The sequence below is a fragment of the Ornithodoros turicata genome, unplaced genomic scaffold, assembly GCF_037126465.1.
Source record: "Ornithodoros turicata isolate Travis unplaced genomic scaffold, ASM3712646v1 ctg00000858.1, whole genome shotgun sequence".
In the NCBI taxonomy this organism is placed as follows: Eukaryota; Metazoa; Arthropoda; class Arachnida; order Ixodida; family Argasidae; genus Ornithodoros; species Ornithodoros turicata.
The window spans coordinates 878,735-998,131 of record NW_026999407.1 but is presented as its reverse complement, the minus strand read 5'-3'; the positions used below and the strand labels follow the sequence as shown (position 1 = coordinate 998,131).

Genomic DNA, 119,397 nt, shown 5'->3' with positions numbered 1-119,397 from the left:
ACGACTTCCTGCCCTGCATTGCGATCAACATAGGGTGACGTTTTTGTCATTTGTTCTGCCTTAAAATGGAGTTGCCAAACCTATGTAGAAATGTTGAATTTTCACAATGAGTGTCTTCTATGTAGTGATGTACTTCCTGTACTAAATACGTATTGACATATGTGAGGATCTTCTGCTCCTTCAATGGGTCGTGTGATAGTTGAACAACAAAGAAAGCCTTATGGACACAGTTGACACCTTTTGCGATTACTTTTGTCTTTAAGGATTGGAATTGATCCCTGTTGGACTCGTGTCACAATTGGCTCGTCGGCCAAACATGCTATATTGCTAAGAAGCTCATTCACCACAACAGCGGTGTTGAAAGTAGCGTTATGTCTGTTTTTAGTCAATGGAAGCTCATTCAGTCGTAAAATAATCACGCACGCAGTGGGCACCTAGCAAATCAGCAAACGAAGCAGTCGAACGGAATTGCGTGACGTCACGGCACGAGAAGCATGGAAGGGCCTTGTATGCCTAGGTGGTGTTGACTGGGATCGACGGCCTTGAGTAGTCGTCCAGTTCCACGCCAAGTTCTCTGCGAAGGTTGACTATGCCACGCAATGCAATGCAAAACAGACGACAGAGTGTCGACGAGTAACGTAATATCTTTCCCAGCGGCTTGTACCGTAGTGCAAATGGCGTTTCTCCTGGATAGCTGTAACTGCATACGCTGATAAACAACAATCAACTCAGAGCAAGACACCCATTTCCGCAATCAAATAATTATTGCATAATGCAACACACACAACTGCATTATCCCTGCGTAAAGAAAGCACAGAACAAGGGTACAGGAATTCTCCCAAGCGAGCAGGGAAAATCACACGGACAGCATAACACGATAAAGTCCGAAATTTCACGAAGAAAAGTAAGCTTGAAAACCGCTACGAGAGTGACAGACACATACTAACAAATACTCACTTCTACTTGTACAATATTGGAGCGTGAGCCACTCGACAGGAACAAAGCACGAGGAAAGCATATCAAATGCGTCGAGAGCTCATAAAATAGACTGCCCAAAACAAGGAGCATTCCATTAAAAACGCTCGTCCCATCCTATAGATCGCAATGCAAACACGATAACCCACCTACGTTCCCACAACCCGTCCGCGCGAAGGCAATCAAACAATATAGGTTTATTTTACCTCCTCCCAGTAATCTAGACAGAAACGCGTCCTTCAGGAGCGTTGCGAGTACGCCATTCTTGTACTGCCCTCTGCTGGAGGGAAGTGGATGCGGTGCCACAGTTGCTAAACAAATATTTCACGCGATAGCACATAAATTTATCACTCGTGTCGCGCGGCAAACACGAACTTACTTCTCAAGTGGGGTTCCAGCTTCACAAACGCATTGCTCACTGGCATTTTTCGCGTGCGTACACAACTAGCGAAAACCTAAAAATATCATCACGGCTACAGAAATCTATATTATTTCAATAATTGTCCGCCCCATGTGAAAACGACTTGAAAAGTCCCAACACCTTGCCGTGGGGTGATGTTGTGCCCCCAGGCTGATAGTCAGTAGCGCTACTCCATCCACAGTCACTATACCTTCGGATGGGCAACCCGTTTCATGTACATGGATTCTTACGTAATCGAGTTCAAGTCACAGACCACCCAGGTCGACGCTGCTGAGTTGTAGAAGGCATCGTTTTGTCTTCTGTCCCGAGCACGCTTAAAAGGGCATAAAATGCACAACAACTTGCTCTCAAATTAAAGTAAGTGATTCATTTAGTATAACACGAGCAAAATTAGAGAGTTTTAGCAAACCACGTACGTTCTCCCGCACGGTGTGTTGCCGTCGCCGCAACTGCGCATGCTCAGAAGACGCCGACCGCACGGTAACTCTCCGGAGCTACGTTCGCTAGCCGCCATTACGGGACACACTTAGGCTTGAAAAGTCCCATAATGAGTGCGTGGTGTGCTAGTATGACACCAGGAGAAAGCGTTCTACGATCATCGGTTACCTTTATTTTCTCCGTGAGGAGCTCAGAGAGAACACCTAGACTCTCCGGCGCATTTGACATACATTGCGGCAGCAGTAAGCAGTGTTTGAAGCGTGCAAGAACGAAAGAGCGACTTAGCCGCCAGCTGTCTTTTTTCTCGGTAGACAAATTTCCAAGAATATACTGTAGGTCATAACATTTGCGAACGTTCACGGTCAGGAAAAAAGTATATCACTTTTTTTGAAAATCCTTTCAATCGTGAAAATGTGGAAAGCACTAGAACTATCAACTTCCTCTTCTGAATGCTTCTTCGCCTAAAAAGCAACGAGCGCGTCTCCGGTTTGCTAAAAGTGTCCATGCTGGGGTTCTCTCCGGACAGGATCGATTTCACGATCGGGAGCTGCCGGATCAGGTCTGCTAACACCCCGTTCACGCAGCGCTACCGTTTAGAGTAAAACCGCAGTGTAGCAGAGTCATCCAATGAGAGAGCAGGAGAAACGTATCGTGGGATTCATTTGGTCCGTTCGTACTGTTGCGTACATTCGTGGCATGCTTCATTTTTCAATACCGACTCACTGAATTGTAGCCTACAACATTTCTCACAAATGACAACATTTATTTTCACGTCCTCCGGACAGCGAGGCCAGTCGGGTTCGCAACGCGCACTATGTTTTTCGCCGGGACTACTCCACGGCGTGGCACGCGCAGCCTGGACAAAAAACGCCGATGCATGAGCTAAAATCAAGTTCTCATGTGGAAGCAAGAAAGTGTCCCCTATATATAGTTTTGATTGTAGCTTCGTACCGGAATCAAAGCTTCGAATTACGATAACAAGTGCGAAATTAACGTAGCGTGGAACTTGATTTCAAGTCAACATGCTTTTGCATTTTAGTGCCCCTTTAAATGCACATGACACACGGAATAACATTTCAGGAGCATATGATGGGAATTGATGTTCGGGAACGCATACAAAGCATTCTTAGGCAATTCAGGACTTATTTGTCCTTTCTGTGTGCCAATTCCCATCATGTTCAACGGATGGGTAGTGTGAATGTGTAAGAAAATATGTAAGTGTCTGGCCTTTTTCGAGTACCTGTGCAGCCACGTCTGACAAGGTGGTACGCGATCGAGTTGCCGATCAGCCCTGCACCACATATGACCACACGACAAACTTTGGGAAGAATCACTTCTTGCATTTGGAAAACTCTGTGGGCACACACTGTAGTCCTTAGCAATTGTTTCGCTGTAGTTGCGTTTGCTTGTGCATGTTGAGTAGAAGTTGCATTGTTGTTACGGTCAGCACAAGACCATACTAGGCTCCGTCCATTTGTTTTCCATTCCGAACTAAACAGCTTTCCAGCCAACTACATTTGACCTATTTGGATTGGATTTTGATGGCTAGTAGAAAAATAGTAGAAATATGGGGATCACGCGGCAGAGAGCACAGATTTAGCGGTTCTTCGGCCGGATCGATAGAGGTGTGCACAGGTGATGTTTTTGTCGGCGACGATGATCACTACTGCCGCGCTTTTCGAAAATTCCGTTTGCTGTGAAATAGCAGAAATATCGGTGGGTGTCATAACAGAATCCGTTTCAGTTTCTTTTCTGTGTAGGTACCAAAGTACTTACAAGTGATAGAGTGCTTAGAAAGCACCGATTGGAATATCATACATCCACAAAGAAAAATCCGAGTCTGGCAGCGAGAAAGCACCAGCAACGAGACATCTTTTTTGTCCTTCTTATGTACAAGCTATCTCACGATGGGGGGCACGTGACTTGAACCGTCGACACTGAACCTCAGGTTCGAAAAATCCCGGCTTTGCTATGCAAGCACGACAGTTGGCTGCAGCTAATTAATATTTCGCAACAAGGGGGTAGTATAAAAGCTAATTTAGAGAATGTCTTAGCAATAATGTCAAAAGTAGAGGGGACGCTGGGGAAAATATGCAGGCAAAAATATTCATCTGAGAACTTTGGAGATACAGAGTTGGCTTTATGGATTTTAACCAATTTATTCAATGGCGTCAGCGAAACCTCCAAGTCTGTAAAGTGGATGTAACTAGAGATGAGTGCAGGAATGAAAATTTGTACCCCTCACCCGCACCCGCAGCACTGTCATCATTTGGCTCAACCCGCACATCCGCATCCCGTCGATATACCCGCTGCCCAAAGCGTTTCAGTTATGCCACATGATCGTGACAGCACGAAATGATTTAGTAACGCACTTTTCCAACGCGTACTCTGGACGGATGGATGAATGGTTGGTTGGGCATTCGAGCTTTCCATAATAACTGCATCCATATTTACGAGGCACAGCTGTACCACGATATAGTATAGTATACGGAAATGTAATTTCTTTATTACAGGACCTCAATAGAAAAGTTTCTAGCAGCACCTTATGTGTCCAAGAACTATCCCTGATGTGCCATCAGCTGTGTCATTGCAGATCTATCTGGGTCTATCTATCTATTGCATCTACTGGGTTTTCAACATCGGATATGCGACGCCATTGCAGCAAACATTTGCTTAGCTTGAACACCCTTTCACTGAAAGCTGTCTTGTCTGCATCATAAATGCGTGTACAAAATGATTTGTGTCTCAAGTCTACCGGCCGTATGCTTCTTTAGTTCCTCATTTGATGATGTACATGATATAATGTGCGACGAAGACAGTGGTAGAGAGCATTCTTTCACTCTCAATGCACAATGTACACCGCAACGCACGCACACCGTTAGGAGTGAGGATGTCTCTTCCAAGGGCATAGCCTTTCTTGAGGGGGGATCCGTAAGAGTTGTACTGCCCCTCAAAAAGGTGAAAGAACACACCCTTTTTTCTTATAGTGTAGTTGCAGTGCCTCCTTATCTGCCATTATGCGATCGACTGCTACCGGCGTGACGGAGATACCAGATGTGACGTCACAAGTTTCACTTGACGTGGGCAGACCACGCTTGTACGTCAAACAGCAGCTTGCTACATTTTTGCGCGTCAACTGCGAGGTATGCAACGTGACACAAATCGCGTTCACATGAGTTCTTCACCGAGAACTCAAAATTTCCGGGAGTGTTTTTATTGTCCTATAAAAAAGTGTCACGAGGGAAGGTAAACGTGCGAGCAAACCTTCTGTTTCTTTTTGTGTTATCTGCACTTTCCACGAAACGGCCGCCGAAACACAGAATGCCGGTAGATGGTCTTCCGTGAAATGAACGTCGACTAAAGCACAGTTTCTCCCTCAGCAGAAAGTATACAAACAGCTCCATAGACTTGCCACGCGGTCCCGTTTTAAGACCTGTAACGGTAGACAGTGTTGAGAATAAAAATATCTCTCTCATTACCCACCCGTAGTGATGTAGCGAGGCTGGGCCTATCACAGGACGTTATTTAGCCGACTAATGAAGATAAGTCTGCCACGATCAGACAAGATGTGCATGACAGGATGCAAAAGAAAGCAACATTTGAAAAGCGAGAGAACAGGGTTTTCTTCTACTTTTGTTTCCGTGGTAAGTGTTCTAAAGTAAAGTTAAACAAGAGTCACGAGAGTTTAATACCATCGGTATCATTAACACTTTTATTCAGACATCGTACAAACTACTAAGGAGGGGCTTCGGTTATAACTGAAGGAGCAAATTTTGCTCAAAACGTGATCACAATTCACGACGTAAGCGAGTGTTTCAAAGTGCTCCGACTATTGAATCATGCGTGCATACAGCCTCAATAGCAGCGCGAATGGAGGCCGGTGTATGGCCGAGGGCACAAAGATTGCTCAGGAGTCCAAGCTTGGCCAAAGCGTAAGGGTTGTCGGAGAGATCGAAGCAATGTTCCTCGAAGTGACGCACGGACGCCTTGTAACACAGGTGGTCGGCGTCACTGCGTAGCGGAAAACGGCTCTTGAGCACATGGCGCAGCCTGATGTTTTCCCCGAAGGTTGCTTCCTTCGCAAGCTCTTCTACCGTCATATCGACAAATGATCTCTTAGACAGGATGTCTTCAATCTGCTTCGCGATACTTTCTCGCTCTTCCGGGGCTGCAGCTGCGAGCTTCTTTCTCAACGTGACCAGGGCAACTTCTCGACTGTCAACTTCATCGAATGGAAATTTCGGGGCAACAATAGGTTCAGCCGATTTCTCTCCCTGAAATTCGCTCACTTTCGACTTGGCCAACTGCAAATCTCCGTATTCGCACACGTGACTCTTTTTGGTTTCATTTTTCACGATACGAAACTGCTTCTCCAGGGTCTCTTTGTGCAGGTCTTCCTTGTCCGAATCCTCCATCCAGTTGATACTGTAGCAATCACCCAGGAAGGCCCATAGGGCCTCGTCCCAGTAGCAGGCGTAGGCTGACTCATGATTATTTGCTGCAGTTGTTGCATACACGTTGATATCAGGCGAAAGGATGCCTTCAAACATAGACCCAGCGTCGCAAGCTTCTACGTACAGGACTAACTTGGAGTACCTCTTCTGGCGATGAAGATCAAAAATGGTGTCATTCAGGTCCTTCGCGTACAACATGTCGTTTGGGAATCCAACGAGGCCATGACCCCCGTGGTCGGCGAAATAAACGAAGATATTGTCGTCGGGGCCGCTGTTGATCACTTTGTGACTTCCCTTGGTGTGCTTGACGAGATCGGCCCTTCCCTGTAGGACGTGTAAGAAATTCTGCGGCGTGACGTCGTCTCCTGTGTAGTCTTTGGGAACCTTAAGGTAGACGTTCGGTCCGTTGGGGGCATTGATGATGATACCAGGATAATTATTGTTCTCATTGTAGGCGATGTCGTCGTACATCATGACAACAATTTGCTCGTCAGGGATGCCATGGTTGTGGAGAACATGGTACGCGTGGCAGATGTCCGCTTGATGCCTATAATTGAGCCAGCCCTTAGAGCCAGCTACGAGAAGCGCCCATATCTTGCCTTTCTGTGATCCAGCATCTCGGAGAGATCCTTCTAGAGTAGCCTTACCACAGGCTACGGCAATCACGGCCATGAAGGCCAACGTCAGCAGTGCAACTCTGGTCATTGTGGGTATTGACTGGCGTCGGCTCGGGCTACAAACCGACACGACGTGAACTGGTGAGTGCCAGGCACGCTCGCGTTTTATAGAACGGGAGAATGGAAGATAAGATTGTTAGGAGTGTCGGGGGAGGGAACGACTGTTTCTCGCTACCGGTAGGCAGATTAAATGCGTCAGAGACGTCAGGTGTTGGCACTCTACCTTTGACATAGAGATAGCTTTCACGCTCTTATCTTTGGATCACAGCTGTCGTTGCTTCTATGGGAAACAGATGAGTCGTATTACTGGAAGCTGGAGATTACTATAGGGAGTTGGCGATGGTTCATATCGCAACACTGCAGCATTCGCATAAGGTTTTACATCAACTTGACCAGCTCACTTGCTTCTTTTCTGAATGCTATATGTGCATCCACTTAGGAGTAGTTTTTCAACTAAGAAGGTGCTCCTGATCGTTAAACGAAACTGAAGCTTCCCTCTACAGAGTCTGTTTCTGAAGCTTGAATTTGTAACGAGGCATACGAGAACTCATCGTCCTTACCACCAATCGTAACGAGGGTTAGGAATTAGGAAGTAGTTTTTGCGGGGATTTGTGAATTTGTAAATGTCATTTCTGGGATCACGGAAAGGGAATTTTCGCAATTGTCCTCACGATGTCGTAGGACACTGTATCCACATGCGTATCCATGTTATCATCAGTTCTCTCATGTTCAACAATACAGTGCTCGCTTCCTACCTAATTCGCGTATTACACAAGGACATGTGCAGGGAATATTCTAGTCGAAGAACACGAAAAAAAAAAGAAACGAAACAAAACAAAAAATGCTGTTCACGGGGAAAAAGTCGCGTCGCGTATTGCTTGGAGCAATCAACCCGTGCCGGCGTCTTTTGCGTCTCTTCCTGTCGTAATCAAGTGTCGTCCTGTTATCATACAGTCTGGATACCATAGGAGCTGAGCCCTTATTCTGACTGTGCTGCAGGATATTCCTCGCAGTTAGCGGCGCATGAAAAAAAACAACCTCGACGTTTGTCTTACGCGAGAGCAGAAGGCAACGATGTTTTTTTCGCATCTTCGGCTGGGGCACTTTAGGAACCGTGGCTTGCGGTGGTTTTGATCTTCTTTCTCGTATTTTTTCCTGCAATATTTGGTGTAGTCTCACGGATCGATACATTTCGTGTACGTTCTCATCTTTTTAATTTATTTGTGATATCGTACTTTAATTTGTTATCCTGGTTGTTTGGGGAGATGAAAACATGTCGGGATTCCAATCCTAGCCGAGCGTTGCTATAGGGGAGGGGGGAGAAGTACTGAAAAGAACGCTGCCTGTAGAGTCATCCACGTTTAATTATACTTTGACATATTCAACCTGAACGTTGAATGCACATCGTTCCTGAAATGTCTTTAAAAGAACCCAGAGATGACCCATTTTTCTTTCGCTCTGGCGTGTTCCACCAAAGAATAGGATGAAAAAGAACGACGAGTGCAGGTGACCCCGCGCACCCTTTAAATAATAATTATTTTTGTTCAGGTGCCCCCAAACAACCACTAGGGTCTTCTTATTGGTGCACCACAAAGGTTAAAAAACCCTCCACTCGTGAAAATTGCGTATAGAAGAGAGAGGGAACGTCGTGACGTTGCGTGGTCCCCAGGCATGTGACTCTTGACATTTGGCGACACAGCCCATGCAGATATAAGCGGCGCGTGAGGTAACGAGAAAAAAAAAAAAAAAACGTAATTCGCGCGAGGATCGTCTCGGCGTCTGCTAAAAAAAATATGCTTGGGCTGCTCCTATCACTCCGTGAGAGTCTCCACACTGTCATCCCAGGGATATCCTAAGAACATTATGCATGGACGGGGATGGCATCCTCAGGAGGGTGAAATTTTGGTCCGTTTGCATAAAGCTCTTCGAGATCGGTTCAAGTCAACTTGGAGCTCAATCGTCCGAGCAGAAAGCAAATTTGAGATAGCGCCTGAACGCGTTGTTGTGTAGCGATCTCAGATTTTGAGACTGGTAACTACCATGCTCAAATGCCTATTCAACTTGAGAATGGTTGCTCTGCTTGAATACACAAGGTATAAGTTCTTGATCTGCCACTCACATGTAACCAGTTGCTTTGTAATGGACACATTTCTTGTCAGATTGGAAATATTTGACCATTCATTTTTCATCTTCATGTGCCAGTTTTAGTCTTCCTTCTCTCTAATTTGTGTTCCGTTTCACTGCCGTTCATCCGCATGGAGACAGCCACGAGATGCAGATTGCTGTCTCCATCATGCAAAATAACAAAGCACACGAAGCTTGGCGTCCATTTTATCGAACAAAAGTACTTTACAATCCGGTGAAGTTACTAAAATATCTGTGTGCGAGTGTTCATGTTGTTGTAGCAACTTACGTGGACGACAGAATCCGTCGCCATTTTGAAAAGCGGGGCTGGATATATGCCTTCCGTAGACCAAATTGTGAGTATATTGCACTGTAGAGTTTCACGATACAGTAATTGTAAAATTTAGCCCTAGCTCCCGTGGTTTGACGCGAGTGACAAGAGGCAAAAGAAGACTACTGCGAGAAACAGACAATCTCTGAATGTCGTACAAGCCTCTGACATCGCTCTGTCCTTCGTGGCATTGGCCGGTTGAGCGCAAGACGTAATTTCCGCTCGCCAGTTGCCCATCCCAGGTTATTCCTTACACAGGGCCGGCGGGGAGGGGCAAACGCCCCATGAGCCTGCCTGAAGGGGCGCAAAAAAAGAGACCTTACGGGAAGTAAGAATACGAGGAAGGTGGGTGCAGATTTCCCATTTCTCTCCCGGGAGGCGAAAAATGGACGCGAGTGCTGGTGAGTATGAGGCGAGAATTGTCTCAAAATGTTTTACGCAATCGTCTTTGCCTCACGTCTGAGACTTTACTGATTTCATTACGAACTCAGCGTGGGATCGTTCTCATCACCGTTTTATTCTACGTGCAAACGGCCCTCATCCTCAACCTGTCAATGTGGAACTATACAGGGTGTCTCTTCTGAGCTGCATCGAACTTTCCTAAAACGGGAGGTTGCATTAAGGAGCTTTTACTTTTATCATTGGAGTACTCAACGGGGCTGCTACTAGGAAACCGCTCTCTTCTCAATTAGGGGATTCATTAAGAGACATATTTTTTAAAAAACTTTTCAATTATTGATTGCAGGGAGCACATTGCAATTGCGATACCAAAGCCTGATATTCACATGTCCCGCTCGAACCACTGATATATCGCCCTGTTATCGCCACCTGGCTGGATTTAAAGAAGCGTGATTTTCAGCGACGTGACTTTTTATGAATGATAATGTATCTCCAAGAATATGACGTGTTTCGACAGCGTAGTAGAAGAAGGACCGAAAGTAGTATGACAGGACAAATCTGCAATTTCAACTGAGCAAATGTATCGAATAAGGGGCGTTCAAATAGATTTCAATAAATCTTTCCATCGTGGCACACGTGCAACCAACAAAACCACAACTGCAACACGTGACAATCTCACTCCCAACATAAACGAAGTATGATTCATTATCTCCAAGAAGCCATCTCGTGATATTTTTGCAGCACAATGGGATGCTTCATCGTCACGAACACATGGCTTCGGTAGTGAAGGGTCAACATGATAACTGTTTGTTCGCAGAAAGCTTTGAAATGGGGATCCGTTCTTGGGCGTCACTGAAGATAGCGTCACTGGAGCGCAGTATGTCTTCCCTTACTATAAACAGAATTTTATGAAACACGTAACTGTCTTTAGAAAAAGAATGTGGGTACATTCGTGGATGTTTCGCCTAAAGTGATAAAAAATTCTAACCGGCGACGTACTCGTCGGAGGATTGTGGGATTTTCGGCAAACACCTTACGGATGACTTTTGCCACCATTGAGGAAGGCAATTTTTAATTGTGAGTAATTTATTTTCTCATTTGAAATTAGAAAATTGGCCGGCGAGCCTTACATTCCTTTAAAATATGATGTCCGCATACCCAACAAAAACTATGCACAGTATCGCAACGGATACAAATTACGCTTTCGCCCTGCTGGCTTCATTTTCGCAAGGAAGCGAAATGCGTGTTTAAAGGAGGAAGATGTGTTCACTCGTTTTGCCTTCTCTGACGGTTGTTGCGTTTTCATTGTGACAAAACAGATGGGGCCACCAGCATCAAGGTCAAAGCGGATGACAGAAAGCTAAAACGAGAGGCGGGCACATTTCCTGCACTCATGTCCACTTACCTCCCGTGCGTTCTCCTTTGCGACAATCAAGCAGGCGGGGCTAAGGCGGAATTTTTACTAATTGTTTTAGACTATTTTTGTTGCGGTACTGTGCATAGTTTTGTTGGAGCTGCGATCATTCATGGAGAACTTAATATTTATGTGAAAAAAGAGTGAGGTTCGCTTTGCAATTTTCAAAGTTCAATTGACAAAAATAAATTTCCCACAATTAAATGTTGTCCAAAGCCTTCCTAAATGCCGGAAAAAGTTTACAGAAGGTAATTGCCGAAAGTCGCACAGTCCTTCGGCAAGTTAGTCGCCAGATAGAATTTTTTTATCACGTGAGGTGAAATACCTTGTATAAATGGGCCACCTCATGACCGCACCAGCAACCTCTCAGGGTTAATTGTTTCTAGATAGCGTTTTCAATCTGATACATAGAAGTTCAGCCAGACAAGAACATCATACGTTCAGGAAATGTTAAATACGTGACTTCAGATATATAAAAATTCAAAGTGAACGTTTCGGCGGCGCCTTCCACAGGGTTAATGAGTCACTACTCACCTTAGGATCCGTGCTGATGAAGTCATGGTCGGGTTTCCATGAGCCATTTGGTGATTGTTATGCTGTCAAGATCTGAAACACACTGGATATGTATCATTCAGGCGTTGTTACAGTCCTTGGAATTGTCTGGGTCGGGTCAAGGCGTCTTTCACGGTTGGAAGATTGAAACTAGAAGAGGGATTGAAGAGTCTAAATTCCACACCGCAGTCTTCCTGTATCACACAGTAGAGTTAAATGATAATATGATAAAATAGGATTCTCACCGTACCCGCTTAGGAGTTTCGGAGCACCTCTGAGAAAAAAAAAAGAAGAAAAGAATAGCAACTTTGGGGAAATATAATTGGGCTGTGCAGAGCGTCGGCCTCTCACTCAACCAACAGGAGAGCCTCGGGGACGTCCTCTCATACTCTGACGATCAGATTTTGACATACCAAGGATGTCATCTGTCCCCATCTGACGACCTTAGGATAGCCATGGGACGACAGTGTGTTCTTTCCAACATGATCATTCAGATGTGTATAACTACAGCCCTGCTCCGCTTCTTAAAAGACTCGGGCCTTGCGTCTGCCCTCTGACTGGACATTGTTGAACTTTCTTTCGTGCCTGTACTGCACTGCACTGCGTGACTGTTTTGCTTTCATTTTTTTCATTTCCGTTATGTGCTTTGTTTGTATTTGCTTTGGTTTGTATTGGCTTTGTTTGTATTTGCTTTGGAATAAGAGACGACGGAAACGAGTTTTCACGTTTTACAATGACACATACGTTGTGAATCTTTGAACAGACAAAAAGCACAACAGCTTATTAAGATTTCACCAAATGACCTCATACTGATTGATAAAGGGCTTTTTGGAAGGTCGTAGTGAGAACAAAGATCCAATTCTGCTGATGCCTCGAATGTCGCGTCTAATGCGCAGTTTTGAGAGTAGCAGATACAAGATAATGACTACATTGCTCAGGTTCGCGACCATGTCCAACTTGCGATTCAGTGTGTAAACGTTTACATTTTCCTGAACGAAAAAAAAAAACATCTGTAACTTTAATCTCACGCGTGAAGAGGACACATAATTGCTCTCGTATTCTAGTTAACTTACGTTTCACATCATCAAACAAATGTGTGTTGACTAACATACGATTTATTTTGCGCAGTACTGCACATCAGTAAAAATGGCAGAAAGGTTCTAAACGGAGAAATGACATCAGGCCAGCATGACCGACCGCCGGAGAACTAGGAAGTTATTCGTGTCTGGGCGGCCGTGACCCATGTGTCGGGAAATGGCAGCGCCGCCTGGAACGATATGTGTCTTATCAATTCAATTCAATTCAGTTTATTGATTTACCACATTGCATGGTGGGACAGCAAAGCTAAAAGTTACCGGAAGTAACTTGACAAGGCTCTTCTGCCCAATGTTCTTTCCATTCACGAATGTGTTCAAGGCCTTCCACCTACCCGTCCACCCAAATTACACTCAACTTACAGCACATTGTGCTGCCTGGGTACAGACTCGTCAACAATATCCTTAATCTAGGCCAGCGTGTGGTACAAGATAAGCTTATCTATGTATTCACTCCAAGCACTCCTAGTGAAGGAGATGAGCTGTTCTCTAGATTCTAAAGTGTAGTAGTTGTGCCACATTTACACGTTGAGGACGAGGGCCGTTTGCATATAGAACAAACCGGTGATGACAACGAGCCCACGCTGAGTTCGTAATGAAATGAGTAAAGTCTCAGACGATTGCGTAAAAAATTTCGAGAAAATCCTCGCCTCATACTCACCATAGGTTCTCTAGCTTCTCAAGTGTAGTAGTTGTGCCTTCTTTATCAGTGCATAGATGGTAAACATGAAACGTTTGAGAGATGAGGCAAATTGAGGCTTTGTATGTATTTGTCTCTTCTATGTTGTTCCAGCCTCAGAACATCAGTTCTGTCATGAAATGTTTGCTATGTTGATTGATAACTGCCAGGTGGGCATGACGGCACATGCTTTGTAAGGCTTGAGGGGCGGATCAAATAAAGTCTTCTTGTCTGGTACTTCCATGAAGTGCGTCGTACATCCTTCTCTTCTAAACTGTAACATCAGGAAAGATAGAAAAATCAATTTATATCATGTGCCATCATAAGCTTTCAAAAGTCCCTCCCGCAGAACTTGAATTTTCTTGCGGGCTACAGTATATCATTTTGGTCTCATAATCGATTAGTACAAAGATATCGCGAGCCTGTTGGTTGACATGGACTGACACAATAAATAGAATATGCCCGCTCCGATGGTTGTGCTCCGGCACACAGGAATACACAGAGTGAGAGGCCAACCCCCTGCACAGCCGAATTATATTTCCCGAAAGTTTGCTATTTTTTTTTTCAGAGATGCTCCGCAACTTCTAAACGGGTACGGTGCGAATCCTATTTTATCATACTTTTACTATACTTTGATCATATTATCATTTAACTCTACTGTGTGATACAGGAAGACGGCGGTGTGGAATTTAAACTCTTCAATCTATTTTGTATTTTCCATCCGTGAAGGACTCCTTGACCCCACCCTGATTATTCCAAGGACTGTGAAAACACCTGAATGATACATATCCGGGATCATTCAGAACATGACAGCATAACGATCACCAAACGACTCATGGAAACCCGACCATGACGTCACCAGCACGGATTCTAAGGTCAGTGAAATGTCAAAAAGGTGTAAGGAAAAAACAATATTCTATCTGGCGACTTACTTGCCGAAGGATTGTGGGACTTTCCCCAATTACCTTCTGGAAACTTTTGCCGCCATTTAGGAAGGCTTCGGAAAACATTTAATTCGGGGAAATTTATCGTGTCATGATAGTCAGATGAGGGAAAGTCATCCACGAATGACCGCAGCTCCAACAAAAACTATGCGCAGTGACGCAGCAAAAATAGTCTGAAACAATTAGTAAAAATTCCGCTCGATTGTCGCAAAGGAGAACGCATTGAAGGTAAGTGGAGATGAGTGCAGGAAATGTTCCCGCCTCTCGTTTTAGCTTTCTGTCATCCGCTTTGACCTTGATGCTGGTGGCCCCCAACTGTTTTGTCACAACGAAAACGCAACAACCGTCAGAGAAGGCAAAACGAGTGAACACATCTTCCTCCTTTAAACACACATTTCGCTTCCTTGCGAAAATGAAGCCAGTAGGGCGAAAACGTAATTTGTATCCGTTGCGATACTGTGCATAGTTTTTGTTGGGTATGCGGTTATTCGTGGAGGACATCATATTTTAAAGGAATGTAAGGCTCGCCGGCCAATTTTCTAATTTCAAATGAGAAAATAAATTACTCACAACTAAAAATTGCCTTCCTCAATGGTGGCAAAAGTTTCCGTAAGGTGTTTGCCGAAAACCCCACAATCCTCCGACGAGTACGTCGCCGGTTAGAATTTTTTATCACTTTAGGCGAAACATGCACGAATGTACCCACATTATTTTTCTAAAGACAGTTACGTGTTTCATAAAATTCTGTTTATAGTAAGGGAAGACATGCTGCGCTCTAGTGATGCCACCTTCAGTGACGCCCAAGAACGGATCCCCATTTCAAAGCTTTCTCTGCCAACAAACAGTTATCATGTTGACCCTTCACTACCGAAGCCATGTGTTCGTGACGATGAAGCATCCCATTGTGCTGCAAAAATATCACGAGATGGCTTCTTGGAGATAATGAATCATACTCCGTTGATGTTGGGAGTGAGATTGGGAAATTTATCATGTCATGATAGTCAGATGAGAGAAAGTCATCTACGAATGACCGCAGCTCCAACAAAAACTATGCGCAGTGACGCAACAAAAATAGTCTGAAACAATTAGTAAAAATTCCGCTCGATTGTCGCAAAGGAGAACGCACGGAAGGTAAGTGGAGATGAGTGCAGGAGATGTTCCCGCCTCTCGTTTTAGCTTTCTGTCATCCGCTTTGACCTTGATGCCGGTGGCAACCGTGTTGTCACAACGAAAACGCAACAACCTTCAGAGAAGGCAAAACGAGTGAACACCTCCTCCTTTTGGCACATTTTTCGCTTCCTTGCGAAAATGAAGCAAGCGGGACTAAAGCGTAATTTGTATCCGTTGCGATACTGTGCATAGTTTTTGTTGGGTATGCGGTTATTCGTGGAGGACAACATACTTTTAAAAAAATGCAAGGTTCGCCGGGCACTTTTCAAATTCCAATTGAGAAAAATAAATTACTAACTATTAAAAATTGCCTTCCTCAATGATGGCAAACGTTTCCGTAAGGTAATTGCCGAAAATTCCGTAATCCTCCGACGAGTACGTCGCTAGTTAGAATTTTTTAACACTTTAGGTGAAACATCCACAAATGTACCCCATTTATTTATTTATTCAGAGAGCTCTGCAGCGCCGTGAGGCATTACAGCAGAGGAGTGAGGAAGTAGAATGGTGATGCTACTTGCATCACTCTCAGGAAAAACACACCAATATTGTACACTGACTACACACAGTATTACATGGTAGAAACGAAAAAAAAAAAAAGAAGAGTAACAACAAAAACAAAGAATCAGTGCATAAGACACCTAATCTTAGCCATAAATAATGTATTATTGGCAGCATTAACGGCTTCTTGGGGCAGAGAATTCCACTCTGGGATGGTGGAACAAAAGAAAGATTGCTTTAAAACACTCGTTGAAAAACGCAATGGTTCAATTTTTTTAGAGTGATCCATCCTGGACGATAATTTATCACATTTTTTTTTTCTAAAGACAGTTACGTGTTTCATATAATTCTGTTCATAGTAAGGGAAGACATACTGCGCTCTAGTGATGCCATCTTCAGTGACGCCCAATAACGGATCCCCATTTCAAAGCTTTCTGCGAACAAACAGTCATCATGTTGACCCTTCACTACCGAAGCCATGTGTTCGTGACGATGAAGCATCCCATTGTGCTGCAAAAATATCACGAGATGGCTTCTTGGAGATAATGAATCATACTTCGTTTATGTTGGGAGTGAGATTGTCACGTGTTGCTGTTGTGGTCGGGTTGGTTGCACGTGTGCCGGCATGGAAAGATTTATTTCAGTCTACTTGAACGCCCCTTATTCGATACATTTGCTCAGTTGAAATTACAGCCTTGTCCTGTCATACTCTTTTCGGTCCTTCTTCTACTACGCTGCCGAAACACGTCATATTCTTGGAGATACATTAGCATTCATATAAAGTCACGTCACTGAAAATCACGCTTCTTAAAGCCAGCCAGGTGGCGATAACAGGGCGATATATCAGTGGGACATGTGAAGATCAGGCTTTGGTATCGCAATTGCAATGTGCTCCCTGCATACAATAATTGAAAAGTTTTTAAAAATATGCCCGTTAATGAATCCCCTAATTGAGAAGACAGCGGTTTCCTAGTAGCAGCCCCGTTGAGTACTCCAATGATAAAAGAAAAAGCTCCTTAATGCAACTCCCCGTTTTAGGAAAATTTGTTGCAGCTCAAATGAGACACCCTGTATAGTTCCACATTGACAGGTTGAGGATGAGGGCCGTTTGCACATAGAATAAAACGGTGATGAGAACGATCCTGAAAAGTTCAGATTTCAGATTTTATTTCTGCGTACAGCCCTCAAATTGGTGGAAAGAGAGAAACCTCCCTGTTAACTGGATGTTCCACTCGTCCGAAAACAGCATTGGTTACACATTTGGAAAGATCCCATCTTGTCGTCAGCGGCATCATGGGAACGCAAATTACATCTTTCACAATTTGTTTCTTCAGCTTCGTAAAAATTATCAAGTGGAAAGACTTGTTTTTTAGTGCGCACCATACTAAAGTTTTTATTCTCTCTCTTGCAGGCTGACGAGGGGAAAGAAAAGGTTCTTGCAATAAAGCTCAAAATGACTTGAGAATTCCTCGACTTGAAATTCCGCAACTTAGTAACACACTGTGGCGACTCAAGTGTCAGCACAGTCCAAAGTAGTTTGAATGTGGACGCATGCGTTTACTAAGCTATTCATGCTCGGAATACGGGTGAAGAAATCTAGGTTGCAAGGCCGAAAGTTTACGGATTGCAAAATGTATTGTTATTTAACTCAGGAACGTTGGCCTGATTCATCAAAGTTTTCCTGTTTTCTAAGGCAGGAAGATGTATCGTATATGATGTAGGAAGGGAATTGCCTCAGGACCTGAAACGGCGATATTTCGAACAGACTCTTCTTCTGGGCACCGTGCTCATGATTGACATGGTATTTAAGGGTGGCGTTAAAGGTTCATGCGAATTGTGGGTCAACAGCCCCGGGGGAAGGAAGGCGTTTACGGCCGAAGTGAATGGCCGCTTTGTAAGAGTGTGGAGGGGATTATGTGAACCCTGGCTCCAGGCCGGTTACAGAAATGCCAAGTCAACGAACAACGGAGGAGGAGGAGGAGGAGTGTCGTTGGGAGGAACCCGAAAGGTCTGCCTGTTTCTCGGGAAGGGAAAGGTGGTGGAGAGGAGGAGAGGAAAGGGTGAGCTGCGTCCATGGGCCGACTTCAGGGGAACTGTGCTATTACACATCTGAGGGAAACCCAGGAAAAACCCCAGACGGCACAGCCGGCCCGCGGATTCGAACCGCAGACCTCCCAGTCTCCAAGCGCACGCGTTACCGCTGCGCCACCGGAGCTGGTAACGGGACAACAGGCAGGAATGGGCGACCATTCCGAAAGATAAGGAGGTTAGTGGTTACGTGGTATAGGTGGGAGTAACGCGTTACAAAGTAGTGCGTTACCAGTAACGCGTTACATTCGAGTAGTGGAATATGGTAACGCATTACATTTGGGAGCAAAGTGAGGAGTAACGTAACGTCATTACATTTTTAATAACGAACGCGTTATGCGTTACTTTGTGTTCAAGAACATTGATTCGTCGTCTAAACTTGAAAGCTTTACCAAGAAGGTCACATCTATCTATTCATCTTCAACAATGACAAGAAGGTAACATCGACATCCACGAAGAACGCGGAAGAAGGGTAATTGGCCTACCCTGGTTGAGATGTCACCTTTGTGTACCGCCTCTGTTTTTTACTCCCTCGTACGAATGGGGCAAAAGCGGCAGAAAAATAGCCTCTACCGTCTGAACAAGTGACAAGGTACCAAGGGATTGGCTGTTTGGATTTGTACTGTGTGAGATAAAAGGTCACCGTCTCTACCAACCTTGCCAAGGAGCATTAGGCGTCCTCTCAACCCAACGTGCGAAGCTCACAGATGAAAATTTTGAACATCAACTACTTCTGCGTTGCAATTAATCGTACATGTAAGTTGTGTTTATGCGTGACCCTTGTTTGTCCCCAACATTGTTTGTATTGACTTGCGGAATGCACTTATGTGACTCAACCACAAATGGTACATACTATGTGGACAACTGGTGAAGTAATGCAAAAGTAACTGCATTACTTATCAGAAGTAACGGCGATAGTAGCGCGTTACCTACTACCACAACAGCAACCAATAACGTAACGCGTTACTTTTTGTTAAAGTAGTGAGTAACGGTAGTGCACTAGAAAATAAAAGTAACTTCCCCACTTATGTTACGTGGGGAAATTCTCAGAGCGAGCCAACTTTTTTTTTTGTGTGACATATATATTTGTAATACACAGTTGTGGCATGCAATGGAGTAGTGGCAGGAGTGTTGAAGTGTTCAGCGACTGCTTTGAGGAGTTTGTTTCAGGTGTCGGTTCTGTGTCCGGTGAGGCGGTTGTTCATTTGTTGGCCCGTTTCACCAACGTATTACATAGAGCAGTCGCCGCATTCAATGCAGTATATGACATTAGAGCTTGTGCATGTGAATGCGTCGTTAACAGAGTGGGTGTAATTGCTCGCAGTGCTTTTGATGGAGTTAGCGTGTTGAACGTCCATGCATGTGTTGCAGAGGCGTGTTCCATTGTACTGGGTGTTCGTTTTTTTTTTTTTTTCTTGCGTTGGCCAAGGAGTTTGCTAGGGTTTTCGGGCGTCGGTACGTTAGCTGTATTGATTGGGTGAACATACTCCTGAGTCCGTCATTGCTTTAGAGGAGGGGCTCATGTTTCCTAGAATGGCCTTGTTGTTTGGAAGTGCGTTGGAATATCTTGCGATGAAGCTTCTTTGGCTCGTGTCAGAATGTTTTCGGTGTTCCAGAACATCGTTTCGATCCAGTGTGAGTGCCTTGCGATGGAATTCGGTTGGAAGGGAGTCTGGGTAGTCTCTTTGGGCAAGTGTGCTACAGAGTTGGTCGAGCTTCTCGGTATAATCTGTGTCGTTTGAACAAACCCTGCGCAGTCTGACACTGTGCCCATTAGGAATGCCAACCTTACAGTGGCGCGGGCGTGGTGACTGTTCAAGTGACGGTATCGTTGTTTGTCACTTGGAATCGAACCCACATCTTCTGGATTACCGGTCCAGGGCTCTACCAATTGAGCTAAGCTAACACTTTTTTTCTTTTCCACCTTTTATTAACAAAAAAAAACACAGAAGTACACACAAGTACAGCTAAGCTAACACGCCTCTCCAGCGACTTTCGGGGTGCGTCATCTGAAGGGACGACAAACCCTCACTCACCCTCCTTTCACTCTTACATTTTTTGCTCACTCATACACACATTCATACGACGGAGATCGACGCAAGCGGCACCTGTTGAACAAGAGAGAAACTGATGTTCTGAGGCTGGAACAACATAGAAGGGACAGATACAAACAAAGCCTCAAATTGCCTAAGAAATCAACGATGAAAGATGAAGGTAACTGAAATGGTTAGCCAGCTGTAGGGATCGAACCCACATCTTCTGGATTACCGGGCTAGGGCTGTACCAATTGAGCTAAGCTAACACGCCTCTCCAGCGACTTTCGGGGTGCGTAATCTGAAGGGACGACAAACCAGCCACTCACTCTCACTCCTTTCACTCTTACATTTTTTGCTCACTCATACACACATTCATACGACGGAAATCGACGCAAGCGGCACCTGTTGAACAAGAGAGAAACTGATGTTCTGAGGCTGGAACAACATAGAAGGAACAGATATAAACAACGCCTCAAATTGCCTAAGAAATCAACGATGAAAGATGAAAGTCACCGAAAAGGTTAACCAGCTGTAGGGATCGAACCCACATCTTCTGGATTACCGGACCAGGGCTCTACCAATTGAGCTACGCTAACTTTTTTTTTCTTTTCCACCTTTTATTAACAAAACACACAGGTACACACAACTACAGGTACGTCACACGGTTGCAACGCCGTGGGCCATTACAAAACGTCTAAAGAGAAAACTGAAGACCTTTTGAATTTGTACATACGATTTTACAAGTACGTAAGGGCATCAGACAATGGTTTGAGCTACGCTAACGCGCCTCTCCAGCGACTTTCGGGGTGCGTCATCTGAAGGGACGACAAACCAGCCACTCACTCTCACTCACCCTCCTTTCACTCTTACATTTTTTGCTCACTCATACACACATTCATACGACGGAAATCGATGCAAGCGGCACCTGGTGAACAAGTCGTCTCTTCAGATGACGCACACCGAAAGTCGCTGGAGAGGCGTGTTAGCTTAGCTCAATTGGTAGAGCCCTGAACCAGTAATCCAGAAGATGTGGGTTCGATCCCTACAGCTGGCTAACCTTTTCAGTGACTTTCATCTTTCATCGTTGATTTCTTAGGCAATTTGAGGCTTTGTTTGTATCTGTCCCTTCTATGTTGTTCCAGCCTCAGAACATCAGTTTCTCTCTTGTTCAACAGGTGCCGCTTGCGTCGATTTCCGTCGTATGAATGTGTGTATGAGTGAGCAAAAAATGTAAGAGTGAAAGGAGTGAGAGTGAGTGGCTGGTTTGTCGTCCCTTCAGATGACGCACCCTGTTTGTCACTTGGCTTTTTGCACAGGATTGTGGTGAGGTTGCCTTTGCCTAGCTATATTGTGGTGCCGAGAAAGTTGATTGAGTGTTGGTGATGTGGACCTTATAATGCTGTGCGCGGTGTTTAGTAGATCTGCGAACTTTTGAATTTCGTGTTCCCCGTGTTCCCATATTATACATATATCAGCGATGTATCGATGTATCAGTCGGCTTGACCGATTGGCATTGGCATCGCGAAACAAGATGGCGGTTACTTCCAGAACTGTCGAGTGAACGTTACCATGGAATGGCTACGTATGTTGACTGTTCCAAACAATGTGTATCGTCTGCGGGCAGTTGTTGGATGTAATGCATTTCACACGCTTCAACGTCCAATCTTGTCGTGCTGTTTGGGCATTTGTGTAACACGGGTACGTACCATTTTCTGTATTTTCAGTCAATACGGGGTGTACACGGGCAATATGGGGCCCATATTCCCAGGATTTTCCCAATATTGGCTCAAACTTGGCAATACGGGGACCTTATTGCCAGGGTTTTCCCCATATTGGCAAAACGGGCCCCATATTGGACCCGTATAGCCAATGACAAGCCAACATGGGCCCAATATTGTGTGCTGCATAGGACATCTTTCTTAACTCCTTTCACTCTGGCGATCTGTTTGTGGGTCCGGCTAAAAGAATGCTGTACGTTTTGGATCGGATGGTTACGACTTCTTGAATAACACCACCTCCCGTCTCGTCTTTGAAATACCCTATGAGGTTCGCGTGCACGTCTTTGAAAAGCGGGTGGTCCGGTGGATAGGAGTACATATCTAACTCATCCTCAATTTTCATCAGCTGCTCTTCGAGGCTTCACACTGTGCGTATCACCATAGACCAACTGCACTGGACATGTCAAGCGAGAAAAGAGCAACTCGTAAATGAAGCTGTACATTCGGACTGGGGATATCTCTAAAATATCAAAACACACATAAAGGGGGTGCGTGCATTTGATGCGACGCTGTTTCGTCTTGTACAAGATGCAACTGTCACTACGAAAATGACGAAAACGAAAAACGATACACGTTCAGAGTGCAGGGCGATGATCGTGGTGTAGGTGTCACTGATGACTGCTGCAGAGTAAGAGGCCAGCGCCTCCAGAACCACTTTACTGTCGGTGAGGATCGACCAGGCTCTGGGCGCACACGAGGAGACATGTCTCATAGCGGCCAGTAGTGCGAATGCCTCGGCCTCAGCAGATGACATAACAGGGAGCTTGAAGCCGTGCTCAGCTCCATCCTTTGGGATGCAGAAGGCAGCAGACGACCCAACTAGAGAAACTGAAGCATCGGTGTATATTTGGGTTCGATGCCGGTGGTGACTGTAGATGTGGAACAAGGTCAGTAGGCAGGCCACAACTGTTGGCACAACCTTCTTTTTCCTAAGGCCCGGAATTGACGTTTGTACAGTGGGGTAGTGAAGTGTCCGCATGGGTGGCGCAAAGAAGGTACGGGTGGAGGTTGAGGGGATGTTGCTTCGTAAACGGCAAATAGCTTGACCGAATGCAGATGCGGGATAACGTTACGCAATGTCACAGAGGTAATGGGCGCGTCATTCATAACGTGTCGTTTCTCTGCACGAATGTTTGGAAAAAATTGTCTTGGCAGATTGAAAGGATGCTGTGAACACGTTTTGTTTTCATACCCACCCAAGCATTACACAATACTGAGCCCATATTGGCTGATCATTGGAGATAGAGGTCCAATATTGGACCTGTTTTGCCATATTGCACGTGTACTCCCCATATTGACTTGAAGATGCAGAAAATTGTACGTACCTGTGTTGCATAAATGCCTAAGTGGCATTGGACGTTGAAGCGTGTAAAATGCTCAATTCAATACGTCATTACATCCAACAACTTCCCGCAGATCATACATATTGTTCGAAATAGTCAACATATGTGGCAATCCCATTATAATGTTCACTAGAACTGAACAACTCAACCTTCCACTTGTTGGAAGCAGCCGCCATCTTGCTGCTTTGTGGGAAAGGCATTCAGCGTCAACTCGTGTTTCAGGTGTCTCTGCTAGTGGAGAGTCCGTTCTCGTCCATGAAACAGTGTCCGTAAAGCTGAACTGTGTGAAAATTGTTTACACTATTATGATTGCCATCTGGAACCGAACCCTAAAAGCTGAACGTGAACCGAACCATTAAATATAGATTTGACTCTCTGTGCAGTGCTTACAAACTGTGCAGTGCTTACAAACTGTACAGCGTTGAGGTGGTTTGTGAAAAGGTATAATGAAGCATGGGCTCTCATGCAAAAGGCCCATGCAAATCCAGCAAGGAGGAAAAGGCCTGGAACTCTGTCTGTATATTTTTCACACATACTTTTACAACTGCAGCATACTTGAGCTGTTTGTGTACCAACTGTATGTAGCACTGGATGTAAGTTTCAGCAGAACAGTTTGGCAATTTGATGAAGCTGTCTTGTGTAAAGCTTGTCAGAGTGACAGGCTAGGGCAGTTTGCAAAGAATGTGTGCTGTAGGTAGGAAACCAACCTCCCTGATTTCCAGTCAGCCTGTGTTACTACCTCGACATCAGTGTGCTGCATACATACCAAGTGCCTTGATCTGGCACGAGCAATGCTTTGTATACGCTGTCGGACATCTCGACTTGTTTAGCAGTGCCTTTCTTGTTGCAATTTTTACTGCCGCTAGTATTTTGTTGCCTTTTCTGTCTTCCATGCAAACGGCCATGAAGACGTTGGCGCCACCTAGTGTGACGCCTTGCAACTAGGTAGTCACCTGTCGTCGATCTCTGCTACCAGCCATTGTCTCCTGCGAGCAAGATGGCTGCCTCTTGTCAGTGGCCATTCCAGAACGATTTCTCCTATATGGCATCGTTGATTTTCAAATAAGTTGTTCCTCTCCACTCTATTTCTATTTCTTAATTTTTTATGAGTGAGACTAGATGCCAACATGCAGAGTGGTTTGGACACTTGTCTGATGCTCCCCAATTAGTGAAATGACTCACTGGATGATCATAATTGCCATGGGGCTCCTACCTGTTTGAATTGCTAATTAATGACGTCCCCGAGTAGTCTGCGTATTGCCCGCTGATTGTAGTCGTTCCCTACTACAACGCCCTCACGTTCTGTCATTGTACTAGCTCCATGATATACCGTGTGCAATGATACCGGGGTTGTGAAAGAAGGCGTTCAGAATGATCCTTCAGTTCTGGCATGTGTATCGTACCTTCACTGTGAACGGTTTTCGAATGAAACAAGTGCTTAAGTACAAGGACCCTACTTCATAGAATCTGTGACAAAACTCACTCATATTCTGTCACAGTACTAGCTTCTTCATCTACAGCGGCAGAAATATCGCTCAGTAAGCACATACCGGGAGTGCGAAGAAAGGCCTTCCCCCCCCCCCCCCCCCAGAATGAGGCTTCAGTTTCAATTTTCATTTATTTTCTTCGTCTGTGGGAGGAAGAGCAAAAAGCCATTCTGGCATGTCTATCGTATCCGTCCTTCAAGATGAAGTGGTGCGAATGACAAGAGGATTACGTAGCTCGAATTCTCATCTATAAAGCAGCAGGGTCTTGTCAGGGAGAAAGACACGGACCTTGTGAACGTCATCGCTCTGACAAAATACAAGGTGCACCGTGCACGGATGACAAAAATCGTCGAAAAAAACTTGATATTCAAATCAGCGTGATTGAAAATCGCAATTGTTGCCTTGCTTCGCAACCCACACGCTGAATCAGAATGGAACAGTCTCTGTCTCTAGAATAGCCCATAAAACAGCTATTTACTTTACATTGATCATAATTATTTGTTGTTTAAGGTGTTTATGGAAGTGTTCAGAGCATTCAAATACTGTACTTATATTTTATATATAAATATTCCTCTTGCAAAGTACTTATGCTAAGTATTTAAACGCAATTTACGGCAAAGTATTTTGCGTTTATTTTTAAATTCATCTAACGTATTTTTGCCCGCATTACGAGCAACTACATACACAGCAATTGGGTAGTGACAACCACGTGATTTATTAATGAAACACAGAAAGAACAATTAATATACTACAGGTGTCGAAAGCACGTGCGCTTCCATGTCTTGTGGCTAGTGGTCGCCCCAATAGATTCCTGTTGCAGTAGAGATAAAACACAAACTTTTATACATAACACAATGGAGACAAACAAGCTATGGATATCGTATTTGCAGATGAATTGTACGTCTGGCCGTCCTTTCGAAAAGAGTATGCAATCAGTAGGTGACGAATTAGAAAAAAAATTCATTCTTTAATTAGGTAGTTTACTATGCAGGAAAAAACTGGAATCTGGAATACTCTTCCATGAGAAATACGTAAAATTACAACCTTGTTCGTTTTCAAAAGTGAGATTTCTCAAATGTTATGGGCGGATTGTTAGTTCACTAGTTAGTTTTCTTTTTCCTTTGTGTGTGTGTATATGTGTTGGATTTTATGTTCTGGTTCCCCAGCTAAATATGGCTTTTCATTGTTTGTCAGTGTGTAGTTTTGTACACGTATCAGCTTGCAGACTGGAAGGGACCGCGTCACAGGTGCGCCTTGCGATCCCGTTGAAAAACTGTATATTTCTTTGACCAATAAATAAAATGCCTACCTACCTACCCACCCACCTATGAAACTGCGATGACGCCTTTACCTGTAGCCGCGTGACATCTAGCTCCAGTACAAAGTCAAAAAGTGCATTTCACGGGAGCCTTCGCACTGTGTCTCGGTATATTTCCTCATGGACAAATTTAGTAACACTGTCTATTGGGAAAGGTGTTCAGGAGGATCTACAAGAGAGCCTGATCAGTGTGCAGCGTATCAACCGACTGATCCCAAGGTTGCGTGTTCGAACCCCCCCTCCAGCAACTAGGTGGCAGAGTACAAGTAGCTAGGGCATGCTGTCCCTTACCAGTGACGTCAGATTCAAGACACCGTGGGACAATCTCACTGGAATCCACAGATGATATTTTACGCATTCAGGTGTACCAATGCGAGTGATCTTTCGTAGCCCTTACGTGAACAGACAAATTTCATTGTGTTCTTGTCGTTTGTCCAGTTACGCACGAAAAAATGATACCCATTTTCGTTATTGTGTCGCGGGGAGTCACGGTTTGCGAAATATAAATGCCTCAGTACTCGCTTGCACAAAAAAGCCGGAAAACGTGCATGACGTCATCGAGGGTTCTCTTCACTCCCCCCCCACATTCGAGGTCTGCCTGCAGATGAACGAAATGGACCTTCAAAGAGCAATGTTGCCAGACGCTTTGGTACATTGGTCCATTATATGTCGTCATACTCCTCAGATCTAGAAGTTACATTCGCATCACAGGGAGAAAAAATTTTTTAGGATAAGCGTTGAAATGCGGGGTAGTTGGTAACAGTACATAATGATAGACGGAACGCAGCCAGGAACGCAGCCAGGGACACAGACAAGGAAGCGCACAAACGAACTGCTGGAGTTCGTTTCCTCGTCCGTGTCCCTGGCTGCGTTCCGTCTATCATTATGGTTTAGGATCGTCATACGAGACACGCGGATTCCAATGGCATAATTTCGATACGATCCCCAAGAAAAGATATTTTGACCGCGCTTTGACCCCTCCCCCCCCCCCCCCTTGACGATTATGCTGCACTGGGTGAAATGACTGGTTGTAAAAGCAATCTAAATCCGCATTCGTGATCTCTTCTGACAGGAGTCAACTTTAATATTCATTGTTCTGTTGTGTGGTCTCCTGATGACGACGACTTGAGGAACTCAGGGTACCGTGTATCGAGCTTTCGTGAAATACGCTAAATTTAATTTACGGATAGAAAGATCATGATGAAAGAAATGACGGAGAAACTAGCTCAAAAGTCGACATATATACAAGAACATCGTTGTAAGCCATTAAGATATCTGGTGTCCGAAAAATTGATGCAATGTCACAAAAGGTTTGATGAAGACAAATACGTATAAAACTCAATGAAGTAATGCTGTCGATGACGATGGTAACTTACGGCTGTCAGGGACAGGGTCTATGATAGGGCTCCTGTGTTGGCTCTCGTGCTGTCCAGATGTATCTGCGGGAGTCAGAACAATTAATCTCTGTAGGATAGTCAGATTAGGTAAAGTAAAATACGTCACTTGCTCGACATCTGATCGTTTTCTGAGAGGTGAAAGCACGACATCGTTGTTTGTCTCGTGTAAATATTAGAGGAATTAGATGATTCCATGTGCGGCGCGGACATTGAACACAAGTCTTCGTTCATATATGAGCGTCATTTGTTAGATCGAACCGCAAATGGGGAGAAGTTTTGACATCTGCGCGCCCTTACGTAGTCCCAAGGGCATCCGTATGCAAACGGTAAAAGTTTAAGCAAACTATTCATAACTACGTAAACAATGACATTTGGCCGAGGCAGACCACAATTAGGGACGACATAAACAAGTAAGCCTCAAACGCCCAGAAATCAACGAATGCAACAACTCAGGGAAAATATTCCTGACGTCAGCACCTCTTTTCCCTGAGTTGTTGCATTCGTTTATTCATAACTAGCTTGCCTCGAACCGGAGCCAATCAGTGAATAACATTCTGTGTCACACACGATTGCGATTGGTTCCGATAGGCACAAAAGACTTACCAAAGTTTTGCTAAAACGTGCTATTGCAATGGCCGTCCTCGGGATGTTGTACGAGTAAGGAAATGATCTCGAACTGTGACCGTTGTATTTTTTCCTTCCTTCCTAATCAAGCACCAGTTAGTATGCGCTCCTTCCTTACTACAGTCATGTCTCGCTTATCCGGAGCTGAGATATCCGGACTACATTACTGGGAACGAACCTGCTACCATTGAATTTTGTCTCTGTTATCCGGAGTTCGTTATCCGTATCCGGACAGCAAGTACAGGGAACAATCTTCCAGGACATTCTGATTGGCTTATCCGGAAAAGAGCCAATGTCCTCTGTCCCTGGCAGGGCCCCCAAACTCACCTCGGAAAAGCGTGCAACGAAGAAGGCCGCCACTAGATACCCCACTGTTGCCGTTCCGGATCACTTCAGCGCGCTAAGTTTAGCGGCAAAATGTTTTTGTTGTTTCTGCGAATGAATCTAGTCTTTATATGTCCAAATAAAACGCGTATAACAACTTTCTGTGTCGTGTTTCACGTTTTGGTCCCGTTTTTAAACGTGTTGAGCGATCGGAAGGATCTAGTGCACGGCTGCGTGCATCACATGGCGTACCTGTCGTACCAAGCGCCGCCACTGGGCGCCGCAGGCGCAGTCGTCCATTTCTCCTTCGGTGACTTGGCCTGGCTTAGATTGTGCTTCAACTGGATCTTTAGCGCGCTACAATCAAACGCAAGCCAACGTCTGGTAACAATGGGGTATCTAAGGGCGGCCTCCGGCATTGCACGCATCGGGATAGGAAGAAATACATGGGAAAATGGCGACCTTGGGGGACCTGGTCCCTGGTGTGTTCGCATTGTTCCGGAAAAGAGTCACATCTTACGGGGCCTTCTGTACTGTGTGACTCCCCACCGGGCGCAAGAAATCCACGTGCGAACGTCAATGTCGTCCGAAAGCATCGCCCGTCTTTCGGCCTATGCGGAAGGCATTTGCAAAAACACGTGCACGGGACCAACTTTCTGAGACCCTTCTTAAAACAGCAGGGTGACGCAGCGGGTGCCGTGGTTGTCACCAAAATTCCGTCACACGCGTGCTGCAGCTTCAAGCAGCTCACTTCGCACCAATTTTTTCAAGTAGGCATCTTTTCCTTGTTTTCTTTTCTTTAGCTTTAAAAAGGTCAACCAAATTTTCCAGGTTTACCCCGAAGTTTGCTTAACCCGGTGTATCCGGAAATTCGTTATCCGGACGAAAAGGGACGACTCCCGAGGTGTCCGGCTAATCGAGACATGACTGTATATCTGATCTGAGCTCAGTGTTAAGACATGCCGGCCAACGAGCACTTACCAATGCTCCCCAATTAGTAGTTTAGTTTCCAGCAGTTATCTCGATTGGTTAGCTCTTATCGGTTACCTGTTCCTCGTTGGTAGGTGCTTACTAGACGGCAGGTCTTCGTACTTATCCCCAAGGGCAGCATGAGACATTGTTCATGCACTTCCTTATCAGTCTCACTCTGTCAGACTTTATCAGTTGTGATAAACTCAGCGAACCATTAAGCCCAGCTCATCCGGTCACTTGGCCCAGCCACTTTGACAGTTCGCCTTCGGTTACAAGCCCTTATCAGAGACCTCTCAACAGTCGACGTGTCCCCAATATCCCATTTATGCTACAACACCCATAACATTGTCAGTTGTTATCTGCCAACTAAGATGGAGTAGCATTTTTGGTTTTGTTGAGGGCTAATTATCCATCCCTATCAGTCGATGGATATCACCTCCATTGTGAAACCTGTTGAGGCTGGAACCCACGAAGATTAGCAGTGTGAGAAGGACACACTGCCTACAGACAAAAACGCGATTCACGGAATGGGCGCCGCCATTAGTGCTGCCACCTCGTGGTAGTCACGTGTGGACTGCCGTTCGCAGAGTTCCTTCATTTTCCCGTCTCTGTTTTCGTTCATTTTCTCCCGCTCGAGAACCAGTGTACAAAAGATATCGAATCCACCAGCACTCCTCACGCGAACAACTGTGTAATCGCACGCGGAAGCAAGCAATCTTCTTCTTTTTTTTTTTATCCTTCGACGTTTACTTCCGGATGACTTGTTTTATGGAATGTTATGTTATCGTCAGTCGTACTCATTAAAGACGGCTGTCACCAATATTCATCCCAATAGAAAGAGCAGTTTTGGCAGTTCACCACTGTCGTGCCGTCGCTGGGAACGAGGTTAAGGAGCGCACGGAGACTAGTGGTTTGAGAGTAACGCGACAACATTTATATAAAAAGATAACGCATATATGCGAATATGACTGACACGACCCGCGTTCACCTGCTGAAGAAACCCCCTTGAAGAATGCTGGCGCAGAAGATAGTTGCACGTAAATTGGGGTTGCAAGGTTGTACAGCTGAAGACTGACACCGATATCGTTGAAAGATGAAAGTCACTGAAAAGGTTAGCCAGCTGTAGGGATCGAACCCACATCTTCTGGATTGCCCGTCCAGGGCTCTACCAATTGAGCTAAGCTAACACGCCTCTCCAGCGACTTTCGGGGTGCGTCATCTGAAGGGACGACAAACCAGCCACTCACTCTCACTCACCCTCCTTTCACTCTTACATTTTTGCTCACTCATACACACATTCATACGACGGAAATCGACGCAAGCGACACCTGTTGAACAAGAGATAAAATGATGTTCTGAGGCTGGAACAACATAGAGGGGACAGATACAAACGATGGGTTCGATCCCTACAGCTGGCTAACCTTTTCAGTGACTTTTATCTTTCATCGTTGATTTCTTAGGCAATTTGAGGCTTTGTTTGTATCTGTCCCCTCTATGTTGTTCCAGCCTCAGAACATCAGTTTATCTCTTGACCGATATCGTGTTTTGCAGACAACGCAAGCAGCAGTTGACACCTGTTGCAATATTACGGGGAATGCGCAATAGGTACAAACCAATTGCAACACGTTGATAAACACTGCAACTGTTGAAGTAAGAGGCCGAGGACCAGTTAGCTAGTGCATTGTAATTAAATTGTACAAAAACCGCGTAGACCGAACATGACGGAAGAAGATGACAGGAAGAATTTCTAGAGAAAGTGTAGAAATAAATTGTTTCTCAAAGAAACATATCTCCGATAAATTCGTCGTATCATCTTCGCGTTCCCTGTCTCGGGCTTTGCGGGCACCTAGTCTGCGATGTCTTTCTTCTCTAGTTGCAGACTTGCAGTGTTTATCAATGTGTTGCAATCCACTCGTAGCTATTGCACGTTCCCTGTTAGGTTGGAAAACATGTCAGTCACAGTACCTATTTCTGTGCTGCTCTTCAGATTTGCGAACAAATAAAACGTAATGTATACTTGCTGTTGTACGCAAATCATAAACTTACGTCTGCATGTCTTAATGCATTCCTTCTTTGTGTGGAAGTTGTTGGCGTTTCCTTTGCAACCCCCATAGACGAATCTCTTACAGCTGCGTGACTCGGAATCGTAGTAATATCTGGGAACGTTTCCTTTGCATGGTCCCACCTCTGGTGGAAGTTGGCAGATGTCGATGACGCTTCCTGTGTAGAAACACACAGCCATCATTAAAGCGCGGATAAATGTGCACTAAAAACTCGAGAAATATGCATGGAACTATGCACCAAAAATCTTGTAACAACAACAACAACTACTACTACTACTCCTACTTCGAGATGATGAATATGGAGTTTCATCGACAGGGTCAATACCATTGCCGGTGGTGACGTGGGGAATGATATAATGAGCCCCTTCACAATAAGTCCAATTGTGTCCAGAAAGGTCAAAATAGCTTTTAGGTCAGAGCGTTGGATGGGCTGGGACCAAGCAATGTGACTGTATATCTTAATATGTTTGCTTTATCTCTTCTGATTACAGAAGGACTGTTTCTGTTAATGACTTGTTGTGTAAGTGTGAGCCTGAGACCCTCGCTGTGCCTCGTGGAAGGAGAAGGCAATTTTTTTTTTCATCTGCCTCTTGGTCATAAACTTGAATGTGGCATTGTTTGTTTTTGTTTTTTTAACTGTGCGGGTTACAGGATCCAGGAAACTGAATCATACGATGTCTCTACAAATACAGCCATCAAAAATTGACGCTCACAAGTTTTCATTTTTGCAACGCACAACGCGGGATTGGAACAGGCTGCTGGAGGAAGCTGTCCTCATTCAAGATTATAACGTTTTTTGTTCATGGCATTGTGACGTACCCTTCTGGTGAACGTGGGACATGAACAATATGCTGGGTGGGTCAGGTAATGCAGACCAGGTGACGTACAAAGGAGCAAGCGACGCGACAAGGCTCCGCGTCTGGGAGCAATTAGAGAACCCCATCACCTCCGGCGACACTGTGGCACCTGACGGCGGCATCAAAGGGGCACGTACTTCGAGGCGAATGAAAACCATATGTGCGGGGTGTTCGAAGAGAAACAAGCAGGCGAGCGAGAAACAAAGGGACCGAGCCTTCACGTTAAGGAAGAGCTTTCACGGTGGACAGAGGGGACCCGACAACCAAGGAGAAAACATCTCCTGACGAGTGGGAGCTCACACTAACCGCCTCCCGGAACAACGCCGACCAGGCCCTGCGTTATAGCCGACATGTCTGCGTCCCCGGATCTGAACTGAACACCAACGTGGTGCGACCGACACCATCGCCCAGGGTGCCGTCGTCAACGAAGGCCTGTCAGCCAGAACAGCCTGCAAGCCACGTCGAAAGGGTGAGCCTGTCACACATGTTGCGATGTTGTACGGCTAGGAAAGTAAACATGCTATAACTGCAAAGCGGTCTCGTCTCGTTTTTCCTCACCTCAGCGTGGGCCCACCTGTTTTGGTTGTGTTAAACATTAATGTGGTGCAACGCGAGCAGGCGGGTGCATCACAGCTTAATAAGAATGTCCACACCTGCTAGAACCCACAACTGGGTCTGCAGTATGAATGAATAAATAGAAATAAATAAATAAATAAATAAAATAAAATATTCTGTAAAACTCATGAATGTATGTAATGTGTTTCCTTGTTCTTGGAAAAGCACTGCATCGAATGCACAAAGTATGTGTATCTAATCGGATGATCGGGTAAAATAACGGCGCCTTCACTCAAGAGTGCACCACAACGCAACGTCCTGCGCAACAAATACATATTGGGTGTTTTCTACGTAATTCTATTAAATACATTTCTTCTGTAAATTAATTAATTAAATAAAGTTCTATTTGAAAATCTACTTGTCGGAAAATTATGCGGCAAACGCTGTTTATCTCGGGGCAGATTTGGCCATTACCTCTGACCGCCATTGCCAAATTTAATTCGCAATAAATTGAATTTTTCCCAATTGATCTCCAAAATTTGCCAAGTCACCCCGACGTTTGTTTGTGAAAAACAGAAAGCGCAGGTCGAATTTACGCCCAAAGGCGTTGCAACATTGATTCCATTCTACTTTGGGAAACAGCTAAAAGCAATTGCGAAAACCGTCGTTCCCAGGCACGCAAATTGTCGCCAAAGTTCTGTTCTCCTTTGGTTAATGCAAGATGCCCCAGAAGAAAAAACGATCACCCGTTCACGTATGGTTTCTTTCTGGCTCTTGTTTTAGATAATTTTGCGAGGCAACTATGCTATTCTTATCAGCAGAAGTTTGGGGGAAAAAAAAAGAGAAAGGGCGGGTACATGGCCTTCTCCCATCGATTCTTTCGGAGATCAGAGCGCAGAAAGCAATTTCCGCAACTCAAAACGACGGCTTTCGCTTTTTCCTTTTTTTTTTTTGTGGAAAAACACTGGGTCAACTGAGCCACATTAAATATGACCTCATTGCTCCTTTAACCAACCATTACCATTCTTTCTTACGTGTCTCTCACTGCGTGTTACGATATATCCCTGGTCGGAAACCAGGAGGGTCTGAATCCTGGCGCCAGGACCTATTTCGGGGTTATTTGAAATAGTTAGAGTCTTGTATTCACTATACCATTCATTGACGTTTCGATGTTACGTGCCAAACAATTTAAATAGCAAAAAAACAAAACAAACAAAAAAAAACAAGAAAGGCACATGCTCCGTTACGGCTGTGTTTGTGGGATATACACAGGGGTATTTTTCTTAAGGGAGAAAAATATTTTTCGTCGCCGCTGCAGCTCATGCTATAGTTGAGATTGTGAATAGGAAATAAAAAAAAAAAGTCCCTTTGCGGAAGGGAACCTCTCCTATAACATTTCCAAAACCTACAGGTGTATATGTTTCTGCTCAAGCGAGAACAGAATTTCGTCAGCGCATTCATATCCCGTCTCAAAGATACCGTTGTAGTCCTTTGAAGGAAAAGCCTTCTACGTTCTACCGAGTTCTGAACATTCTAACGGAATACCCACAGGCGCTGCTCCGTCGTCTTTCGTTGTCCATCCTATGACACTGTTACGGTTTACGCCATTTGCCGCTCGTTTATTCAGCAACGTAATTTTGGTCTCGCGTAAGAAAAAAAAATACACCCGTAGATTTTCGAAATAGAAAAGGACAGACGGTCTCTTTTCACACCAGATGGTCATAGAGGCATATTTTTTTTGTTACCTCCTAGACGAGCGCAACTATCGAATAAACTGCACCTGAATATGGTGACGATAAAAAAGTTTAGTTGAAGAATAAATACGCCTGTAGAGTTTAAGTATGTTATAAGGGAGGACGTGTTCTACAAGTGGCACGATTTTTTTCTCCTTCTAGACTACCTCAGGTACGTGAAAACACTATCTCAAAAGTGATATTCTTTTACGAATGACCTATATGCTCGATCGCTTAGTTAAACAAACAATTTACAAATCAGCTTCATACCTTGACGTGAAGCTAATCTCTATACGGTAGTTTATGAGCATAAATGACCTCGGGATGACGCGACAATGTTATCAGAAATTGATCGTAAGCTCGCTCCAAGACGCGCTGCGTTCTTGACCTCTCACCGCGTCGCCAGATTTGTTCTGGTTTCATGTGATCTTTGGCAAGGTAGATCGATCCTTCCTGTCTAAGACCAGGCAAAGGAAGCGCAGAAATGTCGCCTCGGTGTGTTATGTGTCGTCCTTATGAGATATCCTACCCATAAGGGAACGTATAGAGTTTTGTTTAAGCGAAATGGAACAGGATCAAATTGCACCACTGGCTCGTTTCGGCTGGATTGTCTCGCATGCTTCCGCACTCATTTGTCGTACCCGAGTACCTAAAGCAAAATAGTTTAAAGGTACTATAAAGCAGTCCAGGTGCAACCTCATGTTTTGTGTGCCCTGAATTGTGTACGTCCTCAGGAGTAAAATGCCGCAAAATGTTCTCATATAGACGTTATAGCTCCCGAAAAAATGCAAATTTAAATCTACTGGCGACACTGTGGCGAAGCAGACCGACGAAACGCCAACTCCACCAAGTACGGCGGTGAAAATGTCTCATGCGCACGACTCTGGGCCAAACAGAGCGACGTACGATAGCAGCGCCACGGTGCTGAAACAAGGCCCAGGTACAGACGTTTCGCTACTGAGTGCAAGATTCAGCTTTTGTTTATTTTATTTCACACAGATTACATTTTCTCAAAAGGTAGTATTTGCAAATCCCAACAGGAAAGCCATCTGTTTATAGGTCTCCTTGTTTACAGGGTTGCTTGACAAATTGAGGACTTCTTCCCACCAGGCGTCGCCCCGACATTCTTGACTGCGTTTTTATTTACCAATTAAAAATACTTAGAGTAAACTCCTGCGCATATTACTTGTTGTGCTGAACCTTTGAGTCTAGCACTCTAACGTCATGCTGATTGCATAGGTTCGACCTCGACTGCTTTATAGTACCTTTAAGAAAACGAAATCCCTATGTTGAAGCGCTTCATGTCGAGTGTTTCGTTTTGTTTGTCCCCTACCACAGGAAAGGAGGCTAAAGGGAAACACCTGTATTACGAGGTTCGACATATTTATTTATCCTAAGCTGTGAAACTTAATACCAGGCTGTTGTGGGGCTATCAATATACTGTTTCCCTTTACGAATGCCTCCCTGTTAGTTGGTGACTTACTGGGTTTAGGAGCGACAGGAGTGCGAGGCTTTTGCGTCTTTGAAACTGCTCGAGCCTCGTACAGTCGTGTGGGACCTGCACAGATTGAAAGACATTGAGATACATATGGCGAACTCGAGTGCTCATTTCGTGGCAACTATTTTCGCCAGATCCCGCCTGTTGTCACCAGTCCAAGAAAAAAAAAATCTCGCATGTTCGCGTCGGCGCCTTACCAGTGCCAGGAATTTGCGCGCTCTGGCCCGGCCTCGAAGAGTCCGGACAGCGGATTTCCCAACTACATCCGGTGTCTCCACTTTCGCATCGCGAGGGTGGCGAGGGCCCTCATTGGCCCGCCGGCACGCACGTCCAAGTTCACGTGGGTTAGCGGACGACGGCACCCGAAGACGAGCGACTGCGATGCCCCTAGCGTGATTCCAAGCTTCTAAAACGGCCAGATTCCTGATACTCATGTTCGTGTGGCAACGGTCACGTGACTCAGCGCTTTCCTAGTGCAGGGCCGTGTTGTCACAAAATGAGAGCCCGAACTCGCCATTCGAACGGTATGTTCGTAAATTCGATACATAAGATAAGGATGGTAGAAGTGCGAGGGAGCAGACGAGCTGGTACATTGTCAAAACGACGAGAAAACCTGAGACACGGAAGAGAAAAAGACAACACGACACGTTCTCAAACACAGCAACCCATTTGTTGTCAGCAACCCGGTGTTGTCTTTTTATGTTCCGTGTCTAAGGTTTTATCATCGTTTTTATAAGATAAGGCACTTGTTTCAAAACTGGGCATTATATCAGAGGATAAAAAACGCGACCTTACTGTCTATGCATCGTGCAAAAAGAGGTGTAATTAAAGTACTTTTAATTAACTATTTTTAATAATCGAGAGAAAACTTTCGTTTAACTCTTTATAATTGAGGTAAAGAGGCATTTTTGATGTACAAAGAACCCATAACTGTGGAGGACATCCCATATATTGACCGTCATGAAATAGTGAATACAAAGGTATTAGAACTTACGAAGAATTAGTCGAGGTATTAGATAGTACCTACAGGTATTAAGGAGTTAGTCGTTAGATTTCGTAAAATGAAATAGTTTCCGAAAAGAAATTTGTAACTTGACCAAAAGAAAGTAGAGGAAACAGTGCTGACAACGCCGGTGAAGGAATTAATAATTGAGGGTATACGTCGCGAGACAACTGAGATCATGAGCGACGTCACAGGGGTCGGTCTGTGGATTGCTTTTGCCCACCTGAGGGTTCTTTGAGGTGCGATAAATGGAATTACTAGTTACTACTAGCAACAATGCTGATCTAGAAGTGACGACAAATGGAATATAGCTGATTCAAACTCACCGCTGCAGGTTTGCTTGCACTGCTCAATTGTCTCGAAGTTGTTTTCGTTCCCTTGGCAACCACCGTAAATAAATTGTTTGCAGATTCCTTCCGCGGAGTCGAAATAGTACCGTGGGAAGTAGCCCTTGCAAGGTCCTTCTTTTTTCGGCAGGTTGCAGATAGAGGGCTTCTCTGTTGTAAATAGAAATAAGACACGTGCTCACACAATATCATTAAATTTATTTCGTACCTACTCGCAGTGACAATAGGGAGTTTTAGTTGGCCCCTTCTGCTCCTCAGATAACTTTCCGACTCCGCTTTCCGCAAAGCGCGCATGCGTAAACTGAGCCGGAGATCTCTATCGTCTACGAAAAATATCGGAATCCCACTCATTCCAAATTTATCGGACTTCTTTCCTGCGTGCTTTCGTGCTCCCACTCAGCTGGAGCATGCGCAGAGCGTTCACTTACATAAAAGATGGCTGACACAATATCGTTCGCTCGCGGCGTGCACTGCGAACGATTTTGGTCTGCAACTTCCCGAAATCATGGCTCGGCGACAACCACGGGTACAGTAGCGGTTCTTCTGAAGAAAGGATAGCGGCCTGTTGACGAGGCGTAGTGTGCGTACTTCACAGCCGAGTACTTCACACCATGTGTGACTTCCTCCGTCTGGACGCCTAAGCCTACGTGAAGATGTGCATTGTTTCGCAGACAATTTTTTGACAAAAAACTGTTGCCGCCGCACATATGCGCAGCGAAACATTTAGGAACATTACGTCTTCCGCAACCATTGATACAAATGCTTGGAACGGGCGTTTCATGCGCATAATGTAACTGGAACCTAACTTATGATACGAGTAAACGAAGTTAAGATTTGTGCGGACAGATGGCGTCCCGCTTGATTTTTCGTATCGATGAGGTAGTTCTCGGTGCTCTTCGTCTGTAAACTAAAACTGCGGACAAGCGCTATACGAACCATTCCCATCGACTCGTGAGTCGTGTTTTTCGGAGATCGTATCGATCGGCGTGTTATCGTAGTGGGAACTAAAACTCCCTAATATAGTGCAATTTTGATAGAGAGTATTCGTGAACAGTATCGGTATTCCGATATCTTTATTACTGATGCTACACTTTAACCCTATGTTAACCTTATGAGACGAATGGTAGTCGGCCCGCGGTGCTGCGTATGAGATATGCCCAGCATTAGAAAACAATGCGAATATAGGATCCCCGTATATTTATTAGTAAGGAGGAATTTTTTTCAACACCAGCCGTCATTAATTACGCCGTAAACGTACTCCGCAAAATTCCGCACGTCGATTTCATAATATCAATGACGCAGTTGTAGATATCTTCCTTTCACCACACATTTTGTTCACCATTGTAGTTCAACAGCGAATTTCGGAGCAATATTTCCGATTAACCGAGTCGACGTATACGAATAAACACGCTATGTTCAGATTGGATTAAGATAGGGTTGGCTGTTTCGGAGAAACTCTTACCCGTATCAGACTCCAACGTAAGACCCCGAGCAGACCATTCTTCCGATGGAGTTCTTGAGACTGGTGGATGAAAAGTTTTTCAACTGCATTAAGCGTGATTCCTCACGAAAAGGAACATGGAAAAGGCATTGGCAACGGCTGACTGTCATCCGAACACGGTGATCCTTCAAGGTCACCAGAATTTTAAACCTCAACATGTACTTCAGACAGAGGATCGGTCATAACAAGTAGACATATGAGATGACAGACGCCTTGGAGGAGGTATACATATTGCAATCTGTTCTCAAGGTAGCATGAGAAGCAATCTCATCAGAACATCCTGTTGCGTTATGAAGTCTAGCTTCCTCAACAGTATGGGGTGAGATATCTTATCAATCGCCCTTTCGAAATCCCTGTAGATAACGTCGAGTTTTGGCGCTTAAAGGAGCACAGAAAGCGCTTCAACCACTACTTTTTTTTTCTCAAACCAAGCGGTTAACCAGACTGCTAAAACGCACTATGCGAAGTGATTCACTCGACAGATAAATACATATCGCGGAATTCGATTTTAAAAATCGCGAACGCGTGCAACGGTGGCAATGCCTGGAACTACCCGCCAGAGTCGCTTTGACGTCATTGCGGGGCAGCTCGCTTACTGCTTTGCTTGTTTGGAGGTTTGGTCTGCTACACAGACAGCAAAGTGTGTGTAGAAACAAAAGTAGGAAAAGCACCGACCCCGATTGGAGTGCGGTCTCTCTTGTAACAACTATGACATCACAATCCTCCACCTCCTCCTCCTCGTTACGGCCTGCAGAGCGAGTCGAGGGGGAAAGCGCGCGTCGATGTTCGGGGGCGTTTCCTTCCGAGAAAAAAACTGCGTATAGAGAATTTTTGTTTGTGTGTGTTAGTTGTCAGGTCAAGTTACGTCCTTTCGTAATTCCCCAGAAAAAAAAAATCTTTTGGATGGCTTTCTGGGCTCCTTTAAGAACAACAACAACGTTATGGAGATATGATGAATGAGAGTTTCCTCACCGGGGGCGACACTGTACACGATTGCTGGTGGTGATGAGGGGAATTAAATAATGAGACCCTTCACAATAAGGACTCAAGTCATATGGTGTCCAAGGCCGTCAAAAGAGCTTAGATGGCCCAGCATTGTTGGGCTGGATCTGGCCAGGGACCAGGGTAAAATTAAATAGTTTCCGAAAAGACATTTGTAACATCACCAAGAGAAAGTAGAGGAATCAGTGCTGACAACACCGGTGAAGGAATTGCTAGTTACTACTAGCAACGATGCTGATCTTGAAGTGACGACAAATGGAATATAGCTGATTGCAACTCACCGCTGCAGGTTTGCTTGCACTGCTCAATTGTCTCAAAGTTGTTTTCGTTCCCTTGGCAACCACCGTAAATAAATTGTTTGCAGATTCCTTCCGCGGAGTCGAAATAGTACCTTGGGAAGTAGCCCTTGCAAGGTCCTTCTTTTTTCGGCAGGTTGCAGATAGAGGGCTTCTCTGTTGTAAATAGAAATAAGACACGTGCTCAAAGAATATTAAATTTTTCGTACCTACTCGCAGTGACAATAGTGCAATTTTGATAGAGAGTATTCGTGAACAGTATCGGTATTCCGATACCTTTATTACTGATGCTATACTTTAACCCTATGTTAAGCTTATGAGACGAATGGTAGTCGGGCCGGTACTGCGTATGAAATATGCCCAGCATTAGAAAACAATGCGAATATAGGACCCCCGTATATTTATTAGTAAGGAGGAATTTTTTTCAACACCAGCCGTTATTAATTACGCCGTAAACGTACTCCGCAAAATTCCGCACGTCGATTTCATAATATCAATGACGCAGTTGTAGATATCTTCCTTTCACCACACATTTTGTTCACCATTGTAGTTCAACACCGAATTTCGGAGCAATATTTCCGATTAACCGAGTCGACGTATACGAATAAACACGCTATGTTCAGATTGGATTAAGATAGGGTTGGCTGTTTCGGAGAAACTCTTACCCGTATCAGACTCCAACGTAAGACCCCGAGCAGACCATTCTTCCGATGGAGTTCTTGAGACTGGTGGATAAAAAGTTTTTCAACTGCATTAAGGATGATTCCTCACGAAAAGGAACATGAAAAAGGCATTGGCAACGGCTGATTGTCATCCGAACACGGTGATCCTTCAAGGTCACCAGAATTTTAAACCTCAACATGTACTTCAGACAGAGGATCGGTCATAACAAGTAGACATATGAGATGACAGACGCCTTGGAGGAGGTATACATATTGCAATCTGTTCTCAAGGTAGCATGAGAAGCAATCTCATCAGAACATCCTGTTGCGTTATGAAGTCTAGCTTCCTCAACAGTATGGGGTGAGATATCTTATCAATCGCCCTTTCGAAATCCCTGTAGATAACGTCGAGTTTTGGCGCTTAAAGGAGCACAGAAAGCGCTTCAACCACTACTTTTTTTTTCTCAAACCAAGCGGTTAACCAGACTGCTAAAACGCACTATGCGAAGTGATTCACTCGACAGATAAATACATATCGCGGAATTCGATTTTAAAAATCGCGAACGCGTGCAACGGTGGCAATGCCTGGAACTACCCGCCAGAGTCGCTTTGACGTCATTGCGGGGCAGCTCGCTTACTGCTTTGCTTGTTTGGAGGTTTGGTCTGCTACACAGACAGCAAAGTGTGTGTAGAAACAAAAGTAGGAAAAGCACCGACCCCGATTGGAGTGCGGTCTCTCTTGTAACAACTATGACATCACAATCCTCCACCTCCTCCTCCTCGTTACGGCCTGCAGAGCGAGTCGAGGGGGAAAGCGCGCGTCGATGTTCGGGGGCGTTTCCTTCCGAGAAAAAAACTGCGTATAGAGAATTTTTGTTTGTGTGTGTTAGTTGTCAGGTCAAGTTACGTCCTTTCGTAATTCCCCAGAAAAAAAAAATCTTTTGGATGGCTTTCTGGGCTCCTTTAAGAACAACAACAACGTTATGGAGATATGATGAATGAGAGTTTCCTCACCGGGGGCGACACTGTACACGATTGCTGGTGGTGATGAGGGGAATTAAATAATGAGACCCTTCACAATAAGGACTCAAGTCATATGGTGTCCAAGGCCGTCAAAAGAGCTTAGATGGCCCAGCATTGTTGGGCTGGATCTGGCCAGGGACCAGGGTAAAATTAAATAGTTTCCGAAAAGACATTTGTAACATCACCAAAACAAAGTAGAGGAAACAGTGCTGACAACACCGGTGAAGGAATTGCTAGTTACTACTAGCAACGATGCTGATCTTGAAGTGACCGACAAATGGAATATAGCTGATTCAAACTCACCGCTGCAGGTTTGCTTGCACTGCTCAATTGTCTCGAAGTTGTTTTCGTTCCCTTGGCAACCACCGTAAATAAATTGTTTGCAGATTCCTTCCGCGGAGTCGAAATAGTACCTTGGGAAGTAGCCCTTGCAAGGTCCTTCTTTTTTCGGCAGGTTGCAGATAGAGGGCTTCTCTGTTGTAAATAGAAATAAGACACGTGCTCAAAGAATATCATTAAATTTTTCGTACCTACTCGCAGTGACAATAGGGAGTTTTAGTTGGCCCCTTCTGCTCCTCAGATAACTTTCCGCTTTCCGCAAAGCGCGCATGCGTAAACTGAGTCGGAGATCTCTATCGTCTACGAAAAATATCGGAATCCCACTCATTCCGAATTTATCGGACTTCTTTCCTGCGTGCTTTCGTGCTCCCACTCAGCTGGAGCATGCGCAGAGCGTTCACTTACATAAAAGATGGCTGACACAATATCGTTCGCTCGCGGCGTGCACTGCGAACGATTTTCGTCTGCAACTTCCCTAAATCATGGCTCGGCGACAACAACGGGTACAGTAGCGGTTCTTCTGAAGAAAGGATAGCGGCCTGTTGACGAGGCGTTGTGTGCGTACTTCACAGCCGAGTACTTCACACCATGTGTGACTTCCTCCGTCTGGACGCCTAAGCCTACGTGAAGATGTGGATTGTTTCGCAGACAATTTTTTGAGAAAAAACTGTTGCCGCCGCACAAATGCGCAGCGAAACATTTAGGAACATTACGTCTCCCACAACCATTGATACAAATGCTTGGAACGGGCGTTTCATGCGCATAATGTAACTGGAACCTAACTTATGATACGAGTAAACGGAGTTAAGATTTGTGCGGACAGATGGCGTGCCGCTTGATTTTCCGTATCGATGAGGTAGTTCTCGGTGCTCTTCGTCTGCAAACTAAAACTGCGGACAAGCGCTATACGAACCATTCCCACCGACTCGTGAGCCGTGTTTTTCGGAGTCGTATCGATCGGCGTGTTATCGTAGTAGGAACTAAAACTCCCTAATATAGTGCAATTTTAGTGAGAGTATTCGTGAACAGTATCGGTATTCCGATATCGGGAATACGGATACTTTATTACTGATGCTATACTTTAACCTGATGAGACGAATGGTAGTCAGCCCGGTACTGCGTATGAGATATGCCCAGCATTAGAAAACAATGCGAATATAGGACCCCCGTATATTTATTAGTAAGAAGGGATTTTTTTTCAACACCAGCCGTTATTAATTACGCCGTAAACGTACTCCGCAAAATTCCGCACGTCGATTTCATAATATCAATGACGCAGTTGTAGATATCTTTCTTTCACCACACATTTTGTTCACGATTGTAGTTCAACACCGAATTTCGGAGCAATATTTCCGATTAACCGAGTCGACGTATACGAATAAACACGCTATGTTCAGATTGGATTAAGATAGGGTTGGCTGTTTCGGAGAAACTCTTACCCGTATCAGACTCCAACGTAAGACCCCGAGCAGACCACTCCTTCGATGGGGTTCTTGAGACTGGTGGATAAAAAGTTTTTCAACTGCATTAAGCATGATTCCTCACGAAAAGGAACAATGAAAAGGCATTGGCAACGGCTGATTGTCATCCGAACACGGTGATCCTTCAAGGTCACCAGAATTTTAAACCTCAACATGTACTTCAGACAGAGGATCGGTCATAACAAGTAGACATATGAGATGACAGACGCCTTGGAGGAGGTATACATATTGCAATCTGTTCTCAAGATAGCATGAGAAGCAACCTCATCAGAACATCCTGTTGCGTTATGTCGTCTAGCTTCCTCAACAGTGTGGGGTGTGATATCTTATCAAACGCCCTTTCGAAATCCCTGTAGATAACGTCGAGTTGTGGCGCTTAAAGGAGCACAGAAAGCGCTTCAATCACTACTTTTTTTTCTCAAACCAAGCGGTTAACCGGACTGCTAAAACGCACTATGCGAAGTCGACACTCGACAGATAAATACGTATCGCGGAATTCGATTTTAAAAATCGCGAACGCGCTCAACGGTGGCAATGCCTGGAACTACCCGCCAGAGTCGCTTTGATGTCATTGCGGGGCAGCTCGCTTACTGCTTTGTATTGTTTGAGGGTTTGGTCTGCTACACAGACAGCAAAGTGTGTGTAGAAACAAAAGTAGGAAAAGCACCGACCCCGATTGGAGTGCGGTCTCTCTTGTAACAACTATGACATCACAATCCTCCACCTCCTCCTCCTCGTTATGGCCTGCAGAGCGAGTCGAGGGGGAACGCGCGCGTCGATGTTCGGGGGCGTTTCCTTCCAAGAAAAAAATTGAGTATAGAGAATTTTTGTTTGTGTGTGTTAGTCAGGTCAAGTTACGTCCTTTTGTAATTCCCCAGAAAAAAAAATATTTTGAATGGCTTTCTGGGCTCCTTTAAGAACAACAACAACGTTATGGAGATATGATGAATGAGAGTTTCCTCACCGGGGGCGATGCTCTATCCTATTGCTGGTAGTAATGAGGGGAATGAAATAATGAGACACTTTACAATAAGGACTCAAGTCATATGGTGTCCAAGGCGGTCAAGAGAGCTTAGATGGCCCAGCATTGTTGGGCTGGATCTGGTCAGGGACCAGGGTAAAATGAAATAGTTTCCGAAAAGACATTTGTAACATCACCAAAAGAAAGTAGAGGAATCAGTGCTGACAACACCGGTGAAGGAATTGCTAGTTACTACTAGCAACGATGCTGATCTTTAAGTGACGACAAATGGAATATAGCTGATTCAAACTCACCGCTGCAAGTTTGCTTGCACTGCTCAATTGTCTCAAAGTTGTTTTCGTTCCCTTGGCAACCACCGTAAATAAATTGTTTGCAGATTCCTTCCGCGGAGTCGAAATAGTACCTTGGGAAGTAGCCCTTGCAAGGTCCTTCTTTTTTCGGCAGGTTGCAGATAGAGGGCTTCTCTGTTGTAAATAGAAATAAGACACGTGCTCAAAGAATATTAAATTTTTCGTACCTACTCGCAGTGACAATAGTGCAATTTTGATAGAGAGTATTCGTGAACAGTATCGGTATTCCGATACCTTTATTACTGATGCTATACTTTAACCCTATGTTAAGCTTATGAGACGAATGGTAGTCGGGCCGGTACTGCGTATGAAATATGCCCAGCATTAGAAAACAATGCGAATATAGGACCCCCGTATATTTATTAGTAAGGAGGAATTTTTTTCAACACCAGCCGTTATTAATTACGCCGTAAACGTACTCCGCAAAATTCCGCACGTCGATTTCATAATATCAATGACGCAGTTGTAGATATCTTCCTTTCACCACACATTTTGTTCACCATTGTAGTTCAACAGCGAATTTCGGAGCAATATTTCCGATTAACCGAGTCGACGTATACGAATAAACACGCTATCTTCAGATTGGATTAAGATAGGGTTGGCTGTTTCGGAGAAACTCTTACCCGTATCAGACTCCAACGTAACACCCCGAGCAGACCATTCTTCCGATGGAGTTCTTGAGACTGGTGGATAAAAAGTTTTTCAACTGCGTTAAGCGTGATTCCTCACGAAAAGGAACATGGAAAAGGCATTGGCAACGGCCGATTGTCATCCGAACACGGTGATCCTTTAAGGTCACCAGAATTTTAAACCTCAACATGTACTTCAGACAGATGATCGGTCATAACAAGTAGACATATGAGATGACAGACGCCTTGGAGGAGGTATACATATTGCAATCTGTTCTCAAGGTAGCATGAAAAGCAATCTCATCAGAACATCCTGTTGCGTTATGTCGTTTAGCTTCCTCAACAGTATGGGGTGAGATATCTTATCAAACGCCCTTTCAAAATCCCTGTAGATAACGTCGACTTTTGGCGCTTAAAGGAGCACAGAAAGCGCTTCAATCACTACTTTTTTTTTCCTCAAACCAAGCGGTTAACCAGACTGCTAAAACGCACTATGCGAAGTGATTCACTCGACCGATAAATACATATCGCGGAATTCGATTTTAAGAATCGCGAACGCGTGCAACGGTGGCAATGCCTGGAACTACCCGCCAGAGTCGCTTTGACGTCATTGCGGGGCAGCTCGCTTACTGGTTTGCTTGTTTGGAGGTTTGGTCTACTACACAGACAGCAGAGTGTGTGTAGAAACAAAAGTAGGAAAAGCGCCGACCCCGATTGGAGTGCGGTCTCTCTTGTAACAACTATGACATCACAATCCTCCACCTCCTCCTCCTCCTCCTCGTTACGGCCTGCAGAGCGCGTCGAGGGGGAACGCGCGCGTCGATGTTCGGGGGCGTTTCCTTCCAAGAAAAAAACTGCGTATAGAGAATTTTTGTTTGTGTGTGTTAGTTGTCAGGTCAAGTTACGTCCTTTCGTAATTCCCCAGAAAAAAAAATCTTTTGGATGGCTTTCTGGGCTCCTTTAAGAACAACAACAACGACGTTATGGAGATATGATGAATGGGAGTTTCCTCACCGGGGGCGACACTGTACCCGATTGCTGGTGGTGACGAGGAGAATGAAATAATGAGACACTTTACAATAAGGACTCAAGTCATATGGTGTTCAAGGCGGTCAAAAGAGCTTAGAGGGCACAGCTTTGTTGGGCTGAATCTGGCCAGGGACCAGGGTAAAATTAAATAGTTTCCGAAACGACATTTGTAACATCACCAAAAGAAAGTAGAGGAATCAGTGCTGACAACACCGGTGAAGGAATTGCTAGTTACTACTAGCAACGATGCTGATCTTGAAGTGACGGCAAATGGAATATAGCTGATTCAAACTCACCGCTGCAGGTTTGCTTGCACTGCTCAATTGTCTCGAAGTTGTTTTCGTTTCCTTGGCAACCGCCGTAAATAAATTGTTTGCAGATTCCTTCCGCGGAGTCGAAATAGTACCTTGGGAAGTAGCCCTTGCAAGGTCCTATGGCTTTCGGCAGGTTGCAGATAGAGGGCTTCTCTGTTTTAGAGATAAGAGAGATAAGACACGTGCTCAAAGGATAACATTAAATTTTTGGTATGTACTCGCAGTTACAATATAGTGCAATTTTCATAGAGAGTATTCGTAGAGAGTATCGGTGTTCCGCATATCGAGATGTTGGCACAAATACTTTATTTTAACCTGATGTTAACCTTATGGCACAAATATTGGTCGGCCTTATACTGCATGAAAACTGCCCAGTATTAGGAATCAACAGCCAGAGTATACTTAATGGTAAGGAGGAATTTGTTTCAATACCAGCCGTTATTAATTACTCCGTAAACGTACTCCGCAAAATTCCACAAGCCGGTTCCAGAATATCAATCACGCAGCTGTAGATATCCTCTCATCACACATGTTGTTCACGATTGCAGTTCAAGGCGTAATTTCGGATCAATATTTCCGATTAACCGAGTCGACGTATACGAATAAACATGCTATGTTGAGATCGGTAATAATACAGAGTTGGCTGTTTCGGAGAAACTCTTACCCGAATCAGACTCCAACGTAAGACTGCGAGGAGACCATTCTTCTGATGGAGTTCTTGAGACTGGTGGGTAAAAAGTTGTTCGACTGCATTAAGCATGATTCGTCACGAAAAGGAACATGGAAAAGGCATAGGCAGCGGCTCATTGTCATCAGAACACTGTGATCCTACGAGATAATCAGAATTTTAAACCTAATTAAAAAGAACGCTATCATATGCGTGTAAAATATACGGCACAGACACAACGTTTGCGATCTCATACATCAGACAAAGAAGCGGTCACAACAAGTAGACACATGAGATGACAGACGCCTTGGAGGAGGTGTACATATTGCAATCTGTTCTGAAAGTAGAATGAGAAGCCATCTCATCAGAACATTCTGTTGTGTTATGTCGTCTAGCTTCCTCAACAGTATGTGGTGAAATACCGTTTCAAACGCCCTTTTGAAATCCTTGAAGATAACGTCGAGTTGTAGAGCTTAAAGAGGACAGAAAGCGCTTCAATCACGACGTTTTTTTTTTTTTTTTTCAAACCAAGCGGTTAACCGGACTGCTAAAACGCACCATGCGAAATGATTCACTCGACAGATGCATACATATCGCGGAATTCGATTCTACAAATCGCGAACGCGCGCAACGGTGGCAATGCCCGCAACTATACCCGCCAGAGTCGCTTTGACGTCATTGCGGGGCAGCCCACTAACTGGTTTGCTTGTTTGGAGAAGTGTCGTCTGCTACACAGAGAGAAAAGTGGGAGTAGAAACGAAAGAGAAACAAAAAAAGTAGGAAAAGCGCTGGCCCCGATTGGAGCGCAATCACGATAACATCGCAATCCTCAACGGCCCCCAGAGCGAGTCAAACCAGAACGTGCGCATTGACGTTCGGGAAAAATACTGCGTACAGAGGATTTTGTGTGTGCGTGTGTTAATTAGTGTGTTAGTGCGAGTTGTCACGCCAAGTTACGTCTGTTGGTAATTTGCCAGAAACAGAAATTCTTTTGGATGGCTTTCTGGGCTCCTTTAAGAAGAACAACAACGACGTTATGGAGATATGATGAATGGGAGTTTCCTCACCGGGGGCGATACTCTATCCTATTGCTGGTGGTGATGAGGGGAATGAAATAATGAGACCCTTCACAATAAGGACTCAAGTCATATGGTGTCCAAGGCGGTCAAGAGAGCTTAGAGGGCACAGCATTGTCGGGCTGGATCTGGTCAGGGATCAACCAGTTTTGAGAGAAAGTGGTCTAGAGTCCAGCTGATTAAGAGACCGAGAGAGTGTGTTTCGCGCTTAATATTTCAGCAAATATATGAATTGTTTCCACCGATGTTTCAATAAAACGCGCTACGACTGGAAGGTCTGGTGAAACCGAAACACACCTAAACCGAAATGCGAAGAGCAGAAAACAGAGCCCCATGGGCCTCTTTCACGACGTATGAGGGCACTCCGAACCGTATTCTGAAGTGCCTCCGCAGGTTTTTCCGTACATAGGCATGTATCACCTACACTGCGGCTCTGAAAAATCGTGCCGCAAGGATTTCCACAAAAGGGATGACGTTTCCCGTAAGGCGGTAAAGCAGGGAACATACCGGACACGACCGACTAGTAAGGGCACTCTACACTAGATGAAGACGCTTGGCGCTGCGGCCGCCAGACGATGCTTTAGTGCAACAGGCCCATACTGTCGCGGTTCCCCCGGAGCAGGACACCGTGACGTCACCCAGCATCTCCGTCTGCTACGAAGCCAGCATTCTCCCTTGCCGGATGATGTCAGCACTGTTTTGCTTTCAGTGCCATCCCGGTTCACAGTGGCGAAGCGCTCGCTCCGTAATAAATTCGTTGGAATAAAATCTGCGCAGTTTCGGAACGAGATATTTCGTACCCATGTTCGTGACATCCCAAAATTTAGGGATATGCCACAACCTTTGTGGATATTTTGTTGTGGAGTCCCATTTAAAAGAGATCTCCACGACGTTAGAAGAACGAAAAGGACACTCAATATAGGCGCCGCAGGAAGACCAACGAAACCAAGGATAGGATTTCTTATTGCCTAATAATAGAGACGAGACTTTATCACGTCCCTTTAATAGACGACCTTGTGTTTACAAACATGTGACGGCATGAGAAGACAGGTTCGAGGTTATATTTTGGAGTGGTGGACTGGACAAGAAGCGGGAAAAACGCGTCGGTTGATACGCTGATAAAGCTGATAGTGCCCATCAACATGCTTTGCGCGGCGGCGCCACGTAATCAGTGACGTCACGGGCTCAAGTCGTCTATACTGGTGGTACCGTAGGACGATGGCTTTATCTAGGTATGGGGATTGAACTAAACCATTTCTTATTAGTGCAAAGGTCGTTGCAAATCTCGAACGTCTCAAAGATGTTTTGATTTCCGTTACAGCCTCCGTAGATGAATTATCTCATATGAGAATGAGTTATCTCAAATATACGTAGTATGAGGGCCATCATTGGCCCACACACACACCAAGTTCACGTGGGTTAGGAGACGACGAAACCGGAAGACGAGCGACCGCGATGCCCCTAGCGTGATTCCATGTTTCTAAAACGGCTAGATTCCTGACACTCATGTTCGTCTCGCAACGGTCACGTGACTTAGCGGAGGTGCCGACCTAGCGATTTCCTAGTGCTAGGACGTGTTGCCATGAAATGACAGCCCGAATTCCCAATTAGTCTACCATTCATAAATTCCATACGTAACGTAAGGAACTTGTTTCAAAATTGGGGATTACATGAGAGGACAAAAAAAAAAAAAAGCAACCTCACTGTCTATGCATCGTTGAAAAAGAGGTGCAACTGAAGTACTTTTAAGTAAGTATTTTTGTTAATTTAGGTAAAACTTTCGTTTAACTCTTTATAATTGAGGTAAAGAGGCATTTTTGAGGTACAAAGTACCCTTAACTGTGGAGGACATTCCATAATTCCATATATTGACCGTCGTGAAATAGTGAATACTAAAGGTATTAGCACTTACAAAGATTGATTGATTGATTATTGGGATTTTTTTTTTTTTTTGCCCAGCGACAACGGAGGTATTACTCGAGGTACAAGATAGCATTAATTAAGGAGTTAGTCGTTAGATTTCGTAAAATGAAATAGTTTCCGGAAAGACATTTGTAACATCACCAGGAAAGAGTGCTGACAACGCCGGTGAAGAAATTACTAGTTACTACTAGCAACGATGCTGATCTAGGTGTGATTACAAATGGAACATAGCTGATTCAAACTCACCGCTGCAGGTTTGGTTGCACTGCTCAAATGTCACGAAGTTGTTTTCGTTTGCTTGGCAACCACCGTAAACAAATTGTTTGCAGATTCCTTCCGCGGAGTCGAAATAGTACCTTGGGAAGTAGCCGTTGCAAGGTCCTTCTTCTTTCGGCATGTAGCAGATAGAGATGTTCTCTGTTGTAGAGATAAGAGAGATAAGACACGTGCTCAAAGAATAACATTAAACATTTCGTACGTACTCGCTGATACAATATAGTGCACTTTTGATAGAGAGTATTCGTAGAGAGTATCGGTGTTCCGCATATCGGGATGTTGGCACAAATACTTTATTTTAACCTGATGTTAACCTTATGGCACAAATATTGGTCGGCCTTATACTGCATGAAACCTGCCCAGTATTAGGAATCAACAACCACAGTATATTTAATAGTAAGGAGGAATTTGTTTCAATACCAGCCGTTATTAATTACTCCGTAAACGTACTCCGCCAATTTCCACACGTCAGTTCCAGAATATCAATGACGCAGTTGTAGATATCTTCCGCTCATCACACGTGTTGTTCACGCTTGCAGTACAACGAGTCGACCTTTACCAATAAACAGGCTATGTTGAGATAGGAAATAATACACAGTTGTCTGTTTCGGAGAAACTCTTACCCGAATCAGACTCGAACGTAAGACTGCGAGGAGACCATTCTTCTGATGGAGTTCTTGAGACTGGTGGGTAAAAAGTTGTTGAACTGCATTAAGCATGATTCGTCACGAAAAAGAAACTAGAAAAGGCATCGGCAGCGGTTGATTGTCATTAGAACACGGTGATCCTTCGGGATCATCAGAATTTTAAACCTAATTAAAAAGAACGCTATCATATGCGTATAACATATACGGCACAGACACAACGTTTGCGATCTCATACATGTACTTCAGACAAAGAATCGGTCACAACAAGTAGACACATGAGATGACAGACGCCTTGGAGGAGGTGTACATATTGCAGTCTGTTCTGAAGGTAGAATGAGAAGTCATCTCACCAGAATATCCTGTTGTGTTATGTCGTTTAGTTTCCTAAACAGTATCGGGTGACGTAACCTATCAAACGCCGTTTTGAAATCCTCGAAGATAACGTCGATTTTTGGCGCTTAAAGAGGATAGAAAACTGCTAAAACGCTCCATGCGAAATGATTCACGCGACAGATGCACACATCGCGGAATTCGATTTTAAAAATCGCGAACGCGCGCAACCGTGGCAATGTCCGCAACTACCCGCCAGGGTCGCTTTGACCTCATTGCGGGTCAGCCCGCTAACTGGTTTCTTTGTTTGGAGATGTGTCGTCTGCTACAGAGAGAGAAGTGGGAGTAGAAAAAAAAAAAAAAAAAAGTAAATAGGAAAAGCTCCAGCCCCGATTGCAGCGCTGTCTGGGGAGGGATAACGGACATATTTTTGTTACCGTTTCCATTTTCGTTACTGCTGCATTTTCGTTTCCGTTATCCCTTTCTCATACCAGCTTTTAATTTCGTTTCCGTTACCGTCTCTGGTAATGGAACGGGTGTTACAGAGCTGCAGGAGGACAGCCCGTCCGGCTCTGTCAGCACCCTGTTTTGCCCAAGTGCTGCTTCGGTGCTACGCGTACACACTAGACAAGTAATTTTAATCCGTTGGGATGGGCACATTTTGCAAGATGAACATCCCAGGTGAAAAACGTCTGCAATCCCAAATGGTTGATGAAAGGATTTCCACTTGAAACCGCTTACGTACAAAGTGGTTCAGAGTGATTTCCAGTGGAAATCCTCTCATAAACCACTTTGGATTACAAACATTTTTCTCCTGGGATGTCTTCAGTAATTCTGAGTTGAGCAACCCAAGATTGGCGTAACCTCCCTCCAATGTTGCATTCATAGGCGGACGTTCTCAGTAGCAAACAATACTGCCATAGCCACGGTGAAATTAAGAAAGCAAAAAAAAAAAAGAGATAAAAATCATACGCTCTCATCGTCGTGGTATGGTGGAGTAGAGTGCGTTGAGTCTATGTTGTGTAAGTCTCATTTCTTGATGTCACGTAGGTAGGTAATGTCACGAGTAGGTAAGCGAGTGGTGCGCCCTCGATATCCAATATAGCACTTTGTTTCCGTGCTGTCGTGTAATATTTAGAGCATTACAGGGAACAAAGTTATAAAAATAAAAAAAAGTAACATGAAAAGTCACTGAAATGTCATGACACAACAGTAATAGCCATTACCCGAATTCAATACCGGACGATAATTTTCGTTCCCGTTTCTGTTTCCGGTAATGCAGGACAGTGGTACGCGTTTCCGTTATCGTTACCGTCTCCAATTTCGGTAATATACCGTTTCTGTTTCCATTACCATTACCCTTCCCTGGCGCTGTCTCTTTTGTAACCACGATGATATCACAATCCTCCTCCTCCTTCTTCTCCTCCTCATCCTCCACGTCTCGGCCTGCAGAGCGAGTAGAGCGGGAACGCGCGCGTCGACGTTCGGGGGTGTTTTATTCCAAGAAAAATACTGCGTACAGAGGATTTTTTTGTGTGTGTTAGTTGTCACGCCAAGTTACGTTCGTTGGTTATTTGCCAGAAACAGAAATTCTTTTGGGTGGCTTTCTGTGCTCCTTTAACAACAACAACAAAAACAACTTTATGGAGAGATGATGAATGGGAGTTCCATCACCGGGAGGGAGGGGATACTCTACCTTATTGCTGGTGGGGATGAGGGGAATGAAATAATGAGCCTCTTCACAAAAAGGGCTGAAGTCATATGGTGTCCAAGTAGGTTAAAAGAGCTTTGAGGACACAGTGTTGTTGGGCTGGATCTGACCAGGGAGTAAGTAGTTTTGAGAGAGAGGTGGCGCGAGTCCACCTGATCGAGAGATCGAGAGTGTATGGTTTGCGCTTAATATTTCAGCAATTATAGGAATTGTTTCGACCGATGTTTCAACAAAACGCGCTACGACTGGAAGGTCTCGGCGAAACAAAAACTCGAAGAGCAGGAAACAGAGCCCCATGGCTCTCTTTGACGACGTTTGGGGACACTCCGAGCCGTATTCTGAAGCGGCTCTGGAGGTTTTCCCGTACATAGGCATCTATCACCTACCCTGCGGCTCTGAAAAATCGTGCCGCAAGGATTTCCACAAGAGAGATGACGTTCCCGGTACGACAGTAAGGCAGGCAACATACCGGACACCACCGAGTAGTAGGGGCGCTCGACACAAGAGGAGGACAGATGGCGCTGCGGTCGTCAGACGATGCTTTAATGCAACAGGCCCATACTATGGCGGTTCCCCCGGAGGAGGACACCGTGACGTCACCCAGCATCTCCGTCTGCTACGAAGCCTGCATTCTCCCTTCCCGGATGATGTCAGCACTGTTTTGCTTTCAGTGCCATCCCGGTTCACAGTGGCGAAGCGCTCGCTCCGTAATAAATTCGTTGGAATAAAATCTGCGCAGTTTCGGAACGACATATTTCGTACACATGTTCATGACATCCCAAAATTTAGGGATATGCCACAACCTTTGTGGAGATTTTGTTGAGGAGTCCCATTTAAAAGAGATCTCAACGACGTTAGAAGAACGAAAAGGACACTCAATATAGGCGCCGCACGAAGACGAACGGAACCAAGGATAGGATTTCTTATTGCCTAATAATAGAGACGAGACTTTATCACGTCCCTTCAATAGACGACCTTGTGTTTACAAACATGTGACGGCATGAGAAGACAGGTTCGAGGTTATATTTTGGAGTGGTGGACAAGAAGCGGGAAAAACGCGTCGGTTGATAGGCTGATAAAGCTGATAGTGCCCACCAACATGCTTTGCGCGGCGGCGCCACGTAATCAGTGACGTCACGGGCTCAAGTCGTCTATACTGGTGGTACCGTAGGACGATGGCTTTATCTAGGCATGGGGATTAATCCATAGTGATTGAACTAAACCATTTCTTATTAGTGCAAAGGTCGTTGCAGATATGTAACGTCTCAAAGTTGTTTTGACTTCCATGACAGCCTCCGTAAATGAATTCTCCGCGATTCGAACGGTCATTTCGTGGCAACTATTTTTGCCAGGTCCCGCCTGTTGTTACCAGGTTTGCCAAATCTCGCATGTTCGCGTCGGAGCATTGCGATTGCCAGGAATTTGCCAGCTTGCGCGCTCTGGCCCGGCCTCGAAGAGACCGGGCAGCAGATTTCCCAACTACATCCGGTGTCTCCACTTTCGCATCGCGAGGGTGGCGAGGGTCCTCATTGGCCCGCAGGCACGTCCAAGTTCACGTGGGTTAGCAGACGACGGAACCGGAAGACGAGCGACAGCGATGCCCCTAGCGTGATTCCACGCTTCTAAAATGGCTAGATTCCCGACACTCATGTTCTTGTGGCAACGGTCACGTGACTCAGCGGGGGCGCCGACCTAGCAATTTCCTAGTGCTAGGGCGTGTTGCCATGAAATGGCAGCCCATATTCGCCATTAGTCTACCATTCATAAATTCTATACATAACATAAGGAACTTGTTTCAAAACTGGGGATTATATGAGGACAAAGAAAAAAAAAAAGACCTCGCTGTCTATGCATCGTTGAAAAAGAGGTGCAACTCAAGTACTTTGAAGTAACTATTTTTAATAACCCAGGTAAAACTTTCGTTCAACTCTTTATAATTGAGGTAAAGGTACAAAGAACCCATAACTGTGGAGTACATTCCATATTGACCGTCGTGAAATAGTGAATACTAAAGGTGTTAGAACTTACGAAGATTGATTGATTGATTATTGGGATTTTTTTGGCGCAGCGACAACGAAGGTCATACCTTACGAAGAATTAGTCGAGGTATTCGATAGTATTAATTAAGGAGTTAGTCGTTAGATTTCGTAAAATGAAATAGTTTCCGAAAAGACATTTGTAACATCACCAAAAGAAAGTAGAGGAAACAGTGCTGACAACGCCGGTGAAGGAAGTACTAGTTACTACTAGCAACGATGCTGATCTAGGTGTGATTACAAATGGAACATAGCTGATTCAAACTCACCGCTGCAGGTTTGGTTGCACTGCTCAAATGTCACGAAGTTGTTTTCGTTTCCTTGGCAACCACCGTAAACAAACTGTTTGCAGATTCCTTCCGCGGAGTCGAAATAGTACCTTGGGAAGTAGCCCTTGCAAGGTCCTTCTTCTTTCGGCAGGTTGCAGATAGAGGGCTTCTCTGTTGTACAGATAAGAGAGATAAGACACGTGCTCAAAGAATACCATTATAGGTTTTGTATGTACTCGCAGTTACAATATAGTGCACTTTTAATAGAGAGTATTCGTAGAGAGTATCGGCGTTCCGTATATCGAGAGGTTGGCACAAATACTCTATTTTAACCTGATGTTAACCTTATGGCACAAACATTGGTCGGCCTTATACTGCATGAAAGCTGCCCAGTATTAGGAATCACCAACCACAGTATATTTAATAGTAAGGAGGAATTTGTTTCAATACCAGCCGTTATTAATTACTCCGTAAACGTACTCCGCAAAATTCCACAAGCCGGTTCCAGAATATCAATCACGCAGCTGTAGATATCCTCCGCTCATCACACATGCTGTTCACTATTGCAGTTCAACGCGTAATTTCGGTTCAATATTTCCGATTAATCGAGTCGACGTTTACCAATAAACAGGCTATGTTGAGATAGGTAATAATACACAGTTGTCTGTTTCGGAGAAACTCTTACCCGAATCAGACTCCAACGTAAGACTGCGAGGAGACCATTCTTCCGATGGAGTTCTTGAGACTGGTGGGTAAAAAGTTGTTCAACTGCATTAAGCACGATTCGTCACGAAAAGGAACATGGAAAAGGTATTGGCAGCTACTGATTGCCTGAACACGGTGATCCTCCAGGATCATCGAAATCTTAAACATCATTGAAAAGAGTTGAGACAGAAACTCGGTCACAACAAGGAGACACCTGAGATAACAGATGCCTTGGAGGAGGTGTACACATCGCAATCTGTTCTCAAGGTAGAATGAGAAGACATCTCATCAGAATATCCTGTTGTGTTACATCGTCTACCCAAGCAGCAAAATGTACTGAAAGTCGAGTGCAACAGGGGTGGTCGGGTAGGTGGAAGTCCTTGAACAGACCAGTGAAACTAAAGAACATTGATAAGACACATACCGTCCACCCCTATTGCACTCGACTTTCAGTATATTGTGCTGCTTGGGTAGTTTCCTCAACCGTATCGGGTGACGTAACCTATCAAACGCCCTTCTGAAATCCTCGAAGATAACGTCGACTTTTGGCGCTTAAGAGGACAGAAAACTGCTAAAACGTTCCATGCGAAATGATTCACTCGACAGATGCACGCATATCGCGTAATTCGATTTTGAAAATCGCGAACGCGCGCAACGGTGGCAATACCCGCAACTACCCGCCACGGTCGCTTTGACGTCATTGCGGGGAAGCCCGCTAACTGGTTTCCTTGTTTGGAGAAGTGTCGTCTCTCTCTAGTAACCACGATGACATCACAATCATCCTCCTCCTCCTCCTCGTTACGACCTGCAGAGCGAGTCGAGCGGGAACGGGGATGTTCGGGGGTGTTTGTTTATTTATTCGACATACTGCCAGCCCCCTGTTAGGGGCCAAGGCAGGAGAGGGCTACAGTATAGGTGTGTACTCAAACAAACGAAGACAATGACTAACGCATTGATGTCACGACCCGTCCCCCAGTTTAACAAAGCATTCGACATTTTTAGCATTGACAGCATCTGCGGACAAGCGATTCCATTCGATCAACGGGAAATAACTAAATTCGTAACAGTCGTTACGTGGCAAAAAAATGTCTGAATTGTAAATTGTGCTCTTTCCTGGTGCGGAAGTCAGATAAAGGTGTAAGGTAATCTGTAGCAGCTATTTTGAGTTTGCTCTTAACTGGCTGACAATTTTTTTAACCTGTTCGTTCGTCGTCTGGCTGCTAAGAGAAAGAGAGAGAGAAACTGGAAGGCCTCGGCGAAACCGAAACGCGAGGAGTAGAAAAAAGAGCCCTATGGGCCTCTTGCACGACGTTTTGGGGGTACTCAAAACCGTATTCTGATGCGCCTCCGGAGGTTTTTCCGTAAATGGGCATCTATCACCTACACTGCGGCTCTGAAAAATCGCGCCGCAAGGATTTCCACAAGAGAGATGACGTTCCCGGTACGACAGTAAGGCAGGGAACATACCGGACACCACCGACTAGTAGGGGCGCTCTACACAAGAGGAGGACAGATGGCGCTGCGGTCGTCAGACGATGCTTTAGTGCAACAGGCCCATACTATGGCGGTTCCCCCGGAGGAGGACACCGTGACGTCACCCAGCATCTCCGTCTGCTACGAAGCCTGCATTCTCCCTTGCCGGATGATGTCAGCACTGTTTTGCTTTCAGTGCCATCCCGGTTCACAGTGGCGAAGCGCTCGCTCCGTAATAAATTCGTTGGAATAAAATCAACGCAGTTTCGGAACGAGATATTTCGTACCCATGTTCATGACGTCCCAAAGTTTAGGGATATGCCACAACCTTTGTGGAGATTTCGTTGCGGAGTCCCACTAGAAAGGGACCTCCACGACCTTAGAAGAACGAAAACGACACTCAATATAGGCGCCGCAGGAAGACCAACGGAACAAAGAATGGAATTTCTTGTTGCCTAATAATGGAGACGAGGCTTTATCACGTCCCTTCAATAGACGACCTTGTGTTTACAAACATGTGACGGCATGAGAAGGCAGGTTCGAGGTTATATATTGGGGTGGTGGACAACAAGCGGGAAAAACGCGTCGGTTAATAGGCTGATAAACCTGATAGCGCCCACCAACCCAACATGCTTTGCGCGGAGGGGCTACGTAATCAATGACGTCAGGGGCTCAGGTCGTCTATATTCGTAGTATCGAAGGATCGTGGCTTTATCTAGGACTGGGGATTAATCGATAGTGATTGAACTAAACCATTCCTTACTAGAGCAAAGGTTGTTGCAGATCTCGAAGGTCTCAAAGATGTTTTGATTTCCACGACAGCCTCCGTAGATGAATATCTGCAATTCGAGTGCTCATTTCGTGGCAACATACGAGTGCCAGGAATTTGCCAGCTAGCGCGCTCTGGCCCGGCATCGAAGAGACCGGGCAGCGGATTTCCCAACTACATCCGGTATCTCCACTTTCGCATCGCGAGGGTGACGAGGGCCCTCATTGGCTCGCACGCACGTCCAAGTTGACGTGGGTTAGGAGACGACGGAACCGGAAGACGAGCGACCGCAACGACCCTAGTGTGATTCCATGCTTCTAAAATGGCTAGATTCCTGACACTCATGTTCGTGTGGCAACGGTCACGTGACTCAGCGGAGGTGCCGACCTAGCGATTTCCTAGTGCTAGGTCGTGTTGCCATGAAATGACAGCCCGAATTCGCCATTAGTCTACCGTTCATAAATTCGATACATAACATAAGGTACGTCTTTCAAAACTAGGGATTATATGAGAGGACAAAAAAACAAAAACAAAAAAAAAACGCGACCTCACTGTCTGTGCATCGTTGAAAAAGAGGTGTAACTGAAGTACTTTTAAGTAACAATTTTTAATAATTTAGGTAAAACTTTCGTTTAACACTATAATTTAGGTAAAGAGGCATTTTTGATGTACAAAGAACCCATAACTGTGGAGGACATTCCATATATTGACCGTTGTGAATACTAAAGGTATTAGAACTTACGAAGGATTAGTCGAGGTATTTGATAGTATTAATTAGGGTGTTAGTCGTTAGATTTCGTAAAAGGAAATAGTTTTCGAAAAGACATTTGTAACATCACCAAAAGAAAGTAGAGGAATCAGTGCTGACAACACCGGTGAAGGAATTGCTAGTTACTACTAGCAACGATGCTGATCTAGGTGTGACGACAAATGGAATATAGCTGATTGCAACTCACCCCTGCAGGTTTGTTTGCACTGCTCAATTGTCTCGAAGTTGTTTTCGTTTCCTTGGCAACCACCGTAAATAAATTGTTTGCAGATCCCTTCCGCGGAGTCGAAATAGTACCTTGGGAAGTAGCCCTTGCAAGGTCCTTTGTCTTTCGGCACGTTGCAGGTAGGGTGCTTCTCTGTTGTAGAGATAAGAGAGATAAGACACGTGCTCAAAGAATACCATTACATTTTTGGTATGTACTCCCAGTTACAATATAGTGCACTTTTGATAGAGAGTATTCGTAGAGAGTATCGGTGTTCCGCATATCGAGATGTTGGCACAAATACTTTATTTTAACCTTATGTTAACCATATGACACAAATATTGGTCGGCCTTATACTGCATGAAAGCTGCCCAGTATTAGGAATCAACAACCACAGTATATTTAATAGTAAGGAGGAATTTGTTTCAATACCAGCCGTTATTAATTACTCCGTAAACGTACTCCGCAAAACTCCACACGTCAGTTCCAGAATATCACTCACGCAGTTGTAGATATCTTCCGCTCATCACACATGTTGTTCACGATTGCAGTTCAACGCGTAATTTCGGATCAATATTTCCGATTAACCGAGTCGACGTATACGAATAAACATGCTATGTTGAGATAGGTAATAATATAGAGTTGTCTGTTTCGGAGCAACTCTTACCCGAATCAGACTCCAACGTAAGACTGCGAGGAGACCATTCTTCTGATGGAGTCCTTGAGACTGTTGGGTAAAAGGTGTTCAACTGCATTAAGCATGATTTGTCACGAAAAGGAACATGGAAAAGGCATAGGCAGCGGCTGATTGTCATCAGAACACGGTGATCCTACGAGATAATCAGAATTTTAAACTTAATTAAAAAGAACGCTATCATATGCGTATAACATATACGGCACAGACACAACGTTTGCGATCTCATACATCAGACAAAGAAGCGGTCACAACAAGTAGACACATGGGATGACCGGGGGTGGGGGGATATATTTATTAGACGAAAAGGAAAAAAAAAACGGGGAAAGGTCAGCCAAACGGGACGTCGGCTTGCTATTCCAGAAATAAGAAATAATAATAAATAAATAAAAAGAAAAGATATTAATTAAAGAAGGAAATAAATAGGAAGTAATAAGAAGAAAATTAAGAAATAAGACGACGAGTGTGGTTCGCGCTTAATATTTCAGCAAATATATGAATTGTTTCGACCGATGTTTCAACAAAACGCGCTACGACTGGAAGGTCTGGCGAAACCGAAACAGACCTAAACCGAAATGCGAAGAGCAGAAAACAGACCCCATGGGCCTCTTTCACGACGTATGAGGGCACTCCGAACCGTATTCTGAAGTGCCTCCGGATGTTTTTCCGTACATGGGCATCTATCACCTACACTGCGGCTCTGAGAAATCGTGGCGCAGAGATTTCCACAAAAGAGATGACGTTCCCCGTACGGCGGTAAGGCAGAACACATACGGGACACGACCCACTAGTAAGGGCGCTCTACACCAGAGGAGGACAGTTGGCGCTGCGGTCGCCAGACGATGCTTTAGTGCAACAGGCCCATACTATGGCGGTTCTCCCGGAGGAGGACACCGTGACGTCACCCAGCATTTCCGTCTGCTACGAAGCCTGCATTCTCCCTTGCCGGATGATGTCAGCACTGTTTTGGTTTCAGTGCCATCTAGGTTCACAGTGGCGAAGAGCTCCCTTCGTAATAAATTCGTTGGAATAAAATCTGCGCAGTTTCGGAACGAGATATATCGTACCCATGTTCATGACGTCCCAAAGTTTAGGGATATGCCACAACCTTTGTGAAGATTTTGTTGCGGAGTCCCACTTGAAAGAGACCTCCACGACCTTAGAAGAACGAAAAGGACACTCAATATAGGCGAAGCAGGAAGACTAACGGAACAAAGAATGGAATTTCTTGTTGCCTAATAATGGAGACGAGGCTTTATCACGTCCCTTCAATAGACGACCTTGTGTTTACAAACATGTGACGGCATGAGAAGGCAGGTTCGAGGTTATATATTGGGGTGGTGGACAACAAGCGGCAAAAACGCGTCGGTTGATAGGCTGATAAAGCTGATAGTGCCCACCAACATGCTTTGCGCGGCGGCGCTACGTAATCAATTACGTCACGGGCTCAGGTCGTCTATATACTCGTAGTATCGAAGGATCGTGGCTTTATCTAAGTATGGGGATTAATCCATCGTGATTGAACTAAACCATTTCTTACTAGTGAATAAGGTTGCAGATCTCGAACGTCTCAAAGTTGTTTTAATTTCCATGACAGCCTCCGTAGATGATTTCTCTGCAATTCGAGCGGTCATTTCGTGGCAACTATTTTTGCCAGATCCCGCCTGTTGTCGCCAGTTTTGCCAAATCTCGCATGTTCGCGTGGCGCCTTACGAGTGCTACGAATTGGCCAGCTAGCGCGCTCTGGCCCGGCATCGAAGAGACCGGGCAGCGGATATCCCAACTACATGCGGTGTGTTCACTTTCACATCGCGAGGGTGACGATGGCCCTCATTGGCCCGCACGCACGACGAAGTGGACGTGGCTTAGCAGACGACGGAACCGGAAGAGGAGCGACCGCGATGCCCCTAGCGTGATTCCATGCTTCTAAAACGGCCAGATTCCTGAGACTCAGGTTCCTGTGGGAACGGTCACGTGACTCACGCGGGGGCGCCGACCTAACAATTTCCTAGTGCTAGGTCGTGTTGCCATGAAATGACAGCCCGAATTCGCCATTAGTCTACCGTTCATAAATTCGATACATAACATTCAAAATTGGGGATTGTATGAGAGGAAAAAAAAAGTGACCTCACTGTCTATGCGTCGTTGAAAAAGAGGTCCAACTGAAGTACTTTTAAGTAACTGTTTTTAATAATGTAGGTAAAACTTTCGTTAAACTCTTTATATTTGAGATAAAGAGGCATTTTTGATGTGCAAAGAACCCATAACTGTGGAGGACATTCCATATTGACCGTCGTGAAATAGTGAATACTAAAGGTATTAGAACTTACGAAGATTGAATGATTGATTATTGGGATTATTTTGGCGCAGCGACAACGAAGGTCATACCTTACGAAGAATTAGTCGAGGTATTAGATAGTATAAATTAAGGAGTTAGTCGATAGATTTTGTAAAATGAAATAGTTTCCGGAAAGACATTTGTAACATCACCAGGGAAGAGTGCTGACAACGCCGGTGAAGGAATTACTAGTTACAACTAGCAACGATGTGTGACGACAAATGGAATATAGCTGATTCAAACTCACCGCTGCAGGTTTGCTTGCACTGCTCAATTGTCTCAAAGTTGTTTTCGTTTCCTTCGCAACCACCGTAAATAAATTGTTTGCAGATTCCTTCCGCGGAGTCGAAATAGTACCTTGGGATGTAGGCCAAGCAACGTCCTGTGGCTTTCGGCAGGTTGCAGATAAAGGGCTTCTCTATTGTAAATAGAGATAAGAAACGCGCTCAAAGAATACCATTACATTTTTGGTATGTACTCGCAGTTACAATATAGTGCACTTTTGATAGAGAGTATTCGTAGAGTATCGGTGTTCCGCATATCGAGATGTTGGCACAAACACTTTATTTTAACCTTACGTTAACCTTATGACACAAATATTGGTCGGCCTTATACTGCATGAAAGCTGCCCAGTATTAGGAATCAACAACCACAGTATATTTAATAGTAAGGAGGAATTTGTTTCAATACCAGCCGTTATTAATTACTCCGTAAACGTACTCCGCAAAATTCTACAAGCCGGTTCCAGAATATCAATCACGCAGCTGTAGATATCCTCCTCTCATCACACATGTTGTTCACGATTGCAGTTCAACGCGTAATTTCGGATCAATATTTCCGATTAACCGAGTGGACGTATACGAATAAACATGCTATGTTGAGATCGGTAATAATACCGAGTTGGCTGTTTCGGAGAAACTCTTACCCGAATCAGACTCCAACGTAAGACTGCGAGGAGACCATTCTTCGGATGGGGTTCTTGAGACTGGTGGATAAAAAGTTGTTCAATTGCATTAAGCATGATTCGTCACGGAAAGGAACAACGAAAAGGCATTGGCAGCTGCTGATTGTCAGAACACGGTGATCCTCCAGGATCATCGAAATTTTAAACATCATTAAAAAGAGTTCAGAAGATAAGGAACTTGCTTCAAAACTGGGGATTATATGAGAGGACAAAAAAAAAACACGACCTCACTATCTATGCATCGTGAAAAAAGAAACAGATGTGCAGAGTTGCATGGCTGAGGTACAAAAGACCCATAGCCGTGGAGGACATTCTGTATATATTCACCGTTTTGAAATAGCGAATACACAGGGTATCAGAACTTATGAAGTCGAGGTATTAGTTCGTACTGGGGTCCTATTCTCGTCAAAGTAATCGAGCTCGATTACTCTGTGTCTCGCATATCATTGGTCGTTAGACCTTAGTGGCCACTCCTTCTTCACGTAAAGACCAATCAATGACAGGCAAAGACACAAAGTAATCGAGGTCGATTACTTTGACGAGAATAGGGCTCCAGGTTAAGCTATTAGTCGTTAGAATTAGTCAAATAAGATATTTGCCGAAAAGAGATACGTATCATCGCCAAAACAAAGTAGAAGAAATAGTGCTGACAACGCCGGTGACTGAATGACTATTTACTACTACCGGCGTTGCTGGTCTATAGATATTACGACAAGTGAAATATAGTTGATCCAAACTCACCGCCGCAGGTTTGGTTGCACTGCTCAATTGTGTGGAAGTTGTTGTCGTTTCCTCTGCATCCACCGTAAATAAATTCTTTGCAGATACCTTCCGCAGTGTCGAAATAGTAACTTGGAACGAAGGCCAAACAAGGTCCCTTGTCTACCGGCAGGTTGCAGATAGCGGGTTTCTCCGCTGTAAATAGAGATAACACACATGCTCAAAGAATAAAATTTAATTTGTAGTATGTACGCGCAGTTACGATATAAGAACCATACTTCTCCACGCTTGAGAGCGACAAAAAAAGAAAGAAATATTCAGATGTTGGCACTGATACCTTATTTTCACCGGTATATTAACCTTGACGTTATGACAAGGATGTTAGTCGACCCCCTCGGCATGAAACCTGCCGAGTATCAGAAAACAGTGCCAATATAGTAGTAGAAGAATAGCAGTAGTAGAACAAGGGTGAATATATAGGTCTCCTATATATTTATTCGTACAGATTTATCAGTTATTAATTACTCCGCAAACGCACTCCGCAAGATTCCGCACGTCGATTCCAGAATATCATCCTCTGAAGTTATAGACATTGTCCGCTCACCACACACTCTGTTCATCGGTTAGGGGAGCAATATTTCTGATCAAGAAAGTCGACGTACGAATAAACACGCAATGCTGAGATAGGAATAATATAGTGCTGGCTGTTTCGCAGAAACTCTTACCCGATTCAGACTCCGACATGAGGCTACGAGCAGACCATTCGTTCACGGGGATTCTTGAGACTTCTGCATAAAAAGTAGTTTAACTGCATTAAGCACGATTCGTCCCGAAAAGCAATATGGAAAAGGCATTGCCAACGGCTCACTGTCATCCGAAAACGTAAATCTTCAGGATCGTCGGAATTTTAAACAGCATTCAAAAGAACGCTATCATCTGTGTATAACCTATTTCGGTACAGACACAATGTTTGCGATGTCATGTATGTGGAATAGACAAGGAATCGGTCCCAAAACGGATGCCACGGAGAACACCCGAGATGATAGAAACCAGGGTTGCGGAATGCGGTCACCAATTCCATTCCTTGGAATGCAAAGGTATGGTCAGTTCCCACTCTTGGAATGGCTTTGCAACCCCATTCCATTCCTTTAATTCCACCAACAAAAGAAACCGTACTGGCTAGCCCAGCAGTGCTAGAGATGACTGACATTACCCACCACGAAAAAAGCACAAAGACAAGATTATTTCGCCCTTGACCGTGTGGCAACCAGAACGTTCAATTCGAATTCCATTCCGTCCGCGAAAAATGCCTAATTTCATTCCCATTCCATTCGTAGGACAGTTTCCGCCATTCCATTCCAATTCCATTCTGGGCTGTGATAAATCTGGAATGATTCCGGAATCATTCCAACCCTAGAGTGGTAACTCCGCAACCTCGGAGGAGGTGTATTCTGAAGGTAGAACGAGAGCCATCTAATCAGAACTAGAATCACTAAATAGGGAGTAGAGTAGTGACACTGAGTAGCCACGCCGGCGAGCGAGCCCGCCATCTTGAGTCCGGCGCGTCTGCGTCGCCTAGCAATGGGACGCCAATCTCCCCCTTCACCGGTGGAGAACAACGCTCAGTCGATCCAGCTCGTAACCCAGGAAACCGGTTTTTGGATGGAGGGGACTCAACATGGACGACGATTTCTTGGAAGGGAAACCACCTGACACAATCGGCCCAATGGCGAACACTGGACGGCGGCTCCGGTATGGAAAAGTAATACGATACTCTGTACTCTATTTACTGACTCTAATCAGAACATCGTGTTGTGTTATGACGTCTAGTTTCCTCAACGGTATGGGGTAAAATACCCTGTGAAATGCCTTTTTTGAAATCCTGGAAGATAGCGTCGACTTTTGGCGCTTAACAACGAGGTAACCTGTACCTAACCTCTGTAAAACCTCGAATCAGTGAACTCCTTGGACTGTATGAACTATGTTTCAGCAAATCGCGGTACGATTGAAAGACCTCGACGAAATCTGTGTCTCACTCAGGGTATGACATAGATGCAGTGCAGGTGGTGGACAAAGCAATGCGAAAAGCCTGAGGAAAAAAAAACAGAGGGACAGGACAAAAACATGACTCAAACCCGGAAAGGTTGAGTTTTCACAAGGCAAGTTACAGAGATATAAAAATGTGGCTCGTGAAAAAGCGAGGAGGAAAAGTAAGAGGCAAATGGATTGAAAATACCGTGTTGGACGTGCCAAAAGAAGCCGTGTTCGAGAATAAGTGATTACTTGATTGATTATGTAGTGTTTCAGACTCTTACCGCTGGTAAATAGCAGGGATATGAATATGTAATTCGGAGGACATTTAGGGCCACCAGTTTTAAGGGCAGGCGCAGCCTTGCAGGTTTCCCAGTTTTAGTTGGTATTGAACCTCGCTAGAGTGATATTTCATTTGTGTTGGCATTTGGGTATTGTTTTGAGTGTTGTGTGAATTGTTTAAAACTATGAGCTCTATGGGGGATATGCTGGGTCCTAGTACAACTGCACCGGCGGAATGTACGGCAGCCGATGTTTAAAGAGGAACACCCGTCGGGTCGACTTACCCGCACAAGCCTTCATACACTCATCAGTCGACTCAAAGTTGTTGGCGTTTCCTTGGCAACCACCATAATTGAATTGCTTGCAGCTTTTCGAGGCGGGATCGTAGTAAAATCTCGGGAGGTACCCGGGGCACGGTCCTCTGTCAGGTTTCAGATGGCAGATCACAATCCTGCTGCTGCCTGTGTGGAGGAAAATGTATCATGATTGGGCGGCACACACACTGCGCAGATTCGACAATCACTGATAGAGGTCGCTTAGCGTTTCATTAATTCATTAAACCAACAAATAAAATCTGACAAAGACCCTTTGTACTGTATCGTAACACTTTCTGTAATGAAAACAGTGTTCAAGGACCCCCATTTTAGCTCGACCTCACCGAAATAAGGCGCACCTAAAAAATGATGTCTGTGTAACTATGACTCTGTGTGATCATCAAACGAATATTTCAAAATCCAAAAACTTTACCACGGAACGCTTGGCAGGTTGCCAGTGGGTAAGCTTAAGTTTTGTTCGCCCATTATGTACATGACAAATTGAATTGTATTGAAATTAATAGAAACTAAGAAAAATTATAACGGGTAATTTTTTGACTGAGCCAATTCTCTATAATTTTGAATTAATATTTGCAAACTTGGAACTGGGGCGGCTTCAGACTCTGTGAAGCTGCCGACTGGCTTTACGTTTCGCTCTACCACAATGCACATGAAGTAAACCAAATGAAAGAAGCAGGGTTTCAATTGAGCCTGTTCTTTCGATTGCAAATCAAAATACATTTCAGAGCTCTATTACATTTCTGCTATCAGTCGGACTTGATACGAAACTATACGAAGATAGGTGTCGTTGGATCGCCGAACTGTTCAAGTTGCGGAACTGTGGAGAACACGGAGCACGTGTTGGTCACCGGCCGCTCTTTGACTCTAGTCGGCGAACACTGAAGAACGCCCTCGCGGAACTTGACAACCGACTTTTTAGTGTTGAAAAGGTACTGGTGAGGTGGCCAAGGTAGCACCAGCAGCACCATACGAAACTGGTGAAACGGTTCTTTTCACTCAGATTTTGTCGGATTTTTCTCAGAGTTGACTCAGACTTTTCATTCATGAATCTGCAAGCGTGGAAAATACCAATTCAGTTTGACAACTAGGTCCACGAAATCTACAGTGTATCCGTCGTACCGATTAGCTAGAGTTGATCCAACCTGTGGAGAAGGTTGACGATTGTCCAGTCCGAAACGCTAAATTCTACGCTACGCTGATATTAATTTATTTGGTATGTGCTTTCACTTACAATGTACGAGCTATACTTATCCGCATTTGCCAGAGACAAAAAGCACCGAATTATTCCTTACGTCGAGAATACCGAGATTCGAATATCTATGAGAGATTCCGAATGTCGATAAGATATATTTCTCATGACGTGTTGTGCTATTATTGCAAAATATCTATGCCCGGTTTTTGAAATCTGTTCAGGGACATATCTCCCTTGCCCGCGACTGGTTGGTGTCACGGGCGATAACAAAGGTGATCCCCACTTGGAGGCTGGGAAGGTGAACCGGCTTCGCGCTGGCTGTGCTGTATGGGTGTTTTCCCCCTGGGCTTTCTTGAAACACTTTAAGACAAATGTCGGCACAATTTCCTGTGAAGTCGGCCCAAGACGCGTGATGCCCCTCTGCGATAGTCGTGACGTTGCAGACTACGTCAAGCAGCTCCATAACGACAACAGTCACCTCCAGCCTGATCCACGTAATGAATATCAGCCGCTCACTCTCCGGATTTAAAGGAGCATGGAAGTGGACCCCAAAACATCCTTATTTTTTGTTTTTCACTGCAACATCATCTGCAACGAATAGAATGTGCTCCTGCCAAAGAACGATGTGTGCATGTCCCCTACAGAGCACGCGCAAGGCTCTGTTCCGCCTTGAAAAAAACCTTCTCCACGTGCAAAGGGCACATCGGCGAACGCGGAAAAGTCGTGACGCATCACGGGCTCCGGCGAGTGACCAGTGATGTCCAACGGAACTGTTCTACAAGCAGCGCGTGAGCCGAGAAGAAAGAAAGGCAGTTTGTACGTCACGCGGGGCTCGTGTCTCTCGGCTGCGAATGCTATCTCCAACTGTCTTTTGTATATTTTATTGCGCGGTGACAATACGCTGCAGAGCGAAAATATTTTGCATTGCGACTTCTGGTGGACAGCTTCACGGATGAAGCAGGGTTTCGTTAAATGTCACTTCTTTGCCATTGAGCATGCGTGGGACGCTTTGGTTCCACAACGTGATCCGCTCTTTACGACCTATGAAGAAGTCTGATGGGATTCCATTGCCTCAACAGCTTCTTGATAACCTTGTGCTGAATATGGCCACACGCTGGGATGTATGCGGGCCATACTGAAACATCTCTTATAAAAGCACAACGTACGTGTTCTTTGCGGAACGCCTATGGACTGCAGTTTTTGAGCATGGGTGCGTTACAAGATGCTTCTGTAGGTCAAATCACGACACAATGGAACTTCGGTTTTATAATTGGAAAAACAATTTAGAAATTTGAGAAAAGGTGGCAGTTGTATTTCTTGTATTGACTCAGGGTGGCTTTGTTTTATGATAAAGTAATCGTGAAAAATCAAACTAAATACAACAAAGTAAATAATAAAACATTTTTGGGTGTGCATTGCATATTTGGCTCCACTGACGGTTAAGATATGCCAGTGCGATATATATGTGATTATTATTTAGTATTGATCTATACTGTCACGATGACTTACTTGATTTGATAACGAAGGAAGGTATCATCTTGCGTGATTCTGGCTGAGAAGCGCCTGTGACAAACAGTGCCAAGAGTTATCAGCTAGAAATCCGGAATAATTGCACACACACACAAAGAACAAAAACAAAAAGTAAAATATCAGCATATTCCATTCAGTCATCCAGTACTGTATATTCACAAATCATTTTGCCAGAAACGAAGTCGATATACATTAAATCAAATTTGTGTTGTACGCTCGTAGAAACTTTTTTTCTGGGCAGCTCAAACGGCGAAGTACTTTGACATCTTGTAGGATTCACCGCCTGACGAACACTGTGCAACGTCGCAGAAACGTTATCTACGCTAACCTGTGCAACTTCTTCCACAGAAACATGGAAGTGACACTCTAAACGCAGAGACCTGACCGCATAACAAGCTCTACATGCCAACCACAGTGCCATCGCCTCTGGTTTGAGTTGAGCGTAGGAGTTAAGCCATGTTGACAAAAAGGCCTCCTATTTTCGACAAACCAAAAGAGAGAAGGCATTGCTGACGTCAAGCGACTGCGAACACTTCCCGCGTTATCCTTGTTGGCGTCGCGGTTTGAGATGATGTTGCCTCGATGGATCGGTCGTGTGAACTCAGCAATGAACGTTGTTTGCACTAAAGGTAGGCTTGAGTCTTAACACTCGTGACATCATGCTGCGAAGAAAAGGTGATCGAGACTACATACTTTGGGCCAGACCCGGTTCCCAGGGGAAAAGCCTCTTAATCTTTATTCCAGTTCCTTAAGTGGGGAGTTTTAGAAAATCGTAAGCGCCCCCCGATGCCGACTCCGTATCGCAGTCAGGCAATCACATATCAGCAACGTGATGTCATCCACTCCAAAGGAATCAGGCGATCATGTTTTCGAGAACGTTAATGCGTAACTTCAACGTTCTCCTAAAACTCTGTAGTAGCTCGTACCCGGCGTATTACTACGAACGTAAACATTAGAACCTACGCGGACAAGGTGCACAATAACTGATAACATTCTATTATATGTGCACGAAGGCCGCGCTTTCAGAATTCACATTTTGTTGTAAAGAGGATAATACATGAGCAAGATCTTTCTTTCATCATCATGTAAATTTATAAGAGAATCATCTTTTTCGTATTATTTTCATTTTTTTTTGGGGGGGGGGAGGGCGGCGAGGAATTGAATGTTAAAATTTCACAGCTAAAGAAACGAGGTTTCTGCTTCTTCCGGAAAGTTTCGATACGATGAATACGGAAGGAAAGCATTATGCAGTAGGCCCTTGAGTTCCTTTTCGTAAAGGTGACGGAGGTCCCAGCGAAAATCAAAATTAGCGAATAACATGAAGCTGTGGACTCGTTGATGCCACAATGGTGAGATCCAACCCTGGGGTGACGGACCGAGAACGCGAAGCGGATGCTGCTAGAGACACCGAAGCCACTAAAAACGTGACCTCATTTGTGTGTGCCATTAATACGAAGAGACGACCTTCGTGAGGGAATACGACTAGCGAAAGAACGGGGTTTCCCGTCCGAGCCACCATCGTCATGATTACGTCACGGTGACGTTTTTTGGGTAGAGGTCTATTACTGCAGCATTGGACGATAGTAACTGAATTAACTTACGTAATGACACCTATAGACCTCACAAATGCCTGCTTTCATTAGCCATAAACTTAGGCACTTCAAGCTGGTGCCCTTGATACACCCAGAGATGAATCCTGTACTTTACTACCGATCACCACAAATTGTAGTATGTAGTGCTGTGACTCTACTTCACCCTTTTGGCAACGCAAACGAGGCAGAGTGAATCACCCTTTTGATAGCCAACTTGAAACGCGGGGAACTGAGAGGAAGGTCCAGGTCGGTTTCGTTGTCGCTTTCAACCTCCCGGAGATAAGAGATTACGACGTCAAGGTGCCCACCCCTTTGCCTGACTACATGGTTTTGTTATATTAGTGTCTATATTTGATGAAATATTGTGCGTTTTATGTATAGTAGCCCATACCCTGTAATTTGACGAATATCAGGGCCCATGTGGCCGTTCTAAGACACGAATAAATTCATATCGTAACACTCATGCAACATCTTTCCGCCATCTTGTAAGAAAACCATATTTTGCGTGCGAATGTTTAAATTTGAAACCTAAAGATCCTCATTGTAACGGGACCCATTACTTCATTCCCTGCTTCACCTCCAGCAATGGGGTAGAGTATCTCCCCCGGCGATGAAACTCCCCACCCATTATCCCGAAATAAAGTTGTTATTGTTGTTGAAACCTAAAGAAAAGGGGAGTCTGCATGATCCGAAATGTTACGATAGATGAATACGGAAAGCATTACGTAGTTGGACACTTGAAGTAACTGGAGTAGATTTAAAAGTAGCGTGTGTCAGCCTGTGTGGCGACATGCTGCAGGGTAGAACTGCGGGTAATTTCAACCACCTGGGGTTCTTTTGCCGTGCGCCGGAAATTTCCGACACCCGGTGCTGGAAGCAATGTTTACCTCCTCCTCACTCGGCCGGAATGAAACCTGCGATCTTAAAGGGACTATGAAATTTCCCGAACCCCCATACTTTTTTTCGATGGAAACTGTTCTTCCCGCAGAGAAACTAATATGCCACAAATGTTTCCGGACGAAATCGCTCCACTCTGCGAGGAGCGCGCGCTGGAAATGTCTCTTCCGCGTTCCTCCTCTCCCGCGCATATTTCCCTGCCGATGGTGTAACTGTACGGACCGCTCTTCGGTTCCCCGTTACGTCACCGGTGTTGCACAATGGCAAGTAATGCCGCGAGCTCGCGCTGTGGCTGCCGCCACTGCCGAAATCTGCCGATCGCGCGAAAGCTGCTGTCATGGAGATTTCCACTCCCGATGACCGCATACGCGGGATCCTACGGCGCATGCTCCTGGTGGGATTCCTCGGCTCGGCAACACGTCACGATGACGTGTTGCTGAGCCGGCCGTGGTCGCGTCAAGTTGCCCGTTGTGTCTCCGCTCGGCAGCTCTCCACGGCGTGGCGCCAGCTGTCCTCCCTTCGCCGCTCCGTTTAAATTCGCTCCCGAGAAATCCGCTCGCGCGACGAAAGTAAAATTTCGGTTCTAGACTCAGAAAAATGTCTTCTTTCGAACGAAACGAAGAAAAAAATCGTTTCATAGTTTCTTTAAGCTCAGAAGCCACGCTACCGGCTGAACATGAAGCTGGACTCGTTGATGCGACCAACTGCAGCAGGTGAATTTATTTCTGCAAAGCATTTCTAATGATTCAACCTTGTTATACTGCATCTTTGCTCTTCTTCTAATACTGCACGTATACCACCAAGCCACATTTCCTCAATGCCTGATCGCTCTCCTGGGCAGGACTTGTTTCATTAAATGTTTCTTTCCAGATATGTTCCAATGAAATCGTTTACCCTGGCAACCTTGTCATCATAACAACTCTGAAGGTTTCCGTTATGCATTACACCACATGTGCCTCCCCTCGTTAATACACTTTCTTCGCTTTCTACGTGTTAGTTGTTTAATTAGGAGTTGGTGACTGCTTTCATCGTACTATTGCATTATCATCGCCCCCTGGCGATGAAACTCTCCACTCATCATCATTCAAATAAAGTTGTTCTTGTCTTTGCATTATCCGCATATACGGGTTTCTCAGTTAAATCCCCGGGCTAAATAATTCGCGAACGGGTGCACCAATCGACAAAACTTTTTACGAGTATCTGTCCGATACCACCTATAAGCTGCGTACCGTGTGAATGACTGGGAGGCGCTCATTATTTAAGTAAAAATTCAAATGCGTTTCGTAAAAAAACAAACAAAAAAACTAACTTCTAAAGCAGGGCGCTGTCGGCATTCAAATGGGTACTACCCCTTTTGGGGCCTTCAGTGGACACTTTGTAGAGAAAGATCTGCCACCGAAGCGGGTCATTTGTTGCAGTAATTAATTGGTTTCGGTTTACATATTTTTGTCGCGGCTGGTCGCGGTAAAGCGCAAAAGGACGCTCCTCCCCTCCCTTATCGACCAATGAATTATGCCCTTACACAAATGAATTACGCCAATGAATTACGTCCTTTTGCGCTTCACCGCGACCTGCTGCGACAAAATATGTAAACCGAAACCAATTAATTACTGCAATAAATGACCCGCTTCGGTTGGAGGTTTTTCTCTAAAAGGTGTCTATTGAAGGTTCCAAAAGGGGTGGTACCCATTTTAATGCCGACAGCGGCCTGCTTTGGAAGTCATGTTTTTTATGAAACTCATTTGGATTTTTATTTAAATAATGAGCGCCTCCCACTCATTCATACGGTACGCAGCTTGTAGGTGGTATCGGACAGATACCGTAAAAAAAGAAAGTTCGTCGATTGGTGCACCCGTTCGCGAGTTATTTAGCCCGGCGATTTAATTGAGACACTCGGTATATTTGCCCTCCGACCATGAAACACCCTCACTGTGCCTTTGCAATGTACTGAAATTTGAAATAATAAAAGAAGAACAAGACAAAAGAAGAAGAACTTAAAAGAAAAGAAGAGTAGTCGCGAATAATGAAGTTAGGGACCCAAACCCGTGAAGGTGAAGGGAGAACTATAGATTAAAAAAATAAATAAATAAAAGATCCAGTATAAGAATATAGGAGGAGTCACAGACGACGAGAGGGTATATGATGGAATTGCTGCGACATAATTGTGTGGTATGTCTCAATTGTGTGAAAAACCCAAGCTATGCGCACGATGTATGTCAGCAAAAGGGCTGCTAAGGGAGGAACAGTGAGATATTTCAGACAAGTACCTCCGAAAGTGACGACAAACTTTATGCTCACCACTACAAGTCTGGTTGCACTGCTCGATGGTAGGAAAGTTGTTATCGTTTCCTAGGCAACCTCCATAGACGAAGGCCTTGCAGGTACCTCCGATAGAGTCGTAGTAGTACCTCGGGAAGTAACCGGCGCATGGTCCTCGTTCTTTAGGCTGGTTGCAGATGCTCGGTATATTGGCTGCATAGGAGTGAGCAGAAAAGATGATACGTAGCTCGTACGTTTGTAATAGCCTACACTATCGCTGAGAATCTCGGTGGAGCATTAACGCTCTATATTGATTGGATGGTTGGTTGATGACGTATGCTTGCCGAGTAAATTATGGTATACACAGTCTGCGCCATAGACTACCACCGATTGCATTGACCTTAATGTAGATATTGTACACACCTCAGGTAAACAAGTGCTGCAGATCATTGCCAAGTGATGAAGGTGATTGAGGGAGTTTGCGAAAACCGTAAGGCTTTTCTCGTAAACTTCCTTTTTTTTTTTCATTTGTGACATTTGCTGCGTCATGTTTTAATTTGTCAATGCGTCTAATGTTACCTCGTTGTGCCATTTCTTCTTGTTGCATGTAGTAATATGTAGGATGATGTAGGATATTATAATTTACTAACACCGTTCCCGTGGCAATCTTTTGTTACATGTGTACATCTTCTAATACCTGCCGGTGTCCGCGGGCTCGTCAAGCTGGTTCTGAAGCTTTTCGCCACCACCCCGGTCATTGTATTCGGAATGGGAAATAAACTAAATAAAAGAAAAATCTGCCTGTCGGTGTAGCGCCACTTGAGGGAGAATTATGCGGCCCTTACACCTTCTAAGAAAAACTCCCACGCACGAGACACCAATGAAAGAAATAATAAAACAATCTTGCGTATAAGCGTCTCCAAAGCGTCACCTCCTTTCCCAATGAAGCATCGTGAGAAAGTTGGAATCCCGCAAGCTACGTCGTGCCATAAAATGGGAAACGGGCTTTGTGCCAGACTTTACCGCAATAACGAGTAAACTGTAATAAGCAGTGATGGCCACTAACTACTTCTACAGTAGTTTAACTATAACTACTAACTACTTCGTGATGGAGTAGTTTAACTAGTAGTTCAACTACTTTTCAGGGGAGTGGTTAAAACTACTTCTTTAACTACTGCAATGTAGTTTAACTACACCTATAACTACTTAACGTTGTCCATCAACACTAATCCCATGTAGTGTTCTTAGACACCTAGATATGAATCACAAGCAATGATAAACTTTGGCTCAAGCCACTGCTACGATCGTCAAATACAAAGCTTGCGGCGGGATTCTTTCTGTGCCTACGCGATAAACTAAGTTGCATAATTATTTCACAGCAAATGAGGGTTCACTGGACAACAGTGTTGCGGATTTGAATCCAGGGATTTGATTTAAATTCATCAAAGGGCTCGTGGATTTGATTTGGGATTTGGTTTACGGGGAAAATAGGACGACGATTTGGATTTAGATTGAATCACACTTTTGACAGATGATTTGGATTGAATCATGTTTTTTTTTTCGACGGAATTGGATGTGTATTTGGTCAAGCTCCTGAAGGAAAATGGTTGGATTTTGACTGCTGCGAAATTTGACGTTGACGGGCGGGCAGATTCTTTGTCAGTCGTATCTGAGTCCGTCTCTGTAATTACGTTTTTACAAGACATTTGGCTGAATTGCATTTCACATATGTTTACACATGATACAATGTAACTCTTAATGAGGAGAAGGTCTAAAAAATGTTTGGATTTGAGATGGGTTGCCTTGCATTCCGCCATCTCTGTTCCCAATGTCCCGCCAAAAGTTCTGTTTCGTTTAAAAAGAAATCCCATGATTTTTTGATTGCGTGAAGCAGTCTACGGACACTGTTTGTAGACTGCTTCAAGTTTAAGAGCTGGTTTGTCTGTCAGACAGACCACCTCTAAGGCCTATAGCCATCTCCCCTTCCGAGCACTAAAGGTACGTCATGCAATACTCTCACACATAATCACATGGGTAGTTCGATGTCTAATTCACAACGGTATCACAGCTTTCAATAATTCCTTAGAAATGGAACGCATTGGAGAAAGCACACCACTGGTCCACCGAGCTCAGGCAATGTACGTTCGAGAAAAGGACTACCATACACGTATTTTGTCTGTTTTTGTTGGTTCGGAACTGCGACTGATGTCGCGTTCTGGTGTCCCAGAGATTGCTAAAATAAGTCCCGAAATGTCCACATGAGAACCAGTTGTATGAGGTCATTGTGTCCAGGAACAGGAATGTGAATGTTGGTTGCCCTTTTTCATAGTGGCTTGCTTATGGTCAACTTGGTGTGGCCCGCTACCCGCTGCTTTCGGAAGTAGCGAAACATGTATTTGCAGTACCTGCAAGTTCTAGAGCAGTTGAACGAGTGCTCTCTGCAGCCAGCCTGATCAAGACCGTGAAAAGAAACAGGCTGCAACCAGCTACATTGGAGCAGCTGGTCTTTCTAAACAAGAACCTGAGAGAATAAGACTGCTTACGCGTGTTGGGCGGATGTACCATTGAGTTTGTTATAACACGACTGCGGTGTGCAGCACGCAGCCATCACATTTAACACAACATAATTCCCGGCAGTTGGCTTTATCATAAGTGCCGAGTAAGCGTATTTGACAAATATCTTACTCCGATATCCAGGTGAAAACAAAATGTCAGTGTCAACCTTCGTATCGCTATATTGACTGTTAATACTCTTCGCTGCAGGTGAGATTTATAGTTGTTTATACCATGTCACGGGTCTTACCCAGCAAATGCATGCAGTAATTGTACCTTGTAGACATGGTCAGCTGCATGCTACAGTTATTTCGGGAACTTTAGCTCCCGGATTCGTTGACGGATTTGATGAATCCTGATTTAAAACCGGATTTGATTTAGCACACCAAAAACAAATCTGGATTTAAAACGATTTGATTTGTCGCCTCAAGTTTAAATCCGGACTTGATTTGGATTTGATTTGCGGTGTTCCGAAAATCATGGATTTAATTTAAATCCAATTCGACTCGTTCAATCCGCAACACTGCTGGACGAGCATTAAAACTGAAGATTTAGTGCACATGCACGACACAATTGTTCTCCACCTCCGTTCTCATCAAACAAGTAGCTCAAGGTAAAAGTGGGAAGCACAATCGTGCCGTAAAGCTTGGGCAAAATCGGAAGTAGTTCGTGCCTTCAGTAACCTAACTACTGTAGTTAACTACTTGAAATAGTAGTTTAACTAGTAGTTGCCACTACATTTCTGCAAGTAGTTGATAACTACTTTTTAACTACAATCTGGTAGTTTAACTAGTAGTTTAACTACATGTAGTTAACTACTGGCCATCACTGGTAATAAGTAACTGTAATATATAACTGTAAGTAAGTAATTACAGTACCGTGAGTTGTAATTACACTCCCCATTTTAATGTTCTCACCCTGAAAGTTACTCCCTAGCGCAGCAAACAGTTCCTATAAGGATTTTCCACTGAATGCAACGTGACGGGGCTTTCATAGATCACCAGCAATTTTTGCAGACTCAGTAAGAAATCATGCTTCTTTCCTGACAAATAATTTCGATTTACAACTTTACCTACCAGTTACACGTATTTTTTTTTTATGTACATGGACAATGTACCCAATGGTGCAATCCCACTCTGCGATATTCAATTAGCCCTCAATACGTCTAGCAGTGCCCCTAGTGGTATCCAGAAAGACTGGAAACATAGTAATATCTTTCTCAGAGTGCAGTTTTGAATGGTCATTGTGGTGTCAGTCGCCTTGACGCTGAGTGTGAGGCTTTTCTTATAATGAGTAACAATACCGAATGTGCAAATGAATGCCAAGTACCTTGAGGCAGCCTGGTAAGGGTGGGACAAAATTTACTTCAGGCCATCAATCCCACACTAAACACCTAAATATTCCCGCCGCCATCATTAACCGTGTAAGTAGTGTACAGCGATTGCTCCTTATGGTCGGGGTAATTAACCATGCGTTGGCCATTGAATGCTAGGAATTCTCTTATTAGCGTTCCACGATGTAAGGGCACCCCTTCCGTCAATCGGTGTCCACAAAGCTTTCATCTCTGCCCATACTTCTCGAGGGTGAAACAAATTAAATTGACTAGGATTTATTTTCCTGGGGTACTTACCGTCTTCGGATTCCGACGCAAGACCACGTGCCGACGCTTTGGGACCGAATTTCCTCGAGGTTCCTGCATACGAGATGCCGTGTAATTTATACTCACAAATGAAAAATTAATTCTGACCAATTACACATCTAACATACGAGCTATGGAGATACGATACAACGTACCTGTACATCATTTAACCCAACTTATGCTCTTAAAGGTACGTTTAGGAACTCCTTTTTTTTAGAAAACTGTCGATGATTCGAACAACAAAGACTCCCTTAATCCGTTCAAGTCACCCGAAAAGTTCATTTGATATCTTCGCCACTTGTTATTCTATTGTATGTTTGTAAATACGGTTTACATGTACAGCGTGCATCGCGAGAAACGAGCCAGAATTTCCACAAGTCCAAGTTGTTTTTACCTTAAAAAACGGTGCAGCTTATACAGTGTGCTAAAAAAAAGTCTCATTGAATTATAACGATAATAAAAAAGTACACCACCTAGAAACATGCGGTGAACGGCATTTGTTCTTAAAAGGTTCTAGGTTTTCGCGACCTCTTGACGTGAATGTCATGCAACGTATATTTCGTGTAAATTTTTGCGAATTGAAGTCGAAAATTTCCCAAGTAAATGTCACTTCTTTACCCCACCAACGTGAAGAGAGTGCCGAGTTCACTCAAATTAATGATAATTGACTGGGATATTGAGGAGTTATCAAATCGACAAAAATAGCCCAACATAATGCTTTATGGAGCTTCCAGAGGATAGCCCGCGAAGAATTTTTCGGCGCAATCGCTGTCAGTCCGACGAAAGGAGGTTAGGAAACCATCCCACGCCGGCATCGTAGATAGAGAATCGCGTCCGGTTTCCGCTGGGATCATGCCTTCCCTCTCCCAATTTCAGGAACTGTCACTTTTTCTCTATCACTCTATATTTTCCTCGGACTGACAGCGATTGGGCTCAAAAAGTCCTCGGCGCGCTATGTTCGTGTGCTCCGAAAAGCAACGTGTTTTGTTATTTTTTCAGATGGGATAGCTCCTGAATATCACTGTCAATTACCATGAAATCGAGTAAATTCGGTAGGATCTTCATATTGGTGGCTTAAGTAAAAGTGACCTTTACTTGGCAAATTTCCGGGTTCAGTTCGCAAAAAGTTACACTATTAAACTTACGTTACGTGACATTCACATTAGGAGGTGGCAAAAACGTATAATAAGAACAAATGCCGTTGACCGCATGATTCTAGGTGGTGTAGTTTTTTTTTATTATAATTCAATGACACGTTTTCTGGGAAACCCTGTATATTTATCTGTGATATGGCCTGCTCGAATGTAATGGAATTTGAAAACCTAGCACTAGCTTAATGTAAATAAATAGTAAAAATGTGGCGTGGTGCAGAGGACGACGACGACTGAGTCCGTGAGAATCAGGCCCGTAATCTCGGGCACCAGAAGACATCATCCTAATGGCTCGCCTCTCGTGACGCACCGACATATGTCCCACCACTTTGTCCCAGACTGGGAGGTACCCGGGTTCGAATCCCGGTGCCGGCTGTGCTGTCTGGGGTTTTTCCTGGGTTTTCCTCAGACGCTTTCAGACATATGTCGGCACTGTTCCCTTAGAAGTCGGCCCAGGACGCACATTCCCCCAGGGCGTGAGTCGTGACGTTGCCCACACACGTGAGGCCGACAACGGCAAGCCATATCACCACCACCACCACCACCCACCACTTTTCTTGCTATCTGTATAGGACACGGAAGCCGCTCCTCCTAGGGCCAAATAAATAAATACAATTTCTAAATCTTATCTCGGATTCCGACCACATTTGAGAAATGAATAGATAAACAGAAAAAAAAAAAAGTCCCACGTGAGAACGCGCGCCACGCTAACGTGCCAGCCTCTATGGATGGCGACAGTTCCCCCGCGGGTCATGGCGTTGAGCGTGGCCGACTACGACAAACAGTTGCATCACCACCGACAGTCCACTCGTGGCCTTCTTTGGCTCTGAAGGAGGGGAACATGGGGTGCCTCCTTCACACGTCCGTTTTTGTCGTCCATTTGCTTCAAAAATAAAAGCTAAGAGCAATCGAGCCCCTTAGGTTCCAATGGGTCCGTTCTGCCACCATTAAAAACGCGGACGAGAAAAATGTAATCAGGCATAACAGTAACCTGCAAACACCACCTAGATAGAGAAAACCTGCTTACGTGTCGACGTGACGTAGTAACTAAGAGTTAGCCAATCAGGATCGTGTCTTCAAAAGCGGTAACCAATCACGAACGTGCTTTAAGCGCTCGTAGCCTTGGAGACAGACCACCGTCGTCTGCGAGTACTGACTGAACGCCTCTGCGATACTAAATGGGAAAACTTTAAAATAAAGCGCAAAACGGTCCCGTACCTTTCTCAAGACTGATTTTCTGGAAAGCGTGCTGCACTTTTTGTCTACAGATTCAGGGCAACAAGTTCCAAGTTAGCTCCAATCATTTGCGAGTTATTGAATTCGCAGAACGGCAAATCGCACTAGAAGACGAATTCTGACTTTATATGTCCACGCAGCGAAGGACTCAGAGGAGGCAATAAACAGTCGTTCTGTTGAACAAGAGAGAACTGGTTTTCTGAGGCTGGAACAACATAGAAAGGACAAACACATACAAGCCTCAAATTGCCTAAGGAATGAACGGTGACGCTCCCTTGGAAGTCACTGGGGAGGTGTGTTAGCTTAGCTCAATTGGTAGAGCCCTGGACCGGTAATCCAGAAGATGTGGGTTCGAATCCTACAGCTGACTAACCTTTTCAGTGACTTTAATCTTTCACCAGGACTTCTGTATCTAGATGGCGTTGAACCTTGGCTACAACTATGTCTGACTTGCTTTAACTAATAATGACTTTATTGTACGGGTTTTATACACACACACACAAAACAGGAAGGCCTATGCCTTTGGCATGTGGGCCATCCTTGCTAGATGGCAGACAGTCACTAATACCAGTATTTACGCACTTACATAGCCTCGAAGAAGCTTAGAATGACTTACCGTCGCAAGTACTTTGGCACTCGGCCAACGTCTCAAAGTTGTTGAGGTTCCCATAGCAACCTCCGTAGACGAATTGTGTGCATTTACCCTGATGCGCATCAAAGTAGTATCTGGGAAAGAATCCCTTGCAGGGTCCCATATCGCTCTCCAGATTACAGACATCTGACGCCTCTCCTGCATAAAGGAACAGCTTGTGATTAGAATACCGTCAACCCTCGGTTTATGAACTCTGCTCTGGCCATAGAAATCATAAGAACAGGCTAGAAGAAAAGCTGGGCGAAAGAGTGATGGAGGAGAGCAAAGGAGCTGCACGAGGGCAAGACCCTCTCCCAATGTCCAAGCCGGGCAGGCGCCATGATCAATATTTTGGATTCGGCCGGATTTGCCACATAATTTCCCACGACCTACTCTATACTGGAGACCTGGACAGCTGGCGATCTCCTATGGGAGAGACGGGTCACGGGTTAGTTACGTTAGTGACCGCTGCAAGCGCCACATAGCATTATTGGGGAGAGGGAATCACCCTTGCCACCGCCTTTAGTCTGCTACGCAGGGAAGCACAGGCTGTTGTTAAGCACGCGCTATTATCTCTCCTGCTTCGTCGTTGTCAACACAGCCTACCATACATCGCCGCGGTTTCGACAAGTCACGTGGTAACGAATAGTGCGAGCTAGCGCCAAATCCCATAGCCAAGTGGCGATTGCCAGAACTACTACCCCGGTGCTGGGAGCACTGCGGATGTCCAGGTCTCTAGTATAGTAGTAGGTCATGGAATTTCCACGTGTGAAGACCAGGTGCTTTCGCCGCAACGGTACCCAATCCAATGCAAGTCGCTTCCGCTTCCGCTGAGCTCCGTGTGTCATGTCATGTGCGAAATGTGTTTGTTTGCCATCACCTGTGCGCTTGGATTCCGTAGGGAATGAGCATTGTACGGTTTAAACCTTGTGCTGCGACATGAAAGAACGGCGCACAGAACTCGTAGGAGCCACCGTTCGTAAGACGCTAGGCCTACCGTATCGATCACGGCGGCTCCCATGTTGAGATGTCCCCCATCGCTGGCTTGGTTTCTAGTGATTATGAGAGTTCTATGGTTCTGGCAGAGGCGCGAGAACCTCCAGGCCAGATTCTGCGCGACAAAAAAAAAAAAAAAAAAAAAACCCTTGGGGCTTCCGCTCGATTCGTCAGCCGACATGTGCATCATTATCTGTGATTTGTCCGTCGTCCGCATTCTGTCGTGCTCTGTTTCGTCTTAGGAGCTCATCCCTCACAATGTCACCTCTGCTGAGTACACGCCACCTACGTGGACGCTAAATCAGCTCATCGTACATGGGTCTGTGCCTGGCATTGCTAACAAAAACAGCATACCACCTGTCGTTGCATGTCAACTTACCCTGGACCACATTCATGTCTTCCATAGCCATGGAACGGAGGTTTAGTGGATTGAGATTTTACGATGTATCATCTTATTATGCCTGCACCAAGCGGCAGCCAACTTGAATTATTCATCCGTTATCGCGCTTGACCAGATATTGTGCCGAACAGACTATAAAGTCGTACGCTATAATCAACGATTACTTTCAGTGCAATGTCCTAGTCCAACCCGTTGCAAAGGAGGGGAAGGCAATATACAGACTGTAAAAACCCAACAAAGCAAATACCAAAACTATGACTGACGGGACCGCGGGTAAGGTCACGCGTTTATCGGAACCAACGGGAATGATTGACTTCCTCTGTGACGACATTGCTGGATGCTGAATTATGTTGGACGTCGCTATCTAGGACAAGTGATAAAATCAACACTTGTGCTCTATCCGTCGTCGCCAACTTGAGCGAGGTCGCATCAATGCGGGATCTTTGCGTCAGTCTGCTACAATGTGAACAGTACAAACCATGCTGTTCTCAATTACGCGGAAGCAACCAGAATCTTACAATGTGTCCCTATATGAAGTGACGCCAGGTGTTTGGTATAATGTTACAATGCTGTGCTCGAGTAAAAAAAAAAACAAATGGACTGGAGCGGCTTTTCCTGCTCTGCGACTGAGTCGTATTTCAAAACCCGGAAGTCCAAACAGTCCCTGTCGTCACTTCCGGATATTGCAAGGCCGAGAAACGACGACTTTACCGGATGTGGTCGGCGACATCCGTCAAGTCGTTGGCCAGAGCATGGTTGTAAGGCTCCGGTGATTTCATCCGTGGCCGGCTTTGCCGTTGTGCAGCCGATCCGGGTGCCCGCTCCAGGTCGACCAGTCCAATTTGTAATTATTGGAAGTTGAGGCGGAACTACGCCCTGTTCCATTTGTCAGTTCCATTCAGAGAGGAAAATTTTGGTATGGGTCCAGGCTGGAACTCCCAGTGGAACTGGCGAGAGTCCTGTCCCCGTGTGCAAATCTTTCACCTCTCCTCCTCCAATATAATATTAGAATATTCCACGCCTGACCTGGTACGACGAATGGAACAATTTTGCACTTCCCCGGAGCCCCCTGTATGCCACCCACCTCTGCCCATCCTACCATTGAGACCTGCCAGTGAGGTCCACCTCTGCCTATCATATTCCCCTCAATTCAGATGACTTCGTTAGGAAACATTTTGTTCTTTCGTTATATACTTATCGATAAGTTTTTTCGTCGTACTTTTCCTCGAAGCAATGAATAAAAAACAAATATCTCACCTCCGTAGGCCTGGTCGCGAGCCATACGCAACTGGTCCGTGTAGCTGTATTCCTGCGCTACGGAAGACTGGATAGCAATACCTGCAGAAAAAAAAAATCGTCACAACGATATTTTGTCCGCATTAACGGAACTGTCGATAGTTACTCACATATTGCTACCACCAACGAGAGCGCTCTCTTCATGGCTGTCTTCTTTGCTTGGCTATGTGGGTCAAAGAAAGATGATACCGTTACTTTATAGTGTAGGTACACGTTCGAAATATGAAGATATCATGTTGCTTGTTTCAGCAAAGGGAACAAAAACATTGTAGAAATAAGACCTTAGATACGGACGCACACGGAAACCCTACAAGTTCATAAGTCTGTTCTTACAAATGTAACATTGGGTAATCGAGGACATAATTATCCGGGCATGTTTTTACTTCGTGCGAGGATCGCGGAGGCCACTCTCGCTATGAGGACAGGCGGTAGAGAGTACACGCGCCAGTTCGACTTCATGGAAAACTTGCAAGTCACCCGGAGAATATGATCGATATGTAGCACTTGACATTTGTTTGAAGGGAGTTGCCTCAGGACGAGAGGCGCCAATATTTCGCCAGAGACGCCGTTCGCCAGACTGTTCGAAATATCAACACTTTCCTAACGGCTCGCTGGATTTCTACTCGTCTAAGTTTACATTCGTTATGGCTCGTGTGTTTAATGTACACCCTGTTCAAAAAAAACAAACAAAAGAGGATATAGAAGAAGTATAAAAAGTACAAATCCGGGCTATGCCATGCATGTTGCTTATAACCAATGTTTATACCCTGCTTTCAAACCATATGCAAAATACACATCACCGAGTCTATATACTTTCCAGCGACTTCTCTATTACGTTTATACCTTCGTTATTTTGTATACTTTTCCATGGGTAAGGTTTAGCTCCACACTGATCTGCGCTAGGGGCGGCATCGTCTCAGTTAAGCGGTAATTTAATTTAAAAACGCAGTCGTCAGCGCAGTAGTATTTTGATCGCTAGGGGTAGTGATTTAATGCAGCGTATTAGTTGTTCCTGAAATAACCCACCTTACCGGGCCCAACAAATGCAAAACACCCTCACGTTCTGCTGGTTCGTGGCGAGTAATCTGCTGCCCGTTTTTAGGACGAGGGCAGCAATCCTTTTGCAAGGCGATGTGGTGAGCTATTGGGTCTTATCCCTTCATCCAAGTACCAATAAAGAGTAATCTGCGCGAGCATTCCTCTCATACCCATATTTTCTCAATGTTGTTGTTGTTGTTGTTGCTGCTCCTCGAGCGGTATGGTGCTTATCCGCAAGGGAGATTGGCCAGGACTCATGAGGTGATCTTACGTGCTTTTCTGCTTGCGTGCTGAACTTTTTTTGTGTGTCTGCGGTGATCGTTGTGATGGAAGCACATATTCTTCAAATTTCTTTTTCTTTTCCAATTTGTTGCAAATGGGACTGGAAAGGCCACTCTCTACACAGGGCGGAAATAAATCGAATATTCCCGCTTTGCGAAATAATACCACGACATTTTCAGAAGGTACTGTCTAAGGGTATATGTTTATACATTGAGGTGCCAATAATATTCCTTCAGGGAGGTATAAAATTAGCACACCTTGACGAAGGATGCCTCAGACGATATGCGACAAGCCGTCTCTACCCAAAAAGGCATATCAACAACAACTTTACTTTGAAGATGATGAATAGAAAGTTTCATCGCCAGCGGCGATCCTATACCTCGTATTGCTGGTGGTGACGTGGGGAATGAAATAATGATACTCTTTGTAAGAAGGATGGATGACCTGCGGTATCCAGAAGGGACGAGAAAGCTTTGATTACAGAGCGTTGGTGGGATGGATGCGGTCAGAGATCAAGTAATTTTGAGAGAGAGAGTGGAGGGGAGGGGAGGCGACAGGCCCAGCTGGTTGAGAGAGTCTGAGGGAACGTAGTGTGGGCAATGCAGAAGAATGTATGAATGAATGAACAGGTATTGACTTTTCTAACAGTGTAGCTGAGTGGTTCATTATTGTAGTCGGAGGTTGCAATACGCTTCAGGTACAAATTGCTGCTGGAGTCGTACAACGTCAGCGTGTTTTCAACGCAAAAAATAGGCGGACGTTCATCGCTTAACGTAATTCTGCGGAAAAAGGACATAGAATGTACCCTGGGATCATGCGCCTTTCGAAATATGCCATCAGCGTAAACCAGGATTAAACTATAAGGTGTGTAGGCACCTCTTACCAAATGCAGTGCTCCGAACTTACCACGTTGAGTTGTGATCGGCTGTCATATAACCTTATAAAATTGTAACGCGGAAAGAATTATTAAGGTCACGACTTGGTCTCAAACTAAAATGAAACAACTACATGCGTATGTTCCCCAAGGTTTAGAAAATTGCCGCATTAAACACTGTCTGTATATCTCGTTGTATAGTATCCGAAATGTCTGATACCATTCATATTGCAAATGTATAGCCCCGACAGGGAAAAAAGAAGCCTGGGCTGATGATCCTAGGAGCGCTTAATGCCGTTCATGAACGGGAAACAAGTGCCCGCGGTGCTAATGTCGGCAATATTACCTTAGAAGTCGGCCCAGGACGCACATTCCCATGGCGTCAGTCATGACCTGCGTTCGGAATGGTGTCAACCATTCCATTCAAATTCCATTCCGAAAATGGGCATTTGCGATAATTCCATTCCTTTCAATTCCTCGGAATGAAAAGGTACGGTCAGTTCCCACTCCTGGAATGGCTTGGCAACCCTATTCCATTCCTTTAATTTCATCAATAAAAGAAAAAGGACCGGTAACCGTGCTGGGTAGACTAGCAGTGCTAGAGGAGATTCACATTACCCAGCACGGAAGAAGCACAACGACGAGGTTATTTCAGGGCAGAAGGGGACAGAAACAACCGGGTTGAAACCAAAACTACCACCTGGGCACCCACACTTTTCCATCCCAATTCCATTCCCATTCCATCCGTACGGCAGTTTCCGCCATTCCATTCCAGGCTTTCATAAATCTGGAATGATTCCGGAATCATTCCAGCTCCGGAGTGGTAACTCCGCAACTCTGGTCGTGACGTTGTCGCGACGTTGCTCTGCGAGGCCGACAACGGTGAGCTCTTCCACAGCCACCACCAATATGAACATGAACTTGTCGGACGGCGTAGCAATGTTGACCCGGGTAGCCACGATCATAATCGAGTGCCAATCCTGATTGTGTGTGGCAGGAGGTAGAAGAGTTGTATACAAATATAATGCACTGACTTTGTTTCATAGTGATTTGCATGCATAAGGGGCATGGCGCGAAAAATTGCGTATTTTCTTACTAGTAGATTATTTAAAGATGGATATACAGTGCGTCTTTCTAACATTTACGTTTTTTTTTCTTAAAAAAACTACGGGAGCAGCATAGATGCCGTTTTTGCAGTCGGGGTATGCGGCCAGGTGGACATCGTCACGAAGAGAGTATGTATAACTGCAAAATGAATAATTTCCTAAAATTGGTTAATTCACCGTTTAATTAGGGAATTTCGTACAACAGCGAAATAGGTGAATGGAAGTCGATCATATTCCATTGAATTGAAAGCTATTCCATTCCCTGAAACGCGTACGTGCACTGAAATATCCGTGGCCGAATTTTGTTACGCAAAATAAATGAGAAGGAAACTGTTACTGCGCTTGTCTGGAGCACGAGGAGTACAGCGCTCATTCCACGTCTCAGGGCCAATGGAACTATGCAGAAGATTAAAGGATCTGGTGGCCAGAGCCAGATGAACCGCTTTGCCTTGTCAGATAAGCCTTCGTCGGAGTGTCCTTTCAGCATGACCTTCGTTCGGCGAAAGTCATACGCAGCTGAGATTTTCATTTTTAAACTCGTAGGCATATTACGTTTTCTGCTACGTTGAAGACATCGTTGCAACGCTCCTCTTAGATTCTTGTATTTTGTTATATCGATCGTAGATCCTTAAATACACGTATCGAGTGCCAGGGAAGCGCTTTGACTGCAATTGCTGAAGCGACAGGTTCCGTACTCTTTCCCATTTCACAGGGGAACGAAATTGTCCACTGCAGTTGAGTGCGAGCCATTTCATTTCCCAGCACAACTGTTGATCACAACCGATCAGCGGCGATCAGAGTCAATACTAACGACGCCAACTAACATATATCTGTTAGCTGAACAATAAACGCTGCTTTTAACTCGCCTAAAATTACAATAGCACAAATCATTCTGCAAACACAAAAAACAGTATCTTGGGGAACAAAACGACAATAGCGCTACGCTGGTGGCCTTCTTGTTTCGTTATGGGAATTTGTTGAGGATATGTTAGGCCATGTAAGCTTTGGACGGTGGCGCCGCCCGCGGCCGTGCAGCAAAACTTTGCCGCGCTATGCGATAGGCCGCTTCAAAGAAGCAAGCAAAATGTCATGGTTCAATATACAGTGAACCCTCGTTATTATGACCCTGGTCGTTCCCGAAAATGTTGGTCATAATGCGGAATTGTCATATTAACGGGGGGGGGGGAATTTGCAGAGGTTTCACTGCATTGTTCCCCAGGAGTACGGTCGTAAAGCGCGTATGTCAGATTATCGGGGGTCATATTAACGAGGGTTCACTGTATTCGTAAGCTTGCAGAAACTTTGTGTTTCGATATGTATGTTTAGTACACATAATCAGTATTTACAACGCTAAAAATTTGCTAATTGTTCCAATCTTATTAACTAGGCACAATAATAGAGTAGATTGCTGCATTCGGCATGTTTCACACGTGGCGTCTTTTTTCCAATGCTGGTGCGCGATACTGTGCAGTGTATGTTGCATTAGTACTCAACCGAGTGTGAACCCAATTAAGGGCTTCTCTTGCATGCCGTGCACTCGATCCATGCGGGTTGTTTCTCTTTCGCAGTGGCGTTTCCTCAAAAAGGTTCACGCACCGTCTTGCACATTCAGATCAGATACGCTCTTTCAGAATGAGACTGATACGTGCAGGATTTTTCTTCGGAACTAACACACTCTCATTGTAGTCCCCGATATTTACTCACGAGCGTTGCGGACAGTCCCGAAATGTCGGCGCATTTAATCCCGACAGGGACTCATGAATGGGTGGGACGGGTCATGTAGTTCCCGTTGACCCGTTGGTGCTTAAAGTGTGACCCCGCAACAAAGTCACCACGACGATTGTGACATAGCAGTAACCCTTGCGCCGTCAGGAACATACATACGAAATATCGCGTTCCCAGAGTGCGCAGATTTTATGCGAACGAATTATTACGAAGTGAGCGCTTCGGCCTCCGTGAAGCAAGAGGGAGCCGAAACAACATTGCCGACGTGATCCTGCATAGAAGAATGGGAGCATCGTAGCAGACGACAATGCCGGGTGACGTCACAGTACTTCCCTCCTGGCGAACCGCTATGCGCTTTGCATGTTGGTTTCGTTGTTTGGTATTGTCAGCATTTACGAATTAATTAGTCGCACAAACTTCATGAATGCGAATGTTGTATTCGGTATCAAGGGAGCGACCCGTGTTCGGTATGATGCTCACCTTTTTTTTTTGTTTTTTTTTTTTCGAATCCTTCCGAAGTCTCCCTTTAGAGGAAAGAGCAGCTGAAATATTCAAAACACTTACGTTTCAGGAACAGACCGCGAAGTGCCACGGAAGTCGCCGATGCGAAGGGGCTTCTTATATGCTTCGCTGTTTGCGCTAACCACGGAGGATGTTCCTTTCGGGGTACCGTGGGGAAGATAACTTTACGAGCAAATTTCCTGATTGGCTCAGAACTTGAACGACAGGTCTTACGCGTGTGTTCTCCAAGTGTTTCTGTTTTTCTTTTTACGTGGTGGTGCGTGGCATTCCTGGAACTTTCCCACAGATAACATATCAAGACACTCTAGAAACGATGTGCAAGCACTGTAGTTGACAGACTACCGCGTGAAGCGAAAGCTCTTTTTTTTTTCTTTTTTCGCGTGACATTCGCCAAAGCTTGGGTTCTATTTGTAGGAATGATGATCCTATCGGAGGAGCTCGCAAATCGCAACATGCCCCTGTTGGGTGCCAGATTTCTAATGTAGAGTGATGTTTTATTTCGCTTTTCACTTTAGTTTCCAATGGGGAAAGCGGGATCTTTTTTGAGTGCTGCACAGTACGGACGTTGAAGGCAGGTAACCATGAATATGAGCCAACTTCTCGTGCTCCAAAGTCCCTTTCAAGATGAGACAGGTAGCTCTATGACTCATTTAGGATATCTCATCGTTGCTTCGTTTTTCCTTCTTCTTGTTTTCTATAAGGGACCCAATCGATTACAACAACCCTGCTCAGCGCTGCCACCCAGTTACCATTTTACGGAGCAACTCTTGGGTGACGCGTTGCATGATCACGACAACGTCTAGCGGCGCTTTTGGGCATGCGTACTAGTGCAAAACTATCGCTAGTACTATCGATACTATCACGGTCGTATGAGAATCGAACTATCGATAGTAAGAAAACTCCCCCCTGCCTCCCACTCCTTCATGCTATCCTCTCTCCATCTGTCCATGTCTGTACGCCGCTCATAGCCACAGTTGCTTCGCGGCGCTAACACGGAATAAAAAAAAGTAAGAAAGCTATCGATACCACTATCGATAGTTGACTGTTGATAGCAGGAAAACTATCGATTGTACTATCGATAGCACGCTATCGATGGTCGGCTGTCGGAAAATTATCAGGGAGCGGATAAAAGTAGAAAAAGAAAATGCCTGCAAGTTTTAGAATACAGCTGAGAGCAGCTTTCCCTGCTGACCTTGAGCTTCTGATGCCGCCCAAACCAACCTCAAGGTCGATACTCCCTGGACTGGATTGACTTGCATTGCTGAGTGGGTATGCTGAGCATCTTCTTTTGCTGCTTGCAGTGGATCATTCATACATTACGGACAAACGGAAAAATATGTGTCGCACATAATTCTTTCGTTTTCACTGCACCAGCGCGAAAATTAACATAGGAAGGAATGCCAACTTTATTTCGATTTGGCCTGTACCGTCGGCACTACTTCAGGTGAGTGCGACTACAGTGCAAATGTAGGTTCGACACCTTCGCTTCCAAAGCGGAGAAGCGGCTGCTCGTCTGCTGTCCTCGCTGCGGCCACCGCCTTTATGCTTGCCTTTCCTTTCATGAATACTGTTTGTCTGTCTTATGCTTCACTGTACTAGTCATTGGAATAAGTCCTTCTTAAGGCTGGTTCTGCTCACGACAACTTTAATAATAACACTGGAAAATGTGGTCTGGACAGAATGGCGTAAATGCAGGCTAACTGGTGGATAAATTCCATGATAGGCAAGCCTGAGCGATGGGCAAGACACGTAAACAAACACAAACACGAAGGCTCAAACAGAAGGCTTGGCTATCATGGAAAATGTGGTCCCGTTTCCGAACGCTATTACAGCAACTCTTGTGGTCATAATCAAATCAAAATTCAACAAAATTGTTATTCATAACATAAAAACCCGAGACTAGGGGACAAAAAATGACACCACAATCAAGGTCTTTGTTAGTTTACAAATTATTCTGTTAGCTTAACGCAATGATTTTGTTCACTTAACATTCTTGGGGTGCCTGTTGCCGCGTTCGGAGATGAGACCCAACTTTTTTCATCGTTATTATTAAGGTTGACGTGAGCTGTACCTGTAAGCAGGGAGTGGACGACGTGTACGTTCTACTGGCTTGCGCGAAAGAAACAGAATATATCGCAATCGTTTTCTGGGTATCACGACAACGTTGTGGCAGATACGAACATGAGTTCTTCCTGTTTTACAGCGGTAGCTGTTAACCGGGAAGGTCTTCGGAAATCTCAAAACTCTCAGTTTCGGTTTCTGGGTGCAAAACGAGTTACAATAATGTAGAGCTTATAAAAGCGGTTTTGACATACTCAGATGTGAGCACGTTGATCCGGTAAGTGTCCATCGCCTTCTGATCCCGAGATCGCGGGTTTGAACCCGGCCGAGGACGCCAGCAACTTGGTGGCAGGGTACAAGTTGCTTAGACACGCCGTCTTCCGTGAGGGACGTTAAATACGGGGTGCCGTGTGGTGAGCTTTCATCGCACGTTAAAGAACCCTCAGGTGGGCAAAATCAATCCACAGACCGACCGCTGTGGCGTCGCTCATGATCTCAGTTGTCTCGCGACGTCAACACCCAATTATTATTAGTAAGTGTCCCTATTCTTCAGCGTTTCCCTTCTAGATTTTATCCCTATTTTAGTCCCAATTTTTGACCCGCTAATTCCAGCCCTACACGTCACAACTCACTTCGCAGATCACAAAGCAGTACTCGTCACTCTAAAGTAGCTGCGCATATATCAGAGTTATATATATTAAAGTGTCACCATCCACACACAACAGAAACTCCACTGAAATTCGACAATCGTAACCGTCCTGTGTTCGCTTTCAAAAGCTTGCGTCATTTGCCAGTGCAATGAGGGAAAGCGTAACAGTACTCTCCATGCGGGCGAGAATTCGAGCATAGGTCCCACAGAAAGGTCCGTCTTTCGAACCAGTTCGAGATATGTTATCCGTCGGTCCTTGAGGATCAGGCGCTCCACAAGTTGGATGTTCTCAGGAACTCTGACACTGGGCGCTGAACCGCCCTGGCCGGGATCGTCCTGCACTGATGTGCGGCCGTCTCGGAACCGTTTGCACCACTCAAACGCTTTGCTGCGGCTAAGTGTATCGTGGCCATACTGAGCCTAAAGTCTTCTGTGAATTTCAGATGACTTTACGCCTTCATTCACGAGAAACTTGATGACAATTCGCTGTTCAATGTGCGCGCTCACTTCGTTGTCGGCCATCTTGTCCAGCACGTGTCTTCTGTTTTGCGCAAACTTTGGACCACCACGTGGTGATCGCGGAGGCCTGTCGCGTGTGGAAATGACGAAAAAGAAGTATCACGAGCCATTTGTACACTCAGGAGACAGAAAGACCCGGTTTGACTTGAACACCCCTCGTACGTCTGACAACCCGCATTTTCAGAAACAACGAAGAACACTAGATAGGACGGAATATCGCTTTTTTATTTCATGTTAGCGTCACGAAGCAACTGTGGCTATGAGCGCCATACAGATTGGTATGCATCCTGGGCCGACTTCAGGGGCATTACTACCTACCTGAAAGACCAATATTGAGGGAATAGATGTGAGATAAAAATGCAGCATGCATCTGCCCCGCCGGTCACTATATATTCCGTGCAAGTTTCATCCGACATCAGGTTTCCCGGGTTTCTTTTCCTTGTTGCTGTTCGAAAAAGCGATGCAGTCGTGTCCCGATAATCCGCGATGAGTGAACGCAATTATGTGCCCCGATTACGTCCCTCTCGCTCCCCTAAAGCCTAAGAGGCGCTCTTAACGCGCGCAGTGTTGCATGCCAAGCCAATAGAACAGACGTGAAAGTCGGAGCCGGGGAAGGGGAAGATTTTCCCCCGCTTACCCTAACAAGACGGTCTACATTCTGGAGCTCGAAAGTAATAAAAACACTTGACTCCGTCTGTCAACTCTCCAGTCCCATATCAACACTGGGGGGCACGCAGCGGATGCTACAGTTGCTAATTACAGGTTTAGCTCGTGCGAAGCAGCCCTCCTTAGTTTAATTCGCGTAAATAATAACCGTTAGGGGCGAGCTAATTTACATTATCAACGACTTAGAGCTGAATTATACGCGTTCTCAATACGTGATTCTCTAGTAGATCGCCTATGGCCAGCAGGACCATTCCACACTTTGCCGCAAAATCCAGAGCAGCTGCCGCAGTTTACAATTGAAATTCCGGTTCAGCGATATCCATTGCTCATCAATAAGGCTTCGTAATATCAAGTGCACCGTCTAGTCTACAGCTGGGTTAGTTGGTTGTTCACCGCGACAGACACAGAGAGCTGCAGGAAAACAGCCCGTCCTGTGCCATTTTCCTGCAACGTAGCTCTCAGTCTCTGTCGTAGTATCAAACGCAGCCTTTGTAATGAATAAACATGGCGACTTTGGAGTCAAGCAATACGTTGCAAGACGTGTTAGAAACCGAAAAGCACTTTCTCCATGTGCTGAGTAGATGGCCCTCTAGCTCAAGTGCTTCCTACACAACGGTGTCTATAACGACAACCCAAGCACCTTACGCGAAGAGTGCGTAATCTTCACTTCTCTTATCTGTTTCGAGTGAGTGAGTCAATAATGGTACAAAAGTCTCGTCCAGAGCGGCTACTTACTCCAAGTGCGCTTACTGACTGCAAGTCTTGCAAACATGGCAGTAGATTGTCCGACGCTGCTGTAGCCTCCATGAGGCTGAACGTCAGCGAAACAATATCCATTTTGAGATTAGAAAGCAGGGAACATCCAGCCGATAATACAATGTTATTACTATTGATAGTTATTGACGAAAGTTAAAATCACCTCGAGAGGATAACACAATTAAACAAATACGGTATCGTAAAGAGCGACGAGAAAGTAAGCGAGCTGGTGATAATTGATCTTCATAACGAACCCGAGACTCCTGTTTAGTGTGTTTTCCCCCAGTTTCATGGTTCGTTATGAAGATCAAATACGGTATCGATTCGTACCGGAGTTTAAAGCCGTGCCGGTAAAAGCTCCATTTTTATATAGATACTGTTTTGAACGGTGATGATATCTTGTCCCGGTCCAATCTAGTAGGCATTGTTCGCTCTAGCAAGAAAATTTTTCTTTTTTAACTCCGTGTTAGCGCCGCGAGGCAACTGTGGCTGTGAGAGGCGTGGACGGTGTCAGAGACCAAGGAGTGCAAACGACGTAAGAGAATTCCTTTCAAGTTTCTTTTATAGCCAATGTCACAGCACAGGTTGCCAACTCCAAACCTGTCAAAACAAACAATGGGCAGCGCCCTCTACATTTCCCCCCTTTTGTCCGAAAGGAGTTCCAAGGCCACAAATTCACAAATTCTAACTCTAAGTTGACAAGTTCTGAATTCACAAATCCGAGGAGGGGGGTGTCGAAGTAGCTTGCCGTTGTTGGCCGCACTCAAGTGGGCATCGTCACGACTATAGCCAAAAAAAAAAAAAGAAAAAAGAGGGGCAGAGGAGAGTTGACGATTTCAAAGTGATGCATAGGCAGGATGACCGATACTGATGGGACGGAAGCACACTGTAGATGAGAGGTGCGCTAGAGTGGTCTTTCCGCGAGGGCCGTTTCTTGAAGAAAGCGCACGAGGCCGCGGGTTTTTGAAAGTCCAAACGCTGAGGTCTAACGACCAGTCGACCACTCTGCGTTCTCAGGCCTTCACTGAGAATGTCCACTCGTTCTTGGGTCTCTTCTCTGGTAGACAATCCTGCGGTGTCGCGCCATCAACTTGGTGGTCAGGAGGTCCTGCCGTCAACTGTTCTTCCTGCTCGAATGGTACCAAGTTTCTACGGTTTCTCTGGAGTATGGTGCCATCCACTACACTCTAAGAAAAAAAAGGGTGTGAAAAGGTGGTAACTTGTATAGTTACCACCTAGATCAACATAGCGTCTGATAAAGGGCGTAAAAGGGTGGTAAAAGCAATTATCATCTATCCCAATTGCTACAAAAAGGCATACGCCCCCTTCGCTCATCGAATCAGAAGTGGGAACCCTATCATTCGTGGCAGAGAGTCAGATGCGACAACTATTACCTCCTGAAATGTATAACGGCTCCACCCTTTTTTCTGAGAGTTATCGAACGACCTTGGGCGCTGAGCGGGGCTTAGTACGACTGCCGGTACCCTCTGTGACTGCAACCACCCACACTCGATCTCCGTCTTGCAGTGGGGGAAGTCCGATGTCGGTAGCTAAAGTTGCTTGCCTGCTGCTCGGCTACTGTCTTCAGGCGAACCGATGACGGCTTCCCTCCTGGGTAGCTTCGTCCTCAGTCTTTGCCCCATTAACAGTTGTTGTTGTTGTATTGTTGACTCTATGAGATGAGCCACAGAAGATTGTGTACTCATCTTCCTAAACTTTCCCTAACCATTTATCCCGCTTGTTATCCGTATCTTGCCTATTTTTATCCTAGAGTCAACAACTGAGACAAGCTCTAAAACACTGCCACATTGCTATCGCACTCGAGTGCAGCATCCCATGGTATACTCTCGAGGAGTGCCAACACCACTGTGCTTCACATTTTAACCACCCCGCATAGCTTTAAAATGCTGGAGAAACATAATTTCATTCATACTTACTCACTGAAGTGGAACGTGATGATCCCGTCTACCACCCTAAAGCCTATTTCTGCCACTGCTTGAAGAAATTTTGCGGCCCCAAACGTAACCTTTCCGCTACATCCGCACATAATAGCTCACAAGATTCCTAAATTTCGCCTTGCTCCAACAATCACCTCCATGAACAACCCTACACCTTCTAAGCCAAACTTGATAGACAATTTCTGCGGCCATCAATATATAGAGTCTTTGCTGCTTCTTAACTACCTGCCCGAAATGGATCCTCACAGTTTGTTCAAAAGTTAGACTACTTAATCCAAAATATTTGTTGAAGCATAACCACAGGTATGCAGGCACTTTACACTCAAAAATTGCATGTTTTATTGTTTCTGTGCGACTACAAAGTGCGCAGCTCCGTCTACTGGTCTTACCCCATAAATAGAATCTGTCTTTCACAGGTAGTACTCCATGCCCTATTCTCCACAACAACGATTTCCATTTACTATACAACCAGGAGCTATTCAGTCTTCTCCATCCCTCTCGTGTTATCTGGGAAGAGGAGCTCTCAACTAATTCTTTCCTCAAGTCTTTGTAGATTTCCACGACCTTCCAATCGCCATAGTCCTTCTTATTGTTCAACTTTTTAAGCTGTACAAGAGCCTGTTTCGCTACTTTGTATAGTCTTGGCTGGTTTTCAGACATTGGCACTCTATGATCAATGCTTTCTTGCCTAAAAAGTTTTATGTTAGTCCCCAGCCAAAATCTCGATAACAGTTTCCCGGAACCTTCCTGAGCTAGCACCCTGTAAGTTCCATGTACAGCGTATGCCTGTGGCGAATGTCGAAAGTCCGGAATTTGCAGGCCACCATCCCCTAGTGGAAGCTTTAATCTTCCTTGCGCCACCCACTGAGTCTTTCCACTTCAAATGAAGCTAACACAACGTTTCTCTATTCCTCGGCATACATCCCGAGATGGGTGAATGGCCGAGAACAAGTATGTGTACTTTGGCACCACGATAGCTTTAATGACCTGTGCTTTAGCCATCGGTGACATTGCAGGCTCGTCGTGATCTTCCATAATCTTTTCGACTGCTGCCTTCAAGTAGGACCAATTACTGCAAGACGCTCCATGCTTATCAAATAGGATACCTAAAATTTTTACTTCATTAACAATCCTAAGCCCTAGATCTCTCCTTCGGTACTCGTCCCCCATGTACAACATTTTCGATTTCTCTTTGTTAATTATCGCTCCACTTCTTGTCCCATAGCCTTCTAAAACCCGCAATGTGTTCTCCGTGTCCTTTTCACTCTGAACAATCATGGACAAGTCGTCTGCATAGACGACTATTATCTTTGTCTGTGCTCAGCCCAATATTCACGCTCCCTTGATTGATGAACACAGATAGAATACTACACATTAGGACAAAAGTTTACGAAACACGATAACTTGTGGAGTGGTGCCCACTACTGTAACAAAACGGTTACTAAGAACAACGTGACAATGCTCAGTGGTGCGTATGCCCTGGATAAACTGGAGAAGCACATACATACATGTATGCATTACATATACAGAAAAAGTTATTAACAAATTTGTAACCTGCACAGAAGAAATACAGGTAAAAATGGACACTAGTAGTGTGTGGGAAGGCTGCTTAATGCACGCTCCAGCGCTGTGCATTGTAAGATGAAAAACATGCATTTATACGTACTTTTGTATTGAAACAATGAACTAGTTAAGAAATGATATACATTTGTCATAAAGGAAAACTATATATATTTATATATATATATATATATATATATAAAGAGGGGGGAAAAGCCATTAAAAAAATAGGTAAATGATGCTAGACGTGTTTGAAATTCAAACTTACAGTTAAGATGGCTTCTATGGCTGCACGTAGAGAAACAGATACTCATTGAACGATGCGACACCACCAGAGGACACGTGTTTCGCCGTGTTTGCGGCTCGTCGGCCCTGGGTAGCTGCGCATCGTTCGGGATTGGCAAACCAGGGGTCACTCAGCGAGCGATATACACCTGGGAGGGTGACCGAGCACTCCTCAATGCCACAGTGCAAGCCAGTGAATTATAAAGAGGGGGGAAAAGCCATTAAAAAAATTGGAAAATGATTCTAGACGTGTTTGAAATTCAAACTAACAGTTAAGATGGCTTCTATGGCTGCACGTAGAGAAACAGATACTCATTGAACGATGCGACACCACCAGAGGACACGTGTTTCGCCGTGTTTGCGGCTCGTCGGCCCTGGGTAGCTGCGCATCGTTCGGGATTGGCAAACCAGGGGTCACTCAGCGAGCGATATACACCTGGGAGGGTGACCGAGCACTCCTCAATGCCACAGTGCAAGCCAGTGAATTATAAAGAAGGGGGAAAAGCCATTAAAAAAATTGGTAAATGATGCTAGACGTGTTTGAAATTCAAACTTACAGTTAAGATGGCTTCTATGGCTGCACGTAGAGAAACAGATACTCATTGAACGATGCGACAGCACCAGAGGACACGTGTTTCGCCGTGTTTGCGGCTCGTCGGCCCTGGGTAGCTGCGCATCGTTCGGGATTGGCAAACCAGGGGTCACTCAGCGAGCGATATACACCTGGGAGGGTGACCGAGCACTCCTCAATGCCACAGTGCAAGCCAGTGAATTATAAAGAGGGGGGAAAAGCCATTAAAAAAATAGGTAAATGATGCTAGACGTGTTTGTTGCCAATCCCGAACGATGCGCAGCTACCCAGGGCCGACGAGCCGCAAACACGGCGAAACACGTGTCCTCTGGTGCTGTCGCATCGTTCAATGAGTATCTATATATATATATATATATATATATATATATATCTACAGGGTTCGCCAAGATAAACTTCGGGGTTTGTAACGAAGATAAAACAAATTAGAACAGTGTCGGAAAGCCAAAGTAGATGTTAGAAGACGTATTATGCCCCAAAATTTTATGTCGGTAATGCCGCTTGGTCTGTTTCTCTGCGGATAAATCGTGAAAATTAAAAAATCGCTGCTGCCTAAACGGCTATACCTGTGTTTCAGCTTCTTTCCGCCAGATGGCGAAACGGTCGAACGCGGCGTTGCAGAGTACGATTCTGCATTCAGTTCCACTTGTTCAGATTTCGATGTCGTCTGCAATGCCGCGTCCGACCGTTTCGTCATCTGCCGGAAAGGAGCTGAAACACAAGTATAGCCGACTAGGCAGCGGCGGTTTTCTAATTTTCACGATTTATCCGCAGAGGAACGGACCAAATGGTAGTATCGACATAAACTTTTGGGGCATAATACGTCCTCTAACATCTACTTTAGCTTCCCGACACTGTTCTTATTTGGTTTATCTTCGTTACAAACCCCGAAGTTTATCTTGGTGAACCCTGTATATATAGATACTCATGGAACGATGCGACAGCACCAGAGGACACGTGTTTCGCCGTGTTTGCGGCTCGTCAGCCCTGGGTAGCTGCGCATCGTTCGTGATTGGCAAGCCAAGGGTCACTCGCTCGCTGAGTGACCCCTGGTTTGCCAATCACGAACGATGCGCAGCTACCCAGGGCTGACGAGCCGCAAACACGGCGAAACACGTGTCCTCTGGTGCTGTCGCATCGTTCCATGAGTACCTGTTTCTCTACGTGCAGCCATAGAAGCCATCTTAATCTGTAAGTTTGAATTTCAAACACGTCTAGCGTCATTTAGTTATCTTTTAATGGCTTTTCCCTCTTTATATATATATATATATATATATATATATACGTATACACACATATGCTTACTAGTACATTATGCAAGTGTCCAAATTAATTTTCTATTAACAAAGGGTTCTTTCACAAACAGTGCTGCTGTGATTGAAGATATAATGGCCAGCTTGCCCTCCACATCAGAGGATGACAGGAGCGACGCCCTGGTCCAGGATGTCGTTCCATTCGACGTGTTGGATCAGGGTGGCCAGGTCGTCGTGTCCTGCCAGGTGCAGGGTGCAGGAATCTTCCCCTCTCCGGAGTTCACTGGCAGTGAGGAGGGCGACCAGCAACAGCCGGAACAGCGGCGGAGACGGCAACGGCGGGCAACAAGGGGTGGCACTGCAGAAAGTGTAACAGAAACTTATGCTGGGCTCCTGCAAGCGGACACGGAGACCGCGAGGTGTGAACAGCAACTACTTGAAATCAAGCGAAAGATTGCTTTAAAGGAACTAGAGTTCCAGGAATGTCGATTTCAAAATGAAATTGTACGAAAAAGGGTCCTCTCCATGGAAGAGGATATACAGAGGCTGCGACTAACAAAGTTGCGCCTTGAGATTGAAAAACTCAAGACGCAACTTTAATTAATTGTGTGCCTCCTCTGTATCTCCTCTTATCTGTTTTTAACTTTCTTTTCTTTTTACAGTTGTATATATTGTATGTATATCACAACATTTATTGAGGGTGCCTACAAAACTGCAGTCTTTCAGTCCCCTGACTTTTCCATGTTTTCACTTACTATTTCAAGCAAAGTCCCTGACCAAAGAAAAGGGAACTTGCTGCTTGCCGTAACGTTTTCATGCAGATCCTTCATAAAACATAATTGACTGAGTAACATTGAGAGTGCCCTACTTTTCTACCTCTGAGGTTGTCGTATTGTCGAAGTGCCACTCGGGTTACACTGTGGTGGTGTGGCTGTTCAGCCACGTGGTCTCGAAATTTGCTGCACTTGTGTGCTATTTTCCCTGACTTCAGCTGCTTTGTAGCAAATTCACTCACCATCTCTTGATTTTTCCATCTAGCATCCAATTTCCCTTGTAATCACCCTTTTCCAAGTTTTTAGACACCCTGTAGTTCTATATTATACATACTTGCATAAATGTTGTGACAAATCTCATGTAATTACCGGTGAATAATTTGTATATAATGTATATATTTGCATATAAATATTGTTCAGCTGATGGTTCTCATGTGTTGAGTAGTGAACTTACACTCATGTAAAGTGCTGCCGCACGATTGCATTCCTGTAAAGGAAGCCATCTTGCTGCCCCTCGTAACGAGGCACCATTACAGGGTCGTCGTCGTCGGAATCTCTGGGGGACTCCCTCACTTCGCTGCCGAACTGCTTGGCGATGTTATGCAACACGCAGCACGCCGTGATGATGGGGCAGCAGTGCCGGGTTGCAACACGCAGTTCAGAGTGAAGGCAGTGAAACCGCCGCTTCAGCTGGCCAATCGTCCTGCAGTACATATCAACCATGTTGTACAATGAAATGTTTCAAAAGGTACAGGGTCAATGAGCTTACCGTTCAACGACAGCCCGCGTTGTCGAATGCGAAGTGTTGTAATTCGCTTGCGGCCTGTCTCGTGGCTGGAGGAACGGAGTCATGAGCCAGCGTTTGCATGGGTAACCACTGTCCCCCAGAAGAAGTCCAGTGTGGACCCCACGTTCAAACTCCCTGCCTATGTTGCTGTCGCGCAGAATCCGGGAGTCATGGGTGCTTCCTGGCCAGTTGGCGACCACATCCAAGATCCTACAGTCAGTCGCTACGATCAGTTGAACATTGATCGAATGGTAGTTCTTGCGGTTGACGTAGGATCCCTCGTGTTCCGACGGTGCCTGGATGCGGACGTGCGTGCCGTCTACAGCTCCCACGACCCTAGGAAATCCAGCCAACTCTTAAAAGTCCTGCTGCGCTGCTCTTACTTCCTCAGCCGTTGGCCATCTGAATAAATATTGTAGATCGCAACAGAAATAAGGGTCAAAAAAGAGCATAGACGTATACTCACCGGATGAAGCTGTTCACGCGCCTGCAAAGTGCAGCGACGATCCTGAGCAGAACGCGGCACGCCGTCGACTCGTGCACACTCACAATGTCACCTGCCGTGATTAGAAAGTTCCCGGTTGCGAGATACTGCAGCGTGAGGAGTACCTGTAGCGACGACGGAAGCGACTGACTTCGACGGGTCGAGGGCTCGTGAGCGACGAGAGAGGTGATAAAGAATATCCCCCCCAGGCGTAAATCGAAACCGTCTTTGCAGTTCACCGTCCTCCAGGTACTCCAGCGGGTTCTCTCGGTCCCGGTACACTCTCTGTCGTGACAGGGACAATGCGAGATACAGTTGGTGCCGACGACGAACCCTCGCTGCCCGGTTCATGGCGGCCGACATGTTAGTCCTAAGCTTTAGTGCGGTAGTTTAGGGTGCTCCTAGGACCCTTGGCCAGCGTCCTAAATTGCGCGGAGCGAGCGCCACCACTTTAGTGTTGTAGAAGTTTCGTGCAAGCCACTTACGGCTACTACACTAAGTGGGGAACTCGTTAAGTATTACACTAAGTTTGTTTCGTGCAAGCGGGCCCAGGACGCTAGCGTCGTAATCCTGCAGCCGGACGCACCCCACGTAGGCCTTTGTTGGAGTTCAACTTCAAAATCCCATCACAAACTTCAACTGCAAAATACATCACCGACTGCAGAACCCATCATAGGAATTCAACTTCAAAGCCCCATCACAAACTTCAACTTCAAGATCCATCACCGACTTCAGAACCCATCATAGGAATTCAACTTCAAAACCGCGATGGGATCTGAAGTTGAATTCTGATGATGGGCTCTGAAGTCGGTGATGGTTTCTGAAGTTGAAATCGATGATGGGTTCTGAAGTTGAATGATGTGATGTGATGTGATGGGTTCTGAAGTTGAAGTTGAATGATGGGTTATGATGTGATGAATTCTGAAGTTGAAGTTGAATGATGGGTTATGAAGTGATGAATTCTGAAGTTGAAATTGAGTTACGGGCTCGTGATGTGATGGTTTATGACGGTGATGTGATGTGATTGGCTTTGCAGAAAACTGGCCAAGATGTGATGTTGAATGAATTCTTAGGAAAATGCCGACCTATGGAATGTACTTCGTAACGTCGACGGGAGCAGCACTACATCGAACAAGGGCAAAAACAATCCCTGAAAACCTGGTCATTCCATTCATTTCGAATTCTTCATTGTTGGGGGGGGGGGGCAGTTTTATTCTATTTAGTGGTCAAGAGACCTCGGGGCACAGAATAGCTGGCTGCTGAAATGTGCATGACTGCAAGCCATGCACATGCGGCCCGCGTGTGTGAGAGCCCTGATTACCCTGATCTAAGCATTGCTTGATCTTAAGCGAGAAATAAATAATGTACTCGAGGGCTCGTAACACTTGTTTAGCGTTATCTCCAAATCTGCTAATGAACAACTTTATTTTTGAAGTTGGGGTGTCTAATCGCCGCAGGCGATATTCTACTCTGTTCCAGTTTCTACTTCCCTATACAGGCTATACTCAATCCCATGCCAGTCTTCATGCCATGAATCCATACAAATGCTTATTGGAAATCTACAATAAACATTGGAGACCATGTTGAAAGGTATAGGCTGCAACTGGAGGAACGGGTCGCACCATCAAACGCGTTATTGTTGTTTCGTTTCAAGCTGATCTAAACTCGCTGATTGCTAGGCAATTTATTTTTGGAGCACCTTACATTTTCCACGCATAACGTCAACGTCAACGCCTGTGCGGCGCTCATAGCCGCAGTTTCTTCGCAGCGCTAACACGCAATAAAAAAAACCAAAAACAATACAACAAGATCCGTACGGTGCATCCGATGCATCCTACATTTGTAGTTGTAAGGGACGAATGTCACCTCGGTAGAAATACTTTCACCCGCTAGATCACGTCACGGAAATGTTTCCTTTCCAGGCGGGGGGGGGGGGGGGGCAGACGTGTATTGTCATTCAGAGATGCGATAACACACCACCGAACACGTTTCAAAATGAACCCCCAGAAAAATGCTCATTTTCATGATATTTTGGTTTAGTCACTCATTTTCCTTTCCCACACTTCAGCCAATCAAATTTTCCTACCTGCGGAAGGCAAAATCTGACAGGGGTTCTTGTGTTGTTGTAATTTGCCGTGTGACCTATCCACCTGCGACTATACCTATAAGTATGGGTAAACAGTATTGTAAATACACTAAAATAAAATTCACTCAGTGTTCTCTACTTCTTCACCACCTCGTGTGTCGGTGACCTTCTGTATTCCTACCCACTGCTGGGATTTGGGAATATACACGCCTTCGATTCTGAATGTATTTAGTTCTGCACCAAAATCTCTGGTCCAACGAAGTGGCGTTTGATCAAATCATCGCCACTCGCAGACGCTACCACTCGCATCGCCACAGCACTCGCAGACGCCAAATTGTCCATATCTTCCATTTCATTTAATAATAACTTTGGATATAAACGTGACATCTTCGATGTCATCACTCAATTGCTTAGTCTGTATATCCATGCTTAATAGCTATGAGTCCGCGGCACATACCTGTTTCCCTTGCTATACAGATGATATACAGAAAAATAGGGACACTCGGTTAGAACAGAATAGGACAGGTAAGAAATGGAGTTCTACCAACCGGCCCTACTTTTTCTGTTGAGTTGTATGCCATCCTGCTATTCCTAAAGTCTATTTTGGATTACCACCCCCGCCTCTGGGTGGTTTACACAGATTCGCGGGCAGCGCTGCAGTGCATAGACAACATGGGCGTCAGTGGCTCCTTGGCTCCGGTGGTAGTGAACATCCTGACGACGCTCAAGGTTTTAGAAGACAGGGGCCACCGGTTCACCCTCCAATAGGTCCCTAGCCACATTGGAATAAGAGGCAATGAAGTAGCGGATCGTGCAGCTGCTGCGGCTCACCATCGCCGGTCAGCAGTCCTCATCATACTTTCGAATGGGTACAGGCGCTCCCTCTTGGCCGCGTTGACGTCGCCTTGGGCCCATCAGAAATGGTGTCATGACATCACCCGGTGGTCGCTTCTGTATGCTGTTGACCCAACGCTTTTATTTGAAATGCAAGGCGGTTTCCCTCGCCCCTTTACGTCTCTCGTGCGTCGTTTACGACTTAGCGTCGCATTCACCCCTGCACTCCGGTATAGGCTGGGCCACAGCAACACGGCGCTGTGTACAACTTGTGGTTTCCCGGCAACAATCCGACACATTCTGGAAGACTGCAGCCAGTACGTACGCGAGCGACGGGCCTTTAAATGTCAACTTGAAATGCTGGATCAGAGGCCATTCAACATCTGCAAAGTTCTTGGCCCATGGAGTAACCCTGGACATCAGTGGCCGTGCACTTGGCGCTCTTCTTTCCTTTCTGACTGCCACCGGCCTCCTTCACAAACTGTAGGGATTTCCTTCCCTCGTCATACTTTCATGTGAACCTTTTTGGAATGGGGTAGGGTCCTGCACTCAACGAAGGGAAACATCCCACATCATCATCATCATCATCATCCGTTCATCTATGTTGCTGTTGTTGTTGTCGGAAGTAACGTAGTTACAAGTAACTAGTTACAAAAAAATTAACTTGTAACTGTAGCCGAACTTCTATCTATCAGATTGAAAACACTATCTAGAAACAATTCCCAGAAACACAACCACAACCAGAAAGAGGTTTCCCATTTATACAGGTTGTTTCACCTAGCATGATAAAAAAAATTGCCGAAAATCTCACGATCCTCCGACGAGTACGTCGCCAGTTAATTTTTTTTATCACTTTATGTGAAACACCCTGTATATATCCACAAATGTACCCCATTTATCGCATTCTTTTTCTAAAGGCAGTTACGCGTTTCATATAATTCTGTTTATAGTAAGGGAAGACATACTGCGCTCCAGTGACGCCATCTTCAGTGACGCCCAAGAACGGATCCCCATTTCAAAGCTTTCTGCTAACAAACAGTTATCATGTTGACCCTTCACTACCGAAGCCATGTGTTCGTGACGATGAAGCATCCCATTGTGCTGTAAAAATATCACGAGATGGCTTCTTGGAGATAATGAATCATACTCCGTTGATGTTGGGAGTGAGATTGTCACGTGTTGCAGTCGTGGTTGTGGTTCTGTTGGTTGCACGCGTGCGAGGATCGAAATATTTATTTTAAGATTTATTTGAACGCCCCTTATTCGAAACATTTGCTTATAGTTGAAATTACAGCGTTGTCCTGTCATACTATTTTCGGTCCTCCTTCTAATGCACTGGCGAAACATGTCATATTGTTGGAGATACATTAGCATCCATATAAAGTCACGTCGCTGAAAATCACGCTTCTTTAGAGCCAGCCAGGTGGCGATACCAGGGCGATACATCAGCGGTTCGAGCGGGACATGTGAAGATCAGGCTTTAGTATCGCAATTGCAATGTGCTCCCTAAAATCAGGGATGGGAAAAATGGGAAATCTGCGCCCCCCCCCCCTCCTCGTATTCTTACTTCCCGAAAGGTATCTTTTTTGCGCCCCTTCAGGAAGGCTCATGGGGCGGTTGCCCCTCCTGCCTCCCGTAGACGCCAGCCCTGCATAAGGAAGAACCTGAGATCGGCAGTACGGCAACTGGCGAACTGAAATTATTTCTTGCGCTCAACCGGCCAATGCCACGAAGGACAGAGTGATGTTGGAGGCTTGTACGACATTCAGAGATTGTTTGTTTCTCGTGGTAGTCTTCTTTTGCCTCTTGTCACTCGCGTCAAACCATAGGAGCAAGGGCTAAATTTTACTGTATCATGAAACTCTGCAGTGCAATATGCTCGCAATTTGGTCTACGGAAGCCATATATCCAGCCCCGCTTTTCAAAAGGGCGACGGTTTCTGTCGTCTACGTAAGTTGCTACAATAGCACACATATATTTGAGTAACTTCACCGGATTGTAAAGTACTTCTGTTCAATAAAATGGACAACAAGCTTCGTGTGCTTTGTTATTTTGCGTGATGGAGACAGCAATCTGCATCTCATCGCTGTCTCCATGCGGTTGAACGGCAGTGAAACGAAACGCAAATTAGACAGAAGGAAGATTAAAACTGGCACATGAAGATGAAAAATGAATGGTCAAATATATCTAGGTATCAACGTACCTCCCCTGGGCCGGACCAGATCCGTACTAGGCTCTTCGGCATCTTACGCAGGTGAGGCGGCAGCATCTCTTATGCCTCTTCAATGACAATAGCAGCGGCGAGTCCCTGTCGAATGGAAAATGGCGATGGTTGTTCCCGCTACCATGGATTCGTGGCTTCCTCGTAGATCGTTCCCTCTTTGTCCGCACTGCATTGTATCCCGTTTACTGTCCTGCAGGAAAGTGTACCACAGCCCCCTCTTGTCTAACATCCCCCAAGAACACACTGTCGTCCCAGGTCTGTCCTAAGGTGGCCAGATGGGGACCTTCAAAATCTGATCTTCAGAGTATCATATTACTGTCACTCATATGAGATGAAGTCCCCGAGGCTGTCCCTCGCTCATCCTCAGGGACCAATTTAGGACATTTTAAGTACACATGGGAGAAATATTTCCCTCACTCCCCTGCTTTGATTTTTTTACTCTGCTATTTCTGGCACATTTGCTTTTAATCTGCAGTTTTAATTCTCGTTATTTCTATATTTTTTTCTCTGGTTGCTTGGCAGATGTGGCCACTATAGAGGCCAAAAGAACATGGCTCCAGTTGAGCGCTGTGGAGTTGTAATCTGCCAGCATGAATATTAGGCGCGTAACTACATGTTCAGTTGATCAAAGTTTCTTTTAACTTTCATACTTAAATGCTGAACAATTCAGCTATAATATTAATCACGGAAAGTCTAAGAAATTCTGACCGATCCGAATAGCAACGACAGCTGAAAATCACACAGAGTATGTGTGACTACCTGATGCAGAAGCCGCCGGGATCTCTGGGAAACGAGTAATAACAACTGTTGCTTTGAATGAAAGCTGCATATGAGGTAGTTACTTGTATACTTTAGAGAAGTTTGATTTTCAAAACCCCCATCAAATCATGTCCAGTTTTGAACAGAAGGGAGTAAGCCTCGGCTACCTACTGGACATTGAGGTGCATAACCAAGCAGCACAATGTACTGAAAGTCGAGTGCAATAGGCCTGTTGCGCTGGAGTTTTTCACAGAGCAAGCTAGTGATAGACATACAAACTATTCCCTAGTACAGCGGCCTCTCATGTGTTTATTTTTGCGCAATTTTCCTGGCAATGGGAAGAAGCGCACGGAGCGAAAACAACGCAATATTAAAATTTAGTTGTTATTCTTGTTAGGTTGTAGCCACAGCTACATAAATTCAGAAAGTAAACATGTCTCTACAGCCTTACAAACAAACCATGCGAAAGGTGTCGCAGCCACCGTTGGATTAGTGCCCTTCGATGTGCGATTTACAAGATTCTGAATGGAATGAATCCAGCTACCTTTATCTAGGACTCAGACAAAACTTTTCATGTGTCATTTGGCACACAGCAGGTGTGATTAATACCCCAGTCAGACGGCATGCTCGAAGGACTTCGGGGAATTGTCATTTGCAAAAAATGACCTCTGACAGCCGTGTCAGACGGCAGCTCGAAGGACCTTTCTAAGAAATGACCATCAACGCGAAAGGAGGCCCCCAACGACATTTGAGGAGCAGAAAGGAGCAATCTCGACAACAGTGTTATGCCGTTGTACCCTCGCTACCTTCGCAGCTGAATGTAGGAAAACCTATAAAATGCGGATAATGGAGTGAAACTGTATAAACGTATTTAGATCCTATTTAGAGAAGTGCATATGGCTTCTGCATCTTGATTTGTGGCGCACAGACCAATTTCAAATTTCCACAGCAGACAGGGAAAACGAAATCGAAAAAGGGAGCCGGTGAGGGCAGTCAGTTGAGGAGCACTCCTTTCCCGCCTGTCTGGCAGGCGCCCCCGAACAAAGGTCATTTGAGAGGCCGAAGGCCATTTCTCCCAATTGACATTTGAAATGCTGTCTGACTAGGGTATAAGTTCGGCAACAAATATGTGAAAGAACGTGATTCTAGCTTTGGAATCATAGAGACGGAAACGGGTTTTCACGTTTTACAATGACACATACGTTGTGAGTTTTTGAACAGACAAAAAGCACAGCAGATTATTAAGATGATTTCAACAAAGTACCTCGTACTGATTGATAAAGGGCTTTCTGGAATTCAAGGTCGTAGTGAGAACAAAGATCCAATTCTGCGATGCCTCCAATTTCATGTCTTGTGCGCAGAGTAACAGATACAAGATAATGACTACATTGCTCAAGTTCGCAATCATGTACAACGTGCGATTCAGTGCGTAAAAGTGTACGTTCTCCTGAACGGAAAAACACCTGTAGCTTTAATCTCACGTGCGAATAGGAAACATAATTGCTCTCGTGTTCTACATAACTTACGTTTCACATCATCAAACAAATGTGTGTTGACTAACATACGATTTATTTTGCACAGTACTGCACATCAGTAAAAATGGCAGAAAGGTCCTACACGGAGAAATCCCATCAGGCCCAGCACGGCGACCGCCCGAGAACTAGGAAGTTATTCGTGTCTGGGCGCCCGTGGCGCATGTGTCGGAAAATCGCAGCGCCGCCTGGTATAGTGCAGCAGGCCTATACCCAAGCAGCACAATGTACTGGAAGTCGAGTGCATTAGGGGTGGACGGTATGCGTCTTATCAATGTTCTGTAGTTTCATGAATCTGTTCAAGGTCTTTCTTCTACCCGTCCACCCCTATTGCACTCGACTTTCAGTGCATTTTGCTGCTTGGGTAGAGGTGAACGGTGTGATCAATGTTCTTTCCATTCACGAGTGTGTTCAAGGCCTTCCACCTACCCGTCTTCACCAATTGCACTCGATATACCCCAAGCAGCACAATGTACTGAAAGTCGACTGCAATAGGGGTGGACGGGTAGGTGGAAGGCCTTGAACAGACTCGTGAAACTAAGGAACACTGATAAGACACGTACCGTCCACCCCTATTGCACTCGACTTTCAGTACATTGTGCTGCTAGGGATATTGTGCTGCCTGGGTGTAGACTCGTCAACAATAAACTTAATCTAGGCGAGCACGTGGTACAGGATAACCTTATCTATGTACTATTCACACTAATCACTCCTCGTGAAGGAGATGAGCTGTTCTCTAGCTTCTGAAGTGCCTTCTCAAGCTGTGCCTTCTTTATCAGTACATAGATGGTAAATATGAAACGTTTGCTATGTTGATTGATAACTGCCAGGTGGGCATGACGGCACATGCTTTGTAAGGCTTGAGGGACGGATCAAATAAAGTCATTATTGACTGGTACTTCCATGAAGTGCGTTGCACATCCTTCTGTTCTTAAATGTAACATCACGAAAGATAGAAAAATCAATTCATATCATGTGCCATCATAAGCTTTGAAAAGTCACTCCCGCAAAACTTGAATTTCCTTGCGGGATACTGTATACCATTTTGGCCTCATAATCAATTAGTACAAAGATATCGCGAGCCTGTTGGTTGACATGGACTGACACAATAAATAGAATATGCCCGCTCCGATGGTTGTGCTCCGGCACACAGGAATACACCGAGTGAGAGGCCAACCCCCTGCACAGCCGAATTATATTTCCCGAAAGTTGCGTTTTTTTTTTGTTTTTTTTTTCAGAGATGCTCCGCAACTCCTAAACGGGTACGGTGCGAATCCTATTTTATCATACTTTTACTATACTTTTATCATATTATCATTTAACTCTACTGTGTGATACAGGAAGACGGCGGTGTGGAATTTAAACTCTTCAATCCTTTTTCTATTTTCAATTTTCCAACCGTGAAAGACTCCTTGACCCGACCCAGAGAATTCCAAGGACTGTGACAACACCTGAATGATACATATTCAGGGTCTTTCAGAACTTGACAGCATAACAATCACCAAATGGCTCATGGAAACCCGACCATGATGTCACCAGCACGGATTCTAAGGTGAGTCGTGACTCATTAACCCTGTGGAAGGCGCCGCCGAAACGTGTACTTACATTTTTATATCTCTGAAGTCACGTATTTAACATTTCCTGAATGTATAATCTTCTTGTGTCGCTGAACTTCTATCTATCAGATTGAAAACACTATCTAGAAACAATTAACCTTGAGAGGTTGCTGGTGCGGTCACGAGGTGGCCCATTTATACAGGTTGTTTCACCTAACGTGATAAAAAAATTGCCGAAAATCCCACGATCGCCCGACGAGTACGTCGCCAGTTAAATTTCTTTATCACTTTAGGTGAAACACCCTGTATGTATCCACAAATGTACCCTATCTATCGCATTCTTTTTCTAAAGGCAGTTACGCGTTTCATATAATTCTGTTCATAATAAGGGAAGACATACTGCGCTCTAGTGACCCCACCTTCAGTGACGCCCAAGAACGGATCCCCATTTCAAAGCTTTCTGCGAACAAACAGTTATCATGTTGACCCTTCACTACCGAAGCCATGTGTTCGTGACGATGAAGCATCCCATTGTGCTGCAAAAATATCACGAGATGGCTTCTTGGAGATAATGAATCATACTTCGTTTATGTTGGGAGTGAGATTGTCACGTGTTGCAGTTGTGGTCGTGGTTCTGTTGGTTGCACGCGTGCGAGGATCGAAATATTTATTTTAAGATTTATTTGAACGCCCCTTATTCGAAACATTTGCTTATAGTTAAAACTACAGCCTTGTCCTGTCATACTATTTTCGGTCCTTCTTCTACTACGCTGGCGAAACATGTCATATTGTTGGAGATACATTACCATTCATATAAAGTCACGTCGCTGAAAATCACGCTTCTTTAGAGCCAGCCAGGTGGCGATACCAGGGCGATACATCAGCGGTTCGAGCGGGACATGTGAAGATCAGGCTTTAGTATCGCAATTGCAATGTGCTCCCTAAAATCAGTAATTGAAAAGTTTTTTTTAAAGTATCTCTTGTAATTAATCTCCTAATTGAGAAGACAGCCCCGTTGAGTACTCCAATGACAAAAGCAAAAGCTCCTTAACGCAGCTCCCCATTTTAGGGAAATTTGTTGCAGCTCAGAAGAGACACCCTGTATAGTGCCACATTGACAAGTTGAGGACGAGGGCCGTTTGCATATTGAACAAAACGGTGATGAGAACGATCCCACGATGAGTTCGTAATGAAATCAGTAAAGTCTCAGACGTGAGGCAGAGACGATTCCTTAAAACATTTCGAGACAATTCTCGCCTCATACTCACCAGTACTGGCGTCTATTTTTCGCCTCCAGGGAGAGAAATAGGAAATCTTCGCCCCCCACCCCCCTCCTCGTATTCTTACTTTTCGAAAGGTATCTTTTTTGCGCACCTTCAGGCAGGCTCATGGGGCGGTTGCCCCTCCTGCCTCCCGTAGACGCCAGCCCTGCGTAAGGAAGAACCTGAGATCGGCAGTACGGCAACTGGCGAACTGAAATTATTTCTTGCGCTCAACCGGCCAATGCCACGAAGGACAGAGTGATGTCGGAGGCTTGTACGACATTCAGAGATTGTTTGTTTCTCGTGGTAGTCTTCTTTTGCCTCTTGACACTCGCGTCGCTTGTGGATACAGTGTCATACGACATCGTGGGGACAATTGATGATCCGTGATCCCAGAAATGACATTTACAAATTCACAAATCTCCGAATTGCAGAAACTACTTGGGATTCCTAACCCTTGTTACGATTGGTGCTAAGGACGATGAGTTCTCGTATGCCTCGTTACAAATTCAAGCTTCAGAAACAGACTCTGTAGAGGGAAGCTTCAGTTTCGTTTAACGATCAGGAGCACCTTCTTAGTTGCAAAACTACTCCTAAGTGGATGCACATATAGCACTCAGAAAAGAAGCAAGTGAGCTGGTCAAGTTGATGTAAAACCCCATGCGAGTGCTGCAGTCTTCAACTCACTATAGTGATCTCCAGCTTCAAGTAATACGACTCATCTGTTTCCTATAGAAGCAACGACAGCTGTGATCCAAAGATAAGAGCATGAAAGCTATCTCTATGTCAAAGGTAGAGTGCCAACACCTTACGTATCTGACGCATTTAACCTCCCTACCGGTAGCGAGAAACAGTCGTTCCCTCCCCCGACACCCTACTAACAGTCTTATCTTCCATTCTCCCGTTCCATAAAACGCGAGCGTGGCCGGCGGTCACCAGTTCATGTCGCGTCGGTTTGTAGCTCGAGCCGACGCCAGTCAATACCGCAATGACCAGAGTTGCACTGCTGACGTTGGCCTTCCAGGCCGTGATTGCCGTAGCCTGTGGTAAGGCTACTCTAGAAGGAGCTCTGCGAGATGCTGGACCACAGAAAGGCAAGATATGGGCGCTTCTGGTAGCTGGCTCTAAGGGCTGGCTCAATTATAGGCATCAAGCGGACATCTGTCACGCGTACCATATTCTCCACAACCACGGCATCCCTGACGAGCAAATTGTCGTCATGATGTACGACGACATCGCCTACCATGAGAACAATCCTACTCCTGGTATCATCATCAATGCCCCCAACGGACCGAACGTCTACCTTAGAGTTCCCAAAGACTACACAGGAGACGACGTCACGCCGCAGAATTTCTTACACGTCCTACAGGGAAGGGCCGATCTCGTCAAGCACACCAAGGGAAGTCACAAAGTGATCAACAGCGGCCCCGACGACCATGTCTTCGTTTATTTCGCCGACCACGGCGCTCCAGGCCTTATTGCATTCCCAAACGACGATTTGCACGCGAAGGACCTGAATGACACCATTCTTGATCTTCATCGCCAGAAGAGGTACTCCAAGTTAGTCCTGTACGTAGAAGCTTGCGAGTCTGGGTCTATGTTTGAAGGCATCCTTTCGCCTGATATCAACGTGTATGCAACAACTGCAGCTAATACGCATGAGTCATCCTACGCCTGCTACTGGGACGTGGAACGAGGCGTCTACCTGGGTGATTGCTACAGTATCAACTGGATGGAGGATTCGGACAAGGAAGACCTACACAAAGAGAGCCTGGAGAAGCAGTTTCGTATCGTGAAAAATGAAACCAAAAAGAGTCACGTGAGCGAGTACGGAGATTTGCAGTTGGCCAAGTCGAAAGTGAGCGAATTTCAGGGAGAGAAATCGGCTGAACCTATTGTTGCCCCGAAATTTCCATTCGATGAAGTTGACAGTCGAGAAGTTGCCCTGGTCACTTTGAGAAAGAAGCTCGCAGCTGCAGCCCCGGAAGAGCGTGAAAGTATCGCGAAGCAGATTGAAGACATCCTGTCCAAGAGATCATTTGTCGATATGACGGTAGAAGAGCTTGCGAAGGAAGCAACCTTCGGGGAAAACATCAGGCTGCGCCATGTGCTCAAGAGCCGTTTTCCGCTACGCGGTGACGCCGACCACCTGTGTTACAAGGCGTCCGTGCGTCACTTCGACGCACATTGCTTCGATCTCTCCGACAACCCTTACGCTTTGGCCAAGCTTGGACTCCTGAGCAATCTTTGTGCCCTCGGCCATACACCGGCCTCCATTCGTGCTGCTATAGAGGCTGTATGCACGCATGATCCAATAGTCGGAGCACTTTGAAACACTCGCTTACCTCGTAAATTGTAATCACGTTTTGAGCAACATTTACTCCTTCAGTTATAACCAAAGCCCCTCCTTAGTAGTTTGTACGATGTCTGAATAAAAGTATTAATGATACCCATGGTATTAAACTCTCGTGACACCTGTTTAACTTTACTTAAGGACACTTACTACGGAAACAAAACTAGAAGAAAGCTTTTCAAATGTTGCTTTCTTTGGCATCCTGTCATGCACATCTTGCGTCTGATCGTGGCAGGCTTATCTTCATTAGTCGGCTAAATAACGTCCTGTGATCGGGGCAGCCTCACTACATCACTATGGGCGGGTAATGAGAGAGAGATTTTTATTCTCAACACTGTCTACCGTTACAGGTCTGATAACGGGACCGCGAGGCAAGTCTATGGAGCTGTTTGTATACTTTCTGCTGAGGGAGAAACTGTGCTTTAGTCCACGTTCATTTCACGAAAGGCCATCTACCGGCATTCTGTGTTTAGGCGGCCGTTTCGTGGAAATTGCAGATGACATAAAAAGAAACAGAAGGACTGCGTTTACCTTCGCTCGTGACACTTTTTTATGGGACAAAAAAACACTCCCGGGAATTTTGAGTTCTCAGTGAAGAATTCAAGGATGACTTTTATCTGTAGGTGATTTGTGTCACGTTGCATACCTCGCAGTTGACGCGCAAAAATGCAACGACCCAAGCAGCACAATGTACTGAAAGTCGAGTGCAATAGGGGTGGACGGTATGTGTCTTATCAATGTTCTTTAGTTTCAGGAGTCTGTTCAATGTCTTTCACTTACCCGTCCACCCCTGTTGCACTCAACTTTCAGTACATTGTGCTGCTTGGGGAGCTGCTGTTTGACATATGTTGAAGATATCACCAAAGAAGATGATGAACGCGCGTGACAGACATTGACTCATCATCTTCTTTGGTGATATCTTCAACAACATACAAGCGTCGTCTGCCCACGTCAAGTGAAACTTGTGACGTCACATCTGGTATCTCCATCGCGCCGGTAGCAGTCGATCGCATAATGGAAGGAGCCACTGCAACTACACGATAAGAAAAAGGGGGGTGTTCTTTCACCTTTTTGAGGGGTAATTCAACTCTCTTTTACGGAACCCCCCCTCAAGAAAGGCTATGCCCTAGGAACAGGCTTCCTCACTCCTTACGGTGTGCGTGGCTTGCGCTGTACATTGTGCATTGAGAGTGAAAGAATGCTCTCTACCACTGTCTTCGTCGCACATTATATCATGTACATCATCAAATGAGGAACTAAAGAAGCATACGGCCGGTAGACTTGAGACACAAATCATTTTGTACATGCATTTATGATGCAGACAAGACAGCTTTCAGTGAAAGGGTGTTCAAGCTAAGCAAATGTTTGCTGCAATGCCGTCGCATATCCGATGTTGAAAACCCAGTAGATGCTCATCTGCAATGACACAGCTGATGGCACATCAGGGATAGTCCTTGGACAGTAACACATAAGATGCTGCTAGAAACAGGTCACCGTGGGTACCTGGAGCTATTGAGGTCCTGTAATGAGGAGACAAACATTTCCGTATACTGTACCTCGTAAATATGGATCTAGTTATTATGGAAATCTGGAATGCCCAACCAACCATTCATCCATCCATCCAGACTACGTGTTGGAAAAGTGCATTACTAAATCATTTTGTGCTGTCACGATCATGTGGCATAACTGAAACATGCGTACGCTTTGGGCAGCGGGTATATCAACGGGTTGCATATAGGCTTTTCGAATGTGCGGGTTGAGCCAAGTGACAGTGCTGCGGGTGCAGTTTGTGGCCCCGCGGGTGAGGGGTACAAATTTCCATTCCCGCGCTCATCTCTAGTTACATCCACTTTACAGACTTGGAGGTTTCGCTGACGCCCATTGAATAAATTGGTTAAAATCCATAAAACCAACTCTGTATGGCCAAAGTTCTCAGATGAATATTTTTGCCTGCATATTTTCCCCAGCGTCCCCTCTACTTTTGCCGTTATTGCTAAGACATTCTCTAAATTGGCTTTCATACTACCCCCTTGTTGCGAAATGTTAATTAGCTGCAGCCAACTGTCGTGCTTGCATAGCAAAGCAGGGATTTTTCGAACCTGAGGTTCAGTGTCGACGGTTCAAGTTACGTACCCCCCATCGTGAGATAGCTTGTACATAAGAAGGAACAAAAAAAAAATGTCTCGTTGCTGGTGCTTTCTCGCTGCCAGACTCGGATTTTTCTTTGTGGATGTATGATATTCCAATCGGTGCTTTCTAAGCACTCTATCACTTATAAGTACTTTGGCACCTACACAGAAAAGAAACTGAAACGGATTCTGTTATGACACCCACCGATATTTCTGCTATTTCACAGCAAACGGAATTTTCGAAAAGCGCGGCAGTGGTGATCATCGCCGCCGACAAAAACAGCACCGGTGCACACCTGTATCGATCCGGCCGAAGAACCGCTAAATCTGTGCTCTCTGCCGCGTGATCCCCATATTTCTACTATTTTTCTACTAGCCATCAAAATCCAATCCAAATAGGTCAAATGTAGTTGGCTGGAAAGCTGTTTAGTTCGGAATGGAAAACAAATGGACGGAGCCTAGTATGGTCTTATGCTGACCGTAACAACAATGCAACTTCTACTCAACATGCACGAGCAAACGCAACTACAGCGAAACAATTGCTAAGGACTACAGTGTGTGCCCACAGAGTTTTCCAAATGCAAGAAGTGATTCTTCCCAAAGTTTGTCGTGTGGTCATATGTGGTGCAGGGCTGATCGGCAACTCGATCGCGTACCACCTTGTCAGACGTGGCTGGACAGGTACTCGAAAAAGGCCAGACATTTACATATTTTCTTACACATTCACACTACGCATCCGTTGAACATGATGGGAATTGGCACACGGAAAGGACAAATAAGTCCTCAATTGCCTAAGAATGCTTTGTATGCGTTCCCGAACATCAATTCCCATCATATGCTCCTCAATGTGTGTCATGTGCATTTAAAGGGGCACTAAAATGCAAAAGCATGTTGACTTGAAATCAAGTTCCACGCTACGTTAATTTCGCACTTGTTATCGTAATTCGAAGCTTTGATTCCGTTACGAAGCTACAATCAAAACGATATATAGGGGACTCTTTCTTCCTTCCACATGTGAACTTGATTTTAGCTCGTGCATCGGTGTTTTTTGTCCAGGCTGCGCGTGCCACGCCGTGGAGTAGTCCCGGCGAAAAACATAGTGCGCGTTGCGAACCCGATTGGCCTCGCTGTCCGGAGGACGTGAAAATAAATGTTGTCATTTGTGAGAAATGTTGTAGGCTACAAGTCGGTATTGAAAAATGAAGCATGCCACGAATGTACGCAACAGTACGAACGGACCCGTTCCAAATGAATCCCACGATAAGTATGCGCAGGTTTCTCCTGCTCTCTCATTGGATGACTCTGCTACACTGCGTTTTTACTCTAAACGGTAGCGCTGCGTGAACGGGGTGTTAGCAGACCTGATCCGGCAGCTCCCGATCGTGAAATCGATCCTGTACGGAGAGAACCCCAGCATGGACACTTTTAGCAAACCGGAGACGCGCTCGTTGCTTTTTAGGCGAAGAAGCATTCAGAAGAGGAAGTTGATAGTTCTAGTGCTTTCCACATTTTCACGATTGAAAGGATTTTCAAAAAAAGTGATATACTTTTTTCCTGACCGTGAACGTTCACAAATGTTATGACCTACAGTATATTCTTGGAAATTTGTCTACCGAGAAAAAAGACAGCTGGCGGCTAAGTCGCTCTTTCGTTCTTGCACGCTTCAAACACTGCTTACTGCTGCCGCAATGTATGTCAAATGCGCCGGAGAGTCTAGGTGTTCTCTCTGAGCTCCTCGCGGAGAAAATAAAGGTAACCGATAATCGTAGAACTAAACATGTAGCCTATGGGTCTGTTTTAATGGTGACGTTTCGGTGGTTTGTAAAAATTTTCCTCGCGCAGTACAGACTGTTGTAATCAAGGGAAAAAAAGGGGTATGGGAGGAAGAATGGCACATCTTGCCATGATTGTCCGTGGGAGTAGGGAAGGCTTGCCTTTCCGAAAACACGAAATGATAGATTTGATATATTTATTGTTCGCTT

At 45.1% G+C, this 119,397-nt stretch overlaps 4 protein-coding genes and 1 non-coding gene across 5 annotated transcripts; 2 read left to right on the top strand and 3 right to left on the bottom strand.

The window, feature by feature from the left end:
* Window positions 1-5,528: 5,528 nt before the first annotated feature.
* On the bottom strand, window positions 5,529-7,062 carry LOC135375393 (legumain-like). The gene has a single exon (XM_064608113.1). The coding sequence runs from the start codon at window positions 6,991-6,993 to the stop codon at window positions 5,650-5,652; it is 1,344 nt and encodes a 447-aa protein (XP_064464183.1). The 5' UTR covers window positions 6,994-7,062; the 3' UTR covers window positions 5,529-5,649.
* An 18,531-nt stretch (window positions 7,063-25,593) lies between these two features.
* LOC135375381 (papilin-like) lies at window positions 25,594-84,955 on the bottom strand. Its single transcript, XM_064608097.1, has 27 exons — window positions 84,904-84,955; window positions 84,755-84,835; window positions 82,087-82,260; window positions 79,075-79,137; window positions 74,931-75,104; window positions 70,123-70,176; window positions 67,371-67,547; window positions 65,499-65,561; window positions 64,795-64,992; window positions 64,015-64,074; window positions 63,337-63,507; window positions 60,725-60,784; window positions 60,040-60,210; window positions 47,866-47,925; window positions 47,184-47,354; window positions 45,853-45,912; window positions 45,173-45,343; window positions 43,856-43,915; window positions 42,381-42,551; window positions 41,058-41,117; window positions 40,378-40,548; window positions 39,056-39,115; window positions 37,573-37,743; window positions 36,229-36,303; window positions 31,584-31,757; window positions 27,597-27,659; window positions 25,594-25,713 (listed from the first exon to the last, which is right to left on the bottom strand). The coding sequence occupies exons 1-27, from the start codon at window positions 84,935-84,937 to the stop codon at window positions 25,691-25,693; spliced, it is 2,970 nt and encodes a 989-aa protein (XP_064464167.1). The 5' UTR covers window positions 84,938-84,955; the 3' UTR covers window positions 25,594-25,690.
* Window positions 81,768-81,840, top strand: Trnat-ggu (transfer RNA threonine (anticodon GGU)). Its single transcript has one exon. It is a non-coding gene; the product is annotated as a tRNA-Thr (tRNA).
* Window positions 84,956-101,865: 16,910 nt separating the features above from the next.
* LOC135375380 (putative nuclease HARBI1) lies at window positions 101,866-103,043 on the bottom strand. Its single transcript, XM_064608095.1, has 3 exons — window positions 102,920-103,043; window positions 102,179-102,551; window positions 101,866-102,112 (listed from the first exon to the last, which is right to left on the bottom strand). Exons 1-3 carry the CDS (start codon window positions 103,041-103,043, stop codon window positions 101,866-101,868), a joined length of 744 nt encoding a protein of 247 aa, XP_064464165.1.
* Window positions 103,044-113,878: 10,835 nt separating this feature from the next.
* On the top strand, window positions 113,879-115,396 carry LOC135375392 (legumain-like). The gene has a single exon (XM_064608112.1). It carries the CDS (start codon window positions 113,922-113,924, stop codon window positions 115,263-115,265), a length of 1,344 nt encoding a protein of 447 aa, XP_064464182.1. The 5' UTR covers window positions 113,879-113,921; the 3' UTR covers window positions 115,266-115,396.
* Window positions 115,397-119,397: the final 4,001 nt, after the last annotated feature.

Bases quoted from the DNA above. Each gene is read 5' to 3' on its own strand.
- LOC135375393 (XM_064608113.1), bottom strand. From the start codon at position 6,993: ATGACCAGAGTTGCACTGCTGACGTTGGCCTTCATGGCCGTGATTGCC.
- LOC135375381 (XM_064608097.1), bottom strand. From the start codon at position 84,937: ATGAAGAGAGCGCTCTCGTTGGTGGTAGCAATAT. The intron at 63,508-64,014 runs GTAAGAGTTTCT...TATTTACAATAG, and splicing joins TACGTTGGAGTCTGATTCGG to AGAAGCCCTTTATCTGCAAC. The intron at 31,758-36,228 runs GTAAGTCACCAA...GTTTCTACACAG, and splicing joins TCCTGTCGCTCCTAAACCCA to GAAGCGTCATCGACATCTGC.
- LOC135375380 (XM_064608095.1), bottom strand. From the start codon at position 103,043: ATGTCGGCCGCCATGAACCGGGCAGCGAGGGTTCGTCGTCGGCACCAA. The intron at 102,552-102,919 runs GTGAACTGCAAA...AGGACTTTTAAG, and splicing joins GCTGGAGTACCTGGAGGACG to AGTTGGCTGGATTTCCTAGG. The intron at 102,113-102,178 runs GTAAGCTCATTG...TATGTACTGCAG, and splicing joins ACGCGGGCTGTCGTTGAACG to GACGATTGGCCAGCTGAAGC.
- LOC135375392 (XM_064608112.1), top strand. From the start codon at position 113,922: ATGACCAGAGTTGCACTGCTGACGTTGGCCTTCCAGGCCGTGATTGCC.